Consider the following 144,179-nt stretch of genomic DNA (forward strand, 5'->3'; position numbering starts at 1 on the left):
TGTGGTCATACACCTTACACCTGGACTGCACCATAATATCTGATCTAGGCAGAACTCTACCACTCTAATTTAATAAAGGGGTTCAGAAAGGGCTCAAAGTGGAATAAAAAAAAAAAATACATACTCGCTATCTCCTGTCTTTGATTTTTTTTATTCCACTTTGAAATCTTTCCCAAAAAAATTCCCCTATGGACAGGATATTTAAGACTTCAACCTTGTTGCCTACTGTATGTGACTGTTAACAATCACAATCAAAACTGTAAATGAACCTCTGGGCTATAATACAGGCTACAACTCAAGATCCATAAATAATAAGTAAAGCAACAGATTTACAAAACTACCCAGCTTTTTGCATATAAGATATACAGTGTGATGGTGCTAAAATGTGGAAAAACCTTAAGTAAATCACGTCTGCCCCAAGCTCATTCGGTTCTGAAGCAATGTTGTCGTAAGGCACATATTCACATTCTTGTTACTGTACTTGGTCTCTTCAATGTTTAACTTGGGAATAAAGCTTGGCTGATCTTGTGTTGGTGGGTGGAGCGTCTCTCCTGGAGACGGATCCCTCTGATAACTTGTAAAGAATTGGACTAGCATAATAGTGATTGAACTAGGAGAGGGCAACACATCAGCTGTTAAGAAAGCTGGGGCATAGAATTCCATCATGGTAAGTTACCATTTAAAGATTTGTCAAATGTGTATATCTTATAGACCCCCTTTGTCTAGGAGAGATTGGCATAAAATATTAGAACAGAAGAAACAGACTGAACTGCCTGCAAATTCCCACACATATAAAGTGGCAATTAGGATTCATTCTGGTTGCAAAAAATCACTTTACATAAACAGGATGAGTTAGCCACAAATCACACATGTAATATGGATTTAAAGGAAATCTGAAATAACAGAAGGATTCATACCTCCCCTTCTGCTGGATCTACTTCAGACGCGGGTTCAAAAGACTGCATCAAAAATTGCACTTCAAACTTAAAGGGATTCCGTCAGCAAGATTTTCGACATAGAGCTGTTCATATCATACTATTAGTCTCCATTATCTAATTAAAAATATACTAGCTTTACCCCCACCTGTCCTTTCTATTTTGATAAAACGAGTTTTTATTTATATGCTAATTACCTTACTAACGTGCCCAAGGGGCTATCCCTCCGGCCGTTTGTGCCCAGCCGCGCATCTTATCTCGTAGCCCAGCACTGCCCCACTGCTAATTATTGACTCCTCTCATCGCTTAAGGTGCGGCATAATCTCACGCATGTGCCCTGGATCGACAGGTCAGTGCCTGCGAGCGAAGTGCGCAGACATCTGGCACATGTGTGCTTTGTTTGCTGAGGCTGTTGCCAGGACACTGCGCGGGCGCTGACCAGTGGATCCAGGGCGGATGCATGAGATTACGGCGCACCATCGGTGATAAGAGGAGTGAATAATTAGCAGTCGTGCAGCGCTGGGCTATGAGATAAGGGGCGCTGCTGGGCACAAACGGACGGAGGGACAGTCCCTTGGGCACGTTAGTAAGGTAATTAGCATATGAATAAACCGATTTTTATCAAAAGTGAAAGGACAGGTGGGGGTAAAGCTAGTATATTTTTTATTAGATAATGGAGACTCATAGGATGATATGAACAGCTCTATATCGAAAATCCTGCTGACAGAATCCCTTTAAAGGGGTTGTCTTACTTCAGCAGACGGCATTTATCATCTAGACAAAGTTATTACAAGGCACTTACTAATGTCTTGTGAATGTCCATATTGCTTCTATTGCTGGCTTGATTTATTTTTCCATCACATTATACACTGCTCATTTCCATGGTTACGACCACCATGTAATCCAACAGCAGTGGCCAGGCTTGCACACTATAGGAAAAAGCACCAGCCTCTCTGGTGGCCAGAATTGTGGGAGTACACATAGGCTGTTGCTTTTTCTATAGTTTGCTAGCACGATCACCACTGATGGATTGCAGGGTGGTCATAACCATGAAAACAAGCAGTGTATAATGTGATGGAAAAATGAATCCAGACAGCAAATGAGGAAATATGGATAATCCCAATACATTAGTAAGTGGCTTGTATTAATTTTCTCTACATAATAAATGTCATTTGTTGAAGTGACATTTTTACAATTAGCACTCCAACTGGTTGGTATGATAGTGAAGTTATTCAGCCAGACATGATGGGGCACAACAGTACAGTTATGGAAATGTTTCGGGATAGAAAGAAGCCCTTCATCAGGCCATATTGTGACCACGAGCACAGCCACACCGGTCATTCCTATTATACTAACATTCCACAGAGTTGAATATAGTTTGATGTGTATTTTTCCTGATTGCTGCCGAGTTGCCCCTGTTTGATCAGCGCGTGCTGAGGAAGGCTGGATATATTAGTGAAAGTAATGATAGATTAGATAGATAGAAAGATAGATACAGGGGCAGATTAGAAAAAAATATTAAAAGTGGGACTTCCGGTTCCATTGCTGGGATGCAGGACACAGAGTAGGAAAGCTCCGATCATCCCTCATCGATATCTCGGCTCCACTTATGAATAAGCACCAGAAAGGGGACCCGCTGAGTGAGAATAGGTCACCTACAAACCAGGCCACATCGGTCCATGGACCGATATCTCCTACAGAGCGGAAGCCGAAAGATAAGGAGCAGCAAAGGTACAGCCGCAGACAGCATGCTGCCCCCACATAGTAATTTCACCCACATTGCCCCCACATAGTAATTTTCCCCATACACTGCCCCGACATAGTAATTTCCCCCACATTGCCCCATATAGTAATTTCCCCGACACTGCCCCCATAAAGTAATTTCCCCCACAAAGTAATTTGCCCCCCACACTGCCCACATCAAGTAATAACCCCCCACACTGCAGCCCATTAGATAATTTGCCCTGACACTGCCATCCATTAAGTAATTTTCCCGACACTGCCATCCATATAGTAATTTGCCCCCACACTGCCATCCATTAAGTACTTTGCGCCCACACTGCCCTTCATTAAGTAATTTTCCACCACACTGCCCTTCAGGAATTAATTTGCCCCCACACTGCCCTTCAGTAAGTAATTTGCCCCCACACTGCCTTTCATTAAGTAATTTGCCCCCCACACTGCCCCATCAAGTAATAACCCCCCACACTGCCCACAATTAGATAATTTGCCCCGACACTGCCATCCATTAAGTTTTTTTCCCCCCACACTCCCCCACAGTATTAATTTCTCCACACTGCCCCCACAGTATTAATTTCTCCACACTGCCCTCACAGTATTAATTCCTCCCACACTAGTAATTTCCCCACAGTATTACTTGTCCCCCACACTGCCCCCACAGTATTAATTTCCCCCACACTAGTAATTTGCCCCCACGTAGTAGTTTGCCCCCCACTGTCCCTTCAGTAATGTCCCCCAAAGTTGGCACACAAAAAAAAAAAAAAAAAAAGCTAATACTTACCTGTGTCCCAGTCAGCGATCACTCGTAGATGGTGCAGGTGCACAACGCACACACGTCAGTGTGCTGCGTCCGGGCACAGGTGCCGGGATTTGGCTACCGCATAGACTTCAGGCCTATGGTGGTGATCGGCGGAGGGTTTACACCTTGCAAGGGCAAGGGTTTACACTCAGGGTTACCTTTCAAAACCTTTTATGCTTAAAAAGGGAACACTGCAGGGATCACCCCTCCTGTTCAATTTGGCACTAAAACCGCTAGGCAGCAACTTGTGCCAATCTAACATATTTGAAGGGATAATGGTAGGAAAATCACTGCAAAAAATGCACCAAAATGATACGCAACTGACAATACTAGCTAATTACTGAAGCCGATGTTAAAAGCTAAGAACTTTGCCAATTTTTTCCAGTCAGGAACATATCGGAGCCCCTCATGCAGTACATCACGGTGTCTCAGCACGCATGGGGTCCTACCACTGAACTGCCCGTGGTGTGTGAACAGGGTCTGAACAGTGCTAGAAACCAACTCACAGCCAGACTCTCACATGCCTCCATAGTGGTATCACCAATGCACTGTGAGGTAGGATAAAGCGGTGAGCCGCACCCACAACAGACCATGTGACACAGAAGCCGCACCCACAACAGACCATGTGACACAGAAGCCGCACCCACAACAAACCATGTGACACAGAAGCTACCAGGTGCAAAAGAACGTTACCAACAAAATTAAGTGGCACATTCCATACACATAAAGACAAAAACTCACTGAAAAAAGTGGCCTAAACGGGTGGAAATGCTCCAAACCCAAACACTGTAGCGTGTCTATAACCGGGGGAGCTATTCCTCCGCATGCGGTCTGCAGATAACGACAATCCCCAGCAAAAAATGCGTACAATGGAGGATGCCGGGGCGGACCACATGCACCACAAGAACATCTTACACAAAATGATACATTGTGCAGATGAAAAAATATATAAATACAAAAATCACTGCAAAAAATGCACCAAAATGATACACAACTGACAATACTAGCTAATTCCTCAGGCCGATGTTAAAAGCTGAGAACTTTGCCAATATCTTCCAGTCAGGAACATATCGGAGCCCGCATGCACCACATCACGGTGTCTCAGCACACAGGGGGTCCTACCGCTCAACTGCTCGTGGTGCGTGAACAGGGTCTGAACCAACTCACAGCCAGACTCTCGCATGCCTCCATAGTGGTATCACCAATGCACTGTGAGCTGCACCCACAACAGACCATGTGACACAGAAGCCGCACCCACAACAGACCATGTGACACAGAAGCCGCACCCACAACAAACCATGTGACACAGAAGCCGCACCCACAACAGACCATGTGACACAGAAGCTACCAGGTGCAAAAGAACGTTACCAACAAAGTTAAGTGGCACATTCCATACACATAAAGACAAAAACTCACAGAAAAAAAGTGGCCTAAACAGGTGGCAATGCTCCAAACCCAAACACTGTAGCGTGTCTATAACCGGGGGAACTATTCCTCCGCATGAGGTCCGCAGATAACTACAATCCCCAGCAAAAAATGCGTACAATGGAGGATGCCGGGGCGGACCACATGCACAACAAGGACATCTTACCCAAAATGGTACATTGTGCAGATGAAAAAATATATAAATACAAAAATCACTGCAAAAAATGCACCAAAATGATACACAACTGACAATACTAGCTAATTCCTCAGGCCGATGTTAAAAGCTGAGAACTTTGCCAATATCTTCCAGTCAGGAACATATCGGAGCCCCTCATGCACCACGTCACTGTGTCTCAGCAAGCATGGGGTCCTACCACTAAACTACTTGTGGTGTGTGAACAGGGTCTGAACAGTGCTAGAAACCAACTCACAGCCAGAATGGTAGATGGTAGATCTGCATTTTTGCGGACAGAAAAAATCATACAACCGTCTGAATGAGCCCTTATGCTAAGCACCTGGAAATGGTCTGGGAAGACAAAAGGCGGTGTATAGAAGGTACTACCTGTGTCTGGATGGTGTGCAACAAAAGTGTTGGAGATGCTCACGCTTGTCGGTGGATCAAATTGCTCTCTACTGGTCTTTTGTCTGGGCTGTTTGAAACCTGTTTGCCCTATGTGCTTGGCCTCACTTAACAATTGCCCATAACAGCTAGGTCAAAACAGCCTAGATGGCGGGCAATTTGTCAAAATCACTATCCTTCTTTTAGTCCAATAATGTACCCTTCTCACAGTCTAAAAAAGTGAGCAAAATGTCTTTGAGTGCCTTGTAGAGGCTTGACTAGCAGTCGACAATCTCTCACCATGACGTACACTACCTAAAAGTAGCTTCTGAGACCCTTTTTATAGGGCACCAGGGAAATCATGTTTATAGCAGTTTGTTTACATATAGACAAGACTGAGCTGCAATAGCTCTGATGCCAGAAACAAGCATTGGAACTGCGTAGTTCTGTTGTGCCCTGGTGAAAGGGTACTTTGGAGTTTGGCTTTTGTGACATTTGCCCCTATTGCTGCTATGCAAGCATCAACTCACTGCTTTGGTGTACTTTGAAAGATTAATGATGATTATGATTTATGTAATTGTGTGCACTTGGATACAGACCGATTTTCCATTTTTGCTTTTCATTTTTACTCCTTGCCATATCTTTTTCCGTTCACATAGCCGTATGAGGGCTTATTTTACACAAAAAGTTGTACTTTCTAATGGCACCATTTAATATTGCATGAGATGTAATGAGAAGCTGTAAAAAATTCCATATTTGGTGGAATTGAAAAAAAATATGCAATTCCGCCAAAGTTTTATGGGTTTTGTTTTTAGAGCGTTTTCTATGAGGTAAAACTGACCTGTTACTTTTATTCTCGGGTCAGAACGATTATGGTGGTACCACATTTGTATAGTTTTTCTTGCGTTTTAATACTGAAGAAAATAAATAAATAAAAACCTCTAGAACATTTTTGTAGTTATGTGTACCGAGCTGTGTGAGGGCTCATTTTTGCAGGGAGATCTGTACTTTTTAATGATACCATTTTGGGCTGTGGATGACTTTTTAATCACTTTTTATAAAAAAAATTGTGGGAGGTGAAGTGACCAAAAAACATAAAATCGTTGATTTTGACTTTTTTTTTTTTTACAGTTTTGCCGTTTGCCTTATGGGTGTTTAATAGTATGGGTGTTTTCACACACGGTGATGCCCATGATGCTTATTTTTTTTATTGCTTACCTATTTTTATTTTGGGGAAAGGGGGCTGATTTGAAGTTTTATATTTTTTAATTTTAATTTAATATTTTTTCAAATATGTTATATTTTATTTTTTGCACTTTTTAATAGTTCTCATATGGAAATTTAATAAGTAATCGTCAGATTGCTTCTTTCATATACCCCAATGCATTAGCATTGGAGGTCTATGAGAGTTACACTATATTCCTATGGAGCCCTGCCATAAGCCAGGATTACAGTGGCTTCTGCACACACCATCCGGCTCCCCTGATCCTTGCTAGGGGGAGCGGTACACACCTGAGCTTCCAGGGTTTTGCACTCCCAGATGCTGTGGTCACAGTTGACCACGGCATCTGAGGGGTTAAATGTCTGCGATTGATATTACCGCAGATTGCGGACATTAGCAATGGGTGTCTTCTGTGTGAAACAGCAGTCACCCGGTTGCCTATGGCGCCCACTCCGCTCTAATTGGGGGTTAGGTGGAATCCATCACCCCGATTAGAAATACATGAGTAGTACTGCAGATATAGAGTTCAAATTGCTCTTTTTTATTTTCCTAGTAGCAGAAGGACCCGGCTTTGCACGGGTATATTTAATCTATTTCATTTAATGGTAACAATTAAGTTTATGATAAACAGAGACACTTGAGCTGCCGTTAGATATATCTCTGAGGCTGATGATCTTTCACCTTGTTTGCCGCTGCCTAGTATTGGGGTAAGTGTCCAACCTGTTCTCACCTTTAATAGGTGGCTAATAGCTATATGTATATGTATATAATACCGGCGCTGGCATACAGAGAGGGTAGGGGAGGGTGAGGATTATTATGTGTATATGCACAGGACGCTAATTACCAGATCTCTACCTGTTATCTGATGGATAGTCGTTCCGTGATGTGGTGTGATCCCGTTGTTCCAGGAAGCGCTGTATCGATCTGCTGAGACGCTTCTTGCTCTAACTCTCACCTAGCACGCTGCCCCGGCCGGTAGCTAGCGCACACGTGGAGGAGCCTGCAGGGATGAGTTCAGGAGCGTCTTCGTGTGACGTCACAACTTCGCTCTGGGTGCCTCCAAAGGACAAATTTCCATCCAACGCGTTTCAGAACCTACGGGTTCCTTCATCAGGGATAGTTCATGGTACAAGTCCTGGGGGTTAAATAGGTTTTCCATTCCCATAATCTTTCCTGCAGTATCTGGTCAGGAACCTAGGGGAACACCACTATTCATTTTACGCTACCCCAGCCCATTGTTATATGGGGTCCATGTCTCTATTTAAATGCAAATAACTAAATTTCCTGATTTAGGCCCTTTGGTGCCAGACTATTTAATCTGAATATCCACTTACTTTCACAGCGTGACATTTGCTGGATATAATTGCCACCCCTCATATCCGTTTCAACCCTTTCAATACCGCCAAAGATTGAACCTGTGAATGAACTGCCATGATATTCTGTGTAGTGTTTGGATAATGGGTGTCCATCAAATTTTTTATTTATATTCCTGATGTGCTCCTGTATTCGAATTTTCATTTGGCGTTTAGTTCTGCCAACATAGATTTCCTGACAGGGGCATTTGATTAAATATATTACCCCTTTGGTGTCGCAGGTGATATAATTTTTTATTTTGTAGGTGGTTGGATCATCTCCTATTTCCAAAATAGGGTTATATTGTCTAGTCGTCCTACAATTTCTGCACATTTTACAGGGGGAGAAACCTACTTTTGTTCCGTTTTGTGTGTTATTTTTCTTTAGAATAGTTTTAACAGATGGGGCTATTAGGTATGCTAAGTTTTGTGCTTTCCTAAAGATGAAAGTGGGTGCTTTTGGGATTCTTTCACCTATCAGTTTATCCTGTTTCAGGATATCCCAATGTCTCCCAACGATCCGTTTGAGGACCCTATCTCCTTTACTGTACTTGGTTATGATTGGGATTTTGAGTAAGGTGTCTCCATTTTTGTTTATATTTTTATTTTTGTTTATATTTGTATCCTTTCCGTTCCCAATTGTTGGTGCTGGGGATTCTTGTTCCTATTCATTGGTATATTTTTTATTAATTCACTACGGTCTAATTTTTTCACTTCCTCTACTATTGGTTCTAGATCAGTTAATCTGTAACCTTTTTTCGATGAATTTTCTGTTGAGCTCTGCTGTTTCCTCCTCAAAGTGTGTTATATTGCTACAGTTTCTACGGGTCCTGATAAATTGACTCCTGGGGATATTCTTCAACCAGGTTGACAGGTGGCAGCTTTCCAATGGTATGAAGCTATTACAATCTGTTGGTTTGTGAAATGTTCTTGTTTGTATTTTACCCTTCTCTATAAAAATTGTTAAATCCAGAAAATTGATCTGCTCTCGGCTCCAGGTTGACGTGAAGTGCAAATAAAATTCATTTTTATTTAAGTTATCTAAAAATTGATGCAGGCGAGATTCCTCTCCATTCCAAATAAAAATCACATCATCAATGAATCTTTTCCAGAGGACTAGATCCGCACCGAGTTCGGCAGATGGACAGATGGCAAGCTCCTCCCACCTCCCAACATATAGATTGGCGAAACTCGGCACGAATCGAGTCCCCATAGCAGTCCCCCACGTCTGGAGGTAAAATTCAATTTTCGTACTTAAAATAATTGTGCGTTAAAATAAAATTTATACATTGTCCTATGAAGTCCACCTGTTCATCGGGTATCTCTCCACTTTTCCTTAAAAAATATTCTGTTGCCTCCCTACCCTTTGTATTTTCTATGATGGTATAAAGCGAGGTAACGTCCAGGGTGCCCATGATATAGTTATCACACCACTCAATGTTATTTAGTAATTGTAGGATGTGCTTGGTGTCCTTTATATAGGCTGGTAGCTCCTGTACATATTTCTGTAAGATAATATCCACGTATTTTCAGAGGTTTGAGGTCAAACCCTCAATCCCTGAGACTATAGGTCTTCCCGGGGGGTTAGATTGACACTTGTGAATTTTGGGTAAATAGTAAAACATGGGTATCCTGGGGCACTGGTTGTTTATGGATAGTGCTTCCTCACCGGAGAGGATACCTCTCAATTTCCCTTTTTTTATTAATATATTCAATGCACTTTTATATGTTGCTGTGCGGTCTAGTTGTAGTTTTTTGTATGTTTTCTGGTCCATCAGTAGTCTGAGAGCTTCCTTGTGGTAGGCCTCCTGGTCGAGGATTACAATGCCCCCCCCCCCCTTTATCAGCTGGTCTAATAACAATATGATTATTGGTCTGTAGTGCCTTTATTGCTGCCTTTTCTGTTTTTGATAGATTTTGATATCTATTTTTTGTTTTGGGTTTAAACCTATGCAAATCCCGTATTACCAGGGTTTGGAACGTTAGGAGGGCCTCGGAGTACTCACCTAAAGGGTTAAAATGGGATTTTGGTTTTAGCCCTGTATGCATAAAGGTATCAATTTTTTTATTATTATTATTTATTTTTTCAATTTTTACATTTTTTTCAGTATTTTCAATTTTTTTCCTTTTTTCTATCAATAAGGGCCCTGTCTCTTTATCCTGACTTTTTTCCTTATACTCTTTTTTCAAAAAGTACTTTTTAAGAGCTAGATTTCGTAGAAATTTCTTTATACCAATAAAGGCATCAAAGGGGCAGAAACTAGATGAAGGGGCGAATTTCAGGCCTTTTTCAAGTAATCTCAGTTCGTCATTTTTCAATATATATTTGCTCAGGTTGAAGATCCCTTCTCCTGTCTTTTTGTTATTATTTTTGTTGGTTTTCTTGGTTAATCCTTTACCACGTCTTCCTCTTTGCGTTTTTTTCTTTTTGAGGGGGATTTTACCTTGAAAAAATCCTTATTAACCGTCTTCTTAGTCCTCGTACTAGTAGCTAGATGTTTCATTCCCACATGCCTTTTTCTTGTAATATTTCTTTTGACTATGTCACTATAACTGGTGTTCATAGTTTCTTCAGTGATTATTTCTTCAGCAATTATTTCCTTAATCTGATCCTCAGGGTACATAGCTCCCCCTTGTGTTGGTTGAGTGTTTTTACTGATCAGTGCTTCACCTTCCCCCTTGTCTTCCAGTGAGTTTAGTATCTCATATCTGTTTTCTGTGATTATTGAGCCATTAGTCTCCTTCCTCAGGATATGTACTATTGGAGATATTGGATGGGAGTTCCTGTTACTTGTGATGCTGCCTTCCTGCGGTGAGTTTTCTAGGCTAACATCATGTACTGTTATATCTTCCCACAGATTTTCTCTATCATCACATTTTGTATTATCTATCGTATCATAACAAGATGTCCCCACCCCTGAGTGATTTCCCTGTTCTTGTTCCTGCACATTACTTATCTGGATTGCGTCTCTCTCAAGTTTCTTTTTCTTCATAATTATAATTTCATTCTCTTTTTGTATAATTCTCATTTTGATGGAATTTGAGATTTTAATTACCTCTGGGTGGTATTTATATGGCCTTATTATCTCAAAGAGTTTCATTATTTCATAATTTGTCCTCATTAAGCCTTTCTTTCTTTTTTCTATTATGAATAGAGTTGAGCGGACACCTGGATGTTCGGGTTCGAGAAGTTCGGCCGAACTTCCCGAAAATGTTCGGGTTCGGGATCCGAACCCGATCCGAACTTCGTCCCGAACCCGAACCCCATTGAAGTCAATAGGGACCCGAACTTTTCGGCACTAAAAAGGCTGTAAAACAGCCCAGGAAAGGGCTAGAGGGCTGCAAAAGGCAGCAACATGTAGGTAAATCCCCTGCAAACAAATTTGGATAGGGAAATGAATAAAAATAAAAATTAAATAAATAAAAATTAACCAAAATCAATTGGACAGAGGTCCCATAGCAGAGAATCTGGCTTCACGTCACCCACCACTGGAACAGTCCATTCTCAGATATTTAGGCCCCGGCACCCAGGCAGAGGAGAGAGGTCCCGTAACAGAGAATCTGTCTTCATGTCAGCAGAGAATCAGTCTGCATGTCATAGCAGAGAATCAGGCTTCACGTCAGCCACCACTGCAACAGTCCATTGTCATAAATTTAGGCCCAGCACCCAGGCAGAGGAGAGAGGTCCCGTAACAGACAATCTGGCTTCATGTCAGCAGAGAATCAGTCTTCATGTCATAGCAGAGAATCAGTCTTCATGTCATAGCAGAGAATCAGGCTTTACGTCACCCACCACTGTAAGAGTCCATTTTCATAAATTTAGGCCTAGCACCCAGGCAGAGAAGAGAGGTCCCGTAACAGACAATCTGGCTTCATGTCAGCAGAGAATCAGTCTTCATATCATAGCAGAGAATCAGGCTTCACGTCACCCACCACTGTAAGAGTCCATTTTCATAAATTTAGGCCCAGCACCCAGGCAGAGGAGAGAGGTCCCGTAACAGACAATCTGGCTTCATGTCAGCAGAGAATCAGTCTTCATATCATAGCAGAGAATCAGGCTTCACGTCACCCACCACTGTAAGAGTCCATTTTCATTAATTTAGGCCCAGCACCCAGGCAGAGGAGAGAGGTCCCGTAACAGACAATCTGGCTTCATGTCAGCAGAGAATTAGTCTGCATGTCATAGCAGAGAATGAGGCTTCACGTCAGCCACCACTGCAACAGTCCATTGGCATATATTTAGGCCCAGCACACAGGCAGAGGAGAGAGGTCCCGTAACAGAGTATCTGGCTTCATGTCAGCAGAGAATCAGTCTGCATGTCATAGCAGAAAATCAGGCTTCACGTCACCCAGCACTGTAAGAGTCAATTTTCATAAATTTAGGCCCAGCACCCAGGCAGAGGAGAGAGGTCCCGTAACAGACAATCTGGCTTCATGTCAGCAGAGAATCAGTCTGCATGTCATAGCAGAAAATCAGGCTTCACGTCAGCCACCACTGCAACAGTCCATTGTCAGATATTTAGGCCCAGCATCCAGGCAGAGGAGAGAGGTCCCGTAACAGACAATCTGGCTTCATGTCAGCAGAGAATCAGTCTTCATGTCATAGCAGAGAATCAGTCTTCATGTCATAGCAGAGAATCAGGCTTTACGTCACCCACCACTGTAAGAGTCCATTTTCATAAATTTAGGCCCAGCACCCAGGCAGAGGAGAGAGGTCCCGTAACAGAGGATCTGGCTTCATGTCAGCAGAGAATTAGTCTGCATGTCATAGCAGAGAATCAGGCTTCACGTCACCCAACATTGGAACAGTCCATTGGCATATATTTAGGCCCCGGCACCCAGACAGAGGAGAGGTTCATTCAACTTTGGGTAGCCTCGCAATATAATGGTAAAATGAAAATAAAAATAGGATTGAATAAGGAAGTGCCCTGGAGTCCAATAATATATGGTTAAGGGGAGGTAGTTAATGTCTAATCTGGACAAGGGACGGACAGGTCCTGTGGGATCCATGCCTGGTTCATTTTTATGAACGTCAGCTTGTCCACATTGGCTGTAGACAGGCGGCTGCGTTTGTCTGTAATGACGCCCCCTGCCGTGCTGAATACACGTTCAGACAAAACGCTGGCCGCCGGGCAGGCCAGCACCTCCAAGGCATAAAAGGCTAGCTCTGGCCACGTGGACAATTTAGAGACCCAGAAGTTGAATGGGGCCGAACCATCAGTCAGTACGTGGAGAGGTGTGCACACGTACTGTTCCACCATGTTAGTGAAATGTTGCCTCCTGCTAACACGTTGCGTATCAGGTGGTGGTGCAGTTAGCTGTGGTGTGTTGACAAAAGTTTTCCACATCTCTGCCATGCTAACCCTGCCCTCAGAGGAGCTGGCCGTGACACAGCTGCCTTGGCGACCTCTTGCTCCTCCTCTGCCTTGGCCTTGGGCTTCCACTTGTTCCCCTGTGACATTTGGGAATGCTCTCAGTAGCGCGTCTACCAACGTGCGCTTGTACTCGCGCATCTTCTTATCACGCTCCAGTGCAGGAAGTAAGGTGGGCACATTGTCTTTGTAGCGTGGATCCAGCAGGGTGGCAACCCAGTAGTCCGCACAGGTTAAAATGTGGGCAACTCTGCTGTCGTTGCGCAGGCACTGCAGCATGTAGTCGCTCATGTGTGCCAGGCTGCCCAGGGGTAAGGACAAGCTGTCCTCTGTGGGAGGCGTATCGTCATCGTCCTGCCTTTCCCCCCAGCCACGCACCAGTGATGGACCCGAGCTGCGTTGGGTGCCACCCCGCTGTGACCATGCTTCATCCTCATCCTCCTCCTCCTCATCCGCGTCCTCCTCGTCCTCCAGTAGTGGGCCCTGGCTGGCCACATTTGTACCTGGCCTCTGCTGTTGCCAAAAACCTCCCTCTGAGTCACTTCGAAGAGACTGGCCTGAAAGTGCTAAAAATGACCCCTCTTCCTCCTCCTCCTCCTCCTCCTCCTCCTGGGTCACCTCCTCTTCCATCATCGCCCTAAGTGTTTTCTCAAGGAGACATAGAAGTGGTGTTGTAACGCTGATAACGGCGTCATCGCCACTGGCCATGTTGGTGGAGTACTCGAAACAGCGCAACAGGGCACACAGGTCTCGCATGGAGGCCCAGTCATTGGTGGTGAAGTGGTGCTGTTCTGTAGTGCGACTGACCCGTGCGTGCTGCAGCTGAAACTCCACTATGGCCTGCTGCTGCTCGCACAGTCTGTCCAGCATGTGCAAGGTGGAGTTCCACCTGGTGGGCACGTCGCATATGAGGCGGTGAGCGGGAAGGCCGAAGTTACGCTGTAGCGCAGACAGGCGAGCAGCAGCAGGATGTGAACGCCGGAAGCGCTAACAGACGGCCCGCACTTTATGCAGCAGCTCTGACATGTCGGGGTAGTTGTGAATGAACTTCTGCACCACCAAATTCAGCACATGCGCCAAGCAAGGGATGTGCGTCAAATTGGCTAGTCCCAGAGCTGCAACGAGATTTCGCCCATTATCACACACCACCAGGCCGGGCTTGAGGCTCACCGGCAGCAACCACTCGTCGGTCTGTTGTTCTATACCCCGCCACAACTCCTGTGCGGTGTGGGGCCTGTCCCCCAAACATATGAGTTTCAGAATGGCCTGCTGACGTTTACCCCGGGCTGTGCTGAAGTTGGTGGTGAGGGTGTGTGGCTGACTGGATGAGCAGGTGGAAGAAGAGGAGGAGGAAGCCGAGAAGGAGGAGGTGGCAACAGGAGGCAAAGAATGTTGCCCTGCGATCCTTGGCGGCGGAAGGACGTGCGCCAAACAGCTCTCCGCCTGGGGCCCAGCTGCCACTACATTTACCCAGTGTGCAGTTAGGGAGATATAGCGTCCCTGGCCGTGCTTACTGGTCCACGTATCTGTGGTTAGGTGGACCTTGCTACAGATGGCGTTGCGCAGTGCACACTTGATTTTATCGGATCCTTGGTTGTGCAGGGAAGGCACGGCTCTCTTGGAGAAGTAGTGCCGGCTGGGAACAACATACTGTGGGACAGCAAGCGACATGAGCTGTTTGAAGCTGTCTGTGTCCACCAGCCTAAATGACAGCATTTCATAGGCCAGTAGTTTAGAAATGCTGGCATTCAGGGCCAGGGATCGAGGGTGGCTAGGTGGGAATTTACGCTTTCTATCAAATGTTTGTGAGATGGAGAGCTGAACGCTGGCGTGTGACATGGTTGAGACGCTTGGTGACGGAGGTGGTGGTGGTGTTGGTGGTACATCCCCTGTTTGCTGGGCGGCAGGTGCCAACGTTCCTCCAGAGGCGGAGGAAGAGGCCGAGGCGGCAGCAGCAGAAGAGGCCGAGGCGGCAGCAGCAGAAGAGGTAGCAGGGGGAGCCTGAGTGACTTCCTTGGTTTTAAGGTGTTTACTCCACTGCAGTTCATGCTTTGCATGCAGGTGCCTGGTCATGCAGGTTGTGCTCAGGTTCAGAACGTTAATGCCTCGCTTCAGGCTCTGATGGCACAGCGTGCAAACCACTCGGGTCTTGTCGTCAGCACATTGTTTGAAGAAGTGCCATGCCAGGGAACTCCTTGAAGCTGCCTTTGGGGTGCTCGGTCCCAGATGGCGGCGGTCAGTAGCAGGCGGAGTCTCTTGGTGGCGGGTGTTCTGCTTTTGCCTACTGCTCCCTCTTTTGCTACGCTGTTGGCTCGGTCTCACCACTGCCTCTTCCTCCGAACTGGGAAAGTCAGTGGCACGACCTTCATTCCATGTGGGGTCTAGGACCTCATCGTCCCCTGCATCGTATTCCACCCAGTCTTGATCCCTGACCTCCTGTTCAGTCTGCACACTGCAGAAAGACGCAGCAGTTGGCACCTGTGTTTCGTCATCATCAGAGACATGCTGAGGTGGTATTCCCATGTCCTCATCATCAGGAAACATAAGTGGTTGTGCGTCAGTGCAGTCTATGTCTTCCACCGCTGGGGAAGGGCTAGGTGGATGCCCTTGGGAAACCCTGCCAGCAGAGTCTTCAAACAGCATAAGAGACTGCTGCATAACTTGAGGCTCAGACAGTTTCCCTGATATGCATGGGGGTGATGTGACAGACTGATGGGGTTGGTTTTCAGGCGCCATCTGTGCGCTTTCTGCAGAAGACTGGGTGGGAGATAATGTGAACGTGCTGGATCCACTGTCGGCCACCCAATTGACTAATGCCTGTACCTGCTCAGGCCTTACCATCCTTAGAACGGCATTGGGCCCCACCATATATCGCTGTAAATTCTGGCGGCTACTGGGACCTGAGGTAGTTGGTACACTAGGACGTGTGGCTGTGGCAGAACGGCCACGTCCTCTCCCAGCACCAGAGGGTCCACTAACACCACCACGACCATGTCCACGTCCGCGTCCCTTACTAGATGTTTTCCTCATTGTTATGGTTCACCACAACAACAAAAATATTTTTGGGCCCAATGTATTGTATTCAAATTCAGCTGAATATAAATTTGAGGCCTAGTATTTAGGCGCTGGGTGACCGGTATGGATTTACTGACAGAATTAGACTTGGAAATGCACAGTAGCGTGTGTGTGAAGTTATTCTGAATGACCCTATGTGCACCTTGAATATTATATACCCTTTTAGGGATAGATTTCAAATAGCTCTGATATAGCAGAAACCACTAAATTATGAAATTGCTAAATTGGGAATTGTATTTCAACCCAGAACAAAAAATGTGCTTTGACGGACACTAAATAACTTTCCCAGCCACAACAGTACAGCGGTAACGACAGATTTCGCGGGATATAAATTTGAGGCCTAGTATTTAGGCGCTGGGTGACCGGTATGGATTTACTAACAGAATTAGACTTGGAAATGCACAGTAGCGTGTGTGTGAAGTTATTCTGAATGACCCTATGTGCACCTTGAATATTATATACCCTTTTAGGGATAGATTTCAAATAGCTCTGATATAGCAGAAACCACTAAATTATGAAATTGCTAAATTTGGAATTGTATTTCAACCCTGAACAAAAAATGTGCTTTGACGGACACTAAATAACTTGCCCAGCCACAACAGTACAGCGGTAACGACAGATTTAGGCTACTTTCACACTAGCGTTCGATCGGATCCGTTCTGAACGGATCCGATCATAATAATGCAGACGGAGGCTCCGTTCAGAACGGATCCGTCTGCATTATTTTGGCATATAAAAGCTAAGTGTGAAAATAGCCTCGGACGGATCCGTCCAGACTTTCAATGTAAAGTCAATGGGGGACGGAACCGCTTGAAGATTGAGCCATATTGTGGCATCTTCAAACGGATCCGTCCCCATTGACTTACATTGTAAGTCTGGACGGATCCGCACGCCTCCGCACGGCCAGGCGGACACCCGAACGCTGCAAGCAGCGTTCAGCTGTCCGCCTGTCCGTGCGGAGGCGAGCGGAGCGGAGGCTGAACGCCGCCAGACTGATGCAGTCTGAGCGGATCCGCATCCATTCAGACTGCATCAGGGCTGGACGGAAGCGTTCGGGTCCGCTCGTGAGCCCCTTCAAACGGAGCTCACGAGCGGACAGCCGAACGCTAGTGTGAAAGTAGCCTTAGCGGGATATAAATTTGAGGCCTAGTATTTAGGCGCTGGGTGACCGGTATGGATTTACTGACAGAATTAGACTTGGAAATGCACAGTAGCGTGTGTGTGAAGTTATACTGAATGACCCTATGTGCACCTTGAATATTATATACCCTTTTAGGGATAGATTTCAAATAGCTCTGATATAGCAGAAACCACTAAATTATGAAATTGCTAAATTTGGAATTGTATTTCAACCCTGAACAAAAAATGTGCTTTGACGGACACTAAATAACTTGCCCAGCCACAACAGTACAGCGGTAACGACAGATTTAGCGGGATATAAATTTGAGGCCTAGTATTTAGGCGCTGGGTGACCGGTATGGATTTACTAACAGAATTAGACTTGGAAATGCACAGTAGCGTGTGTGTGAAGTTATTCTGAATGACCCTATGTGCACCTTGAATATTATATACCCTTTTAGGGATAGATTTCAAATAGCTCTGATATAGCAGAAACCACTAAATTATGAAATTGCTAAATTGGGAATTGTATTTCAACTCTGAACAAAAAATGTGCTTTGACGGACACTAAATAACTTGCCCAGCCACAACAGTACAGCGGTAACGACAGATTTAGCGGGATATAAATTTGAGGCCTAGTATTTAGGCGCTGGGTGACCGGTATGGATTTACTGACAGAATTAGACTGGGATATGGCCAAAAAATAACCACACTATTGCTGGTTAAATGCACTTGGTGTGACAGCTTCACCCTGATGTAGGCTTTAGCCAGAAAACAACCACACCATTGAGGGTTAAATGCACTTGGTGACAGGCGCAGCTTGCCCCTGATGTAGTATATGGCCAAAAAATGAACAGACTATTGCTGGTTAAATGCACTTGGTGTCACAGCTTGACCAACCACACTACTGAGGGTTAAATGCACTTGGTGACGGGCGCAGCTTGCCCCTGATGTAGTATATGGCCAAAAAATGAACAGACTATTGCTGGTTAAATGCACTTGGTGTGACAGCTTGACCAACCACACTACTGAGGGTTAAATGCACTTGGTGACGGGCGCAGCTTGCCCCTGATGTAGTATATGGCCAATAAATGAACAGACTATTGCTGGTTAAATGCACTTGGTGTCACAGCTTGACCAACCACACTACTGAGGGTTAAATGCACTTGGTGACGGGCGCAGCTTGCCCCTGATGTAGTATATGGCCAAAAAATGAACAGACTATTGCTGGTTAAATGCACTTGGTGTGACAGCTTGACCAACCACACTACTGAGGGTTAAATGCACTTGGTGACGGGCGCAGCTTGCCCCTGATGTAGTATATGGCCAAAAAATGAACAGACTATTGCTGGTTAAATGCACTTGGTGTGACAGCTTCACCCTGATGTAGGCTTTAGCCAAAAAACAACCACACCATTGAGGGTTAAATGCACTTGGTGACAGGCGCAGCTTGCCCCTGATGTAGTATATGGCCAAAAAATAAACAGACTATTGCTGGTTAAATGCACTTGGTGTGACAGCTTCACCCTGATGTAGGCTTTAGCCAAAAAAACAACCACACCATTGAGGGTTAAATGCACTTGGTCGCAGCTTGTGCTGGCGCACCACAAGACACAAAATGGCCGCCGATCACCCCAGAAAAAAGTGACTGACAAACGGTCTGGGCAGCCTAAAAACAGTGAGCAATTGAATTTCAGCAGCTCAATGATGCACAGCTGCAGATCGATCGATTAATCAAGTCCTTTGGAGGAGTTAATCTGCCTAATCTCGCCCTACTGTCGCAGCCGCAACCTCTCCCTACGCTAATCAGAGCAGAGTGACGGGCAGCGCTATGTGACTCCAGCTTAAATAGAGGCTGGGTCACATGGTGCTCTGGCCAATCACAGCCATGCCAATAGTAGGCATGGCTGTGACGGCCTCTTGGGGCAAGTAGTATGACGCTTGTTGATTGGCTGCTTTGCAGCCTTTCAAAAAGCGCCAAGAAAGCGTCACAAAAGCGCCAAGAAAGCGACGAACACCGAACCCGAACCCGGACTTTTACGAAAATGTCCGGGTTCGGGTCCGTGTCACGGACACCCCAAAATTCGGTACGAACCCTATACAGTTCGAGTTCACTCATCCCCTGAGAATAAAAGCAGGGAAATAATATTGAATATTAAAACTCTGGAAAGACTACTAATCACTGAGATCAGAGATCTGTGGGAGGTAGTTACATTGGAGGATTATTTAAAGAAAAATATGGTACCAAAAGGGTTAAAAGTCATCAAAGCACTATCAGGCGATCTAGGGGACCGTGAGACCCTAAAAGAGTGGGATGATCTATTCCACGAATTCTCAAAAACCGCAGTATTATTCATAATAGAAAAAAGAAAGAAAGACTTAATGAGGACAAATTATGAAATAATGAAACCTTTTGAGATAATAAGGCCATATAAATTACCACCCAGAGGTAATTAAAATCTCAAATTCCATCAAAATGAGAATTATACAAAAAGAGAATGAAATTATAATTATGAAGAAAAAGAAACTTGAGAGAGACGCAATCCAGATAAGTAATGTGCAGGAACAAGAACAGGGAAATCACTCAGGGGTGGGGACATCTTGTTATGATACGATAGATAATACAAAATGTGATGATAGAGAAAATCTGTGGGAAGATATAACAGTACATGATGTTAGCCTAGAAAACTCACCGCAGGAAGGCAGCATCACAAGTAACAGGAACTCCCATCCAATATCTCCAATAGTACATATCCTGAGGAAGGAGACTAATGGCTCAATAATCACAGAAAACAGGTATGAGATACTAAACTCACTGGAAGACAAGGGGGAAGGTGAAGCACTGATCAGTAAAAACACTCAACCAACACAAGGGGGAGCTATGTACCCTGAGGATCAGATTAAGGAAATAATTGCTGAAGAAATAATCACTGAAGAAACTATGAACACCAGTTATAGTGACATAGTCAAAAGAAATATTACAAGAAAAAGGCATGTGGGAATGAAACATCTAGCTACTAGTACGAGGACTAAGAAGACGGTTAATAAGGATTTTTTCAAGGTAAAATCCCCCTCAAAAAGAAAAAAACGCAAAGAGGAAGACGTGGGAAAGGATTAACCAAGAAAACCAACAAAAATAATAACAAAAAGACAGGAGAAGGGATCTTCAACCTGAGCAAATATATATTGAAAAATGACGAACTGAGATTACTTGAAAAAGGCCTGAAATTCGCCCCTTCATCTAGTTTCTGCCCCTTTGATGCCTTTAATGGTATAAAGAAATTTCTACGAAATCTAGCTCTTAAAAAGTACTTTTTGAAAAAGAGCATAAGGAAAAAAGTCAGGATAAAGAGACAGGGCCCTTATTGATAGAAAAAAGGAAAAAAATTGAAAATACTGAAAAAATGTAAAAAATTTAAAAAATAAATAATAATAAAAAAATTGATACCTTTATGCATACAGGGCTAAAACCAAAATCCCATTTTAACCCTATAGGTGAGTACTCCGAGGCCCTCCTAACGTTCCAAACCCTGGTAATACGGGATTTGCATAGGTTTAAACCCAAAACAAAAAATAGATATCAAAATCTATCAAAAAGAGAAAAGGCAGCAATAAAGGCACTACAGACCAACAATCATATTGTTATTAGACCAGCTGATAAAGGGGGGGGGGGCATTGTAATCCTCGACCAGGAGGCCTACCACAAGGAAGCTCTCAGACTACTGATGGACCAGAAAACATACAAAAAACTACAACTAGACCCCACAGCAACATATAAAAGTGCATTGAATATATTAATAAAAAAAGGGAAATTGAGAGGTATCCTCTCCGGTGAGGAAGCACTATCCATAAACAACCAGTGCCCCAGGATACCCATGTTTTACTATTTACCCAAAATTCACAAGTGTCAATCTAACCCCCCGGGAAGACCTATAGTCTCAGGGATTGAGGGTTTGACCTCAAACCTCTGAAAATACGTGGATATTATCTTACAGAAATATGTACAGGAGCTACCAGCCTATATAAAGGACACCAAGCACATCCTACAATTACTAAATAACATTGAGTGGTGTGATAACTATATCATGGGCACCCTGGACGTTACCTCGCTTTATACCATCATAGAAAATACAAAGGGTAGGGAGGCAACAGAATATTTTTTGAGGAAAAGTGGAGAGATACCCGATGAACAGGTGGACTTCATAGGACAATGTATAAATGTTATTTTAACGCACAATTATTTTAAGTACGAAAATGAATTTTACCTCCAGACGTGGGGGACTGCTATGGGGACTCGATTCGCGCAGAGTTTCGCCAATCTATATGTTGGGAGGTGGGAGGAGCTTGCCATCTGTCCATCTGGCGAACTCGGTGCGGATCTAGTCCTCTGGAAAAGATTTATTGATGATGTGATTTTTATTTGGAATGGAGGGGAATCTCGCCTGCATCAATTTTTAGATAACTTAAATAAAAATGAATTTTATTTTCATTTCACGTCAACCTGGAGCCGAGAACAGATCAATTTTCTGGATTTAACAATTTTTATAGAGAAGGGTAAAATACAAACAAGAACATTTCACAAACCAACAGATTGTAATAGCTTCATACCATTGGAAAGCTGCCACCTGTCAACCTGGTTGAAGAATATCCCCAGGAGTCAATTTATCAGGACCCGTAGAAACTGTAGCAATATAACACACTTTGAGGAGGAAACAGCAGAGCTCAACAGAAAATTCATCGTAGTGAATTAATAAAAGATATACCAATGAATAGGGAACAAGAATCCCCAGCACCAACAATTGGGAACGGAAAGGATACAAATACAAACAAAAATAAAAATATAAATATAAACGAAAATGGAGACACCTTACTCAAAATCCCAATCATAACCAAGTACAGTAAAGGAGATAGGGTCCTCAAACGGATCGTTGGGAGACATTGGGATATCCTGAAACAGGATAAACTGATAGGTGAAAGAATCCCAAAAGCACCCACTTTCATCTTTAGGAAAGCACAAAACTTAGCATACCTAATAGCCCCATCTGTTAAAACTATTCTAAAGAAAAATAACACACAAAACGGAACAAAAGTAGGTTTCTCCCCCTGTAAAATGTGCAGAAATTGTAGGACCACTAGACAATATAACCCTATTTTGGAAATAGGAGATGATCCAACCACCTACAAAATAAAAAATTATATCACCTGCGACACCAAAGGGGTAATATATTTAATCAAACGCCCCTGTCAGGAAATCTATGTTGGCAGAACTAAACGCCAAATGAAAATTCGAATACAGGAGCACATCAGGAATATAAATAAAAAATTTGATGGACACCCATTATCCAAACACTACACAGAATATCATGGCAGTTCATTCACAGGTTCAATCTTTGGCGGTATTGAAAGGGTTAAAACGGATATGAGGGGTGGCAATTATATCCAGCAAATGTCACGCTGTGAAAGTAAGTGGATATTCAGATTAAATAGTCTGGCACCAAAGGGCCTAAATCAGGAAATTTAGTTATTTGCATTTAAATAGAGACATGGACCCCATATAACAATGGACTGGGGTAGCGTAAAATGAATAGTGGTGTGCCCCTAGGTTCCTGACCAGATACTGCAGGAAAGATTATGGGAATGGAAAACCTATTTAACCCCCAGGACTTGTACCATGAACTATCCCTGACGAAGGAACCCGTAGGTTCTGAAACGCGTTGGATGGAAATTTGTCCTTTGGAGGCACCCAGAGCGAAGTTGTGACGTCACACGAAGACGCTCCTGAACTCATCCCTGCAGGCTCCTCCACGTGTGCGCTAGCTACCGGCCGGGGCAGCGTGCTAGGTGAGAGTTAGAGCAAGAAGCGTCTCAGCAGATCGATACAGCGCTTCCTGGAACAACGGGATCACACCACATCACGGAACGACTATCCATCAGATAACAGGTAGAGATCTGGTAATTAGCGTCCTGTGCATATACACATAATAATCCTCACCCTCCCCTACCCTCTCTGTATGCCAGCGCCGGTATTATATACATATACATATTTCATTTAATGTTTGTGTGTGTCATTAAAAGATATCTACAGTATCCCGCCCCGTTAAAACTGACCTACAGCAGTGAAGAAAAATGGCTGGGTTGTTATGGAAACCTGGTGTAAAACTTTACTGTCCTTTTGAACAGTTCACACTCAGACAGCATTACTGTGCTGTCTGAGCATGAGCTGCAGGGAGAAAGTCATCGTCCCTCCCACCCCTAAGGCTGACAGAAGTTCATTTTTCCCTTAATTTTTTCAATCCCTGTCGGCTGAGGAGTGTGTGTGGGGGCGTGGCCTAACCAGATTGGAGGTGTGGCTTATTGGGTCCTGGAGTGGGGTTTTTAAGTCCGTCTTTTGAGGGTAGCCTGAATGGCCACACTACCTGGCCCCTGAACTGTCCCCTCCACAGCACTCCGCTACCTTAACAGTGTCATTCACAGCACCCTACCCCTTTAAAGCTGACCTGCAGCAGTGATGAAAAATGGGTTGTTTTGGAAACCTGGTGTAAAACTGTGTGTATGTGTGGAGACTAAGAACCTGCAAGCTTCTATTGACTGATAGGGTCATGGGACCGTGTGTATGGCAGTTGGGACATGAAGAGAAAGACCTGCAGGCTTCTATTGGCTAATGTAGGTCATGTGATGTGCCATATTTGCATTTTTTTGGGATAGCTCAGAAACGGTACGTGCTAGAGAGATGTGACCCCCACAAGATTTATTTTTAGGTAGCAAGGGATGTGTATACCAAGTTTCGTTGAAATCGATGGTTGCATTTTTGAGTGATCGCGGGACATACATACATACATATTTACATACATATATAGGTCCTTCTTTATATATATAGATTGCCCCGTTCCCCCACTGTCAGCACTCAGAACTGTTTTGAAATACATTGTCAGGACTGCCATGCATGTGCACATGCGTCCTCTCCATTATGTTAGAACAGCACAGCAATCCAGACTGTGTATTTAAGTGAAGCTTTGAGGTCACAGTGGAGGAACAGGGTTTAATAGGAAAATAAAAAATAGTTATCTGGACTTCATATTTGTGGTACTTTGCATGTATAACTCTAGATAACAGTCCAATATGGGGGTGACGGATTCACTTTAAAGTATCAGTGTTAAACCTAAAATCTCTTTTTGATAAATCTATCTACCATTTTTCATGTTTACCAGCATACCCCCTTGGCTTTTTGGTCACTTTGATCATAATGTCATGACAAATGAAATCATAAATATCTTAATATTGGACTTGGAAGGACAGTTTTCATATCCTAGTTTCTATAAGTATGTGGGCAGTTAGAACTATCTCCACCATTTGGCAGTAGTTTCTATTTGTGCCCTGATGCACTGTGTGTGACATCATAGGGAAACGCATTGTGACGCCAGCACTCATACTTATACAGTGGTCCCTCAAGTTACAATATTTATTGGTTCCAGGACGACCATTCTATGTTGAAACCATTATAACTTGAGTAATCTGTTCCACATCCCTAAAATGTCATCCAAGATAAGAGAAAGTGAAGATTTAAGAAAAATAAGCAGATAACTAATACAAATAAAACAAGTTCTTACATATAACAGTCAGAAATAGCTGCTAACTAGCTACTAATGCAACAAGTTTACCAGAGAAGTGATCTTGATTGGTTGGATATGAGTCTGAGACATTGTATGTGGAGTCTGGTTTCCACTGAAGATGGGTCAGAAAACACCATTGTATGTTGAAAATATTGTATCCCGAGCTATCACTGTAATTGAATAAGTGTTACTTTATCCTGTCAGTTTACACTGACATAACCCCTGGAGTTACTTGAGACTCCAGTATTGATCTATAGAGGACTGTCTTTGTGTATTTGTTGTAAGGAAAAAGTGTAGATATTTTTTGATTATCAGAGGACATACAGTTTTTACTTTGATTTATGGGGGACACTTGTATATACTGAATGGACATCTCTGTGTACCCATAGCGTCATTTTTGTGGGTGTCTCTTTTCCCCGAACAGGGCCTCCATTGGGTGTTGTAGAAGGTTCCTGGCATGGCATCGCCCTTATCGAATCGGCCATTCCATTTTGATAGGCAGAGCCAGTATAGAATAAGGAGATACTGTTTTAGGGTGAGTCTAACCCATCCCCAGTTCTGGTGGATTGATAACATTAGTATATTTTAATTATAATATCAATAATGGTTACGTTTTATGGTGGACATTCTCTCCTATGGTTAGGTCATCAATAGTTCAGTACCAAAGAACCCCCTTAAGCAAAAAATATTAGCTCCAATTATATAACTGTGCTCAACTCCTTTTAAACAGCATTATCTGCTGTTATACTTGAAGATTTGCATAAGTGAGTGGATGAAAACTGTTCTAATGTAATTTGTTCCCATTTCTGAGGGTTATAACAGGCTGTTCTATTCTTCTCATTTGATATGATAATCCAGAGACCAGCACCAATTATGTTTGTTTGTACAGAGAGTAGTAAACTGTTTCATTGCTGGATGCCGTCAGGATTTATTTTGCAGTATTTCATATTTACATTACTGAAGAAATTCATATTTACTGGTATAAGTTAAAAATACCAGGTTAAAATATCAGTTTCTGCAAGATGCAGAAAAGCCCAAATGTTATAAGAAGGAGGTCATGCAGGTGCAAAATACAAATGAACATTCACTAACACACCTTAAAGCAAATATCTTCTTGGCCCTGAGTATTATGTGTCACTTTGCATTCTAGGATGGTAGCTAGTACAGCAAGCCCAGGAGGAGCCAGAGCAGAGGATGGGAGTGGTAGTTGTGCTGGCTGTGGCTTTCCTTACACCGTTGCTCCCTAGGGCCTTGCAATGAAAGCAGGGTGCACCCTTTCTTCCCTCCGGGGCACACCTTGAGGTTGGGGCTCCTACCGGATAGTAGTTGGGATGCTTGTGATGTTGAGTGTTTGTATAGATGCAAGTCTGGGCATGTAGAATGCAATGGCCAACGTATGGTTCAGGAGTCAGGAACCAGGTAAGATGTGGCAGAATAAATGTCTGAAGTTGTAATGTATCTAACAATAGCAACACACAGTTACAACTGTACACAGTGCATTTCTTCCCAAATGACAATATATAGATTTAGGCAATGATGGGAGTTATGGCCCTCTTTCCTCTCTATCTTAAGTCTCTTCCTGCAGAATCTATGCTCTTGCAATGGTGGCTGTAATGTCCACTGAGGAATACAGGGTTTTACAGATATGACTGGCCAGGTCATGTCCAGGTGTGAATAGTGTCTTAACAGTGTCCCTCACTGCAAAAAAATCTTAATAGCTTTTTGAAGTAGTTTACTTTACTGACTCCAATGTTCGGCCATGCAGACTTTAGGTTCCCTAGTTCTCTCTCCTTAGTCTTACTCCTTCTCTCCTTCTGTAGATCTTGCAGAGATCGGTGAGACTCTGTAGGTTTTTGGGCCTAAGAAGTAGGATTACAAGTCACAGCTTCTTCTTCCTTCCAAAACTCCAATGTAGATTAGAACTAGGGGTAGAGCTAGTCCACACCTATCCTCCTACAAGGGCTAAGCCAGGATTGTTAACTCCAACTGTGCCATCTATACATGGTTATACTGGGTGCAATACATACAATGACATAACATTATATTACATAACATAACATAAAGAAATCGTTAATTTCTAACGATAATTTGTTTTCCCTTAGTCCTAACAGCAGCACAGATGGGGTTAACTGCCCCATGTGGACTGGTAGGACTGGCGGAATTTTTAATGAGCCCAAGAACCAATAACAAAAGTTCCCACTCCCTCAAAAGGAGGGAACTACCCCCCAACCACTGTGTTTTTTTCTGTCCATTGGACAGGTGGACTGGCGTGCAACTCCCCCCTCCTTTTTTCTAAGTGGGGGAGCATAGGAGGGGATATTACATTTGTCTTCCCTTTATATTTTTCCAGTATCTTTAAGGCTATTTGCCTTTTCTCTTCCTATGTCCCTTCCTCCCCCTCTAACCTTTATCTTTCCTCAGGTTTTCTCTCCCCCTCATGCAGTTCAGGGCTGTGTGCTGACGGCGCCGCTTCCGAGACTCGCGCTGCGGTCTCCCTGGATGACGTCACCAGTGACGTCACCGCTCTGCGGCCCCCTCGCCGGCAGCTGTCCCTGCAGCACTCGCATCCCTACAGGAGTGGGGAGGGGGGAGGGAGGAAGGCAGTGACACCGTTGAGTGTACATTCTGTTTATTTTTTTCTTGCAGGGAATAATTAATTCCCTGATCTCTGGGGGGAATATCTTCCCCAGGTTAAAAAAAAAAAAAGAAAGAAAGGGGGAAGAGTGACAGAAAGTAGGAGGGTAGTGGGCGGCAGCATCAAGCTTGATTAATTGGCTGCAATGGCTGTGCCCTTGGGCGGTCCCTTAGTCCTAACAGCAGCACAGATGGGGTTAACTGCCCCCTGTGGACTGGTAGGACCGGCAGAATTTTTTATGAGCCCAAGAACCAATAACAAAAGTTCCCACTCCCTCAAAAGGAGGGAACTACCCCCCAACCACCGTGTTTTCAGCAAGCATACGTACTTAGGGTGGGAAATTTGTGTGCTGCTGTTAGGACTAAGGGAAAACAAATTATCGTTAGAAATTAACGATTCCCTTACGTCCCAAAAGCAGCACAGATGGGGAGATAACAAGAAGAACCCCTCGGGAGGGCCTTCCTGCCTGGCAGAATCAAGAATGGTCTGCCCAAAGGCCGAAAACTCTGCAAACCTTGCACCAAGTCTGTAGTGCAAGATAAAGGTTCATTCGGAGCTCCAGGAAGCCGACTTACAGATTAGCTCTAAGGGAAGTTGGTTTCTTTCTGCCACAGAGGTTGAAACGGCCCTAGTAGAATGGGCCTTAACGAACTCTGGAGGATCCAGAGTTTGAGACAGAAAAGACTCCCTAATGGCTTCCTTGATCCAGCGACTAATGGAAACCTTAGATGCTTTACGGCCTTTAGATTTACCGGCAAACAGGATGAAGAGATTCTCATCAATCCTGAACTCCCTGGACCTATCCACATAGGTCTGGAGGCATCTCGAAATGTCCAGAGGATGTCTGACAGGAACATCGGAGGAGGCGGAGGAAAATAAGACTGGTAAAGAAATTAACTGATTGATATTCTGAAAGGATAACACCTTAGGTCTGAAGTAGGGTAAGAATTTTAGGAGAACCCGGTCCTGCAAGAAGGTTATATATGGATGCAAAGCCGAAAAGGCTTGTAACTCCGAAACCCTCTTAGCTGAAGTCACAGCTAGCAAAAACACTGTCTTTAAGGTGACAAACTTAAACCCGACCTCCTCCAATGGCTCAAAGGGGGGAGATGCTAACCCATTGAGCACTACTGAAAGATCCCACTGAGGAATGGGTCTCAGTATTGTAGGCCTCAATCTCTCAGCTCCTTTAAGGAAGCGTTTGATGAGCGGGTCCCGAGAATATGGCCTGTTTAAACAGGCCGAGATGGCAAAAACTTGTACCTTCAAAGTGGCCGGAGCAAGGCCCTTGTCTAGTCCATCCTGAAGGAACTGTAGTATGGCGGAAAGGGGCGGATCTGCAGACGCCACCTTGTTAGAATCACACCATAAGGTGAAGATTCTCATCACTCTGGAGTAGGCCTTCTTAGTGGATTCCGCTCTTGAATGTGACAATGTTCTCAGGACCGCCTCAGAGAGCCCTTCTACTCTGGGAAGGGACTGATCAACCTCCAGGCTGTCAGGTTGAATCTGTGCAGATCTGGGCAGAGATGTGTGTCCCACGACACCAGGGTCTGCTCCGGGGGGAGTCTCCAGTATTGTCCCCGACTCATCTGAATGAGCTGGGTAAACCAGGATCTCTTGGGCCAGAACAGAATGATGGCTATTACCGAGGCCTGATCCTGACGAATCTTCATCAATACCCTCGGTATCATGGAAAAGGGAGGGAAGATGTAAGCCAGCCTGAACCTCCACGGTATCGACAGAGCATCTATCGCCAGGGGGTTGTCCTCCCTGTATAGAGAGCAGAACCTTTGCACCTTGGCGTTGAACCTGGTTGCCATGAGATCAACCTCCGGTAATCCCCATCTCAGGACTATCTGCTTGAAGATCCCTGGACGCAGAGACCACTCCATGGTCGGTAATCCGCGGCTTAAACGATCTACAATCATGTTGAGGGACCCCCGAATGTGGGTGGCAGATAGATGGGATAGGCTCTGCCCACCGTAGAATTACCCCGATCTCTGCAAGAAGGGGTAGGGATCTCGTGCCTCCCTGTTTGTTTAGGTAAAGAACAGCAGTCATATTGTCTGACTGTACTTTTACCGCTTTGCCCCGGATTTGAGGGGCGAAGTGAAGGAGGGCTAGCCGGATAGCTCGCATCTCTCGGAGATTGGAGGAGAGACGCTGCTCCATAAGAGACCAAGTTCCCCGAACTGTGGAACCGTCTAGGTGAGCGCCCCAGCCTACTAGGGGAGCGTCTGTAGTCAATATGAGCCAAACTGGTTGGGTCATAGACTTCCCTGCAGGGAGATGGAACCACCATCTCAGGGAATTTCGAGTTTGGGAGGATAGAGAGTATAGGGAATCTAGCCCCGTAGGGCTGCCGTCCCACTTGTTCAAAACTTCTGTTTGAAGAGGGCGAAGGTGCCATAATGCCCAAGGGACTGCATCTGCAGCCCCAACATCTTCATGAGAGTCCGAATGAATACTCGTCGTGGTACAGATAAGAACCTTGCCAGGTCCTGTACCCGGGACTTCCTTTCCGATGTCAACTGAAGAGACATCTCCACAGAGTCGATTATGAAACCTAGATATTGTATTGAAGTCGAAGGGCTCACATTCGATTTCTGCCAGTTGATGATCCACCCTAGGTGGAGCAGAAAGGAAATTGCCAAATGAAGATGGTGGGTGAGAGCTGGAACTGTGGCTGCCAAAAGGAGCCAGTCGTCCAGGTAAGGGACAATGGTCAGTCCTTGAAGTCTCAGAGCTGCCACCACCGCTACCACCACCTTGGTGAAGATAAGGGGGGGCGCATGAGATTCCAAAGGGGAGAGCAGCAAACTGGAAATGCCTGAGAACCCCGGAAATATGGACCGCGATCCTGAGATATTTCCGAGACGCGGGATGGATCGGAATATGGAGATAAGCATCTTTGAGGTCCAGTGTGGCCATCACATCTCCGAGTTTGAGAATGTGGCTGACTGACCTTATGGTTTCCATACGAAACCTTGGTCTCTTTATGAATTGATTGAGATGTCTTAAGTCGATTATCATCCGGAGTTCGCCTGTCTTTTTGGGAACCAGAAATACTGGTGAATAGATCCCTAGGCCCTGCTCCCCTGCTGCGACCTCCTCTAGAGCCCCCTTTGAAATATAATCCTGAATGTAGGATTCTAAAATCCTTTGTTTGGCAGGCTGAAAGTCCCGATTGATGAGGAATCTTTCTTGGGGGAGAAAGGCGAGATCTATCAGGTACCTGGAGGAGATGATGCTTAGAACCCAGGGGTCTGCAATCTCCTGGGACCAAGTCTCTTTGAAATGGGCAAGGCGTCCTCCCACAGGGATCTGGGGAGCGGGTACGGGGAAACCAAGAGGTGTAACGGCGGGGACAGCAGGGGGAAACCAAGAGTCTCTGAGAGGGATTGGCCTCCTTAGTTGGTCTGCGGGGGCGCCTCGAAAGTCTTCGCTGCCCCCCCCAGTTTCTACGGGAAGTAGCCTGTTGGCCCTGTCTGCTGCCTCGAGGCTGACTGGGGCGTCCTCGAAAGGGCTGCTGAGGAAGACTCTTGCCCTTCTTATCAGAGAGGCCCTCCATGATTTTGTCCAGCTCGGACCCAAAAAGCCCACATAAATTATATTTTGAGGCATTATCTGCCTTCCATGGTTTTAACCATAAGGGTCTACGGGCCGCAGAGACTAGGCCCATGGTCTTGGCTGCTAGCTTTAGCTGCACCTGCGAAGTATTGCATAAAAAGTCCATGGCCAGATTCACCGTTTTGAAGGCGGCCAGGATATCATCACGGGACACACTCTGGTCCACGATGGTCTGGATTTGGTTTAACCTACACCTCAGGAAGGAGGACACCTCAGATGCTGCTATAGCAGTGGAAGCTGAAGCTGCAGCGGCTGAATAGCCTCTTCTTAATGTGCACTCTGCCCTCCTATCAAGAGGGTCTTGCAGACTCGACCCATCATCTGCGGGCACCAAAGTGCGTCTAGACAACTTGGCTATGGCCATGTCCACCCTGGGAATGGAACCCCACGATTCCATTAAGGGTTTTGCCATTGCAAACATCATTTTAAACTTGCGAGTCAGGACTCGTCCTTTCTCCGGTTTCTTCCATTCAGTACGCATGACTGAACGGAGGGTCTCATCCGCTTTGAAGACACGCTGTGCCCGACCAGCGGGATCGGAGGACTCCCCAACGTCAACATCCTGGTCCCCCGACCGGATGGACTTTAGAAGCTTTTGAGTTTTTTCTGACGGAAAAAAACATGAGGTTAACTCTTCCTCGTCCGAGGAAGATGAGCCCACTGAAACAACCGCGGGTCTCTCGCTTGGTGCGGTGACCTCCATAGGAGTCTGGGAGGGTCCCGGCAACCTCTCATTTAAAAGCTTAACCACCCCCTTAATAGAATCATCCACATAGCATCTGGCCCATTGATACATCTCCTGCATCGTGGGTTCCGCAGTGGTACGGGAACGGCAGCTGTCACATCTTGAGTATTGGCAGTCGTCATCTAAGGGGGTATCACAGTTGAAGCAGGCCAAATGTTTGCGTTTGGCGGTGGCCTTCCGCTGGTCAGCGTCACGTGGAGAAGACATGACTGCGAAAAAAAGGAAGAGGAGGATTAAACCCCTATTAAGCAATAGGAAGACAAAAAAGAAAAAAATTTCTTTGAGAATAAGCCCACCAACAGAAACAAAGTTTCAGTCTCAATATCACCCGAAATGATAGAGAAAACTCTCTCAGCACAATCAGGACTCTGGAGGCTTGCTCACAAAGCTGCACACCAGAGACTGAGTGAGGGTAACTGAGGGCTTATAAGGAGGTGTGAGGGACCGCCCAAGGGCACAGCCATTGCAGCCAATTAATCAAGCTTGATGCTGCCGCCCACTACCCTCCTACTTTCTGTCACTCTTCCCCCTTTCTTTCTTTTTTTTTTTAACCTGGGGAAGATATTCCCCCCAGAGATCAGGGAATTAATTATTCCCTGCAAGAAAAAAATAAACAGAATGTACACTCAATGGTGTCACTGCCTTCCTCCCTCCCCCCTCCCCACTCCTGTAGGGATGCGAGTGCTGCAGGGACAGCTGCCGGCGAGGGAGCCGCAGAGCGGTAACGTCACTGGTGACGTCATCCAGGGAGACCGCAGCGCGAGTCTCGGAAGCGGCGCCGTCAGCACACAGCCCTGAACTGCATGAGGGGGAGAGAAAACCTGAGGAAAGATAAAGGTTAGAGGGGGAGGAAGGGACATAGGAAGAGAAAAGGCAAATAGCCTTAAAGATACTGGAAAAATATAAGGGGAAGACAAATGTAATATCCCCTCCTATGCTCCCCCACTTAGAAAAAAGGAGGGGGGAGTTGCACGCCAGTCCACCTGTCCAATGGACAGAAAAAAACACAGTGGTTGGGGGGGTAGTTCCCTCCTTTTGAGGGAGTGGGAACTTTTGTTATTCGTTCTTGGGCTCATTAAAAATTCCGCCAGTCCTACCAGTCCACAGGGGGCAGTTAACCCCATCTGTGCTGCTGTTGGGACGTAAGGGAATGAACAATTTGCAGACCCCCCTTGCTCTGTGTACTGTGTAAGGAAAAAGACAGACACAGAAGTAACTTAACCAAGGTGGAATTTACTTGGCTCACTTGGGGGCAAACAAGCATAAGGGTTACTACAGTCTTTTAGCAGTCGTAGTGGTTAAAGGCTACAAGAAGCAACAAGCTTAATGGTTTAAAAATATCTCAGTGATACATGACTGTGGCAGAAGACTGTTCCTTAAGGTACACTCACACTCTCTCTGACTCCAATATTGATCTGTAGAGGACTTTGTGTATTTGACTGTCTATATATATTTGTATATACACTGATATGCAAAAGGTTAACAATGTTTTGAACTTTTGACTTTCAGGCTCCATATCTCACCATTCACTACAGCTTCGAACGTGAGACCACTATCATTTTATATACAATCATCTTGGCTATCTCATACATAAATAGGACTTGCAACTATTTACCATATGATTAGTTACACAGGTTCTTGTCATGTAACTGCATTATTACTGTTCTGCTCCTGGTGAAGGAACTATCTTTTTCTTCTTGTATACTACAAATTACAAACTGTTCTCACATTCCCTAATAGCTCAGTGTGTCATTAGGTTGATTCCCAAGTGAAAGACCACTGGTTTGAATCCAGGAGCAGCCATGAAGAAGATTTTCCAAGAAAAGAGAAACAGCATCATCCAGCCCATCGACAACGGTATCTCGGCGAAGAAAATTGCCAAACTTCATCATGTGAGTGCCATGACAGAATACAAAATGAAGTCTGTCCGTCCATTCCAAAGCCAAGGTGGATGTCCAAGCAAAATTTCAGAATCAATAAGTTGGCTCATCCCAAGGTCTATCAGTTTTGGTGCTACAAACACGGCAGTGGAGGCGGCTTGTATGCTTCGTAATAGTGAGATCACAGACATCCATGCAAGCACCTTGAAACGCATGTAACACACAGGTCTGGAATGGTTGCCTGAAAAAAGGTGAAGCGTTGGCTTGAGTTTGCAAGAAAGTATGAACAGTAAAAGATTGGAAACGGAAATAGACTGGGCTCTGATGGGTGCATATGGAAGAAACAAGGGAAAAGGGGTCTAACAGATCAAGAAATTCAAGGAACTGTCAAGTTCCGTGGTGGAAGCCTGATGATAGGGGTTGTTTCACAGTCAAAGATCTTGGATACTTGACCAGGATTGATGGTGGTTTCAATCCTGAGCTATATCTGAGTATGCTAGCAGGGTTAAAAGCCAAAGGTGGTTTTACACAATACTAACAAAATAATAAAAGGAAAAATTTTAGGAGCAAAATAGTAAGTTACAATGCAGTTACATGAAAAGAATCTGCATAAGTAATCATATGCTAAATAGCTGCAAGACCAATTTATGCATGAAATGTTTGTCTATAAAATTATGGTAGTCTCACATTCAAAGTTGTAGTGGATGGTGACATATGGAGCCTGAAAGTCAAAAGTTCAAAACATTGTTACCCTTTTGCTCATCAGTATATATATCTGTGGGAATTCCGGGAGCTATGTGATCCAGACCCACTTTTTAGTAATTAATTACCTAAACCTATTTTTGTTTATCTGCCATTGTTTGATCATGTGACATTGATCACATGACTACTGATGGGAGGCCGACGCTTCTGTATTGACATGTGCACACTGGGGAATTAACGGGCCGAGCCATCTTGGGTATGGGTTCTAGTCAGTCTCTCTGCGTCTGAGGGATTTGGTGTTCCCGCGCATGCGCAGAGACTGGATGGGGACGCCGCCGAGACCGCGATGCCGTATATGTGCAGCTTATCAGCTGATTGTGAGTTTTTAAGTTTAATGGGACACACCTGCACTGAACCATAAGTAATTACAGTACATCTGTATGTTTAGGACACATTATGTATTTTTTTACAGCACTTTATAAATGTACTGTATCTGTGAACTTCTGTGATACTACCTATGAGATTTGTTCACATGCTTATACTGTTGTCACTATGAATTTTGCTACTTTTATGCATAAATTGATTTGATTGTAATATTGATTGACACACCTTTATATTATGTGATTGTAACACATGTGCACATAGCTTGAGAAAGACCGCAACAAGCTGTTGAAACGTTGCTGCTACTGACATTGGGTGAATAAACCGCACGTTTTCCTTTGAAACCCTTGGTGTGCTGCTGGCCTTCTTTCATCTCTCTTATATATATATATATATATATATATATATATATAGATACGGTATATACTGGCAGTAGGACCTGGCTTCGCACGGGTATATTTCATAAATTAGTAATAAAGAGATAAAGGACGGCTCACCTCTGGTTTGGGATGGCAAGGTGCACCAAAATAGATGTTGTACCCAATCACCAAAAACAATAGTATTAAAAAGAAGTAAAATGGGCACTCATATATCTAGATCAGAAAGTAGGCAAAGTGACTCAAATATTAATTTATTAATAGCGATGAGTTGAACAAATTTATATGAGCAATGTACCCTAAATAAAACTAATTTCCCGAAATCAGCATAAAATAGTAAAACTTATAAAATTGATAAAATAAACATTACAACTGTCCACTGTTATAGCTGATAAAAGATCCAAGTGTCCAATCCAGTGTTAATAATTCAATCTGGCATTAATAGATGTAACACAGTACTTTTGTCTTCTATTATCTACAACAGTGGTTTACAGCAAATATATCTCCAGAAAATAAATAAATCAGTGAGTGAATAAATAAATTGATAATAAGTGCACAGTGACTGATAGTGACCAATGGGTAAAATGCAGCATAAACTGCTACATAAAATCCACTGGATCAAGGTATAATTATAAAACAATAAGTGAGATAATGTGTATAAATAAGTATATAAATATATTTCTGAAGAGTCAATAAAGTGGCTGTATACCACTGATGCCGCAGTGTTTCTTTAGTAATAGAACATGTGGCCTAAAATCCTGGTTTGGTCCGTGCAATTGTCCACAAATATATTCAGTCTGAGCAGATATCTGCCTGAATAGGCTGTATGTTTGAACAACCGCAATATAAGCAGCAGGATACTTGGGCAATGTTATAAATATGTCCAGCAATGTTGCGCAATATTCAAACAGCAAATCAAGATGTTTGGGCAGCAATATACATATATCCAGCAGTGTTATGGAGCTGTATGGCTCTTACTCACATATCGTCCTATTCCCACCGTGGCGTCCCACGTAGTGTAGAAGCAAACAGGACTTGCCTTTGGATAACACAGCTGAATTAGCTGTTAACGATGCTGTATCCACCCGGCTGTGAGCAGAAATGCTGGCTGTGTCAGGCTGCAGATCCACGTCCAATGTCTTTGCTTGAGGTAGATGGATATTCTGCCTCTTTGGATCGATGATAGTAGTCTTTTTAGAAAGCGCTTTCAATCCAATATCGTACAAAGTTGTTGCCGGTGATTTGTCAGATCCAATTGCTCCTTGCCAGACGCGTTTCAAAGGCTACCTGCCTTCTTCCTCAGTGGCTAATTTGGGTCTGACTAACTTGCCGGCTATTTATCCTCCCAAGGGCTCTTTGGTAAACTTGAAATGGACCCAAAGGATCTGGATCCAATTGCCTTATATTGCGATAATCCTGTGAAAATTCACGTTTTTTTTGCGCACATGCGATTTTTTATGTGCGATAATCCTGCGTTAAATCTGCGGTTTTTATGCGCACATGCGCTTTTCTTTTTTGTGTATTCCTAAACCAACCAGAATCATTATACATAACAAATTGTACAATAGCTAGTTACAGTTAGGACCAATGTAAATAATAACATTCCATATCAAACAAAAATAAAATAAAATAAATATACGACTTCTAAATCTTTAATAATCTTATGTTAAAAATGTATTAAATAATAGGGAATTTCTGTATAGGGTCTAAGATGTAAAAATATAAAAAAATATATAAAAAATTTAAAATGTTTGTAAAAGATTATCGGGTATTGTATTCCATAGGGGACTCATATATATTTTCTTGTTGAATGTAATTCCATCAACATTATTCCATGGGGCTCATTGCCCGAAATGGTTCGGGCGGAGTACATGGGATGATGGTATATGTGGATTGGGGTCGGGGATCCCGAGCACAGGGGGGGTCATAGTGCTGCTAAACAGCCCGACTAGTACTCCCCATGGGCCAAAGACACCCGACCCATCACAAAAACCCAAAAATTTCAAATTCGGCATTTAGTCCAGCTGGGGCCAAACTGCCAAATTCGAAAATCTTCCTGGACTCAGCCCTAGACATCCGGGCAATATGGTTCCCTCCCCTCCAATGGCGTTCTATTTGTTCAAAAGCTGCAAAAGTTAAAAACTTGGGATCTTGGTTGTGCACCAATTTAAAATGTTTTGATAGTACATGTTTTTCGTACCCTTTCTTGATATTGTTTATATGTTCCGTAATCCTAACTTTTAGGGATCTTTTGGTCCTGCCAATATATTGTTTAGCACATGGGCATTCAATAATATAAATTACATTTGAACTATTGCAAGTGAGAAGATCCTTTATCTCTATTGAAAAATTGTTCTGTGTTGAAGTCACTCGCGTAGTTCTTTTTGGAAAGGACGTATTCCTGCAATTTATACAACGACCACATCTATAAAAACCCACTCATTTTTAACCATTTATTTCCAGATCCAGTTTCCCTTGTCTGATTTTTAATGGATGGTGCTATTTTTATCCCCAGATTGGGGGCCTTTGTATACACTATCTCTGGAAAACATTGCTGGACATATTTATAACATTGCCCAAGTATCCTGCTGCTTATATTGCGGTTGTTCAAACATACAGCCTGTTCAGGCAGATATCTGCTCAAACTGAATATATTTGTGGACAATTGCACGGACCAAACCAGGATTTTAGGCCACATGTTCTATTACTAAAGAAACACTGCGGCATCAGTGGTATACAGCCACTTTATTGACTCTTCAGAAATATATTTATATACTTATTTATACACATTATCTCACTTATTGTTTTATAATTATACCTTGATCCAGTGGATTTTATGTAGCAGTTTATGCTGCATTTTACCCATTGGTCACTATCAGTCACTGTGCACTTATTATCAATTTATTTATTCACTCACTGATTTATTTATTTTCTGGAGATATATTTGCTGTAAACCACTGTTGTAGATAATAGAAGACAAAAGTACTGTGTTACATCTATTAATGCCAGATTGAATTATTAACACTGGATTGGACACTTGGATCTTTTATCAGCTATAACAGTGGACAGTTGTAATGTTTATTTTATCAATTTTATAAGTTTTACTATTTTATGCTGATTTCGGGAAATTAGTTTTATTTAGGGTACATTGCTCATATAAATTTGTTCAACTCATCGCTATTAATAAATTAATATTTGAGTCACTTTGCCTACCTTGTGATCTAGATATATGAGTGCCCATTTTACTTCTTTTAAATATTTCATAAATTGTTATTTTATGCTTCCGTGTGTCGTTAAAAGATATCGACAGTTTCCCTATAACTGTGACCTCTACAGTACCCAACCTTTAACAATGACCTCCACAGTGCCCGCTCCTTTAACATTGACCTCCAGAGTGGCTGCCCCTTTAACATTGCCCTCCACAGTGCCCACCCCTTTAAGAAGGACCTTCACAGTGCTCGCCCCTTTAACATTGCCGCCCCTTTAACAATGACCTCCACAGTGCCTGCCCCTTTAACAGTGGCCGCCAATTTAGCATTGACCACCCCTTTAACCGTGACCTTCATAGTGGCTGCCCCTTTAACAGTGATCTTCACAGTGCCTGCCCCTTTAACAGTGGCTTTCACAGTGACCACCCCTTTAACTGACTTTCACAGTGACCGCCCCTTTTACAGTGATTTTCATAGTGACCGCCCCCTTTAACAGTGGCCGCCTCTTTAACAGTGACTTTCACAGTGACTGCCCCTTTAACAGTGACTTTCACTGAGACCACCCCTTTAACAGTGACCGCCCCTTTAACAGTGACTTTTAGAGTGGTCACCCCTTTAACAGTGGCCGCCCCTTTAACAGTGTCCACCCCTTTAACAGTGACTTCCACAGTGGCAACCCCTTTAACCACTTCAACCCCCCTAGCTGAAACACCCTTAATGACCAGGCCACTTTTTACACTTCTGCACTACACTACTTTCACCGTTTATTGCTCGGTCATGCAACTTACCACCCAAATGAATTTTACCTCCTTTTCTTCTCACTAATAGAGCTTTCATTTGGTGGTATTTCATTGCTGTTGACATTTTTACTTTTTTTGTTATTAATCGAAATTTAACGACTTTGTTAGAAAAAATAAATAAATAAAAAATCATAATTTTCCGCTAACTTGTGACAAAAAATTAAAAATTCTAGGAACTCGCCATGCCCCTCACGGAATACCTTGGGGGGTCTTCTTTCCGAAATGGGGTCACATGTGGGGTATTTATACTGCCCTGGCATTTTAGGGGCCCTAAAGCGTGAGAAGAAGTCTGGAATATAAATGTCTAAAAAATGTTACGCATTTGGATTCCGTGAGGGGTATGGTGAGTTCATGTGAGATTTTATTTTTTGACACAAGTTAGTGGAATATGAGACTTTGTAAGAAAAAAAAAAATAATTTCCGCTAACTTGGGCCAAAAAAATGTCTGAATGGAGCCTTACAGGGGGGCGATCAATGACAGGGGGGTGATCACCCATATAGACTCCCTGATCCCCCCCTGTCATTGATCACCCCCCTGTAAGGCTCCATTCAGACGTCCGTATGATTTTTACGGATCCACGGATACATGGATCGGATCCGCAAAACACATACAGACGTCTTAATAGAGCCTTACAGGGGGGTGATCAATGACAAGGGGGTGATCACCCCATATAGACTCCCTGATCACCCCCCTGTCATTGATCACCCCCCTGTAAGGCTCCATTCAGATGTTCGTATGTGTTTTGCGGATCCGATCCATGTATCTGTGGATCCGTAAAAATCATACGGACGTCTGAACGGAGCCTTACAGGGGGGTGATCAATGACAGGGGGGTGATCAATGACAGGAGGGTGATCAGGGAGTCTATATGGGTGATCACCCCCCTGTAAGGCTCCATTCAGACGTCCGTATGTGTTTTGCGGATCCGATTAATGTATCTGTGGATCCGTAGAAATCATACGGACGTCTGAACAGAGCCTTACAGGGGGGTGATCAATGACAGGGGGGTGATCAATAACAGGGGGGTGATCAGGGAGTCTATATGAGTGATCATCCCCCTGTCATTGATCACCCCCCTGTAAGGTTCCATTCAGACGTCCGTATGTGTTTTGCGGATCCGATCCATGTATCTGTGGATCCGTAAAAATCATACGGACGTCTGAACGGAGCCTTACAGGGGGTGATCAATGACAGGGGGGTGATCAATGACAGGGGGGTGATCAGGGAGTCTATATGGGTGATCACCCCCCTGTCATTGATCACCCCCCTGTAAGGCTCCATTCAGACGTCCGTATGTGTTTTGCGGATCCGATCCATGTATCTGTGGATCCGTAAAAATCATACGGACGTCTGAACGGAGCCTTACAGGGGGGTGATCAATGACAGGGGGGGATCAATTGACAGGGGGTGATCAGGGAGTCTATATGGGTGATCACTCCCTTGTCATTGATCACCCCCCTGTAAGGCTCCATTCAGACGTCCGTATGTGTTTTGCGGATCCGATCCATGTATCCGTGGATCCGTAAAAATCATACGGACGTCTGAATGGAGCCTTACAGGGGGGTGATCAATGACAGGGGGGTGATCAGGGAGTCTATATGGGGTGATCAGGGGTTCATAAGGGGTTAATAAGTGACAGGGGGGGGTGTAGTGTAGTGGTGTTTGGTGCTACTTTACACAGCTACCTGTGTCCTCTGGTGGTCGATACAAACAAAAGGGACCACCAGAGGACCAGGTAGCAGGTATATTAGACGCTGTTATCAAAACAGCATCTAATATACCTGTTAGGGGTTAAAAAAATCGCATCTCCAGCCTGCCAGCGAACGATCGCAGCTGGCAGGCTGGAGATCCACTCGCTTACCTTCCGATCCTGTGTGCGCGCGTTCACAGGAAATCTCGCGTCTCACGAGATGGCGCATATATGCGTGACTCTGCGCAGCGCTGCCGCCTCCGGATCGCGATCCTGCGTTAGGCGGTCCGGAGGCGGTTAAAAGTGACTTTCACAGTGACCGCCCCTTTAACAGTGACTTCCACAGTGACTGCCCTTTTAACAGTGACCGCCCCTTTAACAGTGACTTTCACAGTGACCGCCTCTTTAGCAGCGACTTTCACAGTGACTGCCCCTTTAACAGTGACCACCCCTTTAGCAGTGACTTTCACAGTGACCGCCCCTTTAACAGTGACTTTCACAGTGACCGCCCCTTTAACAGTGACTTTCACAGTGACCGCCCCTTTAACAGTGATTTTCACAGTGACTGCCCTTTTAACAGTGACCGCCCCTTTAACAGTGACTTTCACAGTGGCCGCCCCTTTAACAGGGACCGCCCCTTTAACAGTGACTTTCACAGTGACCTCCCCTTTAACAGCGACTTTCACAGTGAACGCCCCTTTAACAGTGACTTTCACAGTGACTGCCCCCTTAACAGTACAGCCCGTTTAACAGTGACTTTCACAGTGACCGCCTCTTTAACAGTGATTTTCACAGTGCCCGTCCCTTTAACAGGGACCTCCACAGTGTCCGCCCCTTTTAATAACCGTGACCTCCACTGTGCCCGCCCTTTAAAAACCTGGAGTAAAACTGTGTAGTTGGGATTTGAAGAGAAAGACTTGCAGACTTCTATTGGCTAATGCAGGTCTTTTTTGGGAATATCCCAAGAACGGTACGTCCTAGAGAGCTGAGACCCAGTGTAAAACCTTCCCAGACACCTGATGTACCTGTGTGCCAAATTTGGTGAAGATCGGTCCAGTCGTTTGGTCGTGCATAAAGAACGTCTAGACGTCTAGTCAGACAGACAGACAGAAACTCATTTTCATATATATATAAGAGATATATCCCTCCTATTGTTCCAGTATATAATGCTTCTCCGTCCCCCCACTGTAGTGATAGTGTGTGTGTATATATATATATATATATATATATACCCCTTGTAGGGCCAGTGCCAGTATATATTTCTCCCCGCCCCCCCATAGTGCCAGTATACATATAATGCCCCTTGTAGTATCAGTATATAATACTCCTCCCTATACTGCCAGTATATAATGGCCCCCTGTAGTGCCAATATTTAATGTCCCCTGTAGTGCCAGTATATAATGCCCCACTGTAGTGCCAGTATATAATGCTTCCACCTATACAGCCAGTATATAATGCAACTCCATAGTGCCAGTATATAATGCTTCCCCCTATGCAATCAGTATATAATGCCAGGTGGTGGCAGGTATACATAATGCTTTTTACTCTCTTCTATCTTCCTTGGTGCCCCCGGTGGTGCCATTGTTGAGTATATATTAAAAAAACAACAACCCTTATTTCACTCTCATTCCCCATTCCCGAGTTGGCGCATACCGGCTCAGGCGGTCCCCTTGACATCACCTCTCCTGCACCAGGTCTCATCCAATGATGTGATCACACGAGACCTAGCGCAGAAAGTCATGGTGACATAATTACAAGGTGGTGTTCTAGCCGGACGTCTACCCACGTCCCCGACGTTACCCGTCTAACAGAAGAAATGCGGTGTGAGTCTCAGATGGCACCAGCTGGGTGTAGTTTCTTGGGCACTAAAATGCCATATCTGTGAAAAAATTGCAATTTATATTTTGCACGGTCCACTGTGTTCATTTCTGAAACATATTTGTGGCTTCCAAATGCTCACTCCACCTCTTAATACCTTGCAGGGTGGAGTTTCTAAAATGGGTTACTTCTCGGGGTTCCAGTTATTATTTTAGAGCCTTTACAGCCTCTACTCAAATCACCACTTTGAGTCTCAAAATGCGCATAGTGCTTTTTTAATCCTAAGACATCTCATACATTCAGCTAAAAGATTAGGGCTACATGTAGGATGTTTGTAAACCTAGGAAGCACTGCTGAACGTTCACACTGGCACATGTTGGACACAACATATTAGGCAGTGAAATGCCATATCTGTGGATTAATTTTTGCAAAACAACTTTAGGGTAAAACTCCTCACTTGATGGATATGGTTTGTAAAAGGGCATCATTTCTTTGGGTTTTCTTTTTTTGCGTCCACCTCAGGGCCTCTATTATTGTCAGCCAGTGCTGTATAAATCACCAAACTTGGCCGTGAATGCGCATGGTGCTCCTTCTCTTCGGACCCCTGCAGTGTGCCCAAACAGCACTTTATCACCACATAGGAGGTATTGACATTATTGGGAAAAATTATGCAACACAATTTGGGTTGCTTTTTCTCCTATTACCACTTGTCAAAATTAAAAATCTGGGGCTAAAGCAACATTTAACTGGAAGCAATAAAATTTTACTTTTTCAAAGCCATGTCTTTCTAAAATCTTTGAAGCACTTGTAGGGGGGGATCAAAGCATGACACCCCTTGATAACTTCCTTGAGGGGCTTAGTTTCCAGAATGCATTCACTTTTGAGGGGTTTCCACTGTAGGATTTCCATTCTGAGCCCTATTGTGTGCCCATACTGCATTTTACACAAACATATGGTATGGTCCCTAATTCAGCAAAAAAATGGGTTGCAAATTGTAAGGTGACTTTCTCCTGTTACTGCTTGTGAAAATGAACAATTTGGACCTAAAGTGAGATTTTATTGTATGAAACAGTTGTGGAGTTAAAGTGCTCACTACACTCCTTGAAAAAGTTTCCAACATGATGTCGCTTTTGGGGGGATTTCTACTCTAGGGGTACCTCAGGATCTCTTCAAATGTAACAATGCACCCATAAACCATTCCAGCAAAATCTGCCCTCCAAAATGATATGGCTTTCCTTCCATTTTAAGCCATGCTGTGCTCCCATACAGCAGTTTACAACCATATATGAGGTGTTTCTGTAAACTGCAGAATCAGGGTAATAAATGTTGAGGTTTGTTTTGCTGTTAACCCTTGCCATGTTACAGGAAAAATGGATTAAAATTGATATTCTGGAAATAAATTAAAGCATCATTCATTTTGCTTTAATTCCTGTGGGACACCTAAAGGGTTAACAACATTTTTTAAATAAGTTATGAATAATTTGAGGGGTGTATTTTCTAAAATGGGGTCATTTATGGGTGGTTTCTATGACATAAGCCCATCAAAGTGACTTCAGAACTGAATTGGTCCTTATAAAAGTTGGTTTTTGAAAATTAATTGAAAATTATATCGACCTGAATTTACCATGAACATGAAGTACAATGTGTCACAAAAACAATCTCAGAATCACTTTGATAAGTAAAAGCATTCCAAAGTTATTAACACATAAAGCGACATATGTCAGAATTGAAAAATTAGGCTTGGTCAGGAAGGGACATAAATGGCCTGGTCTGGAAGTGGTTAATTTACTTAAAGGGCTAGTATAGGTTTAGAAAAACATGGCTGATTTCTGTGTTGTTTACCATTTAAATCTATTGCTGGGTGAATTAAAGGAAGACAAAAAAAAAAAATGCTGAGTGAATTGAAGGAAGAAGAAAAACAATACAGCTCTGACCCTTATAAAAAATATATCGGACAATAAATCAGCACAGAATTTGAGTAAATTATTGGATTTAAACTGATATCTCCAGGTTCTGCAAAGCAACAGTCTAGGAGCCATTATGTCGCCTTCTACCATATTTCAGTGTCAGTATTAAAGTTTTCATAATTTATATTTCCAGAACCTTGTGGATGCATTTCAGCACACATCACTAAGGAAGAACATTTCGGTTTACAAATCCGATGAATTTGACAGTGGGTTTCCAAGGTAACCGATCTTCATTTTGAAAAGAATCTTATTGCATTGTGACCACATCGAAACATATATAAATATACACTGAACAAAACGCAACACTTTTGGTTTTGCTCCCATTTTGCATGAACTGAACAGATCTGAAACATTTTCTACATACACAAAAGACCCATTACTCTCAAATATTATTCATAAATCTGTCTAATCTGTGTTAGTGAGCACTTCTCCTTTGCAGAGATAATCAATCCCACCTCACAGGTGTGGCACATCAAGGTGCTGATTAGACAGCATGAATATTGCGCAGGTGTGCCTTGAACTGCCCACAATAAAAGGACACTCTGAAATGTGCAGTTTGATCACACAGGACAATGCCACAGATGTCGCAACATTTGAGGGAGCATGCAATTGGCATGCTGACTGCAGAAATGTCTACCAGAGCTGTTGCCTATGCAATGAATGTTCATTAAGCCGTATCCAAAGGTGTTTCAGAGAATTTGGCAGTACATCCAACTGGCCTCACAACCGCAAACCACGTGACCACACCAGCCCAGGACCTCCACATCCATGTTCACCTCCATGATCGTCTGAGACCAGCCACTCGGACAGCTGCACCAACAATCGGTTTGCATAACCAAAGAATCTCTGCACAAACTGTCAGAAACCGTCTCAGGGAAGCTCATCTGCATGCTCGTCGTCCTCATCAGGGTCTGGACCTGACTGCAGTTCGTCGTTGTAACCGACTTGAGTGGGCAAATGCTCACATTCTATGGTGCCTGGCACGTTGGAGAGATGTCCTGTTCACGGATGGGTCCCGTTTTTCACTGTTCAGGGCAGATGGCAGACAGCGTGTGTGACGTCATGTGGGTGAGCGGTTTGCTGACATCAACGTTGTGGATTGAGTGGCCCATGGTGGCTGTGGGGTTATGGTATGGGCAGGCGTATGTTATGGACAATGAACACAGGTGCATTTTATTGATGGCATTTTGATTGCAAAGAGATACCTTGACGAGATCCTGAGGCCCATTGTTGTGTCATTCATCCACGACCATCACCTCATGTTGCAGCATGATAGTGCACGGCCCCATATTGCAAGGATCTGTACACAATTCCTCGAAGCTGAAAGCATCCCAGTTCTTGCATGGCCAGCATACTCGCCAGACATGTCACCCATTGAGCATGTTTGGGATGCTCTGGATCGGCGTATACGACAGCGTGTTCCAGTTCCTGCCAATATTCTTCAACTTTGCACAGCTATTGAAGAGGAGTGGACCAACATTCCACAAGCCACAATCAGCAACCTGATCAACTCTATGCAACGGAAATGTGTTGCACTTCGTGAGGCAAATGGTGGCCACACCAGATACTGACTGGTTTTCTGACCCCCATCCATTAAGGCAAAACTGTGCACATTTCAGAGTGGACTTTTATTGTGGGCAGTCTAAGGCACACCTGTGCAATATTCATGCTGTCTAATCAGCACCTTGATATGCCACACCTGTGAGGTGGGATGGATTATCTTGGTAAAGGAGAAGTGCTCACTAACACAGATTTAGACAGATTTGTGAACAATATTTGAGAGTAATGGGTGTGACGCTTTGCGATACTAGGAAATCGCAAATGCGCCATATCAACATAGAATTATAGAAACATAGAATGTGTCGGCAGATAAGAACCATTTGGCCCATCTAGTCTGCACAATATACTGAATACTATGGATAGCCCCTATCCTATCTTATTTTGCAATCACAAAGACAAAAGAGCCTTCACTAAGAATCTTCTCTTTTGACTAAAGGAGTAATTCACAGAGCAGAGGTGCCATTATCACCACCTTGTGACAAACCTTTACTGCCCATGCCAAGTTGAGTAGCCATCAATCTAGTTCTCTTATGACAGAACCTCATAAACCTGGTCTTTCTGCAGCCATAGTGTCTCCAATACCAGCAGGGGTCTCACACCTTTAGCCTGGGCAGCGAGCTTCAGAAGAAAAGGACAGATCCTTATCACACAGCTGGTTGGTACAGGAAGGAAGATGACCTGAAAGTCCCCTTCAATCCATAAGCTTCATATTTTTCCCATATTTTCCTAATATTTCATGGGTTATGGAAATGTGAAAGGAACCATCTTTTCAGAGATGGTTTTGGTTCTTCTAACCCACCTTCTAGGAAACCCGCGGGCAAATCAGAGATTCCCGCTCTGAGATATAAAGGTTCTCAGGCACCCTGTATTATCTTTTAGTCGTATTTGTTATCAGATGATGCGTAAAATTGTACTGATTATCAATATCAACTTGGACTTACGGGATATGGAGAAATGGGCAAAGCAAAGATTCTGCCAGATTTTCTTCCTATGGGGCAAAGGACTGCCTCTGTTCCAATTACACAAGGCTGGACCTGAACGTGTCATAACCACTCCCCGCTTCAGAGTGGGTAAAAACAGTGACACACTCAGGTCCTGCGTCCTTCTTCTACCATCTGACGTCGACTTACATCACGACTGCCCGCTGGACACAGGCACACCCCACCATCTTGGATTATTCTACAAAGACTTTGCCTTTTACTGGACTATACCACGGTAATTCTGAACTTACAGACATTCTATTCCCTTCGACCTCTTACCTATTTCTATCCAAACCAATCTGTTCAACTGGCAGGTATATTTATCTGTCAGCTTTAATATATATATTTTTGTGTATAGTTTTAGAATAAAAACTAGCGATTTCATCGTTCCAGTTTTGCCCTTGTTACTTGATGACCTGATCTATGTTAAGAACTCTGTCCTCAGAAGACATACTACCAAATAGTTTTATTTTTATAAATTGTTAATGTACTAACTAGGTTGCAAATAACCTTTTCGTCCCTTTAGGATTAGCTAGCCGGGGACTCTTCGCCCCGATTCAATACGAAGAGTGGTGGCAGCAAATTAATTTGATTTCCAGCGTGAAATCAGCAATTTTATTTTTACCGATTGTACATACAATCGTGATTGCATCCTGTCTGGGCCCACCAACCAATCTTAAACGTCTTCTGTGCTCACAGTGAATTCGCCTCCAGAAGTCTCTAGTGGAGACCTGTATGGCAACTGTGGCTTAGTACGACGGGATTGGCGGGTGGTTGTCACAATGGGTCTTTTGTGTATGTAGAAAATGTTTCAGATCTTTGAGTTCAGCTCATGCAAAATGGGAGCAAAACCGAAAGACTTGCGTTTATATTTTTGTTCAGTGCAATTATTAATGTATCAGGAATGACAGCTTTAACTCTTCCATGCCAGGAAAATAATCACAAAATAATCACATATAGTAAGGCTACATGCACACGACCGTCATGTGATGTACATTTTTTTAACTGCCATCACACATCAATTTTAAGACCAATAGTAGTCTATGGGGTTATTCACATGGCAGTTTTCTTTGATGGTCAGTGAAAGCGGACATAAAAAAATAGAACATGTTCTATCTTGTCCGTTTTCACTGACAGACTGCCCCCATACATATTTTGCACGAAATCATCAATCAAGATGGCTGCGATGGCCTCTCCGCAAGCAAATGGATAAAAGTGTTTATTTTTATTAACCTTATTACATAGAAACATAGAATGTGTCGGCAGATAAGAGCCATTTGGCCCATCTAGTCTGCCCAATATACTGAATACTATGGATAGCCCCTGGCCCTATCTTATATGAAGGATGGCCTTATGCCTATCCCATGCATGCTTAAACTCCTTCACTGTATTTGCAGCTACCACTTCTGCAGGAAGGCTATTCCATGCATCCACTACTCTCTCAGTAAAGTAATACTTCCTGATATTACTTTTAAACCTTTGCCCCTCTAATTTAAAACTATGTCCTCTTGTAGCAGTTAAAAAGTGCAAAGCCTCATTTGTAGCATCAGATGCCGCGATCAGAGAGGTGTTCAATAATGGGGTGTGGCTTGATCGTTGTTCCCCGTCATTGCGCCTGTTACAATACAAATTAATGCGCTTCGTGACGACAAAAGTCTAGCGCTAATATGAACATAGCCAAGTATTTTGAAGCATTTAGTTTTCTGTGCAGAGCATTCCTAGTAAATAATCATGCACTTTTGAGAACTGTCTTGTTGATGTACATGTAAGTTTTATATTGCAATATAAATACATATTAATTTCTCACTTTAAGTTCTAGTGCATCTTCATGTTATGAATTTTTGGAAAGCAAACTAAAAAATGAGTTAATTCGGTCTGAAAAACGAAGATCAGCTCTGGCAGACAGTCTTAGGAGTGCATACCATGCTATAGAATATCAGAAGAACTGCTTAGAGTGGCAAGACCATGATATTACTAGTAGTAAATCGACACTTGAGAGTCTGCTGATGAGACAGGAGGTATGTTTCTGAGTAAAGCAATGTAGAGCAATAAAGGTGATCTGTGTTGTAAGATAGGAAATTGTAGGGGCTATGCTATTAAGGATAAAGCCACTCTTCTGTATGGTTCACTATCAACTAAAGTATAATGTCTCATGAGAAAACAGACTCTGAATTGGTTGGATAAGTAAAAGCATTTAAATGTTACTGCCACATAGGTTGACACGTCAAAACTGGCGTGGTCTTGAAGGGGTTAAACAAGCAATTGATCGTGCTAATCAATCTGGAAAGGATTAGAAGGCCATTTCCAAGCCATTTGAAGTTCACCATTCTACAGTGAGAAAGATTATTCACAAGTGGAAAACATTCAAGACAGTTGACAATCTTCCCAGGAGTGTATGTCCCAGCAAATTCACCTCATGATGTGGAATGCTCAGAGAAATTTGAAGAATGCAAGAGCAGCATAAAAGTTTCTACTGGCCTCACATATTAAATGTTCAAGTTCAAGACAGTAAAATTAGAAAAAGACTAAACAGGTAGGGTGTGTTTGGAAGGGTTCCAAGGAGAAAGTTTTTTTTCTTTCTAAAAATAACATGGCACCACGGCTTACAGTGGCACTGTACTTTCATTAAACTTTTGACATATTATAAAGACATATCAAAAGTTGTTTGGTGAAGGTTTGAGTGTGGAGAAGCCCATGATCTCTAGAACAAGTTGAGAGAAGCACTTTCTTAACACCTTTTCTTTCTTCACTGCAAGGCAGGAAGCAAGACAGACTCAATGGAAAGCCTGTGGACCCATCTCCCTTCCAACTTGCACAGCGAGAAGAGATAGCTAAGTCTATGCTTCTGTCCTCTCATTCTAGAGATCGGTGAAGGTCTTAGTGTTCACAGCCCCACCAATCTAAACTTTTTACACCTCATACTAATTGTTAAGCATGATGGTGGAGCGGTGATAACTTGGCTTGTCTTACAGTCAAAGGACCTGATCATGATCTTCTCTGTATACCAAAGTATTCTAGGATCTAATGTGATTCTATTAATCCAAAAGTTAAAGCTTGGCTGAACCCGGGTAATGCAACAGAATAATGATCCCAAGCACACCAACAAATCTACAATGGCTGAAAAGAAAATAATAAACTTGTTGCAATAGCCCAAAGTCTGGACCTCAACTCAATTGAAATGCTGTGGAGGGACCTTAGTAGAGCTGTGCATAAGCAAATGCCCACAAACCTCTATGAACTGAAGCAACATTGTAAAGAAGAGTGGACCAAAGTTCCTCCAAAATGATGTAAGGCTGATAGTCATACAGAACATGATTACTTCATGTTATTGCTGTTAAAGGGGTTTCTACAAGCTATTGATTTATGGGTGCTCTTCATTTTTGTTGAATATATTATGAAACAGTGGTATCTGCTGTGTGTTGTTGTTCGTGTGAGGTTGTATTCGCCTAATTTTAAGACCTCCTAAGGACCTTCTAATGCTTTCTTTTAATTTTTATTATGCCCTGGTACAAAAAAAATCATAAAATTCATATACAATGTACTTTTTTTTTTCTCATGACTTTAGCTTCATCCAGCACGTCACTATGACTATGAATGTTGGACAATTATATTATTATTTTCTGGGTACAGTGTAGAACAAATTTTTGAGCATATTCATGTATTATTATGTAGAAATGCTGTACCATTACCAACCATAGTTCATCATTAGAGGGTTATTCAAACATAGAAATAGACTTATAAAAGTTAAAGTTAAAGATAGACTACACGTACAAAGTTTAAGTTTTAAAGAGTATAGAATTTAAAGTGCTTAAATTTAAAACGATACCTTTATTATTCGACTGGATTATAGAGCAAAAAGCGGTTTGCTCCAAGTGATATCCCGACTATGATAAATACATTGGGACAAAGACTCCTCTTATAGAAAGGAAATAGATTCTTACATATGGTCAATAAAGTACCGATTTGGTAAAAAATAATGGGGGTGGTGGGTAGATGGATGGGAAAAGGCTCTTTCCCTAGATGACCCTCAAGATCTAAGATCCTGTGCCCAGGGTTGTCCCCTGATGGTGGAGACACCCTGTCCCCGTACCTAAGTCTCTTTATTGCCCTAAAAAAGCCCTACTGAAGAACCTGGATTGAAAGCAAATATATCCAGGGAAAACAAAAAAACACATATACAGATGGAATCATGTATAAACAATAAGACAACACCAACGCGTTTCAGCTGCAGATGGCAGCTCATCAGGAGGTGATGTGAACGTAGGGAAAAACCAAAATAAACAGATAAAGTAAAATGATACTTAGCTCATATATATATATATATATATATATATATATAAAACCTGTTAGGTTCTAATAGCGATGATGAGTAACCTCTGTCAAGGGAGACATTACCGATCAGAGGGGGGCCCTTGGAGAAGATGCATCCAGGGTATAGGAGGCTGGAGGGCTATTCAAACATATATGGCTGAAAATGAAATACCCATCACATGTGGCAGCCAGAGGTGAATAGTGTTACAGCAACAGCTACGGTAACTGTGCTACACTTTTTCTGTAATTCTCATAGAGGTAATGACTGAGATGGGAATGCCCCTTTATGCATATTCAACATTTCAAAGACTACGAAGCTAATATTTTTCTTTCTTTCCTTTTTTTGCTATGTTTCACAGCTTTTAGAGTCACGATTTTCTAACTTGAAACATTGCAATTTATATCCACATGTTCTCAGTTTGGGTGTTAGTGAAAAGCAAGCACATCAATCTTCTAGATACCCATCTGAAGCCACACATAATGGCAGGTATGTACCCATGTAATATGAAGTAACAAACAGTACTGGATTTACATATTAAAAGCTTCCAGGCTCAGATCAGCACTTTACACTCCACCTATCAAGTAGATCCCACCTAAAAAAAACAAAAAAACATAACATCATGGTGCCTCTCACGATATCTAGCACCCTTGCCCCCTTGTCTTCTCCTTGCCATCATTATATTAATATAATAAGGTCACATAACTCTCCCACTGGTAAGAGAACATGGCAATGTGAGCTGTGCTGCATTTTCGAGTGCTGACAGTGGGGTAATGGGGGGCAGTAGGAAAAAAAAAATAAAATAATAATAATTGTGATCTGGAGTCTTCTTTTGAAGTTCTTTGCATGTATTGGTATAGCTAATTGTCCAAAATCAGGGCAACATATTTTCTTTAAGTCACAGTATTCATGACATGGTGCATTTGCAAGCTACATATAAATGCTCTTTCAGAGCTCTCCAGTGTCCCTCGTTCGGAGGAAAATTACTTCTCCAGTATTCCTGGCTCCCAAATTTGTCACACAGGTACATCAGGTGTCCGGGAAGGTTTTATACCCGGTCTCAGCTCTCTAGGATGTACCGTTCCTGAGATATTCCCAAAAAATTACCTGCATTAGCCAATAGAAGCCTGCAAGTCCTTTACTCGTATCCTAACTGCCATACACATGGTCACATGTCCCTTATCAGCCAATAGAAGCTTGCAGTCGCAGGCCCTTAGTCTCCACATACACACAGTTTTACACCAGGTTTCCATAACAACCCAGCAATTAAAAGGGGCAGGGTGCTGTGCAGGTCACTGTTAAGGGGGCATGGGCCACTATTAAAGGGGCAGCTGCTGTGGAGGTCAGTGTTAAGGGGGCAGGGGCCACAATTAAAGGGGCAGCTGCTGTGGAGGTCACTGTTAAAGGGCCGGGCACTGTAGTGGTCACTGTTAAAGGGGCGTACACTGTGTATGTTACTGTTAAGGGGGCAGGGGCCACTATTAAAGGGGCAGCTGCTGTGGAGGTCACTGTTAAAGCAGCAGGGTACTGTGAGGTCACTGTTAATGGAACGGGGTACTGTGTAGGTCACTGTTTAGGGAATGGGGTACTGTGGCAGTTACTTTTAAAGGGACAGGTGCTGTGGAGGTCTTTGTTAAGGGGGAAGGGAACTGTGTAGGTCACAGATAAGGGGACAGTCTCCTATGGAGGTCAGTGTTAAGGGCCTGGGTGCTGTAGAGGTCACTGTTAAGGGGGCAGGCCCCTGAGGAGGTCACTGTCAAGGTAATGGGGTGCTGTGAAACTCACTGTTAAAGGGGCGGGCTGCTGTGCAGGTCAAAGTTAAGGGGATGGGCTGGTGTGGAGGTCCCATTTTACGGAGGTGGGCACTTTTTGGGGAGTCAGTGTTTAGGGGTGGGGGGCTGTGGCGTTCACTGTTAAGGGGGCGAGGTGCTATAGATGTCACTGTTATGGGGGATACTGTCGATATCTTTTAACGAAACACACAAACGTTAAGTGAAATAGATGAAATATACCCGTGCGAAGCCGGGTCCGGCTGCTAGTAAATAAATATATATATATATATATATATATATAATATTTGCTTGTGCTACTAGCCTTTGTTATGGGGAGAGAAGTATAGTGATGCCTATATGTCCCTAAAATAATGTTTGCCTATAGTTTTTTTCACACTGCCCTTTATGGATAACAGAATGCAAAAGTGTATTAATTATGCCCTTCACTGGCACTAAAATGATAAGCTGCATTGTGCACATAGCCTTGGACAGCAATTGGATTAAAGAACAGTGACCAGGAAATCTCAGCCCTTGAATTGTTATCTTTCTTTAAGTATTTTATGGCCAATAATCTTTCAATAAACTTTTCAGAAATCAGTAATACAGGTGAATATAAGAATCTTTGTACAATCTTTTATCAGCAAATATGTTTTTCCTCTAGTAGCTCACTCCTCCCCTCCTCTCTCCAGAGAATTATACATGCAGCTTTAATCTGATCCTTCATTGGGATGACAGGCCATCTTGCCCTCTCATTTGGCCAATAATTGAGACTGATTTGCCTGATTAGTGGAGAAAGAAGCACCTCCCTATGATAAGATATATTACAAAGGTTCTTATATTCAGCTGTACTGTTGATTTATGCAGAGTGAGTTGAAAGGTTAGTGACCACTTAAAGAATCTTAGTCATAACTCTTTTTTCCTTTTTGTTTGCCAAAAGCAACAACATATACCTTCACCTATTTTTCCTTGCTCTTAAAGGAGTTATCTAATATCAATAACTGTTCCGGGCCCCTCACAGGAATATACACAAGCCTCCCTAGCATTGCGGGTGACACAAGGGAGGTTCGTCCCTGTCCCCGCCTGTCATTGGCTGCTTCCCCCCGACACCGGATTTTTCATCTGTGCACGGGGAGAAGCAGCAGCAGCAGTGCGGGGACCAGGAGCAGCGCAGGGAACGGGCACTCAGGTAAGTATATTCCCTGTGAGTGGCCTGGCACATGGGGGGGGGGGGGGGGGGGCTTTCATTGATATTGGATAATCCCTTCAAGTATAAATCTAAACATAAAAAAGGAACAATCCCTGTAGGAGTTTTAATAACTGAATTTCATTTTGACAAAAAATAAAATAAAAATAAGATACTGTGGTATAACTAAATTAGATCAAATATGGAAAAAAATATGGTGATTATTTTAGCTTTTGTAATCAAAAAATGCCTGGTTGCTATTGGATACTTCAGATTTCTTACACGGAATAAATAAATTAAACCAGAGGATTATTTTTACATCTCCTTGGCAACAAGAAATTGCATTTTCTGACTGTCATATTTTATAGGATTAATGCTTTGGAAAGGGAAATTATTCACATTAAAGATAAAATGAGAAGCTATGGCTCAATATGGGCAGAAAGCAATGTAAGCACGCAGAATGTGTGTCAGGACAGAAAAGGTGATGAAGCTGAGGTATGTATCAAAGGTTCATTCTGTTATTTCAGTATTTATAGTAAAATATACACTGTATACAGTATATGTAGCTGTGTATTTCCACATTCATCTGTGTGGGAACCTACCACATTGATCATAGTGCATGATTTGTAAGTATCATATTATGTTATACAGTAGAATGAGCTAAGAACATATATATATATATATATATATATATATACACCCCACTCACAAAAAGGGATGTTTGGCTTTCGGGGGAAATTTATGTAAAAAGTAAAAAGTTCACGCTATAGTATCATGAAAATAGGGCATTTAAGTAGAAGTATGCAATTGGGATTTCCTCATCTCAAACAATTTACTGAAACAAAAGCCAACAACCCCCACAAAAAATGTCAATGTCTTAAAAACTTTATGTACGGTAGCCTTGTGCATCAATTACAGCTTGACAACGACGTCTCATGCTGTGCACAAGTTGACTTATTGGCTGCTGAGGCATGGCATCCCACTCTTCTTGCAGGGCGGCCCTCGGGTCATTGAGGTTCTGGGGTACAGACTTACGAGTCTCTACATGGTGACTCAGCTGATCCCATAGGTTTTAAATGGGATTTAGGTCTAGGGAAAGTTTAGGCCACTCCATTTGAGGTACCCCTGTCTCCAGCAGCCATTCTCTAATGATGCGACCTGGATTAACTGGCACATTGTTATGCATGAAGATGAAATTAGGCCTGTGTTGTTCATGCAGAGGCACAATGACTGGATTAATGATGTTATTCAAGTAGTATTGTGTAGTGTAGTGTAGTTCTGTATTGACTAGACACACCTGCCCACACTGTAACACAACCACCACTAAAGTCTCGTCTGGTGACAACAGTGGCTGATGCATAGCACTCTTCTTGACGTCTCCAACATTGTTGGCGGCAATCATTTCTGCTCATCATAAATTTTCTTGGTCTCATGATGTCAAAATATGAACAGCATGATGAGGAGGATTGTTTAAATACCAATTCTAATTTAGCCAGGAAATGTATTGGATGATTCATGGATCAAACACCTGTTATTAATTTTGCTGTTAAGCTCCTTGTTAGAGAACAGCAAGTTGTGCAAAAAGTACTGAAACATTGAACAGTTGGACATGTGCATTCAAAAGTTTAGAGAAGGTCACGTTATGTTCACATGTAAAGGTTAGTTGCATTATAGATTCATCCTGAAAATTCGCCCAAAAGCCAAATATCCCTAACTTTTTGTGAGTAGTGTATGTAATCTAGTTTTGTGGGAAAGATTCAATATAACATGTTTATTAATATAGTGCGTGTAGTGACTAAATGATTGACAGCCTAGATAGTTGTCAGTCGCTTAGTAGGAATAAATCAACAAGCTGGAATTTCATTAGACAAAATATTATAAACGGTTGAATTGAATCTTTTACCACAAAACTTAATATATTTATCTTAAAGAGTTTCTCCGAAATTTTGATATTGATGGCCTATCCTCAGGATCTTGATATTGCCAGTCTTGATATCCTCTATGCCACCGGAGCATGAACCTAATTTATGACCAGGAGTATGTCTCGTCATAATTTAGGTGCATCCTCCTGCAGTGCATGCAGAAATCTACGACAGCTCAGAGCTTCTGTAGATTTCTGGCTTCATTTACACCAGAAAGCTGGTGTAAATGAAGATAAATTTGTCAGGGGGGCTGGCCATGCCCCCTTCCCAACCTTACCATGCGTCCTTTAGGGAAAGTAACAAGGGTGGCGTAAAACTGATATACAGGTGAAACTCAAAAATATTGAATATTGTGCAAAAGTCCATTTATTGCAGTAATGCAAATTAAAAGGAACTGCATTAATGCAGCTTAAAATGAGAATTTTGTGAAAAGGTTCAATATTCTAGGCTCAAAGTGTCACACTCTAGTCAGCTAAATCATCCATACCCCTGAGCAAAGGGGACCTCAAAATTGTGAAATTTGGGGTTTCATAAGCTGTAAGCCATAATCATCCAAATTATACCAAATAAAGGCTTGGAATATCTCGCTTTGCATGTAATGAGTCTATCTCATATATTAGTTTCACCTTTTAAGTTGCATTACTGAAATAAATTAACTTTGCACGATATTCTAATTTTTCGAGTTTCACCTGTATGTAATAAGTTAAATAGTCCCTGTGCAAGGGAGATGATAAATCTACCCTAAGACTCAATTTTTTTTTATGTTTTGTACTTAACAATCTGCATTCAATCATAACCACACTCATAATAGTAGTTATAGTATCCATGTGCATTCATGTGAGGTCTCTATGGCCTCCTTCAGTACATGGTTCTCAATCGCTTATTATTATTGCGAAATACTACTGACATTTTCAAGATCTGTATGTTTAGACTTGAATAATATATTTGCCACAAGAGAACTCGCCCATTTGAAGAATGTATTTACTTCACGTTCCAAACCTTTTATGCATATAATGGGATTACACAAAGTTGCATTACTACCAGACTGCAGTAGAATGTCAATATAGGAAATTAAATCACTACATCATTATTTTAAATGTGTTTGTTGCTACACCAGAGATGGCTGCAGATATATTTAATTCATAATTAAAGTTTCTATGAGGTTATTACTAGGTGTACTAGTGCTGTGACACCTTAATTTCCCAAAGTCTTCCTGGCATATTTCAGAAATATGCCAAAACTTATTTTTTATGAAACATCTTTACCTGTGGGTGAGATTTTAAGTGGAAATTGACCTGTAATGTGTATTTTAAATCCATAGCATATCAGTTTATGCTGTGGATTTCATCCATTGCGATGCATAGGGGGAAACCCACAGTAAGGGCTCGTTCACACGAACGTGTGAAGTCTGTGCCCGTCCTGTGGACTGCAAATTGTGGTCTGCAATGCATGGGCAACGTCCGTGGGGCAGGTGCATGGGGATCGCAGACTCATTCACTTGAATGGTTCCGCGATTCTTCCGTTCCGCAAAAAGATAGAGCAAGTTCTATCTTTTTGTGGTGCGGAAAGATGGAACGGAACCCCAGAAAGCACTCCGTAGTGCTTACGTACTGTTCCGTTCTTCCGTTGCACATTGTTCCGCATATCTGGATTTGAAGGACGATTGAAATTAATCCGTGATGCGGAATGGCCACGGAACGGTGCCCGTGTATTGCGGATCCGCAAATGCGGTCCGCAATACGGCAACGGGCATCACACGTTTGCGTGAACGAGCCCTAAATCTGTAGCAAGATCCACAACAAATCCTGAGTGGATTTTCCACTGTGGAATCATGACAAGATCCACTCTGTGTGGCCATACCCTTAAGGGGCTGTCTCACTTCAGCAAATGGCATTTATCAGGTAAAGTTAATACAAGGCACTTACTAAAGTATTGTGATTGTCCATATTGCTTCCTTTACTGGCTTCATTAATTTTTACATCGCATTATACACTGCTCGTTTCCTGCAATCCAGCAGTGGTGGCCGTGCTTACACACTATTGGCCTATTTATTTCTGGCCAAGTATGGACATGGTTACTCTCATGGCTGCAACAAATGACTGGCTTCCTCTGTGATGTGTCATGTAGTGCTTGGTGACACGTCGTTGCTGAAGCCAGTCATTGGCTGCAGCACACGTGATCATATCCATATCCAGCCAGAAGATAGTCAAACAGCAGCGAGGGTGCAGGACTGTAGTGACGGGAGAGCAGGTAAGTATGAATAGGTCATACATGTTAGGTGGGATACCTGAAAACTTTAATAATCCTTAAAACCCCTGTTTTTGGTAAAAATAAAAACACTGTTTTGGTACCATTACCATGAACAGTATATATGAGGATATTTGTGCTTTTTAGTAGCCTATTAAACAGTACAGTGCCTAATTTTTGCAGTCTGGTTATAGGCAATGGAGAATGAAGGATTAAGACAACATGCAGAACTTATGGAGGCACAACGAGAGAGAGATGTCCTGGAACTACAGATCACATCACTTCATTCTGGACTCCATCAAGCAAAAGTTACCTCTAAGGAATTGGAAAAGGAATGTGTTAAGCTCCAGTCTCAAATAACAGCCAACAGAAATGTAAGTACAATATTATAAGTCCTGTTTTATTATTGCTGGCATTGATTTTATTTTCTGGAGAATAGACCTCCCGAGATGTAATAAAATGAATAGGAGGCACATCTTTTGTCCATGCAGGCGTAATAATTTATCGCCTACGCTGACAAAATCTTAGGAGAAATGTTACTTTTCTTTTTTTTATTAAAGTGAATCTGTCACCACCACTGACCCTTTTTTACTGTTTACATGGCCCTATAGCTTTACTATAGCCATGTGTAAATATACCTGTATGTCCACATTCCCGAGAAATGGCCTTAACTTCGGGCCATGAAAACCCAGCATAAACCTAATTCTAATTCTTTTATGGTATAGCATGTTTCATTTGTGGTTGTTTGATTTGTCATAAAGGGGTTGTCTGAGATTATAAAAAATGTGGGCAAAGGTAGGCAATGTAATAAAATAACAAAAGAACCAGAATAGTCACTTGTTACATCCCCCGCCGCTCCAGAGCCACCGCTCCAGGTCACCTGCATGCCTTTGTTTACTTGCATAAACATGCTCATCTCCACATGTGACCACTGCAGCCAATAGCTGGTCTCAGCCGTGTACAGCACAAGACAGATGGAGTTTGTAGATGGGCACATCATTGCTGCATCCAAGGAAACAAAGAAGAGAGTGGTGGGAATCTAACTGGTGAGTATTGAGTCTTTTGCTATTATATCACACTAGCAGAAGGACCCAGCTTTGCACGGGTATATTTAATCTATTCAATTTAATATTATTGTGTGTCGTTAAACGATATTGACAGTGTCCACTATAACAGTGACATCTACAGTAACCCGCCTACAGTAACCTCCACAGCCCCCACCCCTTAACACTGCCCCCCCCCCGCAGTGCCCGTCTCCTTAAAATGGGATTTCCACAGCAGCCCACCCCCTTAACTGTGACCTTCACAGCAGCCTGCCCCTTTAATAGTGAGTTCCACAGCACCCCAACCGACCTCGACAGTGACCTCCACAGAGGTCCGGTTTTAAGCTGGACAGTCCAACTTTCAGACTCCCTGTCCTCCGTCCGGCGCAGGGCCTGGACGGACACAGGGATGTCCTTTTGAACAGCTCACTCTCAGACAGCAGCACTGTGCTATCTGAACGTGAGCTGCAGGAAGAAAGTCCCCCTTCCTTCCACCCCTGCAGCTGACAGAAGTTGATTTTTACCTTCATTTTTCAATCCTCGTTGGCTGCGGAGTGGTAATGGGACATGGCCTAACCGGGTCAGGGGCGTGGTTTAGCGGGACCTGAATGGCAACCCTACCTGTTCCCTTAACTGTGACCTCCACAGCACTCTGCTCCCTTAATGGTGTCATCCACAGCGCCCTGTTCCTTTAAAGCTAACCTACAGGCTTCTAATGTAGGTCATGTGATGTGCCATATTTGCATTTTTGGGGAATATCTCAGGAACAGTACGTCCTAGAGAGCTGAAACCTTCCCGGACACCTGATGTACCTGTGTGCCAAATTTTGTGATTGTAAATGCGACTATGTGGATTCCTTTAGCGGTTATACACACATACATACACTCAGCTTTATATATTAGATTGCCTTTTCCCAACTTTTTTTGGCTATCTCAGACAACCCCTTTAAAGCAGATGCACTGCAAAGAGGATACCCAGGACTTTTATATTGATGGTCTATCCTTAGGATAGGTCCACAATATCTGATCAGCCAATCAGCTGTACTGGGACCTAAAGTATGCACTGAAACTGCACAGAGCCGTGTGGTGGATGACTCTCGTTAATGCAGTGCTTCTTACATTCACTGCAATTGAAAGGATATCCTAAGGGAACCTGTTACCATGAAAATACTATCCAATCTACCAACATCAAGTTATAGAGCAGAAGAACTGAGATTGGTATATCATTTTGTAAGACAAGGATTGTAATTTGAATTCCCTGCTCTTTTTGTGCTTAGGTGTCCAATGGGTGGTGTCACCCACTGTCCACCGGACTCCTAATCAAAGAAAGTGTAGGTAGTTCAATCAATAAGTTACAAGTGTATGTTTTTGCCCATCCATATGTCTGCTCCTCAAAGAGATAGAACATGTCCTATACTTGGCCTCAAAATGAGGTCTACGGACCCATTATGTCTGCAAAAAAAACGGATGTCATCCATATTTCCTGGATCTGCGTTTTGCAGACCACAAAATACTGTACATGCAGTCATGTGTATGAAGCCTAAGACTCATCTGACCATTGGTAGAGGAACTGTTAAATGTTCCTAATTCTCTCTTTCTTGTTCATCATATCCTATAATTCCCTTTTCCAGTTTGGAGTTCTAAATACATAGCTGAGATCCACTTGATAATATTAAAATAATGTAAATTTAACCACAAGGCCTCATGCATATGGCCCTATCGGTCCATGCTGTACCTCTGTTTGTCTCTCATTCTGCACAAAGGCAAATATTTTTATTAGGATCTGGAATTTGTGCCATATTAAGAAGATCACTGCAAGGAGAGCTTTATACAGAAGTCCCACACTGTGGACCCATAGTGCTGTGTGTACAGCAATGTACAAGTTTGCACATGGACCCTTGGATGTAGTTACTCTTCTCAGAATATTCCTAAGAATGCTGTGATAAGGCATGTTCAATGGTGCAGTAGATTTTATTTTCTCAGTTATAATCCGATATAAATCACATTCTGGATTTTCATTTTACAAACAGATCAATGAGAGTCTTCATCTTGAGGTATCAGCATTGAAGCAGCACAATCACACCCTAGAAAACGCTGTCAAAGGATCTGAGAGTGAAAAAAAATCTCTTCATGTTCAAGTTGAAAGCCTGCAAAAAGAAAAACAGATTTTAGCATCTCAAAAGGAGCTGCTGTTCGAAATTATGAAGAAAAAAGGAAAACAGAAATATCATTCTGAAAAGCTGAACAGAAGGTCACTTAACTTTTCTGGCTTATAAAGAGGGATAATTTGCAAACACTGGGTCTTTAAAGCAGGGTCCGTCCGTGCTGCACAATCCACAGCACGATCATATTAATTGATTGGAACCAAACAGTTTATTTGGAGTGACCAGCGAAACATTCTGTTCAAACCAGTTAATATGATCCCACTGTTGCTTGGACAGCCGCGTCCTAACCGTGGTGCGTCTGAGGTGTGTATATTAAAGATCAAATGCATGCGCTTCAAATTTTATGGATATTGTATGTTATTGGTTAAGAAAAAAGCAAAAACACATTTGCATAGCTCATTCAGGTCCTGCTTGTATTCAGCCTCTCCCAAGGCCTTAATGAAGTGCAACATGCATAAAACGCGTTGCGCCATGGAGCTTTTTAACTAGTTTATTAAAAGTTATGTTTTATGTAACTAAGGTGCTGGATCACACCAAATTTCTTTTTTGGAGTCTATTACACCACTCAACAATGATTTTTCTACTGAGAGAAAAACATATGATTTATACTAAAATGAGCGAGCTGATTCCAAATATGAACTCAGAATTTGCCTGACACATTCAGATTTTAACCCCTTAAGGACCCTGGGATTTTCCATTTTTGCGTTTTCGTTTTTCACTCCCCGCCTTCCCCTAGTCCTAACTTTTTTATTTTTCCATTCACATAGCCTTATGAGGGCTTTTTTTTGCGGGTCAAGTTGTACTTTCTAATGGCACCATTTACGGTTGCATACCATGTAGTAGGAAGCCGGAAAAAATTCCAAATGGGGTAGAATTGAGAAAAAAACGCAATTCTGATAAAGGTTTTTATTTTCTTACACAGGTTTTTTGCGGGACGATCTGTTCTTTTCAGTAATTCCACTTTGAAGTGTGTGCAACTTTTTGATCACTCTTTATAAAAAAAAATTCGCACATGGTGATGCCCATGATGTTTTTTTTTTATTGTTTAAGTATTTTTATTTTAAGGAAAGGGGGGTGATTTGAACTTTTATTTCTTTTAATTTTTTTTATATTTGCAAAAACTTTCTTTTTTACTTTTTTTAAGTCACCTTGGGTGACAATAACTGGCAATCATTAGATTGCCTATTGTGTTCATTGATGTCTATATAGAAACCATTGAACATGTCATTTGAAATATACCAATACAATGCTGCCACCTAGTGGCCTGTATTGGTATAGTCATCTAATAGGCACTGAAGCCTGCTTGAGGCTTTAGCCTATTAGATCAATGTAACAGGTTCCCCGATCTCAGCTGGGGAACGCTGTTACTGGAGCGGAAGTGCGCGACTTCGGCTTCCAGATTGCAATTCTTACATTCCCATCTTGACTTTTTCCTACCCAATTTGGGACATGTAAGTGACGAACATGGAGAGTGGTTCCATAAAGATATTTCTACAATGGAGAATAGGTATTATGGCCGTTGGAATCCCAACATGATGGGGGACTACTACTGGTTTTTGCAACGGGAAAATATGACCGTTCACAAACGCAAAAGCAGATGCCTGAAGCACTTTACAGTACTTGGCCTTGCTCTAGTAAGACTTTTTAATTGAAAAACGAGATGAAAAGTTTTTTTGTTGTTGTGTGGTGTTATTGGTTAGTGATGGCATTCCTGTTTCCTGGAGATTAAATACCTAGTATCTCTGGTTGTCTAAAGCTGGCCATGCATTTAAAATCGTCTTCTAAACAAAATCATTTGGCAAGTTAAAACCTAACTGCTTGATCCTTCTCTTCCCCAATATCTGCCACCAGGGGAGAACTGGGAGGCCCCCTTACACATTAGATATTTGGCCGAGGTTCGGCCGACATTGATCTAAGGTGTAGGACCACCTTTAGGTGATGGAGGGGTTGATGGAAAACCAATAATACTGAATCGCTTTAATGCCATTTGTAACGGATCTCCTAGCACCCCGACCGGGTACCTCCGTCGATAGATGCTCCTAGTGCTTTCCGAGGACTCCAAGCACTCCACTTGACACCGTACGCCCTGCAGACCCCACGAACCGCCGCAGCTTGGTTGGGGTCTCACCGTTCTCCACCCACGCTGGACCTACGACAAGGCTCCAGGCTCCAGTGGGTGAACCTCTCCTACAGCCAGAGAGCAGGAACAGCTCTTACAAGAGCTAGTAGTTATGCCAGGGGAGTATAGCAAATCGTCAGCGTATAGCAATCCCCCAGTTTGATCAGTTATCCAAACACCAGTCTCAACATGATGAAGGATAAAACAGGAACACTTTATTGAGGGCTACCCGCCCGTATTTATGCAGGTCCCCATCTGGTGGCCACGCCCTTAGGGGACCAGAATGGAGACTGCGACACAGGACAGATATGCAGAAATTCAGGATACACAGACACAACACATCCCCACAATGCATCATGGTTTCCTCCTCTCTGCCTGGCGACACCCGAGGAGCAATCCAATTATGTCTCAGGACAAAGGGAAAACACCAATACACACGTGGAGACAACAGGACAGGAATCACCACCCAAACACACAATGGCACACCCTCCCAGCAAACACAGACATTTAACATATCCCCAGATAGCTCAAGTCTGAGTGCATATCATTAGGTGAATGGCACTCAGAATACACAAATACAATAATATTAGCTATCTGGGTGCCCTCACATAACATACAATTTAACTGAACGCATAATAACATAAAACACAATTCCAAAGACAGATTTAAGCTGTGCGGCCGGCCTGTTTTCTTTAAAGTTAGTATGGGCCATAATCCTGAGGCAAGAGGCTAGCAACCAGCCCCCTCCAAAACACTGTGGCGAGGTTGGTTTCGTCACACATCTCCCCCTTCCAGGGAAGACTAACCAGATACCTGACCTCACGGTCAGTACCTGAGTTAGTCTGGCAGTCCAACCACAACCCCATACTGGACCTGTTGAATTTTGGGGCCTGGCTCTGTTCCGTATGTCCCCAGCTGTTTAGTGGGCATCTGCGACTCCTTGCTGCCTTGTGGTTCTCCAGCTTGGAGCTGTAGGTACTTGGTGGGCAGAGGCCGACTGCGCTCTGCCCAGATGCCAGCTCTTCCGCGGGGGTAGCCAGTGGAAAGTCCGGCTCTGAAGAAGAGGGGAGGGGAGGGCAGAGGCTGACTGCGCTCTGCCCAGATGCCAGCTCTTCCGCTGGGGTAGCCGGTGGGGAGTCCAGCTCTGAAGAAGAGGATAAGGGAGAGCAGAGGCCGACTGCACTCTGCCCAGATGCCAGCACTTCCGCTGGGGTAGCCTGTGGGATGTCCGGCTCTGGAGAAGAGGATAGAGAAGGGCAGAGGCCGACTGCGCTCTGCCCTGATGCCAGCTCTTCCGCTAGGAAGAAATCAGTGGGTAGCGCAGGCTCATCCCCTGCCCCCAGAACTCTGTTGGGAAGTAGCTGGGAAGGGGAGGGCTCGCTTACCTCCTCCTCCTGGTATCCCTGCAGAGATGGATGGGGATCTGGACCGACTGTCCAGCATCCCTGTAGGACTGGCACCGAGCCCGCGGTCTCATCTGCGCCCATGCAGAGGGGCTTGTGTTCCCCTTTTCCCGGTATCTCCGGCTGCTGGTGGAAGGTGAGGCCGGTTGCCTCTCCTCCCCAGGACTCTGGTTGCTGTAAGGCAGAGGGACCCCGCATCTCCTCCCCCTGGAATTCAGGTTGCCGCTGGGGAGAGAGACCGGTTGTCTCCTCTCCCTGTGATATGCACTGCCGCTGGAGATCTGGGCAGGCGGCCCAGCATCCCTGTAGGGCCAGTAGAGAGACCTCGGTCCCATCTCCACCTGCCATCTGTGGGTCCTCCCAGGACCAGTCTGTGAGGTCGCTCAACATTTGCGAGTCAGGATCACCTGCGTCCACACCTGGCAACTCCGGCTGCTGCTGAGGGTCTGGGCCAGCATCCCAGCATCCCGGTGGAGAGACCTCGGTCCCGTCTCCACCTGCCTGTTGTGGTTCCTCACCGGACCAGTCTATGAGGACCCCTACCTCTGTAGCTGGTACTGAAGCAGGGGATACTTCAGCCGGGTCTTCCCAGCTGTAGGGTTTTAGGTCTGGGACTGCCACCCAGCTCTCTGGCAGTGTATATTGGGACCGAATTGAGCTGAAGAAGTATTGGTAGTCCTGCTCCAGCTCCCACTCCTTTGTCACTAGAGATGCCAGGTCTTGTCTCACCTCTCTTGCTGTAGCCCAATCATGCATAGCCTCTCTGTAGTCATAGATATCCCAGAACCGGGACCCTCCAGCATCTCCGAACTCCGGTTCTGCGAAGGCCTCAAACAACAGGCCAGGGCCATCATAATCCTCACCCTCGGGTCTGTCGTGCTCAGCCCTCCAGGGAGAGTGCCGAATCACATACCACCAGAGTGCCTGGTAGGCGTCCTCTAGCCAAAGCTCCTTCCATACCAGGCTCTCCAGTTCTGTCACCCACTCATTCAGGGGCTCCTCTCTCCTCTCGTGGGGTCGCAGGGCCACTCGCATCCGCAACTGCTGCTCCTCACTGGGGAGACACTCGCCCCGCCGACGCTGTACATCTTCCAGGGCCTCGTGCCAGACGCCTTTCCGGACTGCATCCCTCCAGTCCGGGTCATCATCCTCCTCGTAGTGGAACGCTGTTCGAAGACTAGCCGATTCCATCCTGCTGTAGCCAGGGGCGCTGTACGGATACTAGCGTTGCCCTCAATATACTCCACGAACGGTGTCTCCGAGCTGCTTCTCCTCACACTAGGATGCCATCCCACTGCTTGCCACCAATGTAACGGATCTCCTAGCACCCCGACCGGGTACCTCCGTCGATAGATGCTCCTAGTGCTTTCCGAGGACTCCAAGCACTCCACTTGACACCGTACGCCCTGCAGACCCCACGAACCGCCGCAGCTTGGTTGGGGTCTCACCGTTCTCCACCCACGCTGGACCTACGACAAGGCTCCAGGCTCCAGTGGGTGAACCTCTCCTACAGCCAGAGAGCAGGAACAGCTCTTACAAGAGCTAGTAGTTATGCCAGGGGAGTATAGCAAATCGTCAGCGTATAGCAATCCCCCAGTTTGATCAGTTATCCAAACACCAGTCTCAACATGATGAAGGATAAAACAGGAACACTTTATTGAGGGCTACCCGCCCGTATTTATGCAGGTCCCCATCTGGTGGCCACGCCCTTAGGGGACCAGAATGGAGACTGCGACACAGGACAGATATGCAGAAATTCAGGATACACAGACACAACACATCCCCACAATGCATCATGGTTTCCTCCTCTCTGCCTGGCGACACCCGAGGAGCAATCCAATTATGTCTCAGGACAAAGGGAAAACACCAATACACACGTGGAGACAACAGGACAGGAATCACCACCCAAACACACAATGGCACACCCTCCCAGCAAACACAGACATTTAACATATCCCCAGATAGCTCAAGTCTGAGTGCATATCATTAGGTGAATGGCACTCAGAATACACAAATACAATAATATTAGCTATCTGGGTGCCCTCACATAACATACAATTTAACTGAACGCATAATAACATAAAACACAATTCCAAAGACAGATTTAAGCTGTGCGGCCGGCCTGTTTTCTTTAAAGTTAGTATGGGCCATAATCCTGAGGCAAGAGGCTAGCAACCAGCCCCCTCCAAAACACCGTGGCGAGGTTGGTTTCGTCACACCATTGTTTGTGCATTTTAGAACTACATGTTCTCTTAAAGGGGTTGTCCAGCCTTTTTTGAATAATGTCCCATCCTCAGGATAGGATAGGCCATCACTAGCTGATCAGTGAGGGTTTGGCATCCGCATGCCCGCTGATCAGATATTCTGTGTAGCTCTGTAGCTAGTGAAGTCAATGAGAGCAGTGTTGCAGGGACGAGCTTTGTCCACTACAATGTTGAAGGTGAACAGCTGTTCACTGAGGATGCAGGACTCCCGACGATCGGTTAGTGATGGCCTATCCTGAAGATAGGTTATCCCTTAAAAAGGCTGGACAGACCCTTTAATAATAGCATGGTATGTTGCTGATGTGTTTGTTCCTAGAGAATGACAATCTTAATGGTTATAAGGATTAGGTCAGTAAAGAAAGAGACAAAGGAATATATTTACTAACATGATTGCTCCTATATCTTGTAAAATATGGCAAAATTTGGCACATTGGTGCATAATGTTGAAACAAGTTTTTTGAACTATTTATGTTCAATTTATCATTCCTCCCATCCCACTTTTCAGGCATAAAAAAATTAGCAAACCTTGTTTTTACCAACTATTCTTTGCTGCCTTGCCATTTTCCCGAAAAGGGGTTGTGGTGAGGATGGGGAGGGGGCAGACCTGCAAATTTATCTTCTTTTATTTGAGTTCAGTCTAGGCATATATACTGCCAGAGGAGGTGCCTAATATATGATAAGGCGTGTGCCTTGTTATAAATTAGGTTTTTACTCCGGCAACGCAGGGGATATTGTAGACCAGCGTTATACGCCTGTCTATGACAAGTCCACTCCAACGTGCCAATAAAACAAAAGCTCCTATTTCATGTATCAAGCAGATATCTTGGTCAAGTATTACAACCAAGATACTCCAATTATAAAGCAGAACTCCAATTATAAAGCGTTTGTACATAAAACCATAGCATTTCTTCACATAAACCAAACATCTTCAACAGTTAATTTTAGATTATATCTTTCAGAACCCCTGAAATTATCCAGACCAATGCCAACAATGAAAGAAAATACATGAGCTCTACAAGTGGAAGCTCAATTTCTCAAGCCCCCAGCTTGAGACATTCCAGGAGAAGGAGAAGAAAGGTATTATATATATATATATATATATATATATATATGTTTTAACATTCATTTAATTCATAACAATGAGTTACAATAGAAAATGACAATACTCATTATATGTGATGCTCCTCGACTTTCTGATGTCCAGTGAATTTTTACACCATTGTAACATTTGGAACTACAGAATATTTAATAATCTTTTATCAGGATTTCTAGAGCTAAATATGTAATTTACTGCTTGAAAAGATTTGCATATATATTTTATATATAAGCTCACTTAAACATAAAGGCATTTTTCTAAATCATTGAAGAAAATCACAGAAATAAGATAAGATAATAATGCACTTATGTTCAGGAGCGCAGACTCCGCACATATGGTGTGCTGCTCCTAGTCGCCTCCATGTGCATCAAGCAACCAATGGGAGGAGGAGCACGCACACCTATATGTACCACCTAATCAAGGTGCTCTCTTTAATTTACTGCTTGAAAAGATTTGCATATATATTTTATATATAAGCTCACTTTAACTTAAAGGCATTTTTTCTAAATCACATGTAAAATATACAGTAATTCATATAGAGGGAAATTATTATTATAATTTTTTTTTGCAAACCCTTTAACCCCTTAAGGACCCGCGCCGTACAGGTATGACGCTGGTGGACGTGACTTAAGGACCAGCGCCGTACATGTACGGCTGGCTGATCGGGCAGGTGCAGGAGCTGCACCCGCCCGTTCAATGGCACGGACCCGGCAGCCACGGAAAGTCAGGCCCCTGCTGCATACGCCGGGCATTGGTGAAAACATCGATGCCAGCATGTTAACCCCTTGTATGCCACGGTCAAAGCTGACCACATGCCGCGGAGGGTACGGGTGCCCTCCGCTTCCCCATCGGGTCCCCCGCGCTGCAGTGGCGGGGACCCGATGGCAGAGAAGGCAGCCCGATGCCTTCTTACGGAAGCCTGTGAGATCCAGCCCTTAGGCTGGGTATCACAGGCAGGCTATCAGCATAAAAGCTGACAGCCAATGCATTACAATACAGGTTGTATTATAATGCATTGCAGAGGGGATCAGACCTCAGAAGTTGTCAGAGTGGGACAAAAAGAAAAAGTAAAAAAATGTAAAAATATAATGTTATAATAAAAAAGAAAACCAGACATATTGTGTATTGCCGCATTGGTAACGACCGGCTCTACAAAAATATTACATGATCCATCCCTTAACATGATTGCAATAGATAAAATAAAATAAAAACTGTGCTAAAACAATCATTTTTTGTCACCTTACATCACAAAAAGTGCAACACCAAGCGATTAAAAAGGCGTACACCCCTACAATAGTACCAATCAAACCATCGCCTCATCCCGCACAAAAATGAGCTACTATATAAAACAATCTGGCAAAAAATAAAAAAACTATGGCTCTCAGAACATGGAGACACTAAAACATGTTTTTTTTTAAAAAAACGCTGTTATTGTGTAAAATTTTAGTAAATAAAAAAAGTATACATATTAGGTATCACTGCATCCGTAACAACCTTCTGTATATAAATATCAAATGAACTAACCCCTCAGGGGAACACCGTAAAAAATAAAAATAAAAAGGTATAAAAAAAGCTATTTTCTGTCACCTTACATCACAAAAAGTGTAATACCAAGCAATCAAAAAGTCATATGCACCCTAAAGTAGTACCAATCAAACCATCATCTCATACTGAAAAAAATGAGCACCTACATAAGACAGTCACAGTCAAAATATGGCTTTCAGAATATAAAGACACAAAAAACTTTTGTTTTCAAAAATGCTTTATTATGTAAAGTTAAACAACTGAAACAAACGACCCCCAAAAAAGTTGTCTTATTTGGTATTGTCGTGTCCATAACAACCTGCTCTATGAAAATAGCACATGATCTAACCTGTCAAATGAAAACAGTGCCAAAACAGCTATTACCTTGCCTTACAAAAAGTGTAATATAGAGCAACCAAAAATTATATGTACCCTAAAATAGTACCAACAAAACTGCCACCTTATCCCGTAGTTTCCAAAATGGGGTCACTTTTTTGGAGTTTCTACTCTAGGGGTGCATCAGGGGTCTTCAAATGTGACATGGCAACTTTTCCCAGTAAAATCTGCCCTCCAAAAACCATATGGCGTTCCTTCCCTTCTGCGCCCTGCCGTGTGCCTGTACAGCAGTTTACGGCAGTTTGTTCTGTAAACAACAGAATCAGGGTAATAAATATAGAGTTTTGTTGGGCTGTTAACCCTTGGTTTGTTACTGGAAAAAAAGGATTAAAATGGCAAATCTGCCAAAAAGTGAAATTCAGAAATTTCATCTCCATTTTCCTTTCATTCTTGTGGAACACCTAAAGGGTTAACAAAGTTTGTAAACTCATTTTTTATTACCTTGAGGGGTGTCGTTTCTAAAATAGGGCCATTTATGGGTGGTTTCTATCATGTAAGCCCCCACAAAGTGACTTCAGACCTGAACTGGTCCTTAAAAATTGGGTTTTGGAAATTTTCTTAAAAATTTTAAGATTTGCTTCTAAACTTCTAAGCCTTTTAATGTCCAAAAAAAGAAAATTTAATTTACAAAATGATCCAAACATGAAGTAGACATATGGGGAATGTAAAGTAATAACTATTTTAGAAGGTATCACTATCTGTTTTAAAAGCAGAGAAATGGAAATGTTTAAAATTGGGAATTTTTCAAAATTTTTGGTAAATTTGGTATTTAAAAAAAAATAATAATGAAATATTTTGACTCAAATTTACCACTCTCATGAAGTACAATATGTGATGAGAAAACAATCTCAGAATTGCTTGAATAAGTAAACGCATTTGAAAGTTATCACCACATAAAGTGACACATGTCAGATTTACAAAAAATGGCCGGGTCCTTACTGTGAAAAATGGCAGGGTCCTGAAAGGGTTAAAAGGATTGTCTCAGCAACTTTCAGAATTTTCCTTTATTTCCTTCTTGTTCATTGTATGAAAATGATAAATATCAATAATAAACAGCAATAATATCTGACAAGCATTCTTTCTACAGGAGAAGAAATGTCACCCAAAGGAACATAAAAGCTCACAAAGTAATGACTGTCAGATAGACTGTGATAGGTACAGTGCATTTTGTTTTGTATTTTTTTACTCTATGTACAGTGAATGTCTGCCTGCCATATCACAGTGTGTTATCTATAATATTCCAAAGTTTAAGGAAAACTTAACCAATCCAGTTGATCATGTCGAGCCCGCTGATGGATTTTCTGCAGTGGGAAATCCGCAGCAGATCAGAAGAAAAACTGGATAGCAGTGGATTATTTCTTGCTTTCTTCCTTTCTATTGCATAAATTGACAATCCACAGATCGAAAACCCAAAGCATGTTGGGTGATTTGTCATTTGCGCAACATGTGAACCCGCCCTCCAACTTTAAGCAAACCTAATGAATTAACTGAATTCAGCGAGTTCCCATAGTACACACATGAAGCAATGACAAAGTCAGCTACATACAGTACATGCATTGTCGCTCCTTTTTTAGACATTTATATTTGCTTTTCAATGTTAGGGCAGTTAAATGTCTGGTTTGGCTGTCTGGGGGATACATTTTATGGCAGAATGGGATCGAAAAATAGAAGGAATACTCAGTCCAACGATCCCCTGCCGCTGCCTTTCAGGTGCTTACCAGGTCCCTGCTGCTCTACTCTTGGCTCGACTCGCAGGAAACACATGGATATGCATGAGCCCTTAGTCAGTCTCTGGTCATTGGCTGAGCCGACATCTCCTTCCATTTTCTAGTAATGTTCTCTTTTAATTAATACATTTTTCCCCATCAACTGGGGCGCAGAAGAAACTGATGGCGACACTCGATTCAGGCTGTTGGAATTTGATGCCCCGTGGCATGTTTTTATATGTTTTTTCACCTGTTCTTTGTGACTATGAATAAACACTAAAAAGATTGTGTGGCATTAGTACACTGCGTCTTCTCTTTAGGCCTCATGCACATGGCAGTATTCATCTTAATTGCAGATCTGCAAAACACACATACAGGCCAGTACGTTCTGCATTTTGCGGATCCAGTATGTCCTACACTCCAGCAAAACTGACAAGAATAGGAAATGTTCTATTTTTTTATTTTATTTTTGTGTGGTGGGGGAACAGACATACTTATGCAGCTCCATTAAAATGAATGGGTCCACATCTGATCCACAAAAAATGCGGATCAAAACTATGGTCGTGAGCATGAGGCCTTATTGTTCCATTGAACAGTGGAGATAAGAATGGTGTAGACATCGCTGAATAACTGACAATCCAGTTCTGATAACCGCTTCCTAATTAAGGGCTCATGCCCTCGGCCATGTGGCAGCCAGGCCCATGCTGCATTCACTTGAATGGGGTCTGTGATCCGCATCCTACGGACCGCATGTCCGTGATTGCGAACCCATTGAAGTGAATGGGTCCACGATCCGTGGTGCGGGGATCACATGCCCGATGCCCATGTATTACAGACCCCCTGTATGCGGACCGCAATACGGCCACTACCGGGCAACGGCCGTGTGCATGAGCCCTAACACTGCATCTGATTTGGTGCAATTAATATATTTGAACTGAAAATATATCTTTCTGCACCTTTGTGTGAGGAACATAGCTATTAAAAGCTTTTTGCCCCATATATTTAAATTTTTTTACACAATTTACCTATTTTTGGGAACACCGATACAATGATACTATGCATTAAATAAAGTATTAAACAATCACCTAATTTTGCATATTTATTGTTATGTTTTTTACAAATATAAGGGAAGAAAACGCTGGAAACAGTGGGATTAAAGAAGAACAAGTCTTGGTAGGTGTTATTTCATGATTATTTTTAGCAGTTTTTTATTCTAAGATTACTTTAAAAAGATGTTATTTGTACATTCAAAATGATGACTATTTAAATTTTATTATGTGTTGGTAAAGATTTAGTAATACTGGCACCATGCACCAAGCAGTGCGCCCCCGGTTGGACCGGTGTTTTAAAATAGGCTCAATCTCAGCTGTAAAGGGGAGTAGCTCTAAAGTCCTGCTCACTTTTATGCTACATTTACAGAGGTTACATTTATATGGGGTTCAGGCCTTATGCCGCATTTGAAATGGTTTAAAATGTATTCATGACAGATAACTGATGTAAATACTGCTCAATTACTGTAGGCCCAACTAAAAATGGTTAGGCCCATTCTTCAATTCTTAGGTCCCACAATGCGGAGATCTGGAAGACTTTCCTTGCATACTACTCCACCACTAGACCATGTTCATGTTCTAGATATTACAGTATTCTTCTAGACCTCATTACACTATATTAAGAAAATTACATGAGTATAATTTAATCACAAACTTCTCTAATATACTCCAGAAATCAAAAATGACTTTTTGCCAGCTCATAAGGCTTTCCACAGGCAGAATGCAGACTACAATGTTCTGCAAGCAGATATGTAATGACACAGAATTGGATCTCCTGCACCTTTATTGCAAGTCAAGAAACATTTTATTACATTTAATGTGATTGAATTATTTCAGAGTGGATTGCTAGTTTTGCTACTCAGAACTTAAAAAATGTGTATGAAATTGTTTATCCAAGTGGTCAGACATCAGACTAGATATCTAATAACTCCTCAAACACGCTGGATTTTCACTTTTTAGCAATAATGTGCCATAATTACAAATAACCACAAGATGGCAGAAGTGGCTTGAAATTACAAAATGTATGTACATGATGCTCTAAAAAGTAGGAAACAAAAAAGAAATATTGTGCCATTTGACATACTGAAATCTATGAAATAGATAGCTGCCATATACTTAACCCCTTAAGTACCGGGTACATTTTTGGTTTTGCATTTTAATTTTTTCTTCAACACGTTCTAAAAGCCATATCTTTATTTTTTTTGTCAAATAGCCATACGAGGGCTTATTTTTTGCGAGACAAGATGCATTTTTTAATGGCACCATTTAATTTAACATATCTGATATTGGAAAACGTTATTGAAAAAAATTATTTGTGGGGTTAAATTGAAAAAAAAATTCCACCAAGGTTTTTGGGCTGATGACTCCCTGCTTGACCACTGCATTCAAAAATGTAGTAAATGTAGTGGAGATAACACACATGCTTAACTAGACGTGTAACTAAACTAGTTGTGTTAAGCCAACACCTTTAATTACTTTTTAATGTATTTTTTTCCGCTATCACGATGAGTTAAGAAATTTGAGTAAAGAGTTTAAGTGTTAACCGTGCTACATCCGTAGTTGAATGCAGTGATCAAGCAGGGAGTCCTCAGCAGTCTGCTCCACCATTCACTGGCCTGTGCACTACCAGCATGCAGACAAAATGCAGTGACATCATCGCACCCGATGAACTGTGCTGGAGAACGCACAGGTTGGAGAACTTCCCCTGGCCTGTGTGCTCTCCTTGTCAACTTCCGGAGGTTTGATGATGTCACTGCATTGCACCTGCTGTTGTGAGAGCATAATGTTCATTGGGGAATTGTACTAGGTTTATAACTACTGTGTGGGGGCACTAATGTGGAATAACTACTGTGTGAGGGCACTAAGGTGGAATAACTACTGTGTGGGGGCACTAAGGTGGAATAACTACTGTGTGGGGGGCACTAATGTGGAATAACTACTGTGTGGGGGCACTAAGGTGGAATAACTACTGTGTGGGGGCACTAATGTGGAATAACTACTGTGTGAGGGCACTAAGGTGGAATAACTACTGTGTGGGGGCACTAAGGTGGAATAACTACTGTGTGGGGGCACTAAGGTGGAATAACTACTGTGTGGGGTATTAAGGGGGAATAACTGGTGTTTGGGGGCACTAAAGTGGAATAACTACTGTGTGGGGGCACTAAGGTTGAATAACTACTGTGTGGGGGTACTAAGGTTGAATAACTACTGTGTGGGGGTACTAAGGTGGAATGACTACTGTGTGGTGCATTAAGGGGGAATAACTGGTGTTTGGGGGCACTAAGGTGGAATAACTACTGTGTGGGGGCACTAAGGTGGAATAACTACTGTGTGGGGTATTAAGGGGGAATAACTGGTGTTTGGGGGCACTAAAGTGGAATAACTACTGTGTGGGGGCACTAAGGTTGAATAACTACTGTGTGGGGGTACTAAGGTCGAATAACTACTGTGTGGGGGTACTAAGGTGGAATGACTACTGTGTGGTGCATTAAGGGGGAATAACTGGTGTTTGGGGGCACTAAGGTGGAATAACAACTGTGTGGGGGCACTAAGGTCGAATAACTACTGTGTGGGGGTACTAAGGTGGAATGACTACTGTGTGGGGCATTAAGGGGGAATAACTGGTGTTTGGGGGCACTAAAGTGGAATAACTACTGTGTGGGGCATTAAGGGGGAATAACTGGTGTTTGGGGGCACTAAAGTGGAATAACTACTGTGTGGGGCATTAAGGGGGAATAACTGGTGTTTGGGGGCACTAAAGTGGAATTACTACTGTGTGGGGCATTAAGGGGGAATAACTGGTGTTTGGGGGCACTAAAGTTGAATAACTACTGTGTGGGGGCACTAAGGTGGAATAACTACTGTGTGGGGGCACTAATGTGGAATAACTACTGTGTGAGGGCACTAAGGTGGAATAACTACTGTGTGGGGGCACTAATGTGGAATAACTACTGTGTGGCGGCACTAAGGTGGAATAACTACTGTGTGAGGGCACTAAGGTGGAATAACTACTGTGTGAGGGCACTAAGGTGGAATAACTACTGTGTGGGGGCACTAATGTAGAATAACTACTGTGTGGCGGCACTAAGGTGGAATAACTACTGTGTGAGGGCACTAAGGTGGAGTAACTACTGTGTGAGGGCACTAAGGTGGAATAACTACTGTGTGAGGGCACTAAGGTAGAATAACTACTGTGTGAGGGCACTAAGGTGGAATAACTACTGTGTGAGGGCACTAAGGTGGAATAACTACTGTGTGGGGGCACTAATGTGGAATAACTACTGTGTGGCGGCACTAAGGTGGAATAACTACTGTGTGGGGTATTAAGGGGGAATAACTGGTGTTTGGGGGCACTAAAGTGGAATAACTACTGTGTGGGGGCACTAAGGTGGAATAACTACTGTGTGGGGCATTAAGGGGCAATAACTGGTGTTTGGGGGCACTAAAGTGGAATAACTACTGTGTGGGGCATTAAGGGGGAATGACTGGTGTTTGGGGGCACTAAAGTGGAATAACTACTGTGTGGGGCATTAAGGGGGAATAACTGGTGTTTGGGGGCACTAAAGTAGAATAACTACTGTGTGGGGCATTAAGGGGGAATAACTGGTGTTTGGGGGCACTAAAGTGGAATAACTACTGTGTGGGGCATTAAGGGGGAATAACTGGTGTTTGGGGGCACTAAAGTGGAATAACTACTGTGTGGGGGCACTAATGTGGAATAACTACTGTGTGAGGGCACTAAAGTGGAATAACTACTGTGTGGGGGCACTAATGTGGAATAACTACTGTGTGGCGGCACTAAGGTGGAATAACTACTGTGTGAGGGCACTAAGGTGGAATAACTACTGTGTGAGGGCACTAAGGTGGAATAACTACTGTGTGGGGGCACTAATGTGGAATAACTACTGTGTGGCGGCACTAAGGTGGAATAACTACTGTTGAGGGCACTAAGGTGGAGTAACTACTGTGTGAGGGCACTAAGGTGGAATAACTACTGTGTGAGGGCACTAAGGTAGAATAACTACTGTGTGAGGGCACTAAGGTGGAATAACTACTGTGTGAGGGCGCTAAGGTGGAATAACTACTGTGTGGGGGCACTAATGTGGAATAACTACTGTGTGGCGGCACTAAGGTGGAATAACTACTGTGTGGGGTATTAAGGGGGAATAACTGGTGTTTGGGGGCACTAAAGTGGAATAACTACTGTGTGGGGGCACTAAGGTGGAATAACTACTGTGTGGGGCATTAAGGGGCAATAACTGGTGTTTGGGGGCACTAAAGTGGAATAACTACTGTGTGCGGTATTAAGGGGGAATAACTGGTGTTTGGGGGCACTAAAGTGGAATAACTACTGTGTGGGGGCACTAAGGTCGAATAACTACTGTGTGGGGGCACTAAGGTGGAATAACTACTGTGTGGGGCATTAAGGGGCAATAACTGGTGTTTGGGGGCACTAAAGTGGAATAACTACTGTGTGGGACATTAAGGGGGAATAACTGGTGTTTGGGGGCACTAAAGTGGAATAACTACTGTGTGGGGCATTAAGGGGGAATAACTGGTGTTTGGGGGCACTAAAGTGGAATAACTACTGTGTGGGGCATTAAGGGGGAATAACTGGTGTTTGGGGGCACTAAAGTGGAATAACTACTGTGTGGGGGCACTAAGGTGGAATAACTACTGTGTGGGGGCACTAATGTGGAATAACTACTGTGTGAGGGCACTAAGGTGGAATAACTACTGTGTGGGGGCACTAATGTGGAATAACTACTGTGTGGCGGCACTAAGGTGGAATAACTACTGTGTGAGGGCACTAAGGTGGAATAACTACTGTGTGAGGGCACTAAGGTGGAATAACTACTGTGTGGGGGCACTAATGTGGAATAACTACTGTGTGGCGGCACTAAGGTGGAAAAACTACTGTGTGAGGGCACTAAGGTGGAGTAACTACTGTGTGAGGGCACTAAGGTGGAATAACTACTGTGTGAGGGCACTAAGGTAGAATAACTACTGTGTGAGGGCACTAAGGTGGAATAACTACTGTGTGAGGGCACTAAGGTGGAATAACTACTGTGTGGGGGCACTAATGTGGAATAACTACTGTGTGGCGGCACTAAGGTGGAATAACTACTGTGTGGGGTATTAAGGGGGAATAACTGGTGTTTGGGGGCACTAAAGTGGAATAACTACTGTGTGGGGGCACTAAGGTGGAATAACTATTGTGTGGGGCATTAAGGGGCAATAACTGGTGTTTGGGGGCACTAAAGTGAAATAACTACTGTGTGCGGTATTAAGGGGGAATAACTGGTGTTTGGGGGCACTAAAGTGGAATAACTACTGTGTGGGGGCACTAAGGTCGAATAACTACTGTGTGGGGGCACTAAGGTGGAATAACTACTGTGTGGGGCATTAAGGGGCAATAACTGGTGTTTGGGGGCACTAAAGTGGAATAACTACTGTGTGGGGGCACTAAGGTGGAATAACTACTGTGTGGGGGCACTAATGTGGAATAACTACTGTGTGAGGGCACTAAGGTGGAATAACTACTGTGTGGGGGCACTAATGTGGAATAACTACTGTGTGGCGGCACTAAGGTGGAATAACTACTGTGTGAGGGCACTAAGGTGGAATAACTACTGTGTGAGGGCACTAAGGTGGAATAACTACTGTGTGGGGGCACTAATGTGGAATAACTACTGTGTGGCGGCACTAAGGTGGAAAAACTACTGTGTGAGGGCACTAAGGTGGAGTAACTACTGTGTGAGGGCACTAAGGTGGAATAACTACTGTGTGAGGGCACTAAGGTAGAATAACTACTGTGTGAGGGCACTAAGGTGGAATAACTACTGTGTGAGGGCACTAAGGTGGAATAACTACTGTGTGGGGGCACTAATGTGGAATAACTACTGTGTGGCGGCACTAAGGTGGAATAACTACTGTGTGGGGTATTAAGGGGGAATAACTGGTGTTTGGGGGCACTAAAGTGGAATAACTACTGTGTGGGGGCACTAAGGTGGAATAACTACTGTGTGGGCATTAAGGGGCAATAACTGGTGTTTGGGGGCACTAAAGTGAAATAACTACTGTGTGCGGTATTAAGGGGGAATAACTGGTGTTTGGGGGCACTAAAGTGGAATAACTACTGTGTGGGGGCACTAAGGTCGAATAACTACTGTGTGGGGGCACTAAGGTCGAATAACTACTGTGTGGGGCATTAAGGGGCAATAACTGGTGTTTGGGGGCACTAAAGTGGAATAACTACTGTGTGGGGCATTAAGGGGGAATAACTGGTGTTTGGGGGCACTAAAGTGGAATAACTACTGTGTGGGGCATTAAGGGGGAATAACTGGTGTTTGGGGGCACTAAAGTGGAATAACTACTGTGTGGGGGCACTAAGGTGGAATAACTACTGTGTGGGGGCACTAATGTGGAATAACTACTGTGTGAGGGCACTAAGGTGGAATAACTACTGTGTGGGGGCACTAATGTGGAATAACTACTGTGTGGCGGCACTAAGGTGGAATAACTACTGTGTGAGGGCACTAAGGTGGAATAACTACTGTGTGAGGGCACTAAGGTGGAATAACTACTGTGTGGGGGCACTAATGTGGAATAACTACTGTGTGGCGGCACTAAGGTGGAATAACTACTGTGTGAGGGCACTAAGGTGGAGTAACTACTGTGTGAGGGCACTAAGGTGGAATAACTACTGTGTGAGGGCACTAAGGTAGAATAACTACTGTGTGAGGGCACTAAGGTGGAATAACTATTGTGTGAGGGCACTAAGGTGGAATAACTACTGTGTGGGGGCACTAATGTGGAATAACTACTGTGTGGCGGCACTAAGGTGGAATAACTACTGTGTGGGGCATTAAGGGGCAATAACTGGTGTTTGGGGGCACTAAAGTGGAATAACTACTGTGTGGGGTGCTAAGGGGGATTAACTGGTGTTTGGGCGTACTAAGGGGAAATAACCAATGTGTCGGGCAATAGGGATAAATAACTACTTTGTGGGGGCTTAACTACTGTGTGGGGTCACTAATGGGGCTTTCTACTGTGTGGGGGCACTACAGGGGCTTTCTACTGTAAAGGGGGCACTAAAGGGGAATAACTACTGTCAGGGGGCACAAGAGAGTTGATGGATATTGGAATGACACACTCAAAGGAGGGTTAGGGGTTTAAAGGGGCCACGCAGCCATTAACAATACAGAGCCACTGAACAGTGCGGTCTCTTTAGTTTAATTAGAACCAGCGGTGAGCTTTTCGCAGTGCGGTACTCAAACGCAGCACGGCTGTGTTACCATCGCCACACAACCGCACTGTGTGGGTGTACCCTTAACAGCTTAAAGTGGTTGGCCACTATGTATTTCTAGCTTCACATGTGCTGGGAACAGCACATACAGATAGTAATAGACTTCACTAAACCATCAGTGCCGATGTGCGATGGTTTCATGTGCCTAATTCATGTTTACATGCAGGTCTTCTTAGCTGATGGAGGGTCACACTGGAGACTGACCTGCAGGTGAGCATCAGTACCAATGGTTTAGTACTATTACTAGCTGCATGTATGTGCTGTACCCAACACAAGTGCAGCTAGAAATAGATGCTGGCCAATCCCTTTAACTCACGGTTGATATTTACTTGTAAGATGCAGAGGTAAAGTTCATATAAACTGAGATTCACACAACAGTTCCATATCTCCTTGCTGTGGGACACAAGGATCAGCAGTCTACAGCAATGGTCCTTCCATGTCTCAGAACCTTATTTTTTGCGAGACAAGATGCATTTTTTAATGGCACCATTTAATTTAACATATCTGATATTGGAAAACGGTATCGAAAAAAATTATTTGTGGGGTTAAATTGAAAAAAAAATTCCACCAAGGTTTTTGGGCTGATGACTCCCTGCTTGACCACTGCATTCAAAAATGTAGTAAATGTAGTGGAGATAACACACATGCTTAACTAGACGTGTAACTAAACTAGTTGTGTTAAGCCAACACGTTTAATTACTTTTTAATGTATTTTTTTCCGCTATCACGATGAGTTAAGAAATTTGAGTAAAGAGTTTAAGTGTTAACCGTGCTACATCCGTAGTTGAATGCAGTGATCAAGCAGGGAGTCCTCAGCAGTCTGCTCCACCATTCACTGGCCTGTGCACTACCAGCATGCAGACAAAATGCAGTGACATCATCGCACCCGATGAACTGTGCTGGAGAACGCACAGGTTGGAGAACTTCCCCTGGCCTGTGTGCTCTCCTTGTCAACTTCCGGAGGTTTGATGATGTCACTGCATTGCACCTGCTGTTGTGAGAGCATAATGTTCATTGGGGAATTGTACTAGGTTTATAACTACTGTGTGGGGGCACTAATGTGGAATAACTACTGTGTGAGGGCACTAAGGTGGAATAACTACTGTGTGGGGGCACTAAGGTGGAATAACTACTGTGTGGGGGGCACTAATGTGGAATAACTACTGTGTGAGGGCACTAAGGTGGAATAACTACTGTGTGGGGGCACTAATGTGGAATAACTACTGTGTGAGGGCACTAAGGTGGAATAACTACTGTGTGGGGGCACTAAGGTGGAATAACTACTGTGTGGGGGCACTAAGGTGGAAAAACTACTGTGTGGGGTATTAAGGGGGAATAACTGGTGTTTGGGGGCACTAAAGTGGAATAACTACTGTGTGGGGGCACTAAGGTTGAATAACTACTGTGTGGGGGTACTAAGGTCGAATAACTACTGTGTGGGGGTACTAAGGTGGAATGACTACTGTGTGGTGCATTAAGGGGGAATAACTGGTGTTTGGGGGCACTAAGGTGGAATAACAACTGTGTGGGGGCACTAAGGTCGAATAACTACTGTGTGGGGGTACTAAGGTGGAATGACTACTGTGTGGGGCATTAAGGGGGAATAACTGGTGTTTGGGGGCACTAAAGTGGAATAACTACTGTGTGGGGCATTAAGGGGGAATAACTGGTGTTTAGGGGCACTAAAGTGGAATAACTACTGTGTGGGGCATTAAGGGGGAATAACTGGTGTTTGGGGGCACTAAAGTGGAATAACTACTGTGTGGGGCATTAAGGGGGAATAACTGGTGTTTGGGGGCACTAAAGTTGAATAACTACTGTGTGGGGGCACTAAGGTGGAATAACTACTGTGTGGGGGCACTAATGTGGAATAACTACTGTGTGAGGGCACTAAGGTGGAATAACTACTGTGTGGGGGCACTAATGTGGAATAACTACTGTGTGGCGGCACTAAGGTGGAATAACTACTGTGTGAGGGCACTAAGGTGGAATAACTACTGTGTGAGGGCACTAAGGTGGAATAACTACTGTGTGGGGGCACTAATGTGGAATAACTACTGTGTGGCGGCACTAAGGTGGAATAACTACTGTGTGGGGGCACTAATGTGGAATAACTACTGTGTGACGGCACTAAGGTGGAATAACTACTGTGTGAGGGCACTAAGGTGGAGTAACTACTGTGTGAGGGCACTAAGGGGGAATAACTACTGTGTGAGGGCACTAAGGTAGAATAACTACTGTGTGAGGGCACTAAGGTGGAATAACTACTGTGTGGCGGCACTAAGGTGGAATAACTACTGTGTGGGGTATTAAGGGGGAATAACTGGTGTTTGGGGGCACTAAAGTGGAATAACTACTGTGTGGGGGCACTAAGGTGGAATAACTACTGTGTGGGGTATTAAGGGGGAATAACTGGTGTTTGGGGGCACTAAAGTGGAATAACTACTGTGTGGCGGCACTAAGGTGGAATAACTACTGTGTGGGGTATTAAGGGGGAATAACTGGTGTTTGGGGGCACTAAAGTGGAATAACTACTGTGTGGGGCATTAAGGTGGAATAACTGGTGTTTGGGGGCACTAAAGTGGAATAACTACTGTGTGGGGCATTAAGGGGGAATAACTGGTGTTTGGGGGCACTAAAGTGGAATAACTACTGTGTGGGGCATTAAGGGGGAATAACTGGTGTTTGGGGGCACTAAAGTGGAATAACTACTGTGTGGGGGCACTAAGGTGGAATAACTACTGTGTGGGGGCACTAATGTGGAATAACTACTGTGTGGCGGCACTAAGGTGGAATAACTACTGTGTGAGGGCACTAAGGTGGAATAACTACTGTGTGAGGGCACTAAGGTGGAATAACTACTGTGTGGGGGCACTAATGTGGAATAACTACTGTGTGGCGGCACTAAGGTGGAATAACTACTGTGTGAGGGCACTAAGGTGGAGTAACTACTGTGTGAGGGCACTAAGGTGGAATAACTACTGTGTGAGGGCACTAAGGTAGAATAACTACTGTGTGAGGGCACTAAGGTGGAATAACTATTGTGTGAGGGCACTAAGGTGGAATAACTACTGTGTGGGGGCACTAATGTGGAATAACTACTGTGTGGCGGCACTAAGGTAGAATAACTACTGTGTGGGGTATTAAGGGGGAATAACTGGTGTTTGGGGGCACTAAAGTGGAATAACTACTGTGTGGGGCATTAAGGGGGAATAACTGGTGTTTGGGGGCACTAAAGTGGAATAACTACTGTGTGGGGCATTAAGGGGGAATAACTGGTGTTTGGGGGCACTAAAGTGGAATAACTACTGTGTGGGGCATTAAGGGGGAATAACTGGTGTTTGGGGGCACTAAAGTGGAATAACTACTGTGTGGGGGCACTAAGGTGGAATAACTACTGTGTGGGGGCACTAATGTGGAATAACTACTGTGTGGCGGCACTAAGGTGGAATAACTACTGTGTGAGGGCACTAAGGTGGAATAACTACTGTGTGAGGGCACTAAGGTGGAATAACTACTGTGTGGGGGCACTAATGTGGAATAACTACTGTGTGGCGGCACTAAGGTGGAATAACTACTGTGTGAGGGCACTAAGGTGGAGTAACTACTGTGTGAGGGCACTAAGGTGGAATAACTACTGTGTGAGGGCACTAAGGTAGAATAACTACTGTGTGAGGGCACTAAGGTGGAATAACTATTGTGTGAGGGCACTAAGGTGGAATAAGTACTGTGTGGGGGCACTAATGTGGAATAACTACTGTGTGGCGGCACTAAGGTAGAATAACTACTGTGTGGGGTATTAAGGGGGAATAACTGGTGTTTGGGGGCACTAAAGTGGAATAACTACTGTGTGGGGGCACTAAGGTGGAATAACTACTGTGTGGGGCATTAAGGGGCAATAACTGGTGTTTGGGGGCACTAAAGTGAAATAACTACTGTGTGCGATATTAATGGGGAATAACTGGTGTTTGGGGGCACTAAAGTGGAATAACTACTGTGTGGGGGCACTAAGGTCGAATAACTACTGTGTGGGGGCACTAAGGTGGAATAACTACTGTGTGGGGCATTAAGGGGCAATAACTGGTGTTTGGGGGCACTAAAGTGGAATAACTACTGTGTGGGGTGCTAAGGGGGAATAACTGGTGTTTGGGCGTACTAAGGGGAAATAACCAATGTGTCGGGCAATAGGGATAAATAACTACTTTGTGGGGGCTTAACTACTGTGTGGGGTCACTAATGGGGCTTTCTACTGTGTGGGGGCACTACAGGGGCTTTCTACTGTAAAGGGGGCACTAAAGGGGAATAACTACTGTCAGGGGGCACAAGAGAGTTGATGGATATTGGAATGACACACTCAAAGGAGGGTTAGGGGTTTAAAGGGGCCACGCAGCCATTAACAATACAGAGCCACTGAACAGTGCGGTCTCTTTAGTTTAATTAGAACCAGCGGTGAGCTTTTCGCAGTGCGGTACTCAAACGCAGCACGGCTGTGTTACCATCGCCACACAACCGCACTGTGTGGGTGTACCCTTAACAGCTTAAAGTGGTTGGCCACTATGTATTTCTAGCTTCACATGTGCTGGGAACAGCACATACAGATAGTAATAGACTTCACTAAACCATCGGTGCCGATGTGCGATGGTTTCATGTGCCTAATTCATGTTTACATGCAGGTCTGCTTAGCTGATGGAGGGTCACACTGGAGACTGACCTGCAGGTGAGCATCAGTACCAATGGTTTAGTACTATTACTAGCTGCATGTATGTGCTGTACCCAACACAAGTGCAGCTAGAAATAGATGCTGGCCAATCCCTTTAACTCACGGTTGATATTTACTTGTAAGATGCAGAGGTAAAGTTCATATAAACTGAGATTCACACAACAGTTCCATATCTCCTTGCTGTGGGACACAAGGATCAGCAGTCTACAGCAATGGTCCTTCCATGTCTCAGAACCTTGTTTGGGGCTGTGAGGCCCAATTGAAGGCGGCAGTGTTTTATCCAGGTTTCTATCTGCTCTGCTTCCTGTAGTAGCTTAGTCTATGACGCCCATTAAATCTACACAGGCTCGCACTGGCCCACAGCTGAATTCCCTGGCCCATTTGCTCCCAGTCCTCCGCCACTTGCACAGGTAGCACATGGCACAGTAGACCAACTGCACCACGTACGAATAGGCAACTTACAGAAACTCAACCAGTCTATTCATCCATAAAAATAACTGGACAGATTATTTAAAACACTACCCCGTTTATTAGTGTAGATGCATCGGGTGGCTGAGATGACGTCTAGGTACAGAGGCAGGCCTGTTTGCATGTATCTGTACATTGGGCTCAAGGCACCCCAGTCTGACACTGACTCTACATCATATGCTATGGAAACATTGATCATCTACCCAGGAGGAGTCTAAATTGGTCCACTGTAGTCCCAACGCAAGGGTTTCAAACATTCTGCAGAAGCTCTGGTGTTGCTTCCTGCACACTGACTACAGTGCTTAAGGGTATGACCACACAGCGCAGTTGTGTCATGGTTGTGACATGGCTGTGTTGTGTTCGAGTACCGTGCAAGCAAAAGGGCTGCAGTGGGCTCTATTCAAAGTAATAAAAACTGCACTGCTCAGTGGGTGTGTATTGTTAATGACCACATGGCACCTTCAATATTGCACATCCATTAACAATACAGACCCACTGAACAGTTCTTTCTACATTAGCTTAATTAGAACTGTCGGCCCTTTTGGGTACTTGAATGCAGCATGGCCAGGTCACAACTGTGACACGACCGCGCCTTGTGGTCGTACCCTAACACACAAAGCTGCTCTGCTGCTAATGAACTACATACACTCACTACTCCCTTCTTGTGAGAGAGCATGTGTTAACCTAAAGGGTTTGTCTCTTAGCAAGTGGCTGGCAAAGTGCTGGCCTTTCTGATGGCCGGCACCATGGGAACTCACATAGGCTGGTGTCTTTTTCTATAGTGTGCAAGCACGGCCACTGCTGCTGGATTGCTGGGTGGTCGTAGACATTCAAATAACTAACACCCCAAAACAAGAATACACAGCAATATAATATATAAAGTACATATTTTATTGTTCAAATATACAAAAATATATAAAATCCAGTACTTGCAGCATACATATACAGGAATAAAGAAATGGGACCACATATAAAGTGCCACATGTCAATCTATAAAAACCCTCGATAAAAGGTATTCATGTTCAATTTCCTTTTACACCACCTAGACCAATGGGAGAGAGGGCATAAAGTTTACTCCAAACTGCAAAGTGCACCCTCCTTATTAGAAAGTGTGGGTCAGAGGAAAAATTCCCATATCCATATCTAATAAAGTGCGTGGTGCAATAAATGAACAATTCATCAAAGAGTAATACTGTAGTATAGTACCGACCAATGTAATCCTTACCCCTACGCGCATTTCGTAGTCGCTTCTTCATCCCCTGGCAGTCACGTAAAAGTGAATGGAATAACGGCCACGCTTGCAGTTTCTATGGGACCTCTCAAAATGGCAAAAATAAGGTGGTTGTGCAGCAGTTGCCTAGGGTTTTTTATACTGATGACCTATCCTCAGGATAGCTCATCTATATCGGATCAATGGGGTCTGACACCTGGCATCCCCACGGTCAACTATTGGAAGAAGTGACACTCCTTGTGAGCGCTGCTTCCTCGTCGTTACACTGCCCAGCGTCTCGGATGTGAATGTAATTACAAGTACTCGCTCCATTCACTTGAGTAGAGCGAATACTTGTAATTACACTACGCAGCTGCCGCAAGAGAGATGATGCTTAGTGTAATGAAGACAAAGCCGTGTACTGGGTGTTGGACCCCCACCAATCAGATAATAATGTCCTAGCCTGAGGATTAATCATCAATATAAAACCTCTGCACAACCCCTTTTAAGGGGTCAATATTTATGTCTGTTTTATAGGTCCTTTAGTTGTATTTTGTAATGACTATTGTAATTGAATGAATACATGCGACACAATTACTGTCTTGGTCCATGTAATGATCATCTGTCATATACATTAAAGACGGTCCAGTGAAAATACCTGCATTTTGTGCTACAAATTTTCTTTTAAACATTCAGGAAGAAAGTGAATTAAATGTGAAGGATGGGAATTCGTTGGAGAATGACACTCACAGATATGCAAGGTAAGGCACAAAATCACATTCGTTTGTTTAGAGTTCAGATTGTATTGTCTAAGCATGGAAACCATTACTAGGTCATGAACACACATTCAGGTTTCTTGATGCAGTTTTGGAAGCTAAAATCAGGAGTGCATCATAAAAGGAGAGAAAGTATAAAGCACAGATAATACTCCTTTTTTTAATTCACTCCTGGTTTTGACTTCCAAAACTACATTAAGAAACCTAAATGTGTGGCTGTAACCCTGAGGTGAATGATAATTCTTTAAATCATTCCATTTGAATATAAACTATTAGAGAGGTTATCTCAACATTGACATTTAATCCATAAATACAGGACCAACCTGGGCAAGGTTAATTCAACATATATTTACAAATGCCTAATTAGGCAATAGAAACCTATCTTGGCCCGGGTTACTTTAATACTTCACTTTTATTGAACACATTGTTAAAAAGTGTCACTAGACATAGTGAACCACATTTGAAGTAACACAGACAAAACACAAAATAACTACTAGGGTGTTAAAAAGACAGTAGTGGCCCACCACAAAAATGCTATAAGTAATCAATAGGAAGTGATATACTGAATTGCTCACTCCAAAAAAGAGGGGAAGAACAGAACCAATTTCATATACCCACAGGGAGTGATATTAGATGCTGCCGGCAAAGTTTATTTGATAGTGGCAAATGTCAATAGTGGGAGACTGATGTCATCATACCACTTATATACTGATAGACTATTTGCCAATTTACTATTTGCCAGCATAAAACACTACCCTGAGAGGGTGTATGGACCTGCTAGTGCCAAGAAATTTGCCCGTAAGCCAGACACAGCCACTATTATTTATTGACAAAGTGGATAACCACGTGTCTGTATACTGTTACCAACACCAATTTTTGGCAGCAGTAGGCGACAAATCGCACAGATTATTAGCCCTTGGATGTATGGAGGGATTTTTTGACACCCACCCACCATACAGTAGGCATACTCAAGGGACACTAGCACGTAAATGATGGCATTGGCTGTGGTAAACGGAACATATACACTACTGGTAAGTGCCAAACTGTCCAAACCAGCACTATAAATGCTCACTGTCAATACAGAGAGGTTTCCACTGGACGGGCCAAGCCACTGCTTATTGCTGGCTAGATGCGTGCCAACATATCAAAATGCTATTGTCAGCGGAATTGCCTAATAGCACCTGAAGTGGCAAGTGACGCAAAGTGCTACCCTTTGTTGAGGAGGATTTATGATATCCACCCTCACTGCAACCAAAACACCATCACTGTGCAGTTTGTCCCTAAATACAAGCGATCGCTATACTGTTTAGACATTCAACTGGTGTGTGCAGGACTAGCCATTGCTGCCCGTTACCCCTGATGAAGCCAGCGAGACTGGTGAAACATGTTGGGGGGCAGTTCTAGGTTTTAATTAGCAGACAAGTGGCCCCCATCTGCTAATCACCACCAGTGACTTAGTTTCACTACACGATCAGTCACATCTTAGGAGAACAGCAATCCTGCTAGTCCTGCACACACCAGTTGAATGTCTAAACAGTATAGCGATCGCTTGTATTTAGGGACAAACTGCACAGTGATGGTGTTTTGGTTGCAGTGAGGGTGGATATCATAAATCCTCCTCAACAAAGGGTAGCACTTCGCGTCACTTGCCACTTCAGGTGCTATTAGGCAATTCCGCTGACAATAGCATTTTGATATGTTGGCACGCATCTAGCCAGCAATAAGCAGTGGCTTGGCCCGTCCAGTGGAAACCTCTCTGTATTGACAGTGAGCATTTATAGTGCTGGTTTGGACAGTTTGGCACTTACCAGTAGTGTATATGTTCCGTTTACCACAGCCAATGCCATCATTTACGTGCTAGTGTCCCTTGAGTATGCCTACTGTATGGTGGGTGGGTGTCAAAAAATCCCTCCATACATCCAAGGGCTAATAATCTGTGCGATTTGTCGCCTACTGCTGCCAGAAATTGGTGTTGGTAACAGTATACAGACACGTGGTTATCCACTTTGTCAATAAATAATAGTGGCTGTGTCTGGCTTACGGGCAAATTTCTTGGCACTAGCAGGTCCATACACCCTCTCAGGGTAGTGTTTTATGCTGGCAAATAGTAAATTGGCAAATAGTCTATCAGTATATAAGTGGTATGATGACATCAGTCTCCCACTATTGACATTTGCCACTATCAAATAAACTTTGCCGGCAGCATCTAATATCACTCCCTGTGGGTATATGAAATTGGTTCTGTTCTTCCCCTCTTTTTTGGAGTGAGCAATCCAGTATATCACTTCCTATTGATTACATATAGCATTTTTGTGGTGGGCCACTACTGTGTTTTTAACACCCTAGTAGTTATTTTGTGTTTTGTCTGTGTTACTTCAAATGTGGTTCACTATGTCTAGTGACACTTTTTAACAATGTGTTCAATAAAAGTGAAGTATTAAAGTAACCCGGGCCAAGATAGGTTTCTATTGCCTAATTAGGCATTTGTAAATATAAACATTGACATTTGTTACATGTTGCTAGGATATGCCACTAATGTCAGAAAAGTGTGGCTCTCACCTCTGTGACCTGTACCTATCTCCAGAACAGGACCCCCATAGTGAGCTGAGAGCAGCTGCATAGGGGCGGTCGCCCGTCATTCATTTATAAGGTGGGTGCCAAAAATAGCTGCTAGGCGGTCTCCGGTAGTGCCATAGAAGTGAATAGAGTGGTGGCCGTGCTTGTGCGGTGATTGCTCTCCACTCATTTCTATGGCACTTCCAAAAATAACCAAGAGCAAATTCCCATAGAAGTGCATAGAGAGGTGGCCAAGCTTGTGCAGTGCACTCTTCATTCATTTCTATGGGACTCTTGCTCGTTCAGCTACATATTTTTGGAACTTCCATACAGGAAAAACCAGACATAGTGAACTCTTGACTGTCTGGTTAAGCTCTGTCTAAAGTGTTAGTCAGCTCAATACAAGGATCTGGAATTGCAACAATATTTCAATTAGGCGGTGGTTCTCCACTCCATCGCTCCCACTAGAGGGTACTAGTTCAGGTACAAACTGTATAAAAGTGAAACAGTCAGAGCCCCTAGTTCCAGTGCTTAGTAGGAGAGACTCTGCCAGACTGCACAAGTGACCAAAAATAAGTCTCTGAGATGGGGATACTGAGCCAAAGACCCAGGGTCAGCAGCCTTCTGACCAGGAATCCAGCCTGATGACTGAGCCACAGACCCTGGACCACCAGCCCTTTGGCCAGGGAAACAGTCTTCTGAATGAGAGAGGGACAGCTAACTCAGTCCTTTCCTCAGCATGGAACCTTCTTCTGCCAGGACTGGAGAAGTCAGCTCAGGGCCTGGCTTGCATTATTTTGCACTTGAGTTCCGGTTTACTGCAAACCCCGATTCTCTGAACTTTTTTCCCATTGGGGAGCACCATTCCTTACCATCTCTTCTAGAGAGCAGCAAAACATTGTGACACCTCAATGGTGTCCAGTGGAACCAGCTTGGTGTTGGGGCCATCCCATAACCTGGCCAATGCAGCCTCACTAGCAAGAGATGAAAGCTTAGGTGGCAGCTGCATTCCAAACCTGCCTCCATCTTGCATTGCCTTGACATCAGTGGGTTTGTTTTCTTGGGGATGGTTGGGTTTTCAGTAGGAACTGGAGCAGTGCTAACACATAAGGACTACAGTGGCAAGGCTCAAGCATGTGTTTCTTCTCCAAAGTGTTTTCTTCTGCTGACAGGAGCTATTCTATCAGAGACTGCAAACTTCTCGCCATTAAATTAGGTCTAGAGGGGTGTAAACCTATTCTGTGGAGGGGGAGGTTGGTGCCTGTCACCCAATGGTTATCTATACTGACCACAAGAATTTATATATCTCCAGGTAGCTCCGTTCTGTGAAGGCAGGTGGTCACTATTCTTTGGTCACTTCAGTTCTATTATTGTCTTGTGCTGCAGAGAACTTTAAGGCAGATGCCCTCTAGCAGTACTTTGACCCAACAGATCAGGTTGCTGAGCCTTAACACATCATAATCTGACCTGAATTATGTCTGTTGCTCCTTTCTTGTTTAAGAAAATTCCCTCAGGAATAATTACTTGTTCCTCTGGCAAACAAAAATCAGATACTAGGGTCTGAAATGACTGGGGACCCCGGATTCCACAAGTCATTGAACTTCATTTACTGACTGTATTGGTGGCTTATGCTTTCCTATGATGTCTGTAAGTATGTTGCCTACTGTGCCACTTGTGCACAAAATAAGTCCTCCCATCAGAGACCTTCAGGTCTTTTTCTCCATTTCCCTGTGTCAGATTCTCTGCAATATTGCTGTGGACTTTATCATGGATATGCCTCCATCCTCCGGTGGTACTATGATCTGCGTAGTTGTACCATGTGTCTCCAAAATGGCTCATTTTGTTCCTTTGTATTGTCTTCCTACTGCTGTTCATCTTGCTAACCTACTAATCGAGCACATTTTGTCTGCATAGTTTGCCCAGCACATTGTTTTTGATCGGAGAGGTCAAATCACATTCAGGTTATAAAGGCCTCTCTGTGCTATGCTAAATGTATTAGCCAAGTGCTGGAGAATTATCTGAGCCGCATAATTTCTGCTCATGATGACTGTGTAAGGCTACTTTCACGTGTGCATTGGGCATTCTGGTTTTAATATCCGGCAGAGGATCTCAAAACTGGGGCAAAACACTTCCATTTTATCCCCATTCATTGTCAATAGGGACAAAACAGAACAAACCAGATCAGGATGCATTTCGTTCCAGTTTGTTCAGTTTTTTGACTGGACACAAAACCGCTGTAAGCTGCGGTTTTGTGTCTGGTTTGATGAAAATCAATGTAAGTCAATGGTGCCGGATCAGTTTTTTTTCCATCTACTCAGTTTCTATTTAATACAACCAGATCCAGATGAAACAGATGCATCTGGATGTATAAAATAAAAACTGAAGCATCCTGTGCTGGATCTCAAAACCTGAATAAAAAATGCTGATGGCAAAGAAGCCCAACTTTGCTTTCCCTGGCTGAATTCTGTTATAATTATCACTCAGGCAAATTGACTGGCAAATAACCATTTTACATTGTATACAGACAACATATGCAAATTCCACTTGCTGTTTTAGTTTCCTCTAAGGTGTCAGCGTCTCATTCTGCTCTGAAATACTTCTACCAGGCAGGAGACTGAATCTTCCCTGATCCAGGTGACTGGTCCCTAGGATAGATCTACAAACTGGAGACAAGAGTTACCACATCTCTCCTCTATTTAGTTAGTGGGCAGTCACAGACAGGAGTGTGTACAAGTGAGACCTGAAGTTTACTCCAGTCCTGCAGCTAATTCAAACTGAGTTTGAGACCCAAATGAATGAACTCTGAGATGGTATATGGAATAAGAACCCCTGGGAAGGTTGAGCAGCTGAAATAGGGAGTGAATTGATTTAACCTGAGAGAGTAAAACGGCGATGACGCAGAACCCCGTCATTTAACCCCTCTGTGAGGTAAGGCAGAAGGATGCGGTCCTCTCTGCCTGTTGATCAGAGCCCCTACAGTGACATTGCGGGGTTCCCAGGGCAGTCATATTAACCTCACTGCTAAGCTGTACATGATCCCAGTCACAGAATCTCTATTAGGGCAAATGGGATAAGGGATAAAAAGATCCCAGGTTCTAGCGACCTAAGCGGGCGAATAGTTACTGTGAAACAAAGATATATATTTAAAAAAAACACAAAAATATTAAAAGTTTAAATAACCCCCTTTCCCAATTTTACATATAAATATATATATAAACAATAAAAAATAGACATAAGAAGTATTGCCGTGTCCGAAAATGTTTTAACTATTAAAGTCTAAAAATATTTTTCCTGAGCAGTGTACACTGTAATAGAAAAAAATAAAAGCACATGATTCACCATTTTTTGGTCACCATGTCCCCCCCCAAAAAAATTGAGTAACAGTGTATGCCCCTCCATTATACTACAGTTCATCCAGCAAAAAAACAAGCCCTCATACAGCTCTGTGGAGGAAATATAAAACAGATATGGCTGTCAGAAAATGGCGATGCAAACTTTTGAAAGTGTTTTGTTTTGTTTTTTAAGTAGTAAAGTGCCGTATTTGTATTGAGCTGCAGAATAAGGATGTCATGTCATTTTTAGTGCGCAGTGAACCCTGTAATATCAAAACCCCAAAAACCTTGGCGGAATTGTGTTTTTGAATTTTATTTAACCCCACAAAGATTTTTTTTTCCTGTTTTCCAATACAAGGTAAATTAATGGTATCATTAAAACATATAACTTATCCTGCAAAAAATAAACCCTCATATGGGTATATGAACAAAAGATTAAAAAAATTATGGCTATTGGAATGTGTGTGTGGGGGAGGGAATACAAAATCTAAAATGAGCCCGGTAAAGGGTTAATATTAATGATGACTATTTTGAAAACCGGGTACAGAACACTGGCTCATGTAAACTTTATAGTGATCACATACTGGGGTGCCTGCAGTGAAAAGTTATAACAAAGTCTCGATTTGAAATCTGCTTACAACAATTGGCAGAATATTATATTGCTTTTTACAGTTTGCTAAAAATAGTTGAAAATGATCATGTTTCCCATGAGATAAAATACAATTCTGATGATGAGAGATTTTAAGAACTGTAGGAGAATGCATGATAAATGATAAGTCATTGACTAGGAATATAAATATCTTTAGAAATTTTGATCATGTTAGACTCCAATAAGTTTACTCTGAGTATAAGAAAATGCAACTAGAATTGTTTTGTAGAATTGTACTCTAGGCACTAAGCTCGGGAAAGAAAAGTTAACAGGATTACACATTCTTTTAAAATTGAAGGCCCATCCTTCCAAAAGCCCACACATTTTAGATTGGTGGGGGCTAATCTTTGCACACATAGCAATCTGCTATTTGAAGGGTCTGGGGAGTGCAGTGTATTCCTTGTTTACATTGGTGCAGGCACTGTACCGCCAAACGCCTTACTTTTATTAGCGGTGGTGCAGGGTATTTCAGCTTTGTCCCATTCAAGTGAGTTGGACCCCCAGCTATCTAATGTTGATAGTCTATCCTAAAAAGAGGCCATCAATTTGAAAGGCTTCAAAACAATGTCCAAATGAAGTTAACCAACTTGGTCTGCATACAAAATATGTAATTTTTAACATTTACAGTGCACCCTTCTACAGTATTGTTAGCATGAGAACTGGATTGAAATTATTTTGGTGTTAAAGGGGTATATCCATCTCGACATTTATGACATATTCATACTATTTGCCATAGGTGCAGGTCCAAATTCTGGCCTCATTCTTGATATAGGTGTAGGTCTCAGAGTTACGAACTGTACCAAATGGATGTGAAGGGCATATTCTATAGATATGCCCTAAATGTCAAGATGGGAATACCCTTTCAAAGACTCTTTAGCTTACCAATGAGCTTCAGAACGTGTGCACTGCTGAAACATTTAATGGCTATGGTCAAGTTGCATGCAAGAAGTAATCCTGTAGGTCCATGCTTCAGGCAAATGAACTGGATAGCAAAGAGCTAATTGGCCTAATATGTTATGGTCCATGGGAGTGATCTGTGTGGTTGACGCAGAAAGCAACTTTAATTGACAATAGGAAATTGGAAACTGTAGTTCACATAGGACATTATACATGACATCTCTTTGGCTCAGCTGTTTGGAGAATATGCAATGCTCCGTTGAGTGCTGTGGCCTCTTCCCAGGCCAGTGGCGCAAAAATTATTGGTCAAATGGCCAATGTACAGTACACCTAATTCCCATTCTTGTGGGAGGGCCTGGGCTGCAATACCAAGCACATCCATTATAAAATGTATGGCACTATGTATTGTGTTTAGTGTGGTATATCTTCCTTATAGTGTATTATATGTAAATGTGATATAGCCAAAATGGGAATCCATGTGCATGTCCTGAGTAGCATAATAGCCTCAATGGCCTTATAACATTGAGACAGTCAAGTCACATTATTATGGCCACCACCTGATATCCAGAGTAACCGCCGTGTGCAGCAAAGACAGTAGCTAGATGGGCTGGAAGTAACTCAATAAGGTCCTGATTAATTGTTACAGGTATCTTGAGCCAAGCTGGTTGCAGTGCATCCCACAGCTGCTGAAGGGTTTGTGGAGTAGGATCCATAGATGAACATGATGATTGAGGTGGTCTCACAGATGCTCAATCTCGGTTCAAGTCTAGGGAATTAGAGGGCCAAGGTAGTACTTGGAAGTCTTGGTTTTGCTCTTCCAACCAATGTCAGACATTTCTAGCCATGTGTCATGTCACATTGTCTTACTGGAAGATCCTATCCGCCCCAGGGAAGACAATCAGCATGTATAGGTGTACGAGATCTGCAAGGATGGATTCATACCATAATTGGTTGAGAATGCCTTCCACATGGATTAGTGGGCCCACACAATGATACAAAAAAATTCCCCAGACCATAACGCCGCCACTGCCAGCTTGTGTTCTTCCAGCAATGGTTGCAAGGAGTTTGTTCTATGATGTTTCTCGCCTCTCGCCTGACACGTCAATGTCTATCCATTCAATGAAGCAGAAAGAGTGACTTATTGGAGAAGACAGCACTTTGTAATTCAGTGGAAGTCCAATTCTGCTGCGAAAATGGAAGCCTTTTCTGCCAATGCAACTTTGTTAGCAGAGGTCCAGGGACCATCCTTCTGCTTCGATGTCCCCTATACAGTAGAGCCCCCTACACAGTAGAGTTCCCTCAAGTACCTTTGTAGCCAATGTTCACCTCACACATCAAGGGCAGGTGCTTCTCCGCAGTTTCCATGTTGCTTATTCACAATGGTGCTATTTGTCCATTCACAATACACTTTCACCACAGCAGCACATAAACCGTTCACAAACTGCTCATTTCAGAAATACTGCCACCTTGGCCCAAAAGCCAATAATCATTCCTTTTTGCAACTCTGATAAATCAACCCTTTTATCCCTGAGAGCAACAAGGGTTGTGTGCAGATGACCTATTGCACACCTTATATACCCACCAAGCAAGCTCATGGCACGAGACTTCCTTCATAAGCTACGCGCTGCCAAAGTCAAAATTAGGAAGTAGTCATGATAAGGTGACTCGACTGTGTATATACTGCAGTTTACATAACAGTACAGTCCAATTCTACTTACAAGTGTAATTGTCAATTCACAGTTTTTGTAGTATTGTGCATATGTTAATTAAAAAATACATGCTGGAGTCAGAACTGTTTATTTCATTTTTGGATGTTAAGACATTCTGTTTTCTCTCCAGCACAAGATCAGAACTGAATACAGACATTATCTTTGCCTGCTATCAACATCTGGCAGATTTACTCAGTCAATTAGAATGTAAGTTTATGCATTATACCCACTGAACATTATGTCAAATTTTGACTGCATTTGTGTCACCTCATTTGTCCTTTTGTCCTTTTAAGGTCTTAAGATGAGTAATGTGAGATTAGACAATGAAAAAGAACAGATTTTAACATTTCTTCTAAGGTCGATAAAGGACTTCCAGGTAAAACATACAGACGCAAAGACAAAGAACACACAAATAATACAAAAGTTTCCATGCTTGGGCTTATATAACAAAATAATTCAATGTTGCAGTAGTAATCTAATGTCAGAGAAACTTCTCATCTTCTGTGAAGTTGCCATATGACTCTGCCAGTTGAATTCCATTATTTTCATGTTAAACTTTTTAAGTGACTAGAAATGTAATTTAAAAAGGAGACTGTTCCCTATAAACTATAATAAATATAAGCTAGATTATTGATATCAAGTGATGGTCCTAGAGGTGCATGGTGCTCATTCTCCTGATGAGTGGCCCATAGGGAATGGCTAATTCATCGGGTATAGCTTTCATCCCTAGGAGAGGACCTTCCCTACCATAAACAATGCAGCTTCTTAATTATTTCATCTTTTCTGGGGTACTGTGGTAAATAATATGTGGCTATCAATGTCTGTGTCTATCCACGGACCCAGTCTTGGCTCAGCGTGACATGCCACCCTTTGATGGAGGCAAGGTCTGCATTTAAGGCCCCTGCAAAATGTCCAGGTAACCACCATTGAGCTACATTTGTGCCTTCTTCACAATTCCCATTCAGTAATGTTGGTGGTTAAGCAGACAAGTACAATGTTATGCCAAGAGTGACTCTTTCCTAATAATGGAAGAATTTTGGATAGCAACCAGTGGCAGTCTTTACCGCCATGCAAATATGTGGGGCCCTAGAAATCAGGGGGCCCTGCTTCCCTCAAGCAGTTGGCTGAACAAAATGAGAGAAAAAATGATTAGACAAGTGTCACTTCAACCACAGGGCAAATGGTACATGTGACAGGGACCCTGCAGCCACCCCACCGGACAAGCAGCACAACTTTTGACTGTGTCAGTGTCCATAGCTTATAGATAAAAATGAAAACTATAGGAGCAGAGTCCCGCCATTATCTGTAATAGTTCACAGGCATCTGGGATACAAAAGTGGGAAGCGTCAGGCCTTTTGTCCGCAGTGCAGTGCTGCTTAGTTATGAAGCCCTGTCACACTGTCTGTGTGCTCATTGATAGTGGGGAGAGAGAGAGAGTGGCAGAGTCAGACACATGCAGAAAGCATACTAACCTGCCAGCCTAGGGCATTAAGACAGTGGTATAAGCCAATCAGTGTTTTTAGACTTTTCTCTGTGGAATCAGGCCGTCAGCTGCCAAGCTTGTTGTGGGCTGCACTACAGGGAGAGACAGAATGGAGCAGAGGAGAGGAACTGGAATCATAACTTGTGAACAGAGCCTCAGATCAACTAAAGAAAAACAGCGTTTTAATCAGGACAACTACAGCTATGTGTCTATGCAAACAGTAGAGGTCACTGGTGTCAGGTTCCCTTTAAAAGTAGGGACACCATAAAAGCTAAATATTGCTCTCAGTGCTAGGGGTCACCCCCTTCATTGTTAACACACTGACACAGCCATATTTGGGCTCAGAGTAAAAACATCGGACACTCAGAAAGCAGAGAAGGGACTCCTAAGGGTCCATTCACACGTCCGTTGTTTCTTTCCTGATCTGTTCCGCTTTTTGCGGAACAGATCTGGACCAGATCTGTACCCATTCATTTTCAATGGGTCCTGAAAAAAAATCTGACATTGTTTTTTTTCAGGACCCATTGAAAATGAATGGGTCCAGATCTGGTCCAGATCTGTTCCGCAAAAAACGGAACAGATCAGGAAAGAAACAACGGACGTGTGAATGGAGCCTTAGACAGAGCAAGGACACCTAAGCAGTGCTGCAAGGAATTACTAGCACTTTAATGAGGCGGTAAAAATCAAATACTGATTTTTACCGGTCTCTTGCCACAAATACTGTCTGGGCTGTAAAGTGAAAACCCTAACTACAATAGGGAAAAACTGGCAGAAAGTGTTTGAGTATAAATCTCCCTCATTATATACTGTCAAATAGTCTTAATTTTCTTTTATTAATTTTTACCTTAGGACTGGAAAATAAATAATGAAAGTAGCAGAGAACAAGTGGAAAAGCTTCTAAATCAACGCATGGACCTGAGAGAAAACAATCATAAAAGAATGAATCAGGTACAATAAAAAAAATCGTAATATTAAAAATACTACAGCATTAAAGTATTACAGCATGAATCCTAATCTTTTGGAAATATAAATTATACAGTTATCATTTAGACTTCTATTATGCATTGACAAGATTGCTGTTGGACTCTTATTTGTAAAACATGCAAAGGGTCTGAGAAAGTGTCCATGCTGACATGATTTTTAGGCGCCATGTTGCACTTAGTTGCACTAAGAGATCCTGAGATTGAAGGAATTTTTCAAAGGGTGTCGTGAGCACAAAGACCCCACAGGTGTTTTATAGAATTTAGAAACACTTGACTGTAAAAATAAAAAGGTTTTATTTTTAAAGTAAAATGTTGCATTAGCCCCAGATTTTTCATTTTCACAAGGGGTAACAGGAGAAAAAGCTCCCCATAATTTGTTACGCATTCTGTTCTGAATATGGCAACACCTCCTATGTGGTGATGAAGTTCTGTATGGGCACACTACAGGGGTCAGAAGAGAAGGAGCACCATGTGTATTCAACCTAATGTGTATTAGTTTGGTGATTTATACAGCACTGGCCGTCAACTGCAGAAGCTCTGAGTTTAAATAGGTCCTGTCACCGCAACATGCAGTGCACCATATTATAGAGCAGGAGGAGCTGAGCAGATATAATCTGTACCAATACCTCTTCATATGAAATAGAAAAAACAAATGTGTAAATGTATATATTACAAGTTTAACTGAATCTTTTAGCACAAAACTATATATCAATCTGCTCAGCTGCTCCTGTTCTATAACATGCTGCCTTCATATTGCATTGCATTTTGTGGTGACAGGTCCTCTTTACATTTAAAAAAAGAAAGCCCCAAGAAGTGACCCCATTTTAGAAATCACACCCCTCACAGGAGTTTATAAGGGGTGTAGTGACCCGACTGGTGTTTTGTAAAAAGTAATGCACAACAGATGGTGCAAAGTGAAAAATTTCAATTTTTCCAGAGATCTGCCATTTCAGTGCCCAATATGCTGTGCCTAGCATGTGCCAATATGAAAAGTCAGCCCTCTTAATATTATGCTGTGCTTCCTGGTTTTAGAAACACCTTACATGTGGTCCTATTCTTTTCCTGAAGGTATGGGAGGGTCAGGCATAAAGGAGCACCATGTGCACCTGAGGCCCAGTGTGGTGATTTATGCATCTCGTGCTGGCTGACACCTGTAGAGGCTCTGGGGTGTAATAATAAATAGACCCCCTTTTTGATTATTATGCTTTTTGTGAGGAGAGGTGAGCAAAAAAGGGTTGTTTTGGCACTCTTCTTCTTTGCCCTATTTTTTTTTTTTACAGCGTAGATCTTGTCATATTTTTATAGAGCCAGTCGTTACAGCAACACCTGTCCCCCCCCCCTCATTTTTTATTTTGTGTAAATGGCTTGATGAGGAGAAAAGTTATTTTTTTACTTGAAACTTAATTTTTTTTATTTTTATAAAACACTTTTTTCTTAATTTTTTTTTTGTCCCACTGAGGGACTTCAACTTTTGATGGTCTGATCCCTTTTCCACACGTTTACTCTGACAGTTGCCTATAAGACCCAGCCTGGGGCTAAGGGTTAATCTGCCAGCATAGGAGTTTTCAGCAATGCAGGTGAATACAGCAGGGTCTCTTGCCACTGATCGAGCAAGCACAGCTTCTGTGCTCGCTTGATCACAGCGTTATTCATACAGGGCACTAGTCCTTAACTCCCTTCAGAGGGGTTAAATATTAAATTAATATACATACAAAATTGTGTAACTTTGTAAATACATTGCAATACTAAAGGGGTTTCCGGTTTGCTTTAACATCTTTAAAAATAATAATTTATGAAGGAAGTTGTAATTTTGTAATGTATTTCTTTTACCTTTATTGCTCCTATGTCTGTTCTGGACTCCGGTCACATGACCGTGTCCATGCAGTTATTTCTTATCTTATTTCCTGCAGAGATAGGGAAGCATCTATGTAACTAGCTGGGTGGGAGGAGCTATAAACTAGCTGGGTGTTGTTAGGGGCAGTGATAGAGGAGTGTCTATGTAACTAGCTGGGTGGGAGGAGCTATAAACTAGCTGGGTGATGGGGCAGTGATAGGGCAGTGTCTATATAAATAGCTGGGTGGGAGGAGCTATAAACTAGCTGGGTGTTGGGGTGGTGCTGGAGCTGTGGTAGAGAAAGAAGTGCATCATGGTTTTGGTTGGATACAACAACAGGAAGTGCTACATACAGGATGGAAACAAACCAAAGTGATTTATTTACATGGTAGAAACAGGTCAGGATAATCTAAACTGGAAAAAAAAAACATGGGGAAGATGAGGTAAGCAACTACACGAACATATCTGTTAAAGAGGTTATCCTAGAGTCTAAACAGGCCAGCAGGAAATGTAATAAATTAAGTAAGAACAATAGTTCCAGCATGGATTCTCTGGTGTTTCCCTGCAGTCCTATCTACTCCAGCAGCCATTGCATCCCATAATGCTGGATCCATTGCCCATTTACAGATTCTGAAAGCTGTTCATTATTACAATAGATTACAGCTGTCATAATTGAGCTGAAGCATCTCAGGAAAGCCTACAATGGACTTTTCAGTCATTCTCAAGATCCCGATGACAAGAAGGCAATGCAGTGGATAAGCAGAGTACAGGCAATTAAGGTAAGACAGCATACAGGTTAGAATGCCACATAAAGACTTATATGAGCAGTGGTGTGCATGGAGCAGAAGAGGGCCCCATATAAAAACTCTCCTACTCCCCACACTCCCACTGAAGGGAAACAGGAGACAAAGAGCTGTATAGGAAGATCTATATTGTATATTAATGCCTGTTCCCCTTTTTCCCACATACAATTTGGGTAAAGTCAATGAGGCAGAGGGGAATCTTTTCTCTCTCCAAGATCGTACATTTGTCAGAAATCCTGACAGGCTGGCATCCCCTGTTGGTCTCTGGGTGTGGAGCCTTGTGTGAGTAGTTCTCAACTTTCTTAAGGAGTCTTCTCAGCTGGCAGCTAATACTCATTAGAAAGCACAATACTCTAGCAAACTATATGCAAATGATTGCACTTTTTGCATCTTAGTAGCTGTACTGCTACCATATGTATATATATCAAGTCTAGTCTGAGAGAAAACGTAGGTGGCGATGTGGTAATAATTAGAGATGAGCGAATTTTTCGGTTTGATCAAAATTTATTTGCAGTCAATCGAGTTAAAAACGTCTGTTTCCTGGCTGCAGAAAGCCTTTATAGTGGTGTAGAACACTGTGCCTCGTAGTAACACGCATAGGGAGACTGCTGTGGTAGTGAAATAATACTGTGAGTCAGTACAGGGCGAACGGAGCGGCGCCCAGACATACTAGTAAGTTCAGGGGGACCCCTGGGCGCCGCTCTGCCCGCTGATATAGTTAGTTTTTAGTTCTTAAAGTAGTGAAAGGTCCTCTTTAATGTAGTTTCCCAGTGTTTATATTGATGGCCTATCCTCAGGATAGCTCATCAATATCTGATTGGTGAAAATTCGACTAGAGGCACCACCGCCGATCAGCTGTTTGAAAAGGCAACTGCCTCTACCTAGGCCTGTCATGCCATGGTCATCGCTCACATTGGCCTAGCTGCAGATCAATCCCATTCAAGTGAATGGTGATGAGCTGCAATACCAAGCACATTCTCTATGCAATGGATGATGCTGTGCTTATAAGCTGCAGGGAGGTAGCGGCACTCACCGGAGCGCAACTGATCATATATTGGTGATCCGAGTATAGGTCATCATTATTAAAACCCTGGAAAAGCCTTTAAAGGACCATTCATGGGTCCAGACATTATGAAATAAGTAGGATGTGTGTAGGGCATAGTGCAGGGATGTAAGATCACTTACGGCGCTCTGTTATCCTGCTGTATCCCCTTTTACTTTTCCCACCTGATATGGAAATAAATATCATCGGTTAAAAGAGTAGGAGACTACCCTGTTTCTCAATGGGCGTCTCCTTTTCCCTGGCTGTAGGATTGTCCAATCACAGCGGACAGCGTCACAGACAGGGAGAAAAAAATACTCACCTTCTCTCTGGCTGTGACACTCTCCGCTGCGATTGGACCTTCCTACAGCCAGGGAAAAGGAGACACCCCATTGAGAAACAGGGCAGTCTCCTCTTCCCTGTACCATTAGCATATCAGGCCGGCAAAGTGAACGGGGGCAGTAAGCGATATTACATACATGAATTATGCCCTACACACCCCCCTACTTATTTCTTTTTAACCTCTTATTGACTGAGTATATATTGCACCAGTGAGACTAATTTGGCCTAAACGATATTCCATATTGATGCTATGAACTAATGGTCTAGGACTGAATTTATTATTGTATTATTACTGTTCAAGTCTCATTGCTGTACATAGATATAATTTGATACTTTGTTATTCCATTACTCACTGGTTTGTGGGTTCCTACCTATAGCAGTATATATTGTGAATTATGAATGCACTTCTATTTAGATTTTTCTACTTTTCCATAAGTATACTTGCCTATACGTGTCTGACATTTTTCTGACCACTTTCAGTTTTTGTTTTCTTGCATGTGTCAAGTATACTATAATAGTGTTTCCAATTTCAGGATTCTTTGAAACTCCTTCAAGAAGCTTGAATCCTCCCCTTTTAATGAAAAAACATCATGAAAGAAATGGAAACAAATGAAAGGTTTAATAAACAAGTTATTCAATAGTTGCGAACACACAGGCCGGTCGTGTCGCGGGTTGCAATGTGGATGCGCTGCACTGGAGTACCCTGTGGCTGTAAAGACTCTTAATGAACACTACATCATTTAGTCAGTTTGCATTAATGACTGCACAGTTTTGAATGTTGCAAGCGACATGACTGTCCCGTGTGGTCGTACCCTAATTGTGTTATATTAAAGTGGTAGTGGTAATGGACATCACATGTGGGCTTTTAAAGGGTATGGCCTGCCCTCCATAACTGCATGCAGATTACCTATGATTTCTGAGCTGCACCCGGCTGGTGTACACTATGTGTGCGGACACCCTTACTATATTCTAAATATGTATTAATGTAATCCCAGCACACGGGCGAACATAAGTTCTCTTCCAGAAGCAAGCTCATTAAATAAACAGAGAACCAAGTTTAATACATACAGTAAATCCAGCACCAGAAACCTGTACTTACACTGCAGATATACAGCAAGCGACACACATCTAATAACAACATTCTGGCATACAAAATTAAGCATTTTCTACTACTGCATTCTCGGGTAACAAAGAGGGCGTTTGCACATTACATCAACAACCTCTGCTCCTCTATAAATATAAAGGCAAATGTTTGGGCAGCCTTAGTCAAAGTTACTGTAAACAGTTGAAGTTGAAATGATCTCCAAAAGGCATAACGTTAAAGATGACACATTTCCTTAGCATTTTAAGCAAAAACATCTTTTACATTTTCAAAATAAAAAAGCAAAAGGGCCAGAACCAAAACTTTGGGCACCCTGCATGGTTACTACCTTGCAGTGCTCCCTGTGGCAAGTATCACAGGTTGTAAATGCTTTTTGTGGCCAGCTACAGTTTCTTTCAGTTCTTGTTTGAGGGATTTTCACCCATTCTTTCTTGCAAAAGTCTTCCAGGGCTGCCTTGCATGCACTGCTCTTTTGAGGTATATCCACAGATTTTTTATGATGTTCCAATCAGGGGACTGTGAGAGCTATGGTAAAACCTTCAGCTAGAAATGAAAACCTTAGCTAGAAATGACTGGGCCCCATAGCAAAAAAAATTTATGGCCCCCCCCTCCCGGATCTCCCACCCCCACATACCTCTCGGACCTCCCACCCAAACACCCCTTCAGGACCTCCTACCCCAACATCCCCACACCCCTCCTAGACCGTGTCGACCGGTGTCCAGCTGAGAACATCTAGCCGATCACCGCACACTGGCCCATAATTTTTCCCTGCCCTAACCGCCGACGAGGCTCCCAGTGCATGCGCACTCTGCTGTGAAATTTCCCTAACCCATCGTTCTGCGCCTGCGTCATGCGACTGGAAGTGACGAGGGTAGGGAAATCTCACGAAGTAGGGAAGTATAACATTACACCGGCTGTACCTCACACACAAAGATGAAATAGGAAAGAATAAAATAAAGGAGGGCACTCAGATGACTGGGTATATAGATAGTTGTCGATACAACTATAATATTAACGGTTTATTAGATAAATATATTAGATAAAATATATATAGAATATATATAAATAGTGCTGGATCCGTCGATTCAGCAAACTTGAAGCATGTAAATAACAGGTACCTTTAATTTGCTTCCTATAAAATAGTCTTTTGGACTGTGTGTTAACCTGCTTGTACAGGTGATCAGTCTGTACAGAGGTAATCCTTCAACTAAAAGAATAAAATCATGTGCACATTGAAATTGTTGGTATTATCAGTGCTGTTACTCAGTTTCGGAGTGGGTATTTGCGGCCGTATGTACTAAGGAACAGTCTTACCCCGTCAGTAGCAAGTCTCAGGGGAGATTCTGTATATGCAATGTCCTGATGTACAGGCGATGGTCCGGTCCTGGATGGCGTTGGTGCGCACGTGGTGATGCTCCCTCGGCGTCTCTCTCCACTGCGGCGTCCTGGGTCCTCGCTTCCGCTTCCTGTGTCCCGCGTGATTCAAGGGGTGATATCTCACATGACCGGAAGATCGGCTTTGTTGCTCCGGTCGGCTCCGTATGCAAATGGTGAACAACTGGCCGGTGTTCGTTATAGGCAGTCCTTATATAAATTACCGGCTGGGAATTTTCTTTACAGAGTATTCTTGAATAACTTCAGATATTAGAAGCCCATATACTGTCTTACCAAACGCGTTTCGGTGCACTCTTGCACCTTCATCAGTGGTGGACAGTATTCTAGGTATCCCTCCTATTTATAGGGGAGGGATCATTGAGGTATATTGGTAGCTGGTAAAATGTGGGCTGGATCCAATCAGTATCTTTCATATATATATATATATATATAGTATATGGGCTTAAAATAGGTTTCTGGTTATTCAAGGACAGAATGATAATGTTGCAACAAATGTAGAATTATAAAAATAGTAAAAATGGTAAATATAAAGATAAAAAAGATAAGAAACGGTATAAAATTGTCAGCACCGAAATCGGCAATAAAATGTGATTAAAAATAGAGATCAATAATAGATAATAATTCATGATAAAAATAGTTCATGATAAGAATAGTAATACTCGGCAGAGGGAATGTTCATTCAATGGGGTGTCTCAGAATACTTTACTTGAGTGTCTCAAAATTATCTCAATTCATTATCTCTGGATTTTTATCAATTTTAATGTCTCAGGATTTTTATATATCAGAATTTTTCTCAATTTATTCTGTCTTCGAACTGTAGTTATGTAGGTATATACTAATAGTAATATGTAGGTGGGGAGGAGGGCCCAACGGGGAGAGACTGTCGAGATGCTGGTAAACAGCCTGATCTCGACCGTCCTTCCCCGAGGGGCACACCCCCCCTATAAAAATCCGAACAGTTCTAGCTCTGCATTCAAACCGGCAGGGATGATGGTCTCAAACTCAAAAAAATTTCGGGATTCGGCCCTCGACATATTTGATACATGATTACCCCCCCTCCACTGTTTCTGGATTTTTTCTAGAGCTATATAAATAAAGCCAGAAGGATCTTGGTTATGATGTGTTTTAAAGTGTTGAGACACTGTATGGTTCTCATAACCCTTTTTTATATTACCAATATGTTCGGCTACTCTTTTCTTAAATAGTCTTTTCGTACGGCCCACGTATTGTCTGTGACACGGACATTCCAAGATGTAAATGACGTCCATGGAGTTGCAGGACAGACTGTCTTTGATTGTATGACTAAAAGAGTTCTGTCTAGACTGGACCTGTAGGTTTTTTTTAGGGAAATGTGTTAATTTGCAGTTGTTGCAACTTCCGCATCTATAAAAGCCCTTTAGATTAAGCCAGTTTGAATTGGTGCTTTTTTGGGGGTTTTTTATAGTAGGGGCGATCATCAGGCCTAAATTAGGTGCTTTAGTATAGGAAATTAGAGGATAATTTGGGAGGGAAGGACCTATAATTTTGTCTTTTTGTAGATGGTGCCAATGTTTACGTATTAAGGCATTAATTTTCTTGTATTGTCCATGGAAGGGAAGAATTATCCGTATTTTATCATCTAATTTTTCTTGTTTCTTTTTGTTGTCGAAAAAGGTTTTTCTTTCCATATTCCGAACTTTTATTAGGGCCGAATTTACAGTCTCTATTGGATATTGTTTAATTAGGAATTGTTCTTTTAATTCTATCGCTTCTTTTTCAAATTCTTCATCTAAGGTACAGTTCCTCTTTAGTCTTCTAAATTGGCTTGTTGGAATATTAAATAACCAACGGGGATGATGACAACTCGTGTATAAAATATGTCCATTTTTCATCACCGGTTTGTAATATGTACTACATAAGAGTTTAGTATCTTTAATTTGGATCTTTAGATCGAGGAATTCGATCTCCGTATTGCTTATTTTTGTAGTGAATTTTAAATTCCTATTATTCTGATTGATTTGAGTTAAAAATTCATTTAAGTGTTCCTCAGTATCCTGCCAAATAAAAATGATATCGTCGATATATCGACGCCAGAGCACCAGACTTGTCCCCAGCTGAGGTGTGATGACCTCATGTTCCCAATGCGCCATAAATAAATTAGCGTAGCTGGGGGCAAATCTGGTGCCCATGGCTGTACCCCTCTCTTGAATAAAAAAATCTGATTCATAATAAAAATAATTGTGCGTTAAAATGTGTTTGACTCCTTCCATTATATACTCTATCTGATCTGTTTGTAATGTCTTGGTGATTCCTAATTGGTGTTTAAGGGCTTCTAGACCTTGTTCATGGTCTATGATGGTGTATAAGGAATTCACGTCCATAGTGCCCAGATGCCAATGTTCTCGAAATTCCAATTGTTCAAGTATTTGAATGATATCCGTTGTGTCTTTTATATATGAAGGAATCTTTTTAACTGCAGGTTGAAGTAATTTGTCTAAATATTGTGAAAGGTTAGATGTTATGGAACCTATTCCTGATATTATAGGTCTACCTGGTGGTGTTATTGGATCTTTGTGAATTTTTGGTAAATAATAAAAAATTGGTATCCGTTTTGGGGTATTGATGATGAATTTATGTTCTTGTTCTAATAATATACCATTAACATGGCCTTTATTACAATATTTTACCAAGTCATTATAAAAAGTACATGTTGGATCAGACTTTAATTTCCTGTATGTGGTAATATCTAATAGTTGTTTCTGACATTCTGAATGATATGCTGATGTATCTAAAACAACAATTGCCCCCCCCTTATCAGCTGGTCTAATTATAATATTATTGATAGCTTGTAATTCCTTAATGGCATTTATCTCAGGTCTTGTTAAATTGTTATATGTCGGTTTATTGTTTAATCTCCTGATCTCTGATTCCATATTTTTTCTAAATGCCGCGATTTCATGGCTGACTTCTTGCCTGGGAAATTTCTTTGATTTTAGTTTCAGGTTTGTGTGTTCATATTTGGACTCTATATTGGTCTGAATCATAGGGTTCTTCATGTAATACCTTTTTAAACATAATTTCCTAACAAACTTTTCTATGCCTATAAATGTGGAGAATTTATCTAAATTAGTTGTAGGAGAAAATTTAATTCCTTTGTTTAATAGTTTTGTTTGTGCGTCAGAGAGATTTATTTGACTGAGATTAACAATTGCGGTCTGTTCTATACATGTGTCCTGTATTCTCTGTCTTTTGTATTGTCTACGTCCCCTTCGTGTCTTCTTGTGTCTTTGTAAGATCGTGTTCTCGGTGGTGATCGTTTCCTGTGATAATCTTTCGTGTATCTCTGTTCGTGATTCTGTCGAGTTTGAGGGTAGTGATCTACATTCTGTTGGTAGTTGTGATGTCTCTGTCGTAAATTGTAGTCGTGCTGTTGGTGACGAAAATGTTCTTGTCTCCTGTATTGAGACTGTGGAGGTGATTGTCGCGTTCTTATTCTGTGGTGAGGTGGGGTGTGATCTAAAAAATTTGGGGTAGATAAAGCTTCATATCGATTTGTTGTAGGTATATTATATTGATTATGTGTTCTATTCTCCTGTGTATTTCTATCTCTGATGTCCGGTTGTTCAATTGGTGTTTTTTCTCTAGTATATGTATTTTTTGTTGTTATTGTATCATCTTTATTATATTTAAATTTCCTTGATTTTCTCTTTATTATATCCCTTTCCAAATCATCTAAACTCCTACATATCCTCTCCTGCCATTTAGTGTAATCGTCATTTTTAGGTAATACAGTAATTATTTCTTTAAGATTTGTGATATCTCTCATGATTTCTTCCAGTATTTTCATCCGTCTTTGTATAATCATCTGTATTAATATTTTAGATTGATTCTTAAAAAACGTCTGCCATTCTATATTAAAATCGTCGCTATATAGGTCATTAGCTAATTCCTTAGTTATTAAGAGACCTTTCGGGACCATATCCCTCCCTAAATAATCGGTTAGAGATTTAATCTCCCATTTCTGTTTTAGTTGACGATGTAACAGTTTTTCAAGTTCTTTGAACAAATCTGAAGTCGATCTTGACTGTAGCATAATAGTATGAGTATCAGATGGTGAATCAAATACGTATTCATCTATATTTTTGCATTTATTATCTATATAATCCCAGACATCCATGGCTTGTCAGGCAGGAGCACTACTGTTAGGTACAATGTAAAGATGCAAAGATGAAATAACTCCAGCAATACAGACCCCTCAGATAGGATTAGGTGGCTGTGTCTTAGCCAAAATGCCATTAATAATGGCATTTTGGCAAAGACACAGCCACCTAATCCTATCTGAGGGGTCTGTATTACTGGAATTATTTCATCTGTGTGTGTGAGGTACAGCCGGATCTCAGCATCTTCCCTATTCACACATATACCTGCTCAAGCCTGGCAGGTGCAGCTGCATTATTTAATAGTGTGGTGTGGTAATGGTTAATGGCATTTTGGCGCAGACACAGCCACCTAATCATATCTGAGGGGTCTGTAATTTACAGACCCCTCAGATAGGATTAGGTGGCTGTGTCTTCTCCAATGCCATTAACCATTACCACACCACACTATTAAATAATGCAGCTGCGCCTGCCAGGCTTGAGCAGGTATATGTGTGAATAGGGATTTGGGAACATGCCGAGATCCGGTTGTACCTCACACACACAGATGAAATAACTCCAGTCTCCTCCACTTGTCCACTACACTAGTCTCCAGAGTGACTCCAGTTACAGTACTACTCCACCCACGTCTTTCCACTGACTGACGCTGCTGCCTGCCGCTTCGGTCGGACACACACAGTGTGCAACAGTGACAGACTCAGTCCCACTCCCCAGCCAGCCCTCAGCCACTTGAAGTTGAACCAACCGACACCGAACCGTACCCATACTGCGGGCCGGCCAAGCCAGCCCCACCCACACTCCAGCAGCTCTACTCGCAGCTTCCTTGTACATGCCGCTCCTAGTCTGTGACTCCACCTCCTCCTCCTCCGCCCAGACTGCCTCTCTACCTCTGGCTCCAAGTCCGACTGCCCCCTATCACAGCGCCAAGCCTGGCCCACTCGCCACATTTTAATTTTTTTTTTTAATCCTCAGTCGGCGGCCGGCCCCCAGTGGCGTAGGGCCCCATAACCATAGCTATGGCTGCTATGGCGATCACTACGCCACTGAGTTGGTGTTATGTTTGCTTCCAGAATTTGTTGGAATTTCATTGAATCCATTCTTCCCTCTAGAATAAATATTAGAGAGGGCTCTCCTACTGATTAAGAATGGTATGGGTGCACCTACAAAGAGGATTCGCCCAATCTTCAAAAAATTATTGAAATCAAGAACAAAGAGATAGTAGGGCACACCACCACTTATTTGCACATGGAGAGTTAATAGAACAATATATTTATTCAAATACTCATTATATGCAGTACTTATTTAAAATGCATACTTAATCATACAGCTAAAATTAATGCTTTATAAAAAAATAATAATAGGGAAATATTACAGGGAAATATTACAGGGAAATATTAATCTGTATTATGTTATGTTATTTTTTTTTTTTTATAAAGCATTAATTTTAGCTGTATGGTTTAGTATGTATTTTAAATAAGTACTGCATATAATGAGTATTTAAATAAATATATTGTTCTATTAACTCTCCATGTGCAACTAAGTGGTGGTGTGCCCTACTATCTCTTTGTTCTTGATTCCATTCTTCACTCTACCTGTAAAATGTTCCCCATACCATTGGCTGCAACACAATGCCAAAGCATGATTCATCCACCCCCATGCTTAATGGTTGGAGTGGTGTTCTTTTCATGAAACTCTATGCCCTTTTTTCTCCAATCATACCTTTGCTCATTGTGGCCAAAGAGTTCTACCTCAACATCATTGGTCCGCAGGACTTTCTTTCACAATGCATCAGGCTTATTTAGGTGTTCTTTTGCAAACTTCACCTTTCCTAACAATGATTGTGAACAAGCCTTAAAGGAATTCTGTCACAAGATTTAACCCTATTAAGCTAGCTGACATTAGCGATGTGCTAATGCCAGCTAAACCTAACTAGCCTGTTCCTACTTTCATCTATGCCGCTGTTACGCCAGAGATCAAACTTTTATAATATGCTAATTAGCCTTTAGGAGCAAGGGGGGGGGGGGGGCATTGTTCCTGCTCCTAAAGGCTCCGTTCTCCCACCTTTGTCGCCTCCCTCCAAGTCCTGATTGACAGGGACAGGCAGCGCTCGCATCTCTCTGCCAGGCTTGTGCTCTGGTGAAATCTCGCGCCGTTTGGCATTCGGCGCAGGCGTGGTGAGGGAAAGGCGCTCGCAGGCTCCCAGCTTCCTCACCGAATACTGAACGGCACGAGATTTCACCAGAGCACAGAGCTGGCAGACAGATGTGATCGCTGCAAGGCCCTGTCAATCAGGATTTGTAGGGAGGTGACAAAGGTGGGAGAACGGAGCCTCTAGGAGCAGGAACAACGCCCCTCCTGCTCCTAGAGGATAATTAGCATATTATAAAAGTTAGATTTCTGGTGTAACGGGGGCATAGATAAAAGCATGAATAGGCTAGTTAGGCTTAGCTGACATTAGCACACCGCTGATGTCAGCTAGCTTAATAGGGTTAAATTTGGTGACAGAAACCCTTTAACCCTAACATTCTATTTCATCTCATATATTGTAAGCTCTTGCAAGCCGGGCTCTCGTCCCTCTAGTTTTCATTTCTGACCAGTTTGCTGCTATGTTATTTATGACTCTGTTTGTACTTGAAACCCCTGATTGTAAAGCGCTGTGGAATATGTTGGCACTATATAAATAAAGATTATTATTATTTAAGGTCTGAAACTTTGGTCAAAGTTGTTTACAGTGCAAATCTCCTTGGGTTTCCATACTTTTGCAAGGAACTCTGTTCCTTCTTTCACTTTAAAATTGTACAAAGCCAAAATAATACACTGATATTGCTTAAAATGTTGAAAAGTGTGTTTTTTATTTTTAACTGTACACCTTTTAGAGCTCATTTCATCTTCAACTTGCTTTACTGTTCACAGTAACAATAACCACGGGTGCCCATATTTTTGCATGCCACTGTATGCTGCTGATTAAAAAGATGTATCATGAGCTTAAAAACATTTTATGTACCAATACTAAAGTTCCAAATTTTGGTCAGAACTTCTTCATGTCTTAAAAGTATAATTTCAGTTAAACACATGCATGCCTATGAATATGAGATAATTTTTGTAATGTGTTCTGCATCTGATTGTTACAAATCAGCCAGCAGATTTGATTTGTGTATGAACAAATTCAACTCAAACTAAAAGTGCTCAAATTTCCCTTAAAAGTTGTGTATGATGTGTTTTTGTCATGTAGGTCAGGAATAGTGCCCCTCTAGTCCCCACCCCACCACTGTCTCTATGTACTTGGACAATTTGCCCTAAATGGTGATCCTCCCGACTGGGTGATGTTTTCTACACTTCTAAGTGCATGGGACCTAACAGGGGAAGTCAAACTGAACCAGGTCAAGGTCAGAACCAGATATCAAAAACTAAATTGAAGACCAACACAGAAACCAGAAAACTAGCCAAGGTCAAAGCTAGGAGAGGAACAACAATAACAAGACAAGGGACAATTCACAGTCAAAATTCCAGGCAGAACGAAAGGATACAACAATAGACAAAATTGTCAATTAGAGGCAGGTCCAAACGGCAGTCCAGAAACAGGGTCCAGAAACACAGTCAGAAGCAAGCAGGCTAGTGAGGTTCAGGCAACTGTGGCCTGTTTAAAGAGGTCACAGTGAAAAGTGTGGGGACACTGCTGCAGAGCACACTGGCCAGAGTCTCACATGACCTTCTGTGATGTCAGCACGCATGGGCTGAACCTGATTGGCTCAAGGCTCCTGCACGCTTGGGAACAGCGCCTACTTAGGGAGTACGCATTCATACCCCCCCTTCTACTAGGGGTGACTGGTTGATTATCCAGAGGAGCAGGTCTGTCAGGATGCATAACATGAAATCTTTTCAATAAACTATCAGCATGCATATCCTTTGCTGACACCCAAGGCCTCTCCTCTGAACCATTGCACTTCCAGTGAACTAGATACTGTAACTGTACTGAGATACCTCTGACTCTTCTAGAATCGAATATTTTAGCAACCTTATGTTCCAACTCTACTTGCACCCAAACCAGAGGAGGAGGTTTGCCGAGTGGATGAAAGACATAACATGCAAGTGGTCTTCTGCACATTTATATTTTTGTTGGAAATAATGAGTGCGGGAAGACCAAGTAAATGGTCATATCTGAGAGTGTCATGTAACTAGTTTGTCTGGCAAGCCAACTGACCTTGCAGTTTAGTATAAGCAAAACTTATAAATTGCACCAAAGAGTAACAGTGTTCTATCATATGCTGTTTGTGGGCAGAAGGTGTTCATCTCTGCATGTGTGCTCAGTATGGGGATAAAGTTCTCGTAGAGTCATCTATGTATGAGTGAATTGAAATTTTCGAAAACCGCAGCACTAATGATGCAGAGTACTCCGGATGTCCAGCCACAACCATGAGAAATGAAGTAAGAATGGTGGAACAAATTCTCAAAAGCAGAAGAATGACAGCTGAAGAGTTTGCAGGAAAGCAGAATGTTAGTGTTGGATCTGCCTAAGCCCTGATTCATGACAGCCTTAAAGGGATTCTGTCACCAAGTTTTAGGCTATAGAGATACGGACATGCACGGCTAGATCGCCGCTAGCATGTCCGCAATATACCTGTCCTATAGGGCTGTGTGCTTTTATTTTCTTTAAAAAAGGATCTTAGAGATATGTAAATTAGTCTTGTAAGGTGCCCAAGTGGCTGTACGAACCTTCCTGGTGCCCAGCCACGCCCACCTGTAAAGTTGCCCAGCACCGCCTATGTCCTCCGAATCTCCTCCTTTCGTCACCGATAGATTGCCATAATCTCACGATGCGCAGTGCCGGTACAGTGTTCCTTCCCTCAGGGAAGGAACTGTGCATTCGCGAGCTCGCGCATCACGAGATTACGGCAATCTATCGGAGATGAAAGGAGGAGATTCGGAGGACATAGGCGGTGCTGGGCTCCTTCACAGGGGGGCGTGGCTGGGCACCAGGAAGGTTCGTACAGCCTCTTGGGCACCTTACAAGACTAATTTACATATCTCTAAAATAATTTTTTAAAGAAAATAAAAGCACACAGCCTTATAGGACCAGTATATTGCAGACATGCTAGCGGCGATCTAGCCGTGCATGTCCGTATCTCTATACCCTAAAACTTGGTGACAGAATCCCTTTAAGTTCAGAGTGTGCCAGGTGGGTGCAAGCACTTAGACTCTTGTTCCCGATTCTTAGCCCATTATTTTGAAGAAGGTGACAATTTTCTGTAGCAGCTGGTGATAAAACATAGGTTTACCTTTACAAACCTGAAAGCAAGTGTCAGAGTGGAAGTACCCATCATCTCCTGTAGCAAAGACATTCAAGATATATCTGTTGGCAGGAAAGTTGATGTTGACCATCTTCTGGGAAGTGCAACGTATTGTGACATACCTCAGAGAGAATGGAAACCCACAATTTAGTCTAAAAGAAGCGAAAATCAGCTATGCATTGCCAAAGGCAGGTGACGATGTAGAAAAGTAAAGTAATTTGTTTTTAAATTCTTTATAAAGTGAGAAACTTTTTGAAGACCCCTCGTATTTCTTGATTAACGACCTGTGGAAAACGTTATGAGTTTTAAAAGAATCTGGTAATTTAGGGCAGAATAACACAGGATTAATAATTTCAATGACCTCATACAAACCAATAAATCAAGGGGCTAGCTTCCCCAAAGGTGCCTTTAACCATATATTTTTGTAGAAAAGCCACACTTTGTCTCCCACTAAAAACATAATAGAAAACTATCTCAGGGCTTAACTCCTTTTCTTTGAATATCCTGAGCCCAGACTGTGCACAGTTTGTTTGCAGCGATTTTAACCTCAGGGTTATCACATAGCCATGATGGCTTGTTTTTTGTTGACAATTTACCACATTTTTCACTTTATAAGATGTACCTGATGATAAGACGCACCTAGGATTTAGAGGAGGAAAATAAGAAAAAAAAATTGAATCAGACCTTAGAGCAAACCCCTATATCAGACCTCAGATCAGACCCCCATATCAGACTTCAGATCAGACTCTCATATCAGACCTCAGATCAGACCCCCATATCAGACCTCAGATAAGAACCCCATATCAGACATCAGATCAGATCCCCATATCAGACCTCAGATCAGACCCCCATATTAGACCTCAGATCAGCATTTCTTCAATGGCACATATTCTCAGATCAATAAAATTCTTCTTATCCATACATTATTTGAGTTCGGTGTGAGTAATTGGATTTACATTGTGGATTCAGCACCAGTGATGGTCAGTTCGGCGTGTTTGCCCGCAAACACATGCGGGCTGCCATCTTCTCACAAGTCCGGCGATGCACAGGTAAGCCCTTACCTGTGCCTGTGCCGGGAACCGGGAGGAGGCAGTTCCGAGAACAGCCAGATGAAGGCCCCTGGTGGCTGTTCTCGGAACTGCCTGCTCCCTGTGACCGCATTTGTTTCAGACCGGCTCGCTTACCTGTGCATCGCCGGACTTGTGAGTTAAAATGGCAGCCCGCATGTGTTCGCGGGCGAACGCGGCGAACTGGCCATCACTGTTCAGTGCACACAGCGTTTCCAAGCAGCAGACATGGAGCCACATTTCGCACTGCACAACTGCCATGGCTTAAAAACACAGTAAATCATTAATCTTTTAACCTATAACCTATATTATTAAAAGCAATGACAATGAATGTATCTACAAGTCCAAAACTGCAACATTCATTTAGTGCTTTAAGAATTAAAAAAAACAATTTCACTATCCAAAAATCATCCCATTGTATTAGGCGCATCTCAATCTGAGCAATATCATACTTTTTTTTTTCCAAAACCACCTGTCTTAGTTCACATACACTATGCATACACTCACATACACTCACCATACGTCTTCTATGCCACAGACACTATTGACCATGGCATCTGATGGGTTAAATGACTGGGACTGGATTTATCACAGATCCTGGCCATTGCAACTGTATGTTGCGCATCTTGCATGTGCAGTTACGCCCAGGTGCGGGAAGGGGTTAAACAAATATTAACTTTATTGTTCAGGTCAAGATAAATTTGGGGATATATACTGTAATAAGGATATGTTTTACATTTTTCATTTGATTAAATAAAATTGATGCAAAATAATAGTATTTTTGTGTTTTTTTTGTGTTCAGCATATTTGTTGTTTGTAGTGTATTCATTGTTCACATGCATCTGTACATAATTAGGAATGTATTAAACTGTAAAACGAAACTGGAAACAAACAGTGTATAATGCAATGGGAAACTAAATGAAGCCAGCAAAGTAGGCACTATGGACAATCACAGTAAGTGCCTAGTGTTAACTTTCTCTACATGATAAATGCTATTTGTTGAAGAGAGAAAACCCCTTTAAAGTGTATGTTTGTTATTCCAAATTACAGTGTTGTAGTCTGTTCTCAATGTGTAACCTATAACTCCTGACCCTAAATGCAAATATGCAATAGGCCAACCTACTTACATTGTGCAATTTATAATACAAGTAACCAATGTACCCCATAGCAAAATTTTGAATAGATTCTACTGGATTTAAGTCCAGAAAAGAAAAATGCAAAAAAAAAAAAAATTGGATTGCCCCAATCAGTTTTCTATAGCCACCCCCTTCTTAGTCATCACTAACTGAACATTATCTTTTTATTGAGGTCGGCCCCTTAGATAATGGTTCCTAGGGGCACAGCTGTGGTGTTCGAAGGTGGACATGTGCTTAATGAGGACATCTAATACAGTAGATACCTAGTGCTACTTAAACATCAAAGATATAGTAGATACCTACTGCTACTTTACCCCTTCAGAGGTAAATTTGAGTCAAAATATTTCATTTTTATTTATAAAAAATACCAAATTTATTAAAACTTTAAAAAATTAAGCAATTTTCCCAATTTACATTTTTCTACCTTTTAAACAGATAGATACCCTCTAAAATAGTTATTACTTTACATTTTCCATATGCCTACTTCATGTTTGTATAATTTGTATAATGACATTTTATTATATTTGGCACGTTAGAAGGCTTAGAAGTTTAGAAGCAAATCTTAAAATTTTTAAGAAAATTTCCCAAAACCCAATTTTTAAGGACCAGTTCAGGTCTGAAGTCATTTTGTGGGGCTTACATAATATAAACAACCCATAAATGGCCCTATTTTAGAAACAACACCCCTCAAGACATTCAAAACTTTTATAAACTTTGTTAGCCCTTTAGGTGTTCCACAAGAATTAAAGGAAAATGTAGATGAAATTTCAAAATTTCATATTTTTGGCAGATTTTCCATTTTAATCGATTTTTTCCACTAACAAAGCAAAGGTTAACAGCCAAACAAAACTCAATATTTATTACCCTGATTCTTTAGTTTGCAGAAACACCCCATATGTGGTCGTAAACTGCTGTACAGGCACACGGCAGGGCGCAGAAGGAAAGGAATGCAATATGGTTTTTGGAAGGCAGATTTCACTGGGATAATTTTAAGTGGCCATGTCACATTTGAAGACCCCCTTATGCCCCCCTACAGTAGAAACTCCAAAAAAGTGACCTCATTTTGGAAACTACTGAATAAGGTGTCAGTTTTTTTGGTACTATTTTAAATATGGCTGCTTTGGCACAGTTTTTATTTTTAGTTTTTTGCAATGTTCATCTGACAGGTTAGATCATGTGCTGTTTTTATAGATCAGGTTGTTACGAATGCGTCATTACCAAATATGATTACTTTTTTGTTGTTGTTTGTATCAGTTTTACATAATAAAGCATTTTTTTTTTATGATTTTTTTTGTCTCCATATTCTGAGCGCCATATTTTTATTTCTTTTTTGGGCGATTGTCCTAAGTAGGGTCTCATTTTTTGCGGGATGAGATGACGGTTTAATAGGTACTATTTTGAGGTGTGTATGACTTTTTGATCACTTGTTATTACACTTTTTGTGATGTAAGGTGACAAAAAAATGGCTTTTTTATATTTTTTTATGAGGGGTTAGGTGATGTGATATTTTTATAGAACTGGTTGTTATGGACATGGCGATACCTAATATGTCTTTTAACACAATAAAAGCATTTTTGAAACAAAAAAAATCATGTTTTAGTGTCTCCATATTCTGAGAGCCATAGTTTTTTGTATTTTTTGCTTGATTGTCTTATGTAGGGGCTTATTTTTTGCGAGATGAGGTGATGGTTTCATTGGTACTATTTTGGGGGGCATACGCCCGATCATCCCGCCGTACATGTAGGGCACTGGTCAGCGCCGTACATGAACGATGAGGTTCCTTAAGGGGTTAAACATCAAAGATATACACTGTATGCTTAAACATGAAGAGTGTTGCATTCTTTACCGCAGCTGAAAAAGAAGCTCTCATTGGCAGAAAATGAATTCTTGAATGATGTTTTCAGGCCTATCTGTTGTGTAGGTGCAGTAACCACATGTAGGCATCTAACAGAGCCATTGCCTATCAATGAGCTTTTATTCCTGCACTGGACACTAGATGTCACTCTTTCCTTGCTTGTAGCTAGTGGTAGGAAAGTGTAAGCAGTGCAGGTCTTAAAAAAAAATTTGGGTCCGAATCGGTCTGCATATTACATTCAGGTATGAATAAATTCGACCCAAATTGAAAGTGCTCAGAAAAGGTCCCCTAGGACTGTATCCAACCCCTTTCAAGCTCTTTAGCACCAACACAGCATTAGTAATGTCAAAGTGACAGTGACATATATGGGTAAAATGATGGCAGATAGGAAATAAATGAACACTAAAAACACACTGCACTGTTGGATTTGTTATGCATTTTAAAATAAGAAAAACATTCAAAAAATTATGCCTTTTGGGGGAACATGTCTGCTGGTGTTTAAACACACAGCGGTACTAAAAGAACTAATGTTTTGTGCTAATGTGCTTGTTTTGAACAAGCAGGCCAACCAAAATTTTTTTTTGTGGAGTAGCAACAGGTTATGCTAAATAATCTATATATATATAAAGAAGGACATATGTATGTATGTTCCGCGATCACTCAAAAACACAATTATCGATTTCAACAAATCTTGGTATACACATTCCTTGCTACCTGGAAAGAAATCTTGTGGGGGTCACAGCTCTCTAGCACGTACCGTTCCTGAGATAGTCCCAAAAATGCAAATATGGCACATCACATGACGTACATTAGCCAATAGAAGCCTGCAGGTCTCTTGCTTCATATCCCAACTGCCATACACACGGTCACATGTCCATTATCACCCAATAGAAGCTTGCAGGTCCTTAGTCTCCAGATACACACAGTTTTACACCAGGTGTCCATAACAACCCAGCCATTTTTCTTCACTGCTGCAGGTCAGCTTTAAAGGGGCAGGGAGCTGTGAATGACACTGTTAAGGTAGCGGAGTGCGAGGGGACAGTTCAGGCGGCAGGTAGGGTGCCATTCAGGCCAAAGACAGACTTAAAAACCCCGCCCACAGGTCTCCACTAAGCCATGCCCCCAATCCGGTTAGGCCCCTCAACCGTCCACTCTGCAGCCTACAGGGATTGAAAAAATGAAGGTAAAAATCAACTTCTGTCAGCTGCAGAGGTGGGAGGGACGGTGACTTTCTCCCTGTAGCTCACACTCGGAAAGCACAGTGCTGCTGTTTGAGAGAGAGCTGTTTAAAAGGACATCCCTGCTTGAGATATCCCCAAAAAATGCTTTAGCCAATAGAAGCCTGGTCACATGACCCTTATCAGCCAATAGAAGCTCCCAGGCCCTTAGTCTCCACATACACACAGTTTTACAACAGGTTTCTGTCACGGCGGGGAGTGGGGAAAACCCCCCACCGTGCAATTGCTGAGGCTGCTACGCCAGATAGCAGGGAACAGGGAGCAGGTCACCTCCTCACGTAACCCTAAACGCTCTCCCTAGACTCCTAGCGCATGAGCCGCCTCATAAGGTAAGGGGGCTCATGCTCACCAACCTAGGACCCTGCTATCCCTGTTACGCCCTAGGCCTGATGACAGGGCAGAGACCACCCATTCATCCTACACAACGGATGAAAAGGTGTCTCCAGAGACCCAGTGGCAGATAGGAGACAAGAACATGGGTAAAGCAGTACGGCAGGTAAGTCACAAAGCACAATAACAATGTTATCTACTCTTACCTGCCGCAGCCAAGATGGAAAGAGGCTCCGGGCTGGGAAACCCACGGTCTTGCCTTCGCTTAACCCCTCCGGGTAAGCATGCCCCTTCCGGAGCCGAGACACCACCTGAAAACCTCCATACACCAACCACACCAATACAACATACACCAGGTGGGGGAGGAAAACAGAGACACACCGGAGGGGACACACAGCCAGGGTAAGGAAACAATATAATAAATAAGGGTGACTCACACAGACACAAAGACATACCGCCAGGGAGCAGAGCTCCTACACAGGCAGACAACAAAATAAGAATGACCACAGGCTCCAACACACCATCTTATAAAGAGGCCTGAGGTCACACCCACCACACCTAGCAGACACACCTAAATTAACCCTGTGACAACCAAAACGGGGAAAGCACCAAATAAAGGAAAAGTGTACGTGCAAACAGAAACCTACACGTTGCCCCCGGCAACCAGTCTGCACGCAACAGCGTCACGGTCAAACCTAAATTGGCCGTGACAGTTTCACAGTTCAGGGGCAGGTAGGGTGGCCATTCAGGCCACCCTCAAAAGACAAACTTAAAAACCCCTCCCCCAGGTCCAGCTAAGCCATGCCCCCTCCCACTCCGCAGCCAACGGGAATTGAAAAAATGAAGGTTAAAATCAACCTCGGTCAGCTGCAGGGGATCGATGGAGGGTGACTTTCTCCCTGCAGCTCATGCTCTGACAGCACAGTGCTGCTGTCTGAGAGTGAGCTGTTCAAAAGAAAATCCCTATGTCCGTCCAGGCCGTGCGCTGGACGGAGGACAGGGAGTCTGAAAGCCGGACTGTCCGGCCTAAAACCGGACCTCTGGCCACCCTAGGGGCAGGCTGCCGTGAAGGTCACAGTTAAGGGAACGGTCCGCTATGAAGTCAGTGTTAAGAGACAGATTTGACAGATTGCTGTAGAGGCCACTGTAAAGGGGACGGGGTGTTGTGGAAATCACTGTTAAGGAGATGGGGTACTGTGGAGGTCACTAATAAAGGGTCGGCTGCTGTGGAGATCACTGTCAAAGGGGCAGGCTGCTGTGGAGATCACTGTTAAAGGGGCAGGCTGCTGTGGCGGTCACTGTTAAGGGGACGGGATGCTGTTGAGGTCACTGTTAAAGGGGCGGGCTGTTGTGGAGGTCACTGATAAGAGGATGGGCACTGTGGAGGTCTATGTGAAGGGGACAGGGAACTGTGGAGGTCAAAGTTTAGGGTACAGTCCGCTATGGAGGTCAGTATTAAGGGGCTGGGTGCTGTAGAGGTCACTGTTAAGAGGGGTACTGTCGATATCTTTTTATGACATACACAAACGTTATGTGAAATAGATGAAATATACCTGTCATTTCCTCACTAAAATCTCTCTCTATCAATTAAATCTAACCAGTTGCTATATCTTCCCTAAAACTGTCCCTGTCTGACCCTAAACTAGCTGTATTGTGTGTCTAAGGCTACATGCACACGACGGTATGTGTTTTGCGGTCCGCAAATTTCAGATCCGCAAAAACACCGGATGCCATCCATTTTTTTTGCGGATCCATTGTAACAATGCCTAAAATGGACAAGAATAGGACGTGTTCAATTTATTTTGCAGGGCTACGCAATGGACATACTAATGCGGACAGCACACGGGTCCGCATCCTATTCGCAAAAAAAACTGAACGGACACGGAAACAAACAACGTTTGTGTGCATGTAGCCTAAAGATAAGGTTTCTTTGGTCCTTCTATGACAGATGTCCTGTCACATCAATGAACCCCAAAGTTATTGAACCCCAAACTAAACCATACAAAGTAACATTCTTGTGTCAGAAATACAGTCAATAGATATGTACCCACGCTTTTTTCATACCGTACTTCAAATAATTGAATATGTTAGGTGCAGGCTCACACATGAATAACGAATACAAATGTGTATACATTATCTGTAAATATCCATAATATGCTAGGGTATAAATAGTACAGATGAGCAAATCGGTGAGCTTTGTAACCAATATACAAAGTTGATTCGTTCCCCAACTTAATTTTAATGCTGTGTGGAGACCTGTCTCTGTACAGCAATAAATCGTATGGGCTTCGCGGGTGTATGGGCTTCAGGGGGGCAAAATTCGTTAAGTCTGAAGTTTTGCTTCACATTCTATGATGGAGGCTCTTATTGTTTTAATTTAAAAAAGGATAAAGATCCGGTAGAACTGAGCTCCTACAGACCAATATCCTTATTAAATACTGACGCTAAGCTATTATCAAAAGTTCTGGCTAGGAGGCTTTCGCGGGTTATGCCCACGATTATTCACCCAGATCAAAATGGCTTTATGCCAAATAGGGGCACCCATCACAATTTGCATAGGTTATTTACTAATATTCAATCCCCGGAGCGTGGTGCCCGCTCCATCCTGTCGTTGGATGCTACGAAGGCCTTCGACAGGGTGGAGTGGATTTTTCTCTGGGAGATAATGAAAAAAATGGGCTTTGGCCCAAGATTTATTGCGATGGTCCAGTTACTTTACAATTCCCCAGTTGCCAGGATTAGGATCAATGATTCAATGACAGAGAGTTTTACTTTGGGAAGAGGCACTCGCCAAGGTTGTCCCCTTTCCCCGCTTTTATTCAATATTTATATTGAACCTCTAGCGGTTATGATAAGACAAGATCCGGAGGTGGCTGGTTTTGGCATAATGGGGAAGCATGACCGAGTATCCCTCTATGCAGATGATATTCTGGTTTTTATTCATCAAACAGATACTACTCTCCCTCGTATAATGGACCTGGTTAATCACTTCTCCGATTTATCCGGACTTGAGATTAACTGGGACAAGACCGTCCTCCTCCCCATAGACGAATTGCGAGGCGAATTTAATAACCAATTAATGATCTCTGATTCAATAAAGTACCTGGGGATAACAGTCTCCGCTAAACCTCAGGAATATTTACAACTTAATTTGATTCCCTTGTTGACGAAGTTAAGAGTGAAAATTAAGATATGGCAAAAAATTCTGCTAGCAAGAGCGGACAGAATCTCATTGATAAAAATGGTAGTGCTTCCCCAGGTTCTTTATGTCCTACGCAACTCGCCTATATGGATTCCAGACAAGTATTTTAGACTGATAGAGCGTATACTCAATGATTTATTATGGGGGAGGAAGCGCGTGAGACTGAAGGCACTTTATTTTTCTATGCCCTATAGTCAGGGAGGTCTTAACCTCCCTTACTTTAGGGGCTATTTTGTGGCCTCCCAACTATGCCTTTTTAATGATTGGCAAAATAGTCCCCTCTGCAGTAAAGCGGTGAAAGATGCAGGTTTTTCAGATTTTTTCACCGTACTGGAATCAGATTATTTACTAAACACACTGAGCGGATACACGTTTTTCTGCAGAATGGCTATGAAGACTTGGTCTCTCATAAGGAGTTGGTGCGGAGTCAAGGCTTCGCTTATTTGCACTCCATTATGGCATAACCCAAAACTTCTTAATTTAAACGACTCAAGCTGCCGCCAGTATTGGAGGACCAAAAATGTGCAGTACTTACACCAAGTAGTCAGTGGTGGACAAATTTTGTCCCTGATGGAACTAAGGGCAAATTTAGGTGAGGTGGCTTGGTTTGCATATTTTCAATTAAGGTTAGCACTCTCTAGCACCTTGAATAGTAATTTTTTTATTATAGATACTCCTGCATTTTTACAGGATTTAATTCGTAAAAAAATTGTCACGAGAATTAAATTATCGCACTTAGACATTTAATGCATAACTTCTTTTTTGGTGTTCTCTGTCCAGGACAGAGAGCCTGGTCCTCGCTTCCTTTAGAGGGGGGCTCTCCAAACTGGGAGAATATAGGTGAAAGTTTAAAATTGGTTTCACATAATTTTAACCACATCGTGGTACAATTCAATATTTTGCACAAAATGTATGTGACACCTGTATGGTTATATAGAAGAGGATTCCGGGCCTCCTCTGACTGCCCACGCTGTGGCGATCCCGAGGCAGATCATCTACATCTGTTCTGGGATTGCCCAATGGTGAGTAGGTACTGGAGTTTGGTCCAAAAGAATTTGGCGCGCAAACTTAAAATTGTTGTTCCCCTATCCCCCAGGATTTGGGTCCTGGGAGACTTATCTGAGGTTAACCATCAACCTATAAAAAGTCATTTGTTGATTAAGGTGATGTTCTTGGCTAGGCTCCTGATTTCAAGATCATGGTTCTGCTCTTCCGCCCCAGACTGTAATAATTGGCTGAGTCTGGTGGAAAAAGTGAAAAGCTATGAGAGGATCCTACACAGACAAAGAGGATCTTATTCAAAGTGGAATAGCTTATGGAAAGACTGGGACATGGCTAACTAATTAGGACTTTTTCCCTCTTTTTTTTTTGTTTTGTTTTGTTTTGTTGTTTCCTGCAAGGTGGGGGATGGGTGGGAGGGGTGAGCTGGGGAAAATTCAATTTGTCCGGTGTTTCCTTATGTACTTTATTGATGAAGAATGTGAAGGTATATCTGAGCACGGGTGGGTCTCCAGGATGGTGGAGGGGGGACTTCCCGGCATTAAATGATGTTGGGAGCTCTCAGCTATTTAAAATACCGAGCGATATGTGGGTGGGGGGTCGCGGCTTGGAGTCCGGGGGTCCCCGGGTGCTGGGCGCGGCTCGGGGTACGGCTCTTCCCGTTGGATACGGAGTTCGAGCGCAGGCAGGGATGGATTATACGTGACGAGCACGCTATTGTGTGCCCTTTTAAGGAGACAGAGCTGACTTCAGGCTCTGTTCTCTGTTTATATTTCCTTTTTCAGCTGCCAGTATCTGACATTCGATTTGAGTTCCCTGCTGCATGAAATATCTATGTGAATGTACGCAAGGTATGGCGAACTATGGCTCTGATATGATTAATCATATGGGGATGAGGCAGTGAAATATGTGAGTGGGTCTTCGACCACTGTGGTGAGACTACTGGACCCCCTCTTCTTGGTTTTTGTTCTATTAAAGGCTTGCGATTAAAGATCGCTGCAAGTTCGCCTACAGGTAGTATGGGAATATCAAGCAATTGGTCACACTGGTGTCAACCTCTTGGCTTGTATTTTTCTGTGTCTGGGTGAGGGCGTGCGCGAGTGGCGCTCACTGCTTGGTGGATGTCTGGACGTCGGACCTCTATCCCTATAGCCACATAGAACTTGGGCTGAGAGTTCATCTATTTCATTAAGCCACGGATGCTGGGTGGTCCTGGTACCCTCCCCTCTAGGAGACCTCCCTTTGTTTTTTGTTTTTCTTTTTTAATGTTAACACTGTTAGGGATATTTGTATGAAATTATTGTTAATTATGCTTACAGATTGGAAATGGTGGACTCATGGAGTATGTAATAAGGATTTAAAATTTTGTATTGAAATAATAAAATATTTATAAAAAAAAAAAGTCTGAAGTTTTGCGAGACTTTGGTGAAGAATTATGGGCTTTGATTCTACAACTTTAACCCCTTCCCTCCGGACGTGGCTTGCCGCCCAGCGCAGTACTATTACGGTGAGCTGATCGGGCCTGATCTGCGCCCGCCCGATCAGCTGCAGGGAACCAGCTGTTCCCGTTAGCCAGACCCCAGCGCATTAACCCCATCTATGACGCGCTGACCGCGACATAGAAGGGGTTTGCTGCAGGTGAGTGAGCCCATCGGGTCTTGCGCTGCTGTGGCAGGGACCCTATGGGTGAGAAGGCAGCCAGATGCCATGGACAGGCTGCCCAATGCCATGCATGGCATCGGGACCTGCCTTCTACGGGTGCCCAGGAGATCCAGCCTTAGGCTGGGTCTCCTAGGCAACCTGTTAGTGTATTACTCTGTGTAATACACTAACAGGCAATGCATTACAATACAGATGTATTGTAATGCATTGTAGAGGGGATCAGACCCCCAAAGGTTAAAGTCAGAAATAAAGTTAAAAAAAAAGTTTAAAAAGTGTTTTTAATAAAATAAAAAAAGTTTCAAGTATAAAAAGAAAAAACGTCCTTTTTTCCCTGATTTTATAATAAAAAATTGGACAAAACAAAACACATATTAGGTAGTGCCGCGTCTGTAACGACCAGCTCTATAAATATATCACATAATACACCCCGTCTGATAAACACCATAAAAATAAAAAAATTGTAAAAAAAAAGCCATTTTTGTCACCTTACATCACAAAAAGTGCAACACCAAGCGATCAAAAAGGCATATGTCCCACAAAATTATACCAATAAAACAGTCACCTCATCCAGCAAAAAAAGTGCCCCTACATAAGAAAATTGATAAAAAATAAAAAAAATATAGTTCTCAGAACATGGAGACACGAAATCATTTTTTTTTCCAATATGCTATTATTGTGTTAAAGTGAAATAAATTTAAAAAAGTATACATATTAGGTATTGCCGCGTCCGTAACAGCAAGTTCTATAAAAATATCACATAAGCTAACCCTTTAGGCGAAAACCGTAAAAAATAAAAACTGTATAAAAAAAAGCAATTTTTGTCACCTTACAACACAAAAATTGCAATATCTAACGACCAAAAAGGCTTTTGCTCCTGAAAATAGTACCAATCAAATCTTCAATCCCGAAAAAAAAATAGATCCTACCTAAGACAATAGGTCAAAAAATAAAAAAAGCTATGGCTCTCAGACTATGGAGACACTAGAACATCATTTTTTGGTTTAACAAAATACTATTATTGTGTAAAACTTAAAGGGAACCTGTCACATTTTATGGTGTCCTAACTAAGGGCAACATAAATAAGTGACAGATTCTCTTAGCAAAATGCTGTCACTTTCTTTAATTGACCCAGTCAATCTGCCAACATCTTGTATTGAAAAGCTCCAGCTCATAATGATGAGTCCTGAATATTCATGAGCTCCTGACTCTCCCTGCCTACCTGTGTCACCACCAGACATCTGAGAAGCTCTGACAGACATTTTTCAGAACCTCATCCTTGAGGTTCCTTTTGTTTTGCTTTCGGTTTCTCATCTCGTTAGCCTCTCTCAGCTGTCATGTAGGTGCACTGATTGCATCCCTTTAAATCCCTTCCCATACTGCATCACTTTGCGGTTTATACAACTTCCTGGAGTGTATTCATGCTGGATGCTACTACTGAGTCTTCTACAGATAAGTTTTGTTCATTCATTTGTATTTTCCTGTTTGCTGGATCCCAGGTGACCCTGACTCCCTCCGTATCAAGTGTAGGGAGCCGGTGGTCGTGTCCCCTCACTATTATAGGGTGTTCAGGTGTTATACAGTCGAGGTACGAGGATATGCGATCATCTACCATTGAGATTTTTGCATAGGCTGAGCAGTTAGGGAGAGAGCCAGGTCTGTTGCAGGGCTATCCCTTTGGTTCCTTAGTTTTGGATCCAGTCAGTCGGATCTTCATTTTGTGTCTTCTAGTTTTCTGTACACCTTCCGTGACAACCTGCTGCTGATTGACAGTTTTTTTCCATATGAATCAGCAGCAGGGGGGCAGGGGAGTGGCTATAGCTGTTCATTAAATAAACGCTGGACTCAATGACATCACGCTGGACTCAAATCAGCTCATTAGCATGCGGCATGTGGCATCTTTGTGCGTATATTATGAGGTAACCATCTTTCACTCCAGTAAGTGAACAAATCTAAGGTACTTTTTAGTAGTTAATGATTGTATATAATTAGTTAGATCATAATCAAATATCCACATGACAGGTTCCCTTTAAATAAATGAGAAAAAGTATACATATTAGGTATTGCCATGTCCGTAATGATCTGCTCTATAAAAATATCACATGACCTAACCCCTCAGGTGAACGCTGTAAAAATAAATAAACAAAAACTGTGCCAAAATTACACATTTTTTGGTCACCTTGCCCCATAAAGTGTAATAATGAATGTTTAAAAAATCATATGTACCCACAAATGGTACCAATAAAAACATCAACTCTTCTTGCAAAAAATGAGCCCCTGCACAAGATGATCGGCAGAAAAATAAAAATGGGGACACAAAAATATTATTTTTTTTCAAAAATGCTTTATTATGTAAAACTGAAACAAACAAGCAAAGAAAGTAGACATATTTGATATAATTGCGTCTGTAACAACCTGCTTTATAAAAATAGTACATGATCTAGCCTGTCAGATGAATGTTGTAAAAAAAAAAAAGATGCCAAAATTTTTTGGGGTTACCTTGCCTCACAAAAAACTTAAAATAGAGCAATTAAAAATCATATGTACCCCAAAATAGTACCCATAAAACTGTCACCTTATCCCATAGTTTCCAAAATGGGGTCACTTTTGGGAATTTCTATTGTAGGGGATCATCAGGGGGGCTTCAAATGTGACATGGTTTCAAAAAAACAGTCCAGCAAAATCTGCCTTCCAAAATCCATATGGTGTTACGTTCCTTCTGCGCCCTGCGGTGTGCCCTTACATCAGTTTACGACCACATAAAGGGTGTTTCTGTAAACTGCAGAATCAGGTAATAAATATTGAGGATAACAATGGAACTATTATAACCGGACAATGATAGATATAAATGAAGACCAATTGCACACACACTGAGCAGACTATAAAAACAAAACAACAGTGCACTGTAAAGACTGATACAAGATTTCTTCCTTCCTGAAAATATTGGACGTCAAAACGAAAGTTTGAGGTAAAAAAAAAAATCGACAACCCTAGCCCTGCATGCCGACACGTCATCTCCGGAGCGACAAACCTACCTCCGAACACACGTGGGACGCTGACCAAAAAACGGCTGGGACGCCGGCATCCAACGAGCCCCGAATACCTTGACTGACCAGCCGGCATTGAAGGAAGGTAAGCCCACAACAGTGGGTGATTACTAGGCATATTGAAATTGCTAATTTTCAAGTCACGCCTGTGCAAAAAGAAATATTTATATTTGAAAACAACCACATCTGGAATATTGACTTTATCCCAGCGGACAACACTCTGCCGTGTTTTTCTTTATAAAGGATAAAAATCAAGGCAGATCCTTCTTTTCTTTTTACAGGAATTTACTTGTGAATAACGATATTTCGTTATTACAAGTTACTTTTTATTCTTTTATACTTTTATGTATATGTACAATAAATTTAGCGATTTGCATTAATCCATATGGTCCCATATGTTGAGTGTGCCAGTCTTCCAATACTATACATTACTTTTGCATTCTTGAAGGGTGAATCATTTTAGACCAGAGCACCTCTCTGTGGATGTGAGGGGGTGAGCTATTTCCCATATCACAATCCTCTTGAAATATTGAGTTTTGTTTGGCTGTTAACCCTCGATGTGTTAAAGAAAAAAATGTATTAAAATGGAAAATCTGCCAAAAAAGTGAAATTTAGAAATTTCATCTCCATTTTCCTTTAATTCTTGTGGAACCCCTAAAGGGTTAACAAAATTTGTAAAATCAGTTTTGAGTAGCTTGAGAGGTGTAGTTTCTACAATGGGTTCATTTATGGGGGTTTCCACTATGTAAGCCCCACAAAGTGACTTCAGACCTGAACTGGTCCTTAAAAAGTGGGTTTTGAAAATTTTCTTAAAAATTTTAAGAATTGCTTTTAAAATTCTAAGCCTTGTAACGTCCTTTAAAAATAAAATGACATTTACAAAATGTTGCCAACATAAAGTAGACATATGGGAAATGTTAAGTAATAAATATTTTCTGAGGTATCACTTTCTGTTTTAAAAGCAGAGAAATTGAGAAAATTTAGAAAATTGCGAATTTTTCAAAAGTTTAGGTAAATTTGGGATTTTTTTTATAAATAAAGGTGAAATATATTGACTCAAATTTATGACTATCGTGAAGTATAGTGTGTCACGAGAAAACAATCTCAAAATGGCTGGGATAAAATAGTGTTCCAAAGTTATTACCACATAAAGTGACAAGTCAGATTTGCACAAAATGGCCTAGGCAGGAAGGTTAAAACTGGCCCGGGGTAGAAAGGGTTAAAGTCAGGTTCCTGTTTTGAAATGTTTTTAAAGTTGAAGAATAGAAGGCCGAAGTTACTCACCAACGTCTAGCGCAACTTCGGACTTAACGAATTTTACCTCGGTGAAGACCATATATTTTAATGCTATATGGAGTCAGGTCTCCCAACAGCATTAAAACAAAATTGGGGAATGAATTGACTTTGACTCTTGAATTCACTCACCCCTGATAAATAGTAAAAATACAATATTACAGATCCATGTAATGGTATGTTTAGTAGTTAGAAATATTCCTCCAAGGTATATAAGTAGATAACAGATGGGTACAAAACAGTATGCACAGTCATGTAATGTGCCGTGCACATAAGAATGAATTTATATAGTAGATGCTCCAGCCACTATATTGGTGAATCCATAAGCAGTATATGTTTGCAGTGGTCTTTACATGTAATATTGTATATACCTGCACAGTCTATATATTCACTGATCCTAGTGAATACAAATAACTAAATAATATTAGTAATAATAAATTCACCCTGGACCTTGTACATCTTGTGTTACAAAGCGGACGTGGATCCAATGTGCCCACTGAATAGATTTGGCTTAGGGCTAGACCTAAATACAATTATCCTGTTCAGGGCAAGTTCATGGCAGGTACGTACAATCCAGTAAACAATCCGAGATCAGGGCGGGCAGCTCAAGATCAATAGGAGAAACAGATAGAGGTCAGGTCAGGCAGTGAAGAGTCAATCAAAATTAAAATGCATGCGGTCAGTCAGTGCACGGGCAAGCAAAATAACAGCACATCTTTACAGGACACCAAAGTTAGAGAACCTATTGCTCAGGCACTTTTTGACAGAGGAAGGTGTCTTGAATAACCTTAGGTGAGTGGCCATTGACTGGGGAAGATAAGGGAGCATGCACTCAAATCAAGGAAAATAAAAAAATGGAGACAGCACGTCCAAGGTTGAAGTTTAATCCAGATGCAACGTTTCGGCCAGTGAAGCCCTTGTCAAGCATGCATACACAACAACAAGTGAGGGTTTAAAGTTTTCACCTCCAGTAGAAGAAGAGATAATCCCAACTAAGACTGGGTCCCCCCTTACCATGGGCCCCATAGCAGTCACATGGTCTGCCGCTATTGTAGTTACTCCACTGCGCCAGAGAAAGGGAGAGACAGATGAGAGCTGCAGGGCAAGCACACTGAGAAGAGTGAGATGGTGGTAAGCACAGACCACTGCCATAACAGTATCCTCCTTACACTCCTTTTTATGAGGCCGGACTGTAGTAATAAAGATTTTAGAAAGACTAGTTCCTTAATTTCTCAGCATGTTCCCAGGATCTCTCCCCTGAACAAAACCCTTCCAGTCCACCAAAGAGTAGATTTTCCTTACAACTCTCTTCACATCCAGGGTGCCCTTCACTAAAGATTAGCAAATCCATTCTAAACAAATCTGAAGTTTTAAAGATTCAATGCGGAGGAATCTCGGAAAATGGCACTCAAATTCATTAAAGTAGCTATGGAAGCAGAGCAGAAAAGATGAAAATGGATTATCACATAACCCGGGTAGGGTTCTTGCCAGCAGACTTGCCCATAATACCATGCAGTTAGCCTCACAGCCAATCAAACCCCAAAATAGTGCCAATCAAACCGTCATCTCATACCAAAAAATGATACCCTACCTAAGACAATCGGCCAAAAAATAAAAAACTATTGCTCTCAGAATATGGAGGCACCAAAACATGATTTTTTTTGTTTAAAAAATGCTGTTATTGTATAAAACTTGAATAGATAAAAAAGTATACATATTAGGTATCGTCTGTAATAACCTACTGTATAAAAATACCACATGAACTATCCCCTGAGGTGAACACTGTAAAAAAATAAAATAAAAAGTGTGTCAAAAAAGCTATTTTTTCTCACCTTACATCACAAAAAGTGTAATACCAAGCAATCAAAAAGTCATATGCACCCTAAAATAGTACCAATCAAACCGTCATCTCATACCAAAAGAATGAGCCCCTACAGAATACAGTCGCCCAAAAAATAAAATAAACTATGGCTTTCCGAATTTGGGGACACTAAAAAATTATAAAATAAAAAAAATGCTTTATTATGTAAAACTGAAACAAACAACCCAAAAAAAGTCATATTTGGTATTGTCACATCAGTAACAACCTGGTCTATAAAAATACCACATGATCTAACCTGTCAGGTGAACTTTGTAAATAACAAAAATAAAAACAGTGCCTCACAAAATGTGTAAAATAGAGCAACCAAAAATTATATGTACTCTAAAATAGTACCAACAAAACTTCCACCTTCTTTCGTAGTTTCCAAAATGGGGTCATTTTGTTTGGAGTTTCTACTCTAGGGGTGCATGGAGGGTGGAAACAGCATGAGAAGTCCACAGAGTGGCCCTATGACATAGTGGTGAGGTTGAAGCAGCATGAGGAGACCACAGATTGACCCAATGACAGAGTCTGGAGGTGGCGGCAGCATCAGGAGGCCACAGACTGGCACAGTGACAGAGTGTCAAGGTGGCGGCAGCATCAGGAGGCCACAGAGTGGCACAATGACAAAGTGTGGAGGTGGTGGCAGCATGAGGAGACCACAGAGTGGCCCAATGACAGAGTGTGGAGGTGGAAGCAGCATGAGGAGGCCACAGAGTGGCACAATGACAGAGTGTGGAGATGGCAGCAGCATGAGGAGGCCACAGAGTGGCTCAATGACCAAGTCTGAAGTTGGCGGAAGCATCAGGAGGCCAGAGTGGCACAATGACAGAATCTAGAGGTGGCAGCAGCACCATCAGGAGGAGGCCACAGTGTGGCACAATGACAGAGTCTGGAGGTGGGGCAGCATGAGGAGACCACAGAGTGGCCCAATGAGAGCCTGAAGGTGGCGGCAGCATCAGGATGCCACAAAGTGGCAAAATGACAGAGTGTGGAGGTGGCAGCAGCATGAGGAGACCAGTGAGTGGCCCAATAACAGAGTGTGGAGGTGGCAGCAGCATGAGAAGACAACAGAGTGGCCCAATGACAGAGTCTGGTGGTGGCGGCAGCATCAGGAGGCCACAGAGATGCAAGGTGACATAGTGTGGAGGTGGTAGTAGCATCAGGAGGCACAGAGTGGGCCTATGACATAGTGTGGAGGTGGGTGGCAATACCAGTACCAGATGAAGATGGTGGGTAAAAGAAGTAGCACTTGGCATCAGATGTGTGGCATCAGGTGGATGTCAGCATCAGAATAGTAGCTAAGGTAGGTAGCCAGAAGAAACCAGTCTCTTTTGTCAAAGTGTTGGTGTGGCACCATGGATGATCTAGTCTGATGCATCAGGCATTAGTGGGTGGAAATCCTGGCTGATCCACGCCTGATTCATCTTGACAAAGATCAGTTCTTTTTGGGGTGACTGTGGCCCCTGCCGCAAAAAACATCCGCTCTGATGCCACATTACTGGCCGGGCAGGACAGCTTTTCCGCTAGTTGCGCCCAGAAATCCAGTTTGGCTTCCCAGTAGTCCAGCAGATCTTCAATGAGGGGTGGCAGGGTGCTTTCCAAGTATGCCACCACCTGCTGGTTCAGGTCCTGCTCTACGTCTAGCTGCTGGTGAGTAGTTTCTTTACTATGCGAGTGAAGGAAGCTGCTCATCAGCAACCTTATTTTTGCGCAAACACACATCACAAAAAGCTTTAAAAGAAATAACTGCACTGTTAAGCGGCAAATATATTTTTTCTTTTTATGCTAATACACGTCACAAAAGGCTCAGCAATAAATAACTGCACCGCAGAGAGGCAAATGTATTTTTTCTTTTTGCGCTAATACACGTCACAAAAGGCTTTACAAGAAATAACTGCACAGCTGAGTGGCAAATATATTTTTCTTTTTGCGATAACACACGACACAAAAGGCTTTAAAAAAAAATAACTGCACCGCTGAGCGGCAAATATATTTTTTCTTTTTCCGCTAAAACACCCCACAAAAGTCTTTACTATAAGGGCAAATAAGAAGTAGAAATATTGCCTTTAATAAACCCTGTTAATGCCTGTATCAAAAAGCACTTGCACCCTAATAAGAACGGTTTGCTGGAATTACAGAGCTGTGTAATGGCAATTTGGATCCCCAGTCAGAGCAGCAAGGTGTAATAGGATTGTTCCTATTACCCAGGCTGTCACCTCCCCGACTGAACCCTGTTCAACAGAAATGCAGTGGAATGATTCCTCCCTATCCTTTCCCTACACCTTGAATAATCTTTCCCTGCACTTGTAAATCTTTTTTTTTTTTTCTAGCACAAGTTTTTTTTATTAACTGTCCCTAGCACCTGCAGAGGTCTCTCCCTGCACTAAGTACACTGGTGAATGGCAGAATCTAAAATGGCTGCAGCCATTTTAGGAAAAATGTGATTGGTTACTACATAGCGCAAGGAAATTCGGTTTCGGTGCAAATCAAATTTTTCCTGAAATTCGTTACGAATTCCACTTCATCAGCTTCGATTCGCTCATCTCTAATGGTGATGATACTGAACTGGCTGCTGCTTGTGGTAGTGTAGACAGCAGGAGGTGAGTGGCTCTGCAGGGGGCGGAGAGAAGTCTCCTGGTCAGACACGTGGGTGGCAGGAGTCTGCTTGCCCAAATCGTCAACAAGCTGTATACACAATGTATCATGGTAATAAAGTAATTTGGCCGCCCTTTTGGCAACAGGAAAAACATTTGCCCATTTTGCTTTGATTGTGAGGATGTAAAAGCATGGCTATCCAGTAATCACTAGATTGCTTCATGTGAATGAAGCAATGTCAGTACATAAGCAATCAAGCATACAGCTTGCCATTGTCACCAGCGTGTCCGAGGACCCAGTTCTCTCTGGCTCTGTACCCCACTGAGATGTTTGGTCATCGTGGCCAGTGTCATAGTCATCATCAACCTCCTCCTCCTGCTCTTCCTCCTACTCCTCCTCCAGGGGGACCTCCTTATGCTCATTCTCTATTCCTCCTTCATGGGACTTTCTCTGTGTGGTGTCACAAACAGCTACAGGGAGTCCAGCAAGATGTGTAAGTTGTTGTTCTTTCGCCAACCCTTGTTGTAGCATGAACTTCTGCTCAAAAAAAAAATACAGTGGAATAACATGCCACAACTGTCCCCACTGACAAATCTGGTGGCCTCTTTGAAGGGCTGAGTACCCGAAAGGCATATCTGATGAGCTGCCCTGTCTATATGCAAAACACATGGACCTTGGTGAGGTGGTCTGGTGCATGATACTGTGAACCGAGAACAAGGCAGGTTATTTGACTCCGCCACCAGAAAAGAGTGCGTACGCAGAAGTCAAGATTAAGAAAATTGCATTTACTATAAATTAATAAAAGCAGGTTAACAGTGAAGTTACAGAAGTAAAGACAATCAAAATATTCAAAACAGTATAAACAATACAAGTTAAACACTGCAACAATTTTCACCTTTGCTGTGTCTGTATTCGCAGTGCGGACACTAAGAAATAGTCCCAGAAACTGTCCCTAACTGACCCTAACTTTCAAGCGGGTGCGCACCCCCCTTATCCCAGTGGTCCAAGTGGACCTCTTACAGTTTGTGGAAGTGCACGGTGGGGCCCGATATCGTCCTTTACCTTTAACCAACACAGAATCCGCAACAAAGAAGTCCTCCTCAGCAGGCTGGAAAACCAGTTGAATATAATCCAGAATTTTACAGTTACTGTCCGGTACCTTGACAGCACTGAGTCTCTTTACTGTTTGGGGCAATCCACTCAGCCCAATGTCTGCTCCACAGGTTAGTTGCTGCACACAGTTCTTTTTAACTTGGCTTCACTAAATGCACAGTTTCTTTGTACTCCATCTGTCTCTAGACCGAAGTTCACACAGCTTGGCTGCACAGGGAAGTCCTTTAGTATCTCCACACACGTCTTACACAGCACAGAACTTGTTTTCTATCTGGCCAATATGGCGGCAGCTGCAGTTCAAGACTCTCTTCCTCCTTCTTTCTGCTCACACTTAGGCAGGCTGACATCATAAGGGGTGTTTCACTGCAACACTTAGCTGCTGCCTTAAAGAGCTAGCATCACAGTAATACACTTTCTCTATGGTAAACTTCAATGCAAATTGGTCCTATGCTGCCATCTACTGACCAAACGAATACTGCAGGCATTTTACATTTATCTGTATTACTGAAACAGCATTATACATTAAATTTTGACACAGTTTACCAGGATAATGAAACTTAGAGACATTACATGACTGTTTCTTACAATACAATCATTCAGTGCTTTATGCTGCTCGTATAGATGCACTACTATATGCAAGTTTAAATTCCACTTAGTTGAAATGTGCTAGATCAAGCAGTGGATTATTGGGAGACCATTATTTAGCTGTAGATGGTGTTCTTTGCCACTTAAAAATGGCTGAAATGTCAGGACAGTCAGTCTCCATGACATGGCCAGCACCCTCTGTTAGCCACTATAAATTTTCAAAAAGTGTTGCAAAACTAAAATGATCAACTGATTGATGCAGGGCGCATGTGTTTTTTTCCCCAAATACAGTGTGGACACAATGTTTTTGCCATTGCACTAATCACCTTGCCCAGCTGGAAATGGCGGGGAGACAGCCAGCTGAATGTTTGCTGCTGAATGCACTTTAGCAAGTGATCGGCTGTGTGGCTACTCTCACCGATCAGCTCTAACACAGCATGAAAAAACATCACTGTGTACATATGATAGGAACGAGGATGAGCGGGAGCGATGCTGTGTCCTGCTTCTCTTGAGGACAGGAGGATGTCCATAGAGGAGGCCGTGGGGAAGGCAGATAAGCACCTGGTGTGGGAAACAGATCGATACAAAAGTAGATATGTCAATAGGACCTAGCTTTGTTCCTGTGGTGCAGCATCGTCACAAAACACATTGACCCAGTGAGCCGTCAAAGACAAGCACTGTGTCTGCCCATAACAGCTGCTCCAAGTGTCCACAATGATGCGCACCTTGCTGCAAAGCGACATGTTTCGCCAGTATTCTGGCTTCTTCAGGGGTTAATGGGCAGCCATGAGTGACCCCAGCCACCTGGAGGTTTAAAAAGTGTGTAAACTAATTGACAGGTTAGCCATCCTATCAGTTACAAAGGACAAAGCACTGCCAACCAATAGTGTCCTTAGACACACCCCTACAATCTGATTGGAGTGCAGGACACCGTCGCCCACTATACGCATCATCATCAGAAAAAAAAAAAAACTTTATTATCAGTCTTCATCCTTAAACATTGGTGCACTATGTCACTGCGCACAGACTTAGACTGTGCCAAACACCGTCGCCCACTATACGCGTCATCAATGACGCGCTGCATCCAAAGTGCCTGCGCAAACACTTGGAATACATCCACTGGTACTGTGAGATTGAGCATCCAGTCTGAAATCCATCGCAAGCCCACAGCAACGAATAACCTGCTGCAGTAGGGCAGTTATCATCCAAGACCCCTCAAGAAGGGAATTCCTGTGGGTCAATACATCAGGGCCCACAGGAACTGCTCCGATGAAGTAGGTTTCGTAAAAGAGTGTAAGACCCTATATGACCGGTTTCGTGCTAGGGGATACCCTAAAAAGGTCTTGCATCAGGCCTATATTAGGGCAAGGAATACCGATAGGATGGAATTATTAAGAGCTGAATCCAAGGACCCCAAAACACATGTTGTCAGATGTATTGGCACCTACGATGCCCAAAACAACCAGGTGTTTCATATTCTGAAGAAACACTGGCATGTATTGTGGGCGGATAATGACCTAAGGTCAGTTATCACGCAGAATCCCAGTGTCACTTACCGTCGAGGTAGAAACCTGAAGGACGTATTAGTCCACAGTTTCTTTCGCCCCGCACCGCCTAGAACTACCTGGCTTAATTCTAATGTAGTGGGTACTTACCCGTGTGGAGACTGTGTCTTCTGTCCTCATGTCAAGAGATGCCGATCCTTGATTAATCCTGTGGACAAAAGAGAATATCAGATAAGGCAATACATTAACTATAAGACCAAAGGCATTGTATATGCCATCCAATGTCACTGGATGGATCTGCCAGCATATTAGCAGTATTAACACTAAGGCAGACACCTCGGTCTCCAGGCATGTCAGAGCCTATCATGGAGGTGACCATAAGGTACTCAAATTTTGGGGGATCTGTAAGAAAACTCTGGGTGCGAGAAAGGAAGATCTGGATGCCATTTTATTGCAAGAAGAAACTAGGTGTATCTATCAGCTAGATAGTCTCAGTCCCAAAGGGCTCAATGAAGGTTTTGCCTTCACTGCTTTTCTTTGACAACTAAGGGCTCTTTCACACTTGCGTTCTTTTCTTCCGGCATAGAGTTCCGTCATCGGGGCTCTATGCCGGAAGAATCCTGATCAGTTTTATCCTAATGCATTCTGAATGGAGTGAAATCCGTTCAGGATGCATCAGGATGTCTTCAGTTCCGGAACGGAACGTTTTGCTCCGGCCAAAAATCCTGAAGACTTGCCGCAAGGCCGGATCCGGAATGAATGCCCATTGAAAGGCATTGATCCGGATCCGGCCTTAAGCTAAACGTCGTTTTGGCGCATTGCCGGATGTGACGTTTAGCTTTTTCTGAATGGTTACCATGGCTGCCGGGACGCTAAAGTCCTGGCAGCCATGGTAAAGTGTAGCGGGGAGCGGGGGAGCAGCATACTTACCATCCGTGCGGCTCCCGGGGCGCTCCAGAGTGACATCAGGGCGCCCCAAGCGCATGGATCACGTGATCGCATGGCACGTCATCCATGCGCATGGGGCACTCTGATGTCACTTTTGAGCGCCCCGGGAGCCACGCGGACTGTAAGTATACCGCTCCCCCGCTCCCCACTCCCACTATGGCAACCAGGACTTTAATAGCGTCCTGGGTGCCATAGGAACACTGAAAGCATTTTGAAGACGGATCCGTCTTCAAATGCTTTCAGTACACTTGCGTTTTTCCGGATCCGGCTTGTAATTCCGGCAAGTGGAGTACACGCCGGATCCGGACAACGCAAGTGTGAAAGAGGCCTAAGGAGGGTCTGTAGTTTGTTGTTTTCTGTTGTGTGTTTTCTATTTTTCTATTTCTGCAAATTTTTTAAGTGTCTACTGACACCTATATTAGTATCCAGACATTGAGCCAAGAAGTTTTGAGTACCCCATCCACTGGTTTGGCTAATAATGAAGGGCCTTGCTGGAATATCTAGTGTCAGTTTATTAGTAATAATAATAATGAAAATACTGACACTTGTTTTGGACAAAATGCATATTCACTGCCACCAATACTAATGTCATTCCTTCAATCACTTTGTCCTGATGGTGCAGACGACGTGTCACCATGTAGTAGTGTCACCCCTACTTGGCTAAGTCTCAATATCATCTTTACTTGGCTAAGTCCCAGTTATTGATGTGAATGCTTGTGCATTTTTTTTCTGTTTTCTGTCTGTCAGCAGGCAAGCAGGCATATGCCTAGTAGCCCACTGCACAGTACTTATACCAGGTAGTGCTTATGCGCAGCGCTGTATTGTGAGGCATGCGTTCACTTTTGCAAATGTCAGTTTTCGTCGTTGGATGTTGGCGTATTGTCTCACTGCACAGGTCCCCCTTTACAGGGCCTGAGTTCGTGCGCAGCCATAGATAGCGCAGCGCATGCTCAATCTCACAGTACCAGTGGATGTATTCCAAGTGTTCGCACAGGCACTTCAGGTGCAGCGCGTCATTGATGACGCGTATAGTGGGCGACGGTGTTTGGCACAGTCTAAGTCCAAGCGCAGTGACATGTTTAAGGACGAAGACTGATAATAAAGTATTTTTTATTTTTTTTTCTGATGATGCGTATAATGGGCGGCGGTGTCCTGCACTCCAATCAGATTGTAGGGGTGTGTCTAAGGACACTATTGGTTGGCAGTGCTTTGTCCTTTGTAACTGATAGGATGGCTAACCTGTCAATTAGTTTACACACTATTTAAACCTCCAGGTGGCCGGGGTCACTCATGGCTGCCCATTAACCCCTGAAGAAGCCAGAATACTGGCGAAACATGTCGGGGGCAGTGTTAGTTTTTAATCGCTGTGCACCACTCCACTGTTAACCAGCAACTAGTGGTCAGGCTGGCCGACGTTGCTTGGTTTGGTTTAGCAATCAAGTTAGTTGTGGTTTTGGCTACTGTGCACCGAGTCCGTGTTGCGGTGTTAATTGCCACTAATCCCAGTCTGAGATCAACTGAGACGCTTTATGCGCTATTCACATAGTAGGTTGATATTTCCATTTCTCCCACCACTCTATATGGTTGTTATCACAACCATTCTCAGCTGGCAGAGTTACCACGGTCAGTAGTACGGTAGTGTTCTGCCCTTACAGTGGTACGGTAGTGTTCTGCCCTAATTGTCAAAGCAATACACCTATCAGTGAACACCCCTTAATTTTTTGGTTCTGTTTAAGTTCAATTAAAGAATGCACCTCGCACACACTTAGCATTTAGGTTTTTCTTGTATTCAAATAAAAGTGATGTATTAATTTATACCTGGGTCAAGATAGGTTCTATTGCCTGGATAGGCATTTGTAAATAAACTCATTGTAAATAAAAGAGCCCTTGCCCTGCGCAATCCAGCACAGGGCAAGGGAGAGCATTGGAGCATGAAATGCTCCAATGCTAACATCAGGGGGGCTGCCTGGGTGAAATTATGAGTATGTCCGGCTTCAGCTCTGAACCCAGACAACCCCTTTAACTGGGACACCACATTTATACACAACAGTAATATCCTATATACAGTATGTTCCTGGTATTGCCCTGTCCTAGAAATGCCCCTGAAACTATCAACTAAGTCTCCAAATCTATCTGTTCATATTTATACTGCCATAGTGCACAGTAAGTCATATTAGGACTGCCATAGTGCCCAATAAATTATAGTCTGAATGCTTCCTTTCCGACAATCGGCTCCTTACTCATCCCGTCTAAATCCACCTTAATTCACAAATTAATAAAGAATACAGGAGAAACTCTACAATCAAATTATAAGTGCATGAAGCATATATTGTAGCCGTATCAGTAAATATAGGTAATTACAACAAAAAAAAATAGTTTTAATGATGTAGGTCAATGAGGGTGGATAAAATGTGTCCTCTTTATGAAAGTCTCACTTCGTATTATGCATTTGCAACTGTTGTGGAAAATACAATCCTGATCTGGGGGTGCTTCCAAACAGAATCTCAAATGGAGATAATCCTGTCTTTCTGTTTGGAGTGGTTCTGACTGAGTATAAGGCTAAAGGCAAACACTCTGGCCAAGGCTGCTGAGTTTCCTGCATGGCTTTCTGGATTTTTTATTTGAGCGGGCCATTCAGGAGCTCAACGCGGCCGCTGCTTCGGTGGTGGTATGCTGTATGGAAATCTTGGGTGACCCCCAAATCTTGCATCACTTCCATCCTTACTTCTCCTGTGAAGTGGGAACCCCTGTCTGATTCAATAACTTCAGGGACACCATACCTGCACACCAGTTCACTGACCAGCTTCTTTTCTGTGTTCTTTGCACTTACCTTTGCTACTGGGAAGGCTTCCAGCCACCCTGAAAAGAGATCAACACACACAAGGACAAATTCATATACTCCTACCTTAGGCAGTTGTATATAGTCTATCTGCAGTCTCTGTAAAGGGTAAAGTGGCCCGGGGGTGTGCTTGCTTGGAGTCTTCACCACTTGACTGGCATTGTTCAATGCACAGACCATACATCCTTGTACAAACCGAGCTGCTACTATAATAAATCCTGGAGCAATCCACCCTGCATTAACCACACTTACCATGGTACCTTTTAATAGGTGAGTAGACCCGTGGGCCTCCTGAACTATAGCTGGGTATAGAGGGTGTGGTAGACCAATTTTGTCCTTGTTTCTGCAAATTCCATGTTCATCACGTTTGGCTCCTTGTTCTGCCCAAAGCTCTTTTTCCTCACGAGGGGCTTGTTCGAGCATTCTTTGATATGTACTTACTGAAATATCCACAAGTCTCAAGGCTCTCACTGGGGTGGCGTCAGCATTTAGTGGCTGGAGTGCAGCTTGTTTGGCTGCCTTGTCTGCTCGATCATTGCCTTCTGCTTCCACAGTGGTACATCTTGTATGAGCCTTTACCTTAATAATAATAGCAACCTCCTCTGGTAATAACAGGGAGTTTATAAGTTCAAGTACAGAGACTTTATTTTTAATTGGCTGGCCGGCTGAGGTTGGAAAGTCTCTAGCCTGCCATATGTGTCCATAGTGATGTGCAATACCAAAAGCATATATCGAATCCATGTAGATGTTCACCTTATTCCCCTTGGCCAATTTACATGCCTCAGTGAGTGCCTTCAGCTCCGCCTCTTGCGCTGACATGTGAGGTGGGAGTGGTTTAGCTATCCCTACCTCATGCTGTGTGACCACTGCATATCCAGTTTGGAATCAAGCATCCTCGCCCATGAACCTGTTTCCATCTACAAAATACTCAAAATCAGGGTTATCAAGGGGTTTTTAATTAGGGATGAGCGAACTCGAACTGTATAGTTCGGGTTCGTACCGAATTTTGGGGTGTCCGTAACACGGACCCGAACCCGGACATTTTCGTAAAAGTCCGGGTTCGGGTTCGGTGTTCGTCGCTTTCTTCG

At 42.8% G+C, this 144,179-nt stretch overlaps 1 protein-coding gene across 1 annotated transcript; it reads left to right on the top strand.

Annotated features, from left to right (window-relative positions):
• Positions 1-585: 585 nt before the first annotated feature.
• On the top strand, positions 586-105,158 carry LOC122927708 (microtubule-associated tumor suppressor 1 homolog). The gene is made up of 16 exons (XM_044279814.1): positions 586-667; positions 45,179-45,264; positions 49,399-49,603; positions 52,256-52,383; positions 55,218-55,344; positions 59,213-59,392; positions 62,091-62,311; positions 68,971-69,088; positions 72,115-72,182; positions 73,861-73,906; positions 88,186-88,250; positions 97,539-97,615; positions 97,702-97,784; positions 99,741-99,839; positions 102,365-102,487; positions 104,429-105,158. The coding sequence occupies exons 1-16, from the start codon at positions 665-667 to the stop codon at positions 104,456-104,458; spliced, it is 1,659 nt and encodes a 552-aa protein (XP_044135749.1). The 5' UTR covers positions 586-664; the 3' UTR covers positions 104,459-105,158.
• The last annotated feature ends 39,021 nt before the right edge of the window (positions 105,159-144,179 follow it).

The sequence above is a fragment of the Bufo gargarizans genome, chromosome 1 (assembly GCF_014858855.1).
Source record: "Bufo gargarizans isolate SCDJY-AF-19 chromosome 1, ASM1485885v1, whole genome shotgun sequence".
Lineage (NCBI taxonomy): Eukaryota > Metazoa > Chordata > Amphibia > Anura > Bufonidae > Bufo > Bufo gargarizans.

Coding starts and splice junctions, on each gene's coding strand:
- LOC122927708 (XM_044279814.1), top strand. Junction 72,183..73,860: donor TGTCAGATAGACTGTGATAG/GTACAGTGCATT, acceptor TACAAATATAAG/GGAAGAAAACGCTGGAAACA. Junction 102,488..104,428: donor GCAGAGTACAGGCAATTAAG/GTAAGACAGCAT, acceptor TTCCAATTTCAG/GATTCTTTGAAACTCCTTCA.